This window comes from Gymnogyps californianus, chromosome 2 (genome assembly GCF_018139145.2).
Source record: "Gymnogyps californianus isolate 813 chromosome 2, ASM1813914v2, whole genome shotgun sequence".
NCBI lineage: Eukaryota > Metazoa > Chordata > Aves > Accipitriformes > Cathartidae > Gymnogyps > Gymnogyps californianus.
Window position 1 is genome coordinate 104,321,971 of NC_059472.1, and position 144,179 is coordinate 104,466,149.

The 144,179-nt window shown below is 40.2% G+C and overlaps 1 protein-coding gene across 1 annotated transcript; it reads left to right on the forward strand.

Annotated features, from left to right (window-relative positions):
• The first annotated feature begins 27,107 nt into the window (after positions 1 to 27,107).
• On the forward strand, positions 27,108 to 95,018 carry TPPP (tubulin polymerization promoting protein). The gene is made up of 4 exons (XM_050891567.1): positions 27,108 to 27,149; positions 42,397 to 42,711; positions 75,486 to 75,639; positions 93,997 to 95,018. The coding sequence occupies exons 2-4, from the start codon at positions 42,401 to 42,403 to the stop codon at positions 94,189 to 94,191; spliced, it is 660 nt and encodes a 219-aa protein (XP_050747524.1). The 5' UTR covers positions 27,108 to 27,149; positions 42,397 to 42,400; the 3' UTR covers positions 94,192 to 95,018.
• Positions 95,019 to 144,179: the final 49,161 nt, after the last annotated feature.

The following is a 144,179-nucleotide window of genomic DNA, read 5'->3' on the forward strand; positions in this document are numbered from 1 at the left end:
GAAGTAATAAACATGCATTTGTATGTTTATTTTATTACTGAACATTAGTATGCTGAGGGCATGACGAAGCAGATTATATTCTCTGCTTTGTTGCCTTTGGGAAGGACTCAGGCTGTCACAGACTGGCAGCCAAACAGTTTGTTGGAACAGCAGCTTTACAGTATGACATAATGTGCTTTCAAATCACTTCTAAGTTGGGTCAAAGGAAAAAAACAAAGGATTAACCACAGTGTTCCCTTCAGAGAGGGGATTTGCCTGCCTGTCAAGCTGCTGAGGGTCTCTGGCCTGTACACCTAGTATGAGTGGGACCATGGCTTTTTCTTTCCAGTTAAAACATTTAAAGAGAGGATTCCACTTCCAGTTTGAAGTACACTTCAGCACTGGTTCTAGGACAGGCCTTGTAACCCTGTCTGTTCTCACCTAAAACTTCATTTTACTTTATTTATAAGCTTAGTCTTGTAAATAATTTTAGTGTGGGTGAGTAACTGAGAAACTCTGCTAGAAATGATTTAATTCCTCTGCAAATAATGCAGCAACTATTAGCACAATATCCGTAAATGGATTCCTTGTGACTTTGAAAGTGAAACAGTTGTGAAAAGCAAGCTCCTATGAGAAATGCCCGAGTAACGCTTTGCATTTTGCTGATTCTTCTGTAAAACAGCTTTCAACTTTATTGCTAAGCTTTGACTGTATATTTTAATGTTTTGTTTGATTAGCTAGATATAACCTCCTAGGAGAAAGTAGCACAGATTTTTCTAAAGGCAGATGATATTGCATTGGGAAGCAGTGTTTTCAAGAACGGAGCTCTTCGCCATTCTGTGTTCTCACATGAAGCTAAAAAGCTCTTGGAGAAGTGCTAATGTCCATGACATTTTCCGTTCTCATTTCAGGCCATGATTTCTGGTACTCCATGGCCTTGGTGTGCTGATGGCAGCTTTGATTTCCCTCTGAAGTTCGACTCAAACTATGGCGCTGTTTTGTACCCTACTGTATTCCCATTCGATCCAAAGGAGGGAACTGCTGGGAGATGGTGGAGAGGCTGACCGGCTATAGCAGGAATGAAATTCAGTAGTAGATGAGATGAGAGAGTGAATTTGGTCATACACACCAGGCAGGCTCTGGCCTCATGTAAATGCAGTTCTTCCTTGTTGCTATCAGGGGGTTTGTATGCATTTAAAAGAGAAGTAAATTTGAAACGGCTCAAATAAGACATTTAGGTTCCCTGTTCAAGCAGAACTGTGAAGGCACTGTAGGTGGTATCATCCAAGAATTGCCTGGGATTTCCCATCTAGTCCTTTTCATTAGAATTGCCAGGCATGTACTCCCGGCCAGCAGGGAATGGTGTAGGCATCACTGCTGTCTTTTGATCACTGTTTAGGTTTCTCCATAAGTGAAATTTCATCCTGACCTTCCTTTAAAGTTTTTCATTATTTGACAAAGTACTAATTGTAATTATATTTAACTTTATAAGTGTCATTTTTTATTTCAGTAATCTATCTTGTGGACTCCCAGTTTGAATACAAAGCTTTAAGAATGTTTTGACTTCCTGTGTTTGTGGTTAGGTTTAAGTTCTAGGAATGTGCACTTTTGCATTCCAGGTCCTGAATATAAAGCTGTATAGACAACCTTCCAAACTGAATGGTTTCCCAGAGAAATTAGTAAAAGTGAGAGTAGCTAAGCCCTGCAACAGGTTCCACAGGGAGGTCTGTCTTTGGAGATAGCAGAGAACTTGACAGAATAAAACCCTGAGCACTGAGTTTAGCCCTGCTTTTGCCATAAGTGTGGAATGAGATGACCTCAAGAAGTCCCTTCCAGCCTAAGTTATTTTACGATTGATCTGAATACACCCTACAATGTTTCTCAAGGGAAATTTAATTTATATTATTGGTAAAAATTTTCTTAGCAGATTTCTCAATTGACCTCTGAGAAAGTTACCATTTAAAGATGCAAAGAATTGAAATGAATGGACTAGTATTGATTGCAAAGTGAGCCAGTGGTGAAACTGAATTTCCTTTACCACTGCTCAGAAGTCTTTTTTCATTTTCAAAATATTTGTTAGTATGTAAGAGACCAAGGGATCTGATCAAATTTATTTTAAACTTTTTTCATTTTCCTACCAGTTCTAATGAGCTTCGGTATGTGAAATGGAATATTGGAATTTTATATTCTTAAGAATTCCATTTGGTAATTAGTAGCAATTCTTATCACTCTTGTACCAGTTGAGTTATCTGCTCCATTTGATCTTGAGCAATATTTCAATATCCTATTTTATATCTTTTTAACATTCTGATTAAGGTGTATATTTTAAATAGCCTTCATGGTAACGAAAGCTATACTTGGGGAGATTTTCTTTTTAAATATTATCCTTATTGCTGCATTCCAGTGCACGTCTTCTGTTGCTTAATAAAGTTATGTGTTTATTTTATTAACTAGCTTTCTGAACAAATTGGAGATGATAAGGACCCATATCATGGAAAATGTATGCTTCAGCTTTCCTACAGCTTACTGTCAATGGTTGAGTTTGTTTTAGTCTTTAATAACACCTAAAATGTGTATGCACCTGAAAAATGTTTTCCATTCCTTTTATATGTTAACAAATTTGTGTGTGTGTTGAGATTATAGCTGGAGAAGTTTAATCAATCTTCTTTGAACAGCATAGTTAGCTATGTTCCCACAAACATGTATAAAATGTTTTGGCTTTTGTGCGTGAAATACTATATAATCTGAGGAGAAGAACAAGTTATGTAATGTGATACTGAGAGGATACAAGTGAAAAGGCACATATCCAAACAATTACTTAGTGGTTGGAACTATTTGACAATATTTATGTTCTGTTCATTTGCTGTTAGTGATATTCCTGAATAAAATGTAATACATATCAAAACTGAGTACAGATTTTCTCTCCAGAACCTTTAAACAATATATCCAAACACATTCATCCACCTTACCATTTATGCATTAGTTCTTTTCAGATTTTAAAGTCCATCTTCTAGGTACAGGTTTTGGTATTCTGCAATGTGTTCTAGATGCAGTGTTTTTTGCTGCCAGTATTTATAATTGTCTTGTTGTTTGGTATTTAATGAAAAAAAATGCAAGCAGAATAAATTTTAATTTTAACACTTTAAAATTAATTATAATTTAAATACAATTATTTTTATTTTAAAACTTTCCTTAATCCAACTTTCTACAGTTTTAGCGTTTAGTCTTGTGGAAAACTGGACTATTTTAACAAAGGCTGTAGCAACTAATTAAAAGAACTAGATGAAGAATGTCAAAACTCAAAGCTTTATACCGGTTTTAATTTGTACTGCTCTGCTGCAGAATTTGAAGGATAGCCATACAAAACTAGAAAGAGGGAAAATGCAATAATTCAGAGTTTCTTCCAAGCAACTGAATTTCCTGGAGAGTGTACAAAGTATTGCTGTTCTGTATGCTCATAACTGGCTGATCTAAATCTGAGAAATTTTCCATAGCTTTTGGCCATTTTGTGTCAGTGTTGGTTTTTAATCTGTAATGGTTAACTGGGTGGCCAGAGACATATAGGATATGCATATGAAATTCTCCTGTGGCAAAATGACCAAAAGCTTTTGAAGATCTCGCTCATAGTGGCTTACTTGAAGAAGAACAAGTCGCACTAAAGGCAACTGCACCAACAGGTCTGTTCTAGACACATGCAAAACAGGCGCTTGCTTAGCAGATTACCAGGATTGTCAGGAAATATCTCTTTTTGTCTGCTAAAAATAGAACGTAGTACAATATTATTTCTCAAATACTGCAATTTAACCGCTAGACATTTCTTCATTTCTTCACCTTCTTTCTTTTTGATTTATTTATTTGCTTGGTATTCTTTGTTTGGAAGAAGTTATGTGGTAGGTTTTGCTGGGTGAAGATTTTTAACTTCCTGTGTAGGGTCTTTGCCTCACAGGAGTGAATTGGGATGGAAACAATAAGAGGCAGACCACCCACCAATTTGTCCTGTGTTCACTGTAAATATCCAATGGAAGAACCTGCATTTATGTGGTATGAAGAAAAACATAATGTACTGCACATGTGTGGACAGCTAAGGAAATCAAAAGCGGAGAATTAGCTAATCTTGTATTGCTAATTAGAAAATCTTATTGTGACCACATTCTTACCTTTTCTCTTATGGGACTGTGCCCAGAAGATGTGGGCTCTATTTCCCATTACATTTTATGACTGCGAAGAAGTTACACATGCCTTAGCTGTAATAAGCAGCAACCATAAACTGCATAATGCTTTTCATAACAAGACTGTTTTCAGTAGCTTGTAACTTTGAAATAATTTGGACTGAAATCTTGCATGAGACATATTTCAGCCACTAATAAAAATCCTTCATAGGGGGAACCTAGCAAAAGAGTTTGATTATTCCACAGTTTAAAGGAGAGAGGATCACCTGCCCATGTTACAGGTTTTATAGGTTTTTTTCCTTTGGAAGACTGCATTCATCAGTGCTTTGCTGTTTGGGGAAATGGAAAAGAAGGGGAAGTTTCCAGATACTAGAGTAATATGTTTTGTTCATGCTAGAAGACAATTGCCCAATGATGAGACATCTGTTTCCACATGTTCAGAAGACTTGCTAAAGCTTGAAACTTAACACTGGAAGATGTTCATGGGCTACAAGGGCTGAACTGGCCTCTCTCTGATGGCTTGGAATCCTGCTGTGCTAATGGCCAGCATATGGAGACTTTCCGGTTCTCCCTCCTGTCTTTTCATTGGCACTATGGTGCTATGGGATGGGGAAGTTTAACTGACTTGAATACAGAGCTGAAACTAGTAGAAAGGCAATGAAACCTGGGAAGAATTGAAGATTCCAGAGGTAGCGTGCAATTCTTCTGCAGTGCGATGGGTTATATGTGTATGGACTCCTCTCTTGATTCAGGGGTCAGAATACCTAATACTATATATTCCGTATACCATACCAGAATACCTAATAACTCCTAATACCATGAAGGACTACAAAAGTGTAGAGAAGTAAGCTGCTGTCACCAGAGTCCTGTAATCTTTGGTGCTGGGGCTGGGTGGTGACTGAGGCAGGAGTGTTCATGTAGGGGAAGAGAAAGGGAATTCTGCAAGAAAGCAAGTGTTCTCACCGGTAGATAGGTCCTAAAACTAGCTCCTGGAAGTTATCTGTGTTTTTTTAAATGGGAAATTTTAAACAAAGCTATTTTGCTCTGCTCCCATTCTATGTCATTGTGCCTACTTAATAGATGTTAGCAAAAAACCAGTAACTTGAAATATTCTCTGTGCAAAAGCTGGTGGAGAGTACTTAACCTGCAATTCTAATCCTGATAAACTGTAAAAAGTACTTTGAGCAGTGGATGTTGTCTACCTACTCTTCAGCAAGACTGTCTCCCATAAAAGCTGTTGCTGTAGGGGCCGGATGAGCAGACAGTGAGGTGGATTGAAAATGGCTGAATGGCCGGGCCCCAAGGGTGGTGATCAGCAGTGTACCCAAATCGAACTGATCCAAATCAGCTATTTGGAGGCCAGTAGTTAAGCAGCGTATCCTCGCTGGTGGGCAGGGTGCATACTGGGTCCAGTCCTGTTTAACTTCTTCATTAACAATCTGGATGATGGGGCAGAGTGTTCCCTCAGCAAGTTTGCAGATGACACAAAACTGGGAGGAGTGGGTGGCCAGAGGGGCATGCTTCCATCCAGAGGGACCTGGACAGGCTGCAGAAATGGGCTTACAGGAACCTCGTGAAGTTCAGTGAAGGCAAGTGCAAAGTCCTGCACTTGGCGAGGAACAACCCCACGCACCAGTACATGCTGGGTGCCACCCAGCTGGAAAGCAGCTTGGCAGAAAAGGACCTGGGGGTCCTGGTGGACACCAAGTTGAACATGAACCAGTGGTGTGCCCTTGCTACAAAGAAGGCTAACGTCATCCTAGGCTGCAGTAAGAGGAGTGCTGCCGGCAGGTTGAGGGAGGCGCTCCTTCGCCTCTACTCAGCACTGGTGAGGCCATACCTGGAGTACTGTGTCCTGCCAGAAGACTGATATATAGGGCTACTGGAGCAAGTCCAGCAAAGGGTCACGAAGATGATTAAGGGACTGGAGCAAGCTCAGGGGGGAATCTTGTTAAAGCCTATAAATACCTGAAGGGAGGGTGCAAAGAGGATGGAGCCAGGCTCTTTTCAGTGGTGCCCAGTGAAAAGACCAGAAGCACAAACTGAAACACAGGAGGTACTCCCTGACCATCAGGAAATACTTTTTCACTGTGAGAGTGACTGAGCACTGGCACAGGTTGCCCAAAAGGGTTGTGGTGTCTTCATCCTTGGAGATATTCAAAAGCCATCTGGACGTGGTCCTGGGCACCTGGCTGTAGGTGGCCCTGGTTGAGCAGGGGTGTTGGACCAGATGACGTCCAGAGTTCCCTACCAGCCTCACCCATTCTGTGAGTCTGTGATATTACCTAGTAGATAGGAATAGGGAAAGGAGGGGAACTAAGTAGTGTTGGCAGTAGTAGGCACACTTCCTCTGCTATGGCAGATAGGGGCAAGCAGTTATGTGCAGTTGTCCACAGGCCCTACATTTCAGTGCTGTAGTGAAATGTCAGGGAAGTGTAGTATGGTGCTGTGATATGGGGCCCACAAGAACAGGCCTATGGGTCAAAAGAGGGCAGACCTTTATCAGTGCTGCTTTCTTCAGTTCCTTCAGCCTTGCAGAAGGAAGCGAAGGGAAAGCAAAGAACAGATGTGCAAGAGTGTGTATGTTCGCGTGAGTGAGAGCAGAAGTGCTGAGATGTGTCTGCACTGTGTCTTCCCAGTGTGGGAACATGATGTTGTCAGGCACAGCACCACATGAGAGTGAAAAGCCAGCCTGAGCCCAGCATAGTGCCAGGATGGTGAGCACTGAAAGCAGGAGGCAGGCATGCTCAAGTGCTCAGCAGCAGCACTTACCAGGCCAAATAAACCTTGTGGAGCCACATGTATGTTTGCCCTGCTCCTCCTAGCCCTTTTAATACCATCTGTATTAAGAGGCAAACTCAATCCCCTAGCCTCTAGTCAGTGGCATGCTGTTGTGGGCAGGGCACATCCTCTCTGCTCCCATCAGAAAGATGTGCCCAGGTCTCAGCTGTCTGGTTGGGAAACCTTTTCTAACAACCGCCTAAATTTTTTCACAATTAATGTATGCCTGATCTGCCAGTGTGCCACCTTAAAGAGCTCTTCTCTATCTCTGTCTTTGTGTAGGGGGAAGCAGTCAGACAGCTATTTCAATAGGTTAGTCTATTGAAACCCAGCCATCTTTTTGTATTATTCTCTTGTAAGACAAGTTACCCATTCACCTGAACATTGTAGTAGCCCTTCTTTCTCTCTGTGCTACTTGAATTCACCTTTTGTTTTACTAATAAGCCTCAATGGCCATGAATACTTTCCAGTCTTACTGGAAAACACTGTTTAACACAACTTTAGAATGTGTTTGCCTTTTCAATAATCTCACTATGTTTTTGGTTTACTGATAGCTAATACATGTCCTTAAGTTTAGTTTCCAATTAATTTTCAGTTTTTCTTCAGTTAGTGCCCAAGTTTTCATACTTTACACTGTCCACTTGTAAGGTGTTGCTACAGTTCTCAATCATCTGGTTTTATTGTTTGATATCTTCCTCCTCTAAACTGACTGTGTCTCCCAGCTGTGTTGCTTTATATGGGCATTGCCATTTCTTGGGCCTCAGTTAAGGAACATGTTAAACCAAAGGCCCAGATGTTAAACCAAATACCCAGGCCCTTTAAGGAACACAACCTTAAACATTGCTCTAGTTATGGCATGGAGCAGTGTCGTGGTTTAACCCCAGCCAGCAACGAAGCACCATGCAGCCGCTTCCCCCTCCCCCCTCCCAGTGGGGTGGGGAGGAGGAAAAAAGAAAGTAAAACTCATGGGCTGAGATAAGAACAGTTTAATAACTAAAGTAAAATAAAATACACTACTAACTAATAATAATAATATAATAATAATAATTGTAATGAAAATGAATATAACAAAAAAAAGGAAATAACACCCAAGAAAAGACAAGTGATGCACAATGCAATTGCTCACCACCTGCCGACTGATGCCTGAGCAGCAATCCACCCCTCCTGGCCAACTCCCCCCTGTTTAGATACTAGGCATGACATTCTATGGTATGGAATATCCCTTTGGCTAGTTCAGGTGAGCTGCCCCGGCTATGCTCCCTCCCAGCTTCTTGTGCACCTGCTTGCTGGCAGAGCATGGGAAACTGAAAAATCCTTGACTTAAGATAAGCGCTACTTAGCAACAGCTAAAACATCAGCATGTTATCAACATTATTCTCACACTAAATCAAAAACACAGCACTATACCAGCTACTAGGAAGAAAATTAACTCTATCCCAGCCGAAACCAGGACAAGCAGGAAATACAAAGTTTTGTTTTGTTTTGTTGTATGATCTTGAAGAAATAATTTTCTTTCTCTTTTTTCTTTCTCTCGTTATTCTGTATCTTTAATATAAGACCTACCCTCTTCTTTTAACGTGCTTTGATGTCTCAGAAATTAAAAAAAAAAAAAAAAAGCAAGAACAACTAAAAGAAACCTATGGGTGTATGGAAAAGTTCAGGCACAGATTACTATATTTTAGGAGGCTGGCATCATTTCAGTGATGATGCTGATCACTGAAATGACCTGGATTTGACTGTTCAGATATCCTTGGCTGGACATGGTTCCCTGCACCGAACATGACTGTCAAGGTTTTGGTAGTGGCAGGGCTGCAGGAGTAACCCATGTAGGAGGAGGTCAGGTATGGCCCTGTGCTGGTCACAGCTGCCCAGCAATGGACAAGAAGCCAGTTCATGGCACCTCTGCAGAACCGTATTTAACAAAGGGTGGTAACCACTAGGAGATGTAGGAGAGAGATGCCAAGCAGGAGGGATGCTGAAGAAAAGTATAGAGACATGGGAGTGGAGAGGGACAGAACAGGGCTGGACAAAATGGGTGCACAAAGAGAGATACCAGGGCAGTGCTAAAGCACGTAGCTGTCTGAGCCAGAGCTAGAGCAACGAGCCACCCAAAAAAGGCCTGGAGTAAAGAGCCACTGATAAGAGACAGAGAGGAGACCCAGGAGGAGGTATGACTCCAAAGGTCCCGTGGCTGGTGGAGGAGACTGTTGCGTCTAAATTAGTGAAGTTCAGTGCAGGACCAATTGATGTGGCATATAACGTAAGAAAACTCTATGCAAGACCATACAGGAAGAGATGGTGATTTTTATTTTAAAGCTCATCTCACTTATGCTCACTCTCTTATATGTCCCCCATTCTTTCAGACCTGTTCTTTCATACTTATATATGCAGAAGCACCAAGGTGTGTGTATCCAAGTGCTCTGGCCAGGATTACTTCGGGTGATAGAACAAGGAGCACTGGTTACTAATCACACCTCCTGAATTATTCTTGATCAGTAACCACATCCTGGTTCTCTGGGCATACCTTTTGTACTTTTATAAGCTCACAGTGATTGTCATCTTTTGCTTTTTCATCATGTCCTACCTCTGAGAGTCATTAGGCAACATCACTAATTTACTAATTATCCTTCTACCTCCTTCTCTGAAAACAGTCTGCCCTTTGTTTCCCTAAACTAGGTATCTCGGTAAACTGCATGTTATGTGCTGAGATTGTGCCAACCTGCTGTTCTGCACCAGGGTCTGGGGTGTGGGTGAGGTGAGAGATACAGTGCAGGGCTCTTTCTGCAGCTCGATAAGAAAGGCCTGACAACAAATGGCTTAATAAAACAGCTGTTTTAATAAGACAGGATAAAAAGAGGAATATAGATAGCGAGTAAACCTTTTGTCCCTTCAGATGCTGAGCAGCACACATGCATGCAGCATCAGATGGACCCTGGATGGATTTTGCCACGGTACACTGTGCAGATACTGTCTGTGGAGAGAAGTTCCTCCTTTTTGGTCCTTCGAGATACTAAATAATTTTTGTACAAGAAAACTACTCCTAAAGGTTGTTGACGTGAGAACTTCTTGCTGCACTGTTGGACATGGGCAAGGATGCACAGGTGGCGCAGTGGCTGGTGCTGCGCGGGAGCTGCCTGCAGGCTCCTCTGCTGCAACCAGCTGGCTGAGGTGACCCCACGGCCACGGGACACAGGCAGCACAGCACAGCCTGAGGGCCACGCCGGACGTGCAGCACAGAGCAGCGCAGCGCAGGCCTGCGCCTGCTCACGCGAGCTGCGATGTGGATCACCAGCTCCTCCACGTACAGCGGTATCCCAGTCAGGATCAATACACCAGCTGATCTGGGTGTTATCAGCACTTGCAGTTTGTTTTTGCCCTCTGCTTTCACACTTGCACATTTCCATTCATGCTTGATTCATACCAGTCTTGATGTTTCTGTTTCTCTGCAATACTATGTATACTGCTCCAAGAAGCATAGTGTGAAATTCTGTCTCTTTCACGCAGTGCTTTTCTTCCCATCAACTCAAAAAAGATATGAGATAATGAGTTCAGCTTCTGAAAGGCTTTACTTGAAAAAATACCTATTTGTGAAACTAGATCTCTTTTAAATTAAAATCCACTAAAATCCAAAATATGGAGCTGCATCAATCAGTGTACCCCATCTTTCCCTCTTGCCATCAGAAGAAGCACAAGAGTGGACTATCAGACTGGTGGCCATGAAACACACCACTCTGATTTATTATACAAAAAACTATTCTGGACATGAATAACCGGTGGAAGCGTTCTGAGACAGTCATTATGTAACCCAAAGTTTTTTAGATGCTTCTGGGTGTAGTTCAATGTATAAAGAATGCCAGTGCAAAATTTAGTGGCTTTATTGCTCACTTATTTTGTTGGGAAAAAAGTAGTTTGTGTTGCACATTGTAAAACTTTGCCAAGTATTTTTCACAGAGATTTCTCTCTATAACGCATGATGCTTTTTTTAACCCTTATATTTCATTTTGGTTTTTTGCTTAGCACTTTTCTGCTTTACCCAATTGGTAGACCAATAGTTCTTTTAAAAAACATTTTCCACTTGTACTTAATAAACCAAAGTAATATTATTTTAAGCCAATTATTTATGAATCATTGGCTTACAGGGGTATGTAACAATTCACAGAGCCAGAGCTTTTGAAACTGAGCTATATAGCTCAGTTGAGATGGTAGCTGCTAAATCACAGCTTTGAGTACATTGCAGTCAACTGCCATAAGGACTTTGATGTCCTTAGAAACCTGAAGAAGTTGCCCCTCTGATTCCAGTTATTCTCACATCTCTCTGCCTTATGAGACAAATTCATTTTTCTGGCTCACATTAGAAGTTCTGCTGCTGTAATAAAAGAGTGTGGGAGCATATTAAACAAATTTCTAATGTTGAAACTTTTTTTTGTTTGATAATTTTGTACTAATGTTGTTTATTTTTTCCCTCAGCACATCAAGTATCATCCCTCTGTATCTCTGTGATGCAATCAGAGCACTAGTTATTGTTCTTCTCCTAAATAGGATATATATCCAACATAAAGGCACAAAGCTGACAAACTATGTACTGTTTGCTCTGGGTAACTCAACTGATGTGATTTTAGTGATCATTTAACCATGAGCATTTAAATGTCATCTGAGACTATTCTAGGAAAAGCCTGATCCCATGCTGGGGTCTGGTAATGCAAACAGTGTAGCCTTGCTGTTTGTCAGACATGACTTGTATGGCTGCTCCATGTGCACAAAAAAAAAAAAAAAAAAAAAAAAAAAAAGAGAGAGAGAAAGAGCAAGGACATAGCAAACCTCCAGATCTGAGGCTTTGAATGTCCTCTAGCAATTCATCCCAGTTTAATGCCTGATTTGTTTTCCTCCTTATGCCTACCTACTCTTGTTCACTGCAGGAGTTTTACACTTGTAGAACAGAAGCAGCAGAGCATGTTTCCATGTCTCAGGTATTCCCATTCATATTCTGACACAAAGTAACCTACCTGTAGCAGTACTTTGACACATGAGAGTATGAAATTGACTGCTTGAGCTGTGGACGAATACTCCACTTGGACATCCTGTTACAGTGGTGATAAAAGTGGAAGAAGTCTAATCTAAACACCTGAAGACAAGGATATCTTGATCAGCTTCAGCAAGACTTGACAGAGAGTATGTCTGTGCCTTTTCATGTGAAAAGAACAGTCTTCACATCCATTGGGTAGCAAAAGGGATTCTTATATTAGCTCTCATTATTGACCAGAAAATACTCTGATTTTACTCTAGTTGACTGTTTGCTTTGTATTTTGTAGTTGTTTGGCTTTTTTTTGTAATAGATGAAGGCCTAAATTAAGAGTGGGACTCAGCTATTCAAATACTTCTAAGGAACAAGCACTAAGTGGCAAAATATGACATTAGACCTCAATCAAATAACAACACAGAATATGAGAACCTTTATTGTATTTGGCCCTTTGCTTCTTGTCATGTTCAACCACATGCTCCCCAAGCAGTACAGAACAGATTGAGTTTTTTTTGTTTTGTTTTGTTTTGTTTTGTTTTGTTTTTAAACTAACTTTTCTATGGCTTTATTTAGTAACAGTACGTGAGAAAGTAAGGGAATTGCAAGTGAAACGCTAACTCCTTTTATGTTAATGTTAAAACTCTTAGTTTTAGTGGGGTGTCCTGGTTTCGGCTGGGATAGGGTTAATTTTCTTCTTAGTATCTGGTATAGTGCTGTGTTTTGGATTTAGTGTGAGAATACTGTTGATAACATGATGATGTTTTAGTTGTTGCTAAGTAGCGCTTATCTTAAGTCAAAGATTTTTCAGTTTCCCATGCTCTGCCAGCAAGCAGGTGTGCAAGAAGCTGGGAGGGAGCATAGCTGGGGCAGCTGACCCAAATTAGCCAAAGGGGTATTCCATACCATAGAATGTCATGCCCAGTATATAAACAGGGGGGACTGGGCTGGGAGAGGTGGATTGTTGCTCAGGCATCAGGTGGTGAGCAACTGCATTGTGCATCACTTGTCTTTTCTTGGGTGGGCTTGGGTTTTTTTTCATATTCATTTTCACTACAATTATTATTGTAGTATTAGTAGTAGTGTATTTTATTTTACTTTAGTTATTAAACTGTTCTTATCTCAGACCATAAGTTTTACTTTCTTTTTTCCTCCTCCCCACCCCACTGGGAGGAGGGAGGGGGAAGCGGCTGCGTGGTGCTTAGTTGCTGGATGGGGTTAAACCACAACATGGGGCTAGAACTTCACATGTTGATTCTGGGCTGAATTACAGTAAGTCCACATGCGGTACCAGTGTATATTCATGCTGATGGGATGAGCTCTGACAAAGCTCTGTTTGTCTTAACACCACTAGAAAAAGAAAGTATCACAACTAAGACTGTTGGATGGGCTTATATTATTGTCTCTAGCCAAGAAAAAAGATGATGTGTGGTAGCTGCTTGGATAACAATCACTTAGTTTTAACATAAATCTACATCTCTTATCACTTCATTTCCTAATCAGTGAACACTTGTTAACAGTAGTCTGTTATAAAATGTCACAGTAAAAGAATTCTTACTTTTACACAAAGAAAATAATTGTGGAATTTAGTGCCAGGGGCAGTCAGTGACACTTGAGATGAACAAATGGATGGGTTTAAGAAATGCTTCACATGTTTTTGTATCTGCTGACACAAAGTAATTTAAGCTAAACTGAACAAAAATGTACCCAGCTTCTCAGATTCTAGCAGCTAATTGCTGCAAGTACCTGAAATTGCTGCAAGTACCTGAAGGGCTGCTTCTGTTCTGTGGGCAGTCTTGGTAAAGTTTTTATCTTTCATTTTGACTTCCCCACCTCTCCCTGAAGCATTTGAGAACGTAGGTCACCAGAGGCAGAACAGTGCTGAAGAAGTCTTGCACTAAGGAAATAGCTTGGCCTGGCCATTTCCATATAAATGCCATCAGGTTTTGTTTACTGTCTTAACTGAATCTTTGGTATTAGACTTCACTGATGCTCACTTTCTCTGCAGTTCTGAGGTTCATTTCCTGGCCATTTCCCCTCCTGTCAAAAAGAAAAGTGTGATTTATATTTCCTCCTGAGAGTATTTTAGGGCTCTGAATAAATGCTGAGCTAACGAAGATAGAGTGAAGTTGGGACTATATGTGATAAATTGAATAAACTACCAAAAAGGGACAACAAAGTGTTTTTCAACAGTTAACTGAGGGAAAAAGAAATCAGAAAATGAATAAGGCTGCAGCAACTACTTTAGTCTTTGTCCATTGTATGAAATGATACAGAATATAGATACTTAGAAGTGTTTAAGTGCTGTGGGCTTTTGAATGTGCCATCTTTAACTACAAAGTCAGTGGCTTTAACTACAAAGTCACTTCACATAGAGCTAAGATATTCAGTGAATGAAGGACCTGCCTTAAAAAGCTTTTTTTTAAAGAACCGCCTCTTGTCATAACCTTCACATCACTGAATGCTTTCCTAATAAAGACTTTTTTTTCCTTTTAAGTAATGGCTTTGTGCTACAATATCTCTATGCCTCTCAGATATCCTTACTATAAAATGGATTATCCCCAATTTATGTCCACAAAACAGATGCAGAGGGAGATTGAGCATGTTGCTAGCTGTTCCATGGAAAGCCTGTACAAAATACACTACTGGAATCCAGCTTTCTAAAATCTTGATCCAAATCATTGGATCTGCTGTGGAAGTTTATCCTTTTCTAGAGCTGTTCTGCATTGTCCTACTTTGTTCCTTTTCACTTTTTGTAGGGGGTTGGGGAAGAGAATATAATAAGAGTTAGAATAGCATTCCATCTGAAAGAAAGGGCTTGTAATAAGGTACTCCTAAAAAGGGTCTGTGTGCAACACAGAAGAGTGAGTGAGACAGGCTGTTTTTAACTTTATAGCTTCTGAAGCTCTGTGTGCTATGATTCAAGCTCAACTTTTCATTAACATTGTTTTTTGATGAGAGCTTTGGCAAATAAAAATGAATAAGGAATTCTATCATGGTCAGGCATTTGCAGGACTGTGCTCTGTACTGTTAGTGCGATCATGTTATTTCATTAATACATGTGCACATCACCTGAACTCTGGCTTCTATATTTGCATGATTTTATTATTATATTTCAGTAAAATTGATGAGCAGCACTGATTCCATAAACATAATTGGATTAGTTTCTATACATAGTTACAGGACAGCACATTGCAAAATACAGAATGTCCTAAGTCAAACTTCCTGTGCATGAGAATGGCCCTTTATGCTTGTCTACCTATTTGAAATTCTGCCACACTGTTTATACAATTAAACATTCCTTGCAATTTTATATATAAAAAAAGTATTTGTACTGCCAGTGGGGGTCTGGCAGGTAGCTAGTTTTGGACTCCTGCAGATGACTGAGACTATACAAATAGCTGTACATAAATTGACTATGTGTGATGTAGTATGACATATTGACAATATGTATGTTGCACATACATATACAAATGACAATATATTTACGAGTATTTGTATAAGTTGGAAAATTGTACTTGATTTTCATCAGATGAAAGACTGGAGTAGACTTCATTGATTTTTAGTTTCTGTAACTATTCCAAGAAGTGGTTAAAAAAAAGCAACAACAGAAAAAAACCCCTATTTTTCTAAATGCAGTGACTAGCTGGCATTTAAAAATGATTCCATCATTTTGATGGAAGATTCAACCAAATTAATACTCTTTGATTCACGCAAATATTCTGATTAAAACTTATCACATTTGAAAATTACAAGTGAACTAAAGTGACCTTTTATAATAATAATGCGATCTTGGTGATACATTTTCCTACCCAGGCCTGATGACTTGAAAAATCTTTTTATTTACTGTTTAATAGTTCTGGCTCAAGATACGATGTAACTGCTGATTCACTGAACACCTAGTGTTTATGTGATCTATCATTTTGTCAGTGTTGCATCTCATCTTTCTCAGTCTGGGAACTAATGTTGGCCACAGTTTTCCAACTCTGGTGGAACTGGCTTAATGTATTAGCAAAGGAGTTGCCTAAGCAGGAAAGAATTCTCTGTCTTGTAGAGAACCAGGGAAGGAAGGAGGAAAAAGCAAAAAACTATTTAAAATAACAAAACTTTTGAACAGAATTCATATGAAGATAAACATTATAGAAATAACAGGGACAGGCAGCAGGTATAGCAACTTGAAAAGAAGGTGTGTCAACTGCAGGAAGCAGATCTGCATCCCTCCCAGAAGACTTTGTCTTGAAATGAAAGACGTACTGGCATGTTAGCTGATGGAGAGAATGAAGTAGGGAAATACATACAGTTTTATTTTGAATAGATTTGTGTACTTCTCGTAGTGTTAATTAAAATCAGTAATATTCTGGAATTCAGCATGAAATCTGGTTGTGCTTTTCTTATTGTGAAGCTCTGAAAAGGGAAACTGTAGGGCCAGTTTTTCTACTCTCTGTTGCCATCAGCCCAGAAGCAAGAAAGTTCATCCTTAAACTGCGGCTTGTAGGAATTTTGCGTTCTGAAAGTCCCTGTGGGACCCAGGGTATGGCCAGTGCCTGCACTCTGCTCCATTCCTGGATTCTAAGGAAACATACTCCTCCTGCAGTGGCTTGGGAATGTCTAACAAGAGTGTGTCAGAGAGAACGACATCTGATCAATCATATTTTCAAATGCTTATTTAGAAGAGCAAAAGAGAATTTAAAATGCTAGGTCACACTGACAGATCATCAGGTCAGGTCGCATGTGAACTTACAAAGTGGCCTGTGCCTAGAAGAAAAGATGGTATCCTTCAGCCACAGCTACAGCCTACAAACACAGCTGTACTAACCTCTTACAGAAATGCAGCTAATCTTAGCATAAGATAGTGAGATCTCAAGTTCACAGTCAAGGGTCTTTTTTTGTTGTGAGGGAATGGACTTCCAGAGGAGATCGAGCTAATCAAGGGTTGGACTACTCTCAGGACTTGCTGTGAGGCCCTGTTCTGTGGCAGAGCACTACTGTCTTATCAGTGTAAAACTAAATAGATTATTTTCTGGACTGAGAAAAACCATCTTCTGGGAGCTCTAGGGAATTCATTGTAACTGTGTAATTGTATCATGTAAAGTAAGTGCACTGAGTGCTGCAGAAGTCCACAACATAGATGCCTGTTGGCATTCACATTATTTTATTTTTTGAATAAATGTCCAAGGCACACATAGCACTTGATGACAGCATTCTTGAGTTAAAAATGAAGATAAATGCAGACAAAGAAGAACTGCCCAATATCCCACTTTAAAATAAGGAAGGAGTTAATTTGCACCCAAGATTAAAATGAATCCAAGGTTACATTACTTTATTAAGGTAGTGTGATAATATGGTGGGTTGACCTTGGCTAGCTGCCAGGTGCCCACCAAGCCACTCTATCCCTCCGCTTCCTCAACAGGAGATATGACAAAAGGCTCATGGATCAAGATAAGGACAGGGAGATCACTCAGCAATTACCATCATGGGCAAAACAGACTTGACTTGGGGAAATGAATTTTATTTATTACCAATTAAACAGAGTAAGGTAGTGAGAAATAAGAACAAACCTAAAAACACTTTCCCTCCACCCCTCCCTTCTTCCCAGACTCCACTTCACCCCTGACTTCTCTACCTCTTCCCCCCGAGGAGTGCAGAGGGATGAGGAATGGGGGTTCAGTTCAGTTCATAATGCTTTGTCTCTGCTGCTCCTTCCACCTCACACTCTTCCCATGCTCCAATGTGGGGCCCCTCCCACGGGAGACAGTCCTTCACAAACTTCTCCAACGTGGGTCCTTGCTATGGGCTGCAGTTCTTCACAAACTGCTCCAGCGTGGGTCTTTTTCACGGGGTGCAGTCCTTAGGGAACGGACTGCTCCAGTGTGGGTTCCCCGATGGGGTCACAGGTCCTGCCAGAAAACCTGCTCCAGTGTGGGCTCCTCTCCATGGGGCTGCAGGTCCTGCTAGGAGCCTGCTCCAGCGCGGGCTCTTCACGGGGTCACAGCCTCCTTCAGGGAGCATCCACCTGCTCCGGCGTGGGGTCCTCCACGGGCTGCGGGTGGATATCTGCTCCACCATGGACTTCCATGGGCTGCAGGGGGACAGCCTGCCTCACCATGGTCTTCACCGCAGGCTGCAGGGGAATCTCTGCTCCGGTGCCTGGAGCACCTCCTCCCCCTCCTTCTTCACTGACCTTGGTGTCTCAATAGTTGTCTCTCACATATTCTCACTCCTCTCTCCTGGCTGCTGCTGTTCTGCAGTGTCTTTTACCCCTTCTTAAATATGCTATCACAGCGTGCTACCACTGGGCTCAGCTTTGGCCGGTGGTGGGTCTGTTGGAGCCAGCTGGAACTGGCTCTGTCCAACATGGGAGCAGCTTCTGGCATCTTCTCACAGAAGCCACCCCTGTAGCCCTCCCACTACCAAAACCTTGTCATGTAAACCCAATACAGATAACTCTAAAATGGGCTTTTGTGATTTTATACCACACTTTTATAAAAATTAGTTTGGGAGATGTAAAAGACAAGCACCTTGAACAACAAACATCAGTTGAAGAATGAAATAAAGAAACTAACCTTTTTTCTCATCCCCATCCTGGCCCCTGGAGGGTGAGCTACCTAGCAGACTGTGAACTGAAGGATGGAATGGAGGCCAGCAAGGATTAAGTTGGCAGAACATGCTTGCCCTGAGGTATCCTTGATTTCTTTTTGTGACTCATTTGTCTTTACCAAAACTGGATGATGGCACATTTTCAACAGTATGCATTGAGGACTAGGAACTAAATTCACAAATTCAGTTAAATTAAATTGCTAAATTAAACCTCTAAATCACTCTCTATTTGAGGACAGGGGGTCTTCAAAGTGTGACCAGAAATTAAGTATTGTTAGGTTATTTGATGAAAAGCTCATCTCCACACTAAATGTAGCACAGAGCAACAATGGCAAGTCGGGGAACCTCCGTCCTTATGGGGAACTCAGAGAAACAGATCCCCTGCCCCAGTGCCCCTCAGGACTGTCACAAAAGAGAACTGACGCCCATTGTCCAGGTCTGAAACCCACCAGACGAGTCTGGAAAGGCTCTCCAGAGCAACTTAGGGACTGAAGTGGGGGCTACTGCCTAGGGGGTATAGGACACATTATGGCATGCAGGGGAATAGAATCGAATCGAATCGAATCTAATCGAATCGAATCAAATCTAATCTAATCGAATCGAACCGAACCGAACTGAACTGAACAGAACAGAACGGAATAGTTGGAAGGGACCTACAACGATCATCTAGTCCAACTGCCTGACCACTACAGGGCTGACCAAAAGTTAAAGCATGTTATTAAGGGCATTGTCCAAATGCCTCTTAAACGCTGACAGGCATGGGGCATCGACCACCTCTCTAGGAAGCCTGTTCCAGGGTTTGACCACCCCCTCGGTAAAGAAACGTTTCCTCATGTCAAGTCTGAACCTCCCCTGACATTCAGGCAATCTTGGGATTGCACAAGACTTCTTATAGCATGTTTAGGGGACAAACCAAAGGCAGAGAAAGGGAGGGATCATGGTGGCTTGGAGAGGAACAAGTGTGGGTAAATAGAGGGCTAAGAGGACAAAAGGGGTCGCTCATGTGTAAAGAAGTTGCTGGTCAGTATGCTTGTCTGGCCATGCCCTGCAACTGGTCATCACCTGCTGTCCTGCCTTCTTCTTAAATTCTATTTCTAACTATTTTCCTGGATGAGGGGACTTTCTGTTCTGTGTGGATGTGATCATATGGAGGTCAAAGCGTCAGCAACTGGAGTCAAACCATGGATTATAGGGCCTGCATATCAGCAGTGTCATCAACTGGAGAGACTGGAGTGAGTAAAAACAAGTGCCAACAACTGCAGTGCGGATCAGGGGTCATATGTGTCTGTGGTGCAAGCAATTGGACCAAGTGAGAGTACTAATATCAGGCCAAATTAGGTGGAAAGGAGGTTATGAGACTTGGGAACAAGGTGTGTCTCTGGGAGTGAGACAATTGGAGAAGCTGGCTTCCAAAGGGACCAGGAGGTCTATGCCAGCTGATGGAGAGGCTGTAAGATCTGAAGGTCAACTGAGAGACTGCATGTGTGTGTGTTTCTGTGCGGGAGGCAACTGGGGAGAACAAGGATCCAGGCTGGATGGACTGCATGTCTAAGCTATGGGGCAGCGTGTGCCCAGTTACTGGAGGGATCCAGCGTGCATGTTTATGTGCTGCTGTGTGCAAGGAAATCTGTACCAGCAGCTGGAATGGGACTGTGGGGTCTGGAGACTAGCGTGCCCGGTGTCAGCAACTGGGGAGACCTGGGATCCACAGTCAGTTACTAGATGGACTGCGTGTCTAAGGCTAGCTACTGAGAGATCCATAGTGCATGTGTTTGTGAATGAGGAGGTCTGTACCAGCAACTGGAGTGGGGTTGCAGGCTTTGGGGGCTCATACATCTAGGGTACAGCAGCAGGGGAGATCGGGGATCCAGGTACCAGCAGATCCATAGTGCATGTGTCTGTAAGTGAGGTCTGTACCAGCAACTGGAGTGGGATTGCAGGTCTTCGGGCTCTTATGTCCACGGTACAGCAGCAGGGGAGATCGGGGATCCAGGGACAGACCGAGTATCTAAGCTCAGCTACCAGAGGAATCCACATTATATATATATATATAATTTCCTACTAATGGACCTTCATCCTGATCAGCCAAAGGGGAATAAGATGAGGCCATTGGTGCTGTTTGTGTGAGTGCTGAGTGTTTCTGTCTGTACTGATCCGTGTGGATGTCCATGTGTGTATGCGTACGTATGTGTTGCAGAAATTTGTTTGTATGTATGTGCCAACTGGGAATACATGTTTAGTCTCACTACTGATTGGAGGTGGAGGCATGGAGCTGCAGCAGCCTTGCCTCTATCAGACCACAGGATCTGACAAACGCTAACAAGTTTGGAACCATGCTCTGCCCTCCCTGAGACAGAAACAGGAACATCCACCAGAAAAAAACACGATCAAGGGGATCCTGTATCCTCTCCTCAGCAGGCAGAAGGCAATAACTTAAAGGAAAGGAATGAATGGAGGCAAGTCTACACTCGGGGCGGCAGGCAAACCCCATCCTTGCCTACCTCTCCTTCCCAGGTGCCTCTATACAACAGGTATGATGCTCTGGATTTGGAAGGTCAGTCAGCTGATGATGTGGCTGATGGTCCATCTACAACAGAGGTGTTGCCAAGGTCAGAAAGGCCTAGCCCCCATACCATGACCACCACCACGAGGAAGAAAAGACAGGTTATAGTTGTAGGTGACTCCCTTCTGAGGGGAACAGAGGGTCCAATATGCCAGACAGACCCTCCTCTTAGGGAGGTCTGCTGCCTCCCTGGGGCCTGTGTTAAGGACATCACTAGGAAACTTCCTAGCCTGCTACAGCCCTCGGACTATTACTCATTATTGCTCTTCCATGTGGGTAGTGATGAAGCTGCAATATGTAGTCCAATGACAATCAAAAGAGACTTTAGGGCCTTGGGACAGTTGGTAAGGCAATCCGGACTACAGGTAATTTTTTCCTCCATCCTTCCAGTTGCGGGCAGTGATATTGGAAGAAACAGGTGGACGCAGTCTATTAATACATAGCTTCATGACTGGTGTCACTGCCAGAATTTTGGGGTTTTCGGTAATGGGATGGTCTACACAGCACTAGGACTGCTGGTGTCGGATGGGATTCATCTTTCTCAAAGGGGGAAGAGGGTCTTTGCTCACGAGGTAGCAGGTGTCCTGGTTTTGGCTGGGATAGAGTTAATTTTCTTCCTAGTAGCTGGTACAGTGCTGTGTTTTTGATTTAGTGTGAGAATAATGTTGATAACATGCTGATGTTTTAGTTGTTGCTAAGTAGCGCTTATCCTAAGTTAAGGATTTTTCAGTTTCCCATGCTCTGCCAGCAAGCAGGTGTGCAAGAAGCTGGGAGGGAGCATAGCCAGGACAGCTGACCCGTATTAGCCAAAGGGGTATTCCATACCATAGAACGTCATGCCCAGTATATAAATTAGGGGGAGCTGGCTGGAGGGGTGGATTGCTGCTCAGGCATCAGTCAGCAGGTGGTTAGCAATTGCACTGTGCATCACTTGTCTTTTCTTGGGTTTTATTTCTCTCTCTCTTTTTGCTATATTCCTTTTCATTACAATTATTATTATAATAATATTTTTTTATTATTGTTATTATTATATTTTATTTTACTTTAATTATTAAACCATTCTTATCTCAACGCACAAGTTTTACTCCTTTTTTTCAATTCTCCTCCCCAACCTGCTAGGAGGAGTGAGCGAGCGGCTGCATGGTGCTTAGTTACTGGCTGGGGTTAAACCACGACAGTGGGGCTGATTGACAGAGCTTTAAACTAGGCTTGAAGAGGGAAGGGGATAACATCAGCCTTGCCTGTCACAAGCCATGGGACAACAGCCAAGTTTTGAGGGACAGGGTGCTAGCGAGCGCCCTCAGCCTGTTGCTGCGAGATGTGCTGGGTATACTGGAGCACACTTAAAATCTTAAGGAGGTGAGCTAGGGGCCCCCGAGGTACTAGGAACCAACAGGGAAACACTGGTGAAATACCTCAAAGGAATTAAGGTGTGTTCCTCTAAAAAGGTGACACGGCTGACAGCCCAGTCAAAATGCCTCTACACCAATGCATGCAGCATTGGCAACCACCAGGAGGAGTTGGAAGCCATCATGCTGCTAGAAAGCTATGACCTAGTTGCTGTTACTGAAACTTGGTGGAATGAGTCCCGTGACTGGAGTGTGGCTATTGATGGCTACAGGCTGTTCAAAGGGACTGGCAAGGAAGGAGGGGTGGAGGGGTTGTCCTCTACATCAAGAAATGGATAGACTGTGAAGAGCTGTCTCTGAAGAATAGCCACAAGCAAGTTGAAAGTTTATGGGTGAGAATTAGAGACCAAGGCAAGAAAGGGAACCGTGTGGTTGGTGTCTACTACAGGCCGCCCGATCAAGGGGAGTCTATTGATGAAGCCTTCTTACTCAAGCTACAGAAGGCATTGTGCTCGCAGGCTCTCATCCTGCTGGGGCCTTCAACCAGCCTGACATCTGCTGGAAAAGTAGCATGGCAAGCTGTAGGCAATTCAGTAGACTCCTGAAGTGCATCAAGAATAACTTCTTAAGCCAGGTAATAGACAGCCCTACCAGAGGGGATGCGTTACTGGACCTGTTGGTCACCAACACAAGTGAGCTATCAGAGACATCAAGATTGGAGGCAGCCTGGGCTGCAGTGATCATGCACTGGTGGAGTTTGCAGTCCTGAGGGATATGGGTCAGGCAAAGAGTAAAGGCAGGACCCCGAATTTTAGGAAAGCAAAATTCCAGCTGTTCAAGGAGTTAGTCAATAAGGATCCCCCTGGGAAACTGCCCTCAGGGACAAGGGAGCAGAACAGAGCTGGCAGATCTTTAAGGACGCTTTCCATAGAGCGCAAGAGCTCTCGATCCCCATGTATAAATCAGGAAAGGAAGGCAAGAGACAAGCATGGATGAGTCAAGCTGGTCAAACTAAAGAGCAAGAAGGACATGCAAAGGCAGTGGAAGCAGGGACAGGTATCCTGGGAAGAGTACAGGGACGCTGCCCAGTTGTGTAGGGATGGGGTCAAGAAGGCCGAGGTGCAGCTGGAGCCGAACTTGGCAAGGGATGCAAAGAACGATAAGAAGGGCTTCTATAGGTATGTCAGCCAGAAAAGGAAGGTCAAAGAAAGTGTACTCTGCCGATGAACACGACTGGCAAACTGATAATAACGGACGAGGAGAAGGCTGAGGTACTCAACAACTTTTTTGCCTCAGTCTTCACTGGCAATCTCTCTTCCCACACCTCTTGAGTGGGTGGACCTCAGGGCAGGGACTGGGGGAACAAAGTCCCTCCCGCTGTAAGAGAAGATCAGGTTTGTGACCACCTGAGGAACCTGAACATACATAAGTCTGTGGGACCTGACGAGATGCATCCCAGAGTCCTGAGGGAACTGGCTGACGTAGTTGCCAAGCCACTCTCCATGATATTTGAAAAGTCATGGCAGTCAGGTGAAGTCCCTGGTGACTGGAAAAAGGGAAACATTGCACCCATTTTTAAAAAGGGTAGAAAGGAGGACCCTGGGAACTACTGACCTGTCAGCCTCATCTCTGTGCCTGGGAAGATCATGGAACAGATCCTCCTAGAAGCTAGGCTAAGGCACATGGAGGACAGGGAGGTGATTCGAGACAGCCAGCATGGCTTCACCAAGGGCAAGTCTTGCCTGACCAACCCAGTGGCCTTCTATGATGGGGTGACTAGATCAGTGGACAAGGGAAGAGCTATGGATGTCATCTATCTGGACTTCTGTAAGGCCTTTGACATGGTCCCCCACAACATCCTTCTCTCTAAATTGGAGAGATATGGATTTGATGGGTGGACTGTTCGGTGGATAAGGAATTGGCTGGATGGTCGCATCCAGAGAGTAGTGGTCAATGGCTCAATGTCTGGATGGAGATCAGTGACGAGTGGTGTCCCTCAAGGGTCCGTATTGGGACCAGTATTGTTTAATATCTTCATCAATGACATAGACAGTGGGATTGAGTGCACCCTCAGCAAATTTGCAGATGACACCAAGCTGAGTGGTGCGGCTGACACACCTGAGGGATGGGATGCCATTCAGAGGGACCTGGACAAACTTGAGAATTGGGCCCATGTGAACCTCATGAGGTTCAACAAGGCCAAGTGCAAAGTCCCACACCTGGGTCAGGGCAACCCCTGGTATCAATACAGGCTGGAGGATGAAAGGATTGGGAGCAGCTCTGCGGAGAATGACTTGGGGATACTGGTGGATGAAAAGCTGGACATGAGCTGGCAATGTGCGCTCACAGCCCAGAAAGCCAACTGTATCCTGGGCTGCATCAAAAGAAGCGTGGCCAGCAGGTCAAGGGAGGTGATTCTGCCCCTCTACTCTGCTCTGGTGAGACCTCACCTAGAGTACTGCATCCAGCTCTGGGGTCCTCAGCACAGGAAAGACAGGGACCTGTTGGAGTGGGTCCAGAGGAGGGCCACAAAAATGATCAGAGGGATGGAACATCTCTCCTATGAAGAAAGGCTGAGAGAGTTGGGGGTTGTTCAGCCTGGAGAAGAGAAGGCTTCAGAGAGACCTTATTGCGGCCTTTCAGTACTTAAAGGGGGCTTATAAGAAAGATGGGGACAGACTTCTTAATAGGGCCTGTTGCGATAGGACAAGGCGTAATGCTTTTTAAACTAAAAGAGGGTAAATTCAGACTAGATATAAGGAAGAAATTTTTTACAATGAGGGTGGTGAAACACTGGAACAGGTTGCCCAGAGAGGTGGTAGATGCTCCATCCCTGGAAACTTTCCAGGTCAGGTTGGACGGGGCTCTGAGCAACCTGATCTAGTTGAAGACGTCCCTGGTCATTGCAGGTGGCATTGGACTAGATGACCTTTAAAGGTCCCTTCCTACCCAAACCATTCTATGATTCTATGAAGTTTGCTTCTTTCTCTTTTTTTTTTTTTTAAATGAAGCACAAATAAATTGTGAAATTTGTCTAAATTCTGTCAGACAATCAAATTTGGGTAATACTGATTCTGCATGTTTTCTAAGATTGATGGCATAGTTTGTGACAGAAAAATCTATTAGAGAAACAGAAAATTATATTCTAAACTGTGTGGTATGGGGGAAATAATTGAAAATAATGTAGGACTAGCCCCATATTAAACATTAGGAGAACAGTCGCCACTGGGCCCTTTACCATACCTTGTTTCATGTTAATCTATATTGCATTCATTTTTGCCTTCAAAACTAGGCTCTGATTTAAAGCTGTACCTGTCTTAATCTGTTTCTCAGCTGTATGGTAGGGACTCTTCTTGGGCCTCAAGCCAGCTCAGGCTTCATAAAGGGTAGGTTTCCTGTGTCCACATGGTAAAAGAGAAAACTTGGAAAAAAACCACACATGATTTTGGTTTGTGCTCTCATGAGAGATCACAAGTGCATTTGCCACACTCTACCACAAAACCTTCATCAGTAGCGCAGCCAAACTCAACCCTAATATGGAGAAGCCCTAAAGCATTTATGACCTTCTGGGTCATTTCAATAATTGCCTTAAGATACAGAAATAAGAGTTTATAAACTATTTTATAAATTATTATTGTGCATCTTAAGGCAAGTATAGGTATATGGCTATTTTTAAAAGTTAGCAATGTATCTATCCTGCTTTTGAAAAATTGGGACTCCACTGCACATTAACTGGATCTTTTTGCTTTTCTCCCTCACCTCTGCAGACAGATTGTTTTAACTTGATTCCAGCACAGCAGCTATCAAGTTACGGTCCACCAAGCTCTGCCGGGTCATTGGAGTCTGGTTATAAATTCATGAATGAGGATGCACAACAGTTCATTAGATTTCTGCTGACTCCTGAACTGTCTCTGTGCTCTAAGATTTTGGATGAGATATTGCTCCAGATTAGGTTAGTGGCTGCACCTCTCCGCTGTGCCAACACTAGGCCTGCTCCTAGGCAAGTGGCAAGCTGAGGGAATGCAGGGTTTTGTGGAACGCCTACTGCACTGCACAGCCCAGTCTTTTACGTGATTTTTATTTACTTTACGTCAACAAGCACAGCTTAAAGCGCAGCCCAGCACCAATCCAGACCCAAACCTGCCAGAGCCCGGCAGGCACAGAGGACTGTGGCGCCCCTTGGTCCCTGCGTCTCCCTCAGGACGGGGGAACAGGGTGCTCGAGATGGCGGAAGCCGCTGGTCCCGGCCTCGACTCCCGCGCCAGCCGGGGCCGGGGGTCACTGGCTCCTGGCGAGGGGAAGCGGTCAGGGAGCCACCGCCTCCCGGCCTCCCCTCCACCTGCCCCTGCCCACCTGCTGCCGAGCACCGGGCAGCAAGCAGGGCGGAGCGGGCAGAGGCGCCGCCAGCCGTAACCAGCCATTTAAGGCAGCAAAGGCAGCAGCTGCCCCTGCGGTAATTCATTACCTCAGGCTCCGCGGGGGGCGGGAGCGGCCGCCGGCCGGACAGCCCGCCCGGCCTATGGGGGCGAGCGGCGGAGGGGCGGGCAGGCGGTGCCGGGCGCTCGCCAATGCCCGGGCAGCGAGGGCGGTGCCTGCCGGAGCCGCCGCGCCGGCCTGACGCGGGCTCCCGATAGCGCCGGAGCCCAGGCGAGTGTCAGGTTGGGCTGGCGGGACCTGCCGCCCCTCGAGAGCCGGCGGTGAGTGGGCACCTCGTTGCGGGGCGGGCGAGACAAGCCCCTCTTTTTTTGGGGGTGGGTGGTGTGTGCGTGCGTGTTTCTTGCCCTCTCCCTCCCTTTTAGCGCGCTGGCTAAGTGATTTCTGTTCGGTTAACGAAGGCGCAAGGTGAGGGGGCGGGCGCGTTGGCGGAGCTGCCCCGGGCTGGCGGCCCCCGGTGCCGTGGGGCGACCGGCGGCCCGCCCCCACCGGAGGGGCGCGCGGCGCCCAGCCTGCGCGCTGCCGTTATGTAACGTCCGCGGGGGGCTGCGGGCAAGGCGGCGGCGGCGGCGGCAGCAGCAGCTGCTTTCCTCCGCAGGATTAACCCCTCGCTGTCTCCCCCATCCTTCTGCGTCCCTCCTGCTCTCCCGCGGGAGCCCCGGGGAAGGGAACGGCGGGGAGAGCGGCTCGGTGCAGAGCTGCTCGCCTTTTTGCCTGCCCGTCGGGATGGGCCCCGGCAGCCGCACCTCCCGCCGCCATCGGGGAGGGGACGCGCGGCCGCAACCTGTGCGGGGCGAGGGGGGAGCTGTTTCCTGGCTCCCGGCGGCACTGCAGTGGCAGGTTCGATGGATGGGCGATGCTGGTGGCTGGCTGTGGGCGGCTGACAAGCCGGGCTCTGCCCGCGGGCGTTTCCCGGCGGAGCTGGGGGAAGGATCCACCTTGCGCGCACCCCGAATGTTCTGCTGTGAGCTGTTATCTAGAGACGACAACAAAGCCTCAGCCGCTGCAGCTGCTTCTTCGTGTTCTTGTGCAGAGCGAGCGGTCCCCTTTTATGGAGACTGATGGGTAAAGACGATTTGCCTTTTCTTTTTTTAAATGCCCAAGCGCTAGCTGAGGGGGCTTTGTCTCCGGGAACCGCTCCTATATGGCGTCCTCCAGGAAAACCGGCATCAGGTGTGGGACGCTGCTTAGGGACTGCAGTGTAACTCCCGCGGTATAAAGCCAAGTACAGTAGTCTAGGGTGAAAAACAGGATGAGGCAGAATCCTGTGAATTAATCTGCGACCCCGGCTAGCTAGTTTGAAAACAAATACACCCACCCTAGCCCACCCCCCGAATCAGCAGCGGTTGCAAGTATTTCTTCAATCCTGGGTAAAAGCTTTTGTACCTGGGTGAAATTCTTCCACGGGGAAGTTGGGTGTGTGCTACAAGGTGCTGAATGCACCTGTGAAAAGTGTATGTCTTAAACGTTGACAGATTTGAATCTTGCAGTGGATGCTGCTGACAAGCAATTTCCCTATTCATGTTTTGCAGGGTCTACATGAGCAGGTTTAGGGGGGGAAATTCTGTCAGATTTTACAGAGGATTGCATAACTGCTTATATTTATTTAAAAAGAAAAGGAGAGGCAAAATGAACCCCCAGCCTGAAATAAAACACATGATATGAGACTGTTTTCACTGACTTTTATTGAGCCTTCACACTGTTTTCTCAACTAGTATCATTAAATAGTATGCTTTAGAAGGTTGGCAAGTGTTAGCATGATAATCAAACATTAAGGTTTGGGTTTTTTTTTTTTTTTTTCCTCTAGTGCTGTGAAAACTTGGGGAAAAAATGGAGAGATACTTTCATAGTCTCAGGTTTAAAATAGCATGACTGCTTATCAAACATATACAATTTATTTATTTTTAAAATGCAATGGCCATTTTTTTAATCTTTTAGTGATGAGCCACTTTTTCAAATTATGTTTTTTACAGGCCCTACCCCAACTCAACCTCACCCCTCCTAAAACCAAAACAAAATGCTGTTTTGAATGCTTTTGTACCTCTCTGGGTCACAGTCATATGCCTTTAAATAGTCCATCATTTGTAACTGCTGAAGTGTATGTCCAGTATTAAATCATAGTACAGTGTAATGCTTAGACAGCATGCCATGCAAGGATCAAATTGCAGATAAAGTTCACATAGGAATCTCCTGCAGTGCTTGTACTTGACCCCTGTAAATGTAAGAAAAGATTTTTATAAATGGAAATACACATCCAGCAAGTAGTTGTTTCTGTGCCCAGTTTAAACTGTGGATTGACTGTGGTGAAAAATAATGTCTTTTTATTTAATTTTTATAGTAGATATATTCATTCCAGTTACTTTCTGTAGGCAGCTGTATAATAGAAGTTATTTTTACTTCTTATACCTTGAGCTTAATTTGAAAAAAAAAAAAAAAAAACCACGACGACTTTTAAGGAGGGAGGCAGGCAGTTATGTCAATTTATGTTAAGATTAGTGTATTCTGATTATAGGTAGAGGCAATTAATTGTACTTAATATATCTCAGAATGCTTTAGAGAATAAACCATACAATGTTTAAACTTGATAACTTGCTCTGCCAATTAAAATAATATCAGATATTTTTCTTGCTTTGCATACTTTGATTATGTAAGTCTTCAGTGTGAGAATGTGACTGTATTCACAAGCCTGTATCACTGTATGAAGAAAAACTTATAACAAGAACAGTCTTTCCTGTGGTGTAGTCACTCAATGATGTCATGTCCTTTCTATTTGTACATGCACACTGCTTGCAGCCCTTGCGTAAATGAAATGGACTCTTCAGCAAGCAAGAAACAGGGTTTTTTTTCTCCCTCTGAAAACCATTTTTATGCCATGCGTAACTGAAATTAAATGCAGGTATATAATTTTTACCCCTAGTGTTTCTCTGCCGTACTGGCATGACTACTATGGGTTTAAGTGCTTTTAGGTGCCTCTGCCAGTTAGTTGAAAAGAAATATTTTGCTTACTGTTTGTATTGCCATAGTGTCTCGAGCTGTGATCAGGGACCTTAACTAATGTGTTAGGTGCAATATAACCATGGAACAAAAACTTGGGCCTGGCCCCCAAAATATTATGGTCCAAAATACAGAACAAGATACTGTAAGGGGTACAAAAAAGGGAATGCTGCTGTTGTTAAGAAGGATACATTGGTACATGTGTGTGCGTTAGCCAGCTATGTATTTTCTCTTTCTTGTATATTAGAGCGAAGGGAATTATGGAACTTAATGTAAGACTCGCACAGTTCTCTGAGGGAAGTTCTGGTATCAAAGGGCACTCTTGGGACATGTGAATAATGGCTTGGTTTTGGAGGATTTGTAAATGTATTTAACTTGACTAAATGCTGAAAGTTGAAATAAAATTTAAAAAATTTGCATCAGCCTGATATGAAACATTTTATTTTCAGGCTACTTAATTTGTACCATTCTTTAAATTTAAGGTAATTACCTTAAATTAAATTACCTTCAAAATTAAAAAATTTTGAAATGGAGTTTTCATTTCAAAATCAAAGCGTTATACAGGAAAAATCCCATTGCTTTGCCTCTTCCCCAATGTTTTCTATAAGCAGTTTTAACTCTTTCTTCCTCTCATCTCCCTCATGTGCCCAAACCCACAAAAATACTTAGTAACAAATACACTTTCAGCAGAAAGAAATTTCTTAGTGAGTGCATCACCCTGCCCATCCCAAATTGCCCATACATAGAAGTACTGCAAGAATTTCCCATTGCAATGTAGTTTGGTTATTGGAATACTTTGAAATAGTAGTGAAAGTAACCGTACATTGAGAGGATGTTATTGGTAAAATACCCCAATATAAATATGGTCTTTAAGTACACAGGGCCTGCACATGTGGTACAGGACAAGTACATGTAGCCTGTTCAGGTTTCAGGACGCTTTTTCTGACTGGGTGTTTATCTTAAGTGCTGATGGAGCAGAAAAGACTGATTTTGTGCTCGTCATTTTTCTTGGCTCACAGTGGTACGTCCATCAAAACAGATGGGAAGTTTTTCTCTATTGTTAGTTGTTATGTGTAGTGGGTGGGCAATTCAGTTTGCTCCTGCTAAGAGGGAATCTTAACTGTGTCAGGACTCTAAGGCAGATGTGGAGAAGCCTAGGTTCTTACTCTCGCCAGTTGTCTTAAGGTTCCCTCTTCTTTTTCTTTTCCTCCTCATCTTTCCCCTGCCTTGTAGTGTCCTGAGTGTGTGATATGAACTTACCTTGTCCTGGATAGAAAACCGAGAGCTAGAAACCAAGAGTATACAGACCAAAGCTTTAGTGCATTATGTGACAGATGAAAAGACAAAAATGAGTCTGCAGTACAACTGTCTTAAATAATCTTACGAAGTTAATTCTTGCCCAGTTTGGCTAGTCTCAAGAATATGCTTGTGTGTCAGTGTTCAAAGATTGCAGCATTCGGCAAAATGAGCACAGAGAAACTTTAAAAAAAAAAAAAATCAAGGATGTAACAGTTTTTGCTTGAATCTCGAGGGATGCAGCCCTAGTTCAAACAAGTTCTTAAATGCACAGTTGAGGAATGGTGTTCTATTGGATCAGTGCTAAGGAAATTCTTGCAATGGAAATTCAGATACTAAGAGGTCTTGCTTACAAAAGCGTTCTTCTGTTGTTGATGACTCTGCTTATTTGTAAATTAAAAACAAATCTGCGTCTGCCTGTCTCATCCAATTTCACTATCGGAAGGACCACTACCTAAACGGGTCATCTTACAGGAGCTTATAGATGTGAAAGAATTTATAGATGATTTAGCAAGGGAAGTATTCCCCTCCTATTTTTCCTGAGCTGTGGGTAGTTGAAAGAAATCTGTACTTAAAAGTTAGTTTATTTTTTTGGATTCAGACAACACTGAAGCAGCAGACATTAAGAACATTAAGGGATCTTTAGACAATCTAATCTGACTCATGTATTAGTTATTTTCAGTTAGTTATCTGTGACCGATAACATACATTTGATAAAAGTCTGTCTTTCAGAGATGCTTGACTAAGTGTATCTTCTGTATTAAATGAAGTCTAATGTGCAGATGTCAGGATGTGAAGTGTTTGCAGCTATTCTTGGAAGTTACCTTTACTATTTCCAATGGTTGATTGTCTCTCCCTAAGGAAGTCTTATTTCTAATTTGCATTGGTGTAGCCTGAATTCTCAGCTGTTGAGTTTTTTTACATCTTTGACAGTAATGAGCCATTTAGTATGTGATGCAGTTTCTCTACAAAGGTATTTGGATACCTCACTCAAGTGACTTCAATAACCTGACAAATTACATTGGTGGAATTCTTTGTGTCTCATGGTAAAACATCTTGTCTCATGATTTTGTAGCTCTTATACCATCTCCAGTTCTTTGATCAGAGCTGATGCTTTGTGACTATTAAATCTTACAGTGCTTTCAAGGCCTCTAAGTCTCTGTTAGCTCAATTTTTCTTTGATCTAATTCTATCCCTGTCAATAGCATGAACTTGGTTCTCTTGATATTTTTACCTATAGGTGGTACACAAAGCCTCCCATCTTACTGGTGTTTGAAGTGATCTTGCTGTGCAATCTCTGATCTCCTTTCATGAAGTGGATCTTCATTACTCATGGCTTTTGCAGAAATATTTTGAAAGGGTTCTGTGGAAGTTCAGATTAGTAGTCTGCTCTGGATGGGGGTGGTGGGAGGGTACAATGTATAGTGTATGAAGAAATGAGGCTAAGCAATTGTAATGTTACAAGTCGGGGAACCTGTACTCAACTAATCCTGAAGTGATGATAGGCCCAGCATGTTATTTGGAGCTGTAAATTAATTGTATGACTGACTACTGCGGAGATCAACTGTTGTCTTCCGGTCTTTTTGGATCTGTGATTCCCAAGTCTTTTTTTGATACACTGTGAAAAATTACCTCATCTAAACAGTTGAGGCTCCTCTTTTGTTGTGCTTTAATCAGCGTCGTATTCACTTTCTTCTGTGAAGGCTGTTCTAGACACTGGCTTGTATCCTTGCCTGTGTGTGGAATTGCAGAATATTTGTGTCCAGATAATTTCTTCATCTACCAACGATAGCAGCCCAGCAGAGCTCAGGATAAATATTTAGTAAGTGGAATCCTCAAATGGGATAGTTGCATAATGGAAAAAAATGCACAATAAGAGTTCACCAGTACATAAATGTGTGGTGGATGCCTGTGTTTATGCTTTTACCTTCATAGTTGAAACCTTGTGTAAGTGACATGGTGGTATTACAGTATATTGTAGAGCTAGTTAAGAGTTACTTAGTTAGGTAAAGAGTTTTTGTGTAGTTTTCAGTGTTGTCAGGTGAACATGTGTCTTTTAAAAGAAAAAAGTTCTAATAGAACTATTGCTGATAAAGGCGTATGTGTCTGTGTATAGATGCTTCATTTATACATATATAAAGAGGTAGTATTTTATGAAGTGGTTCTTTGGAATGGAGGAATGTAATTTACTAAGAACTAAACTTAGTTTTGTATATAAGTGATACTGTAGCAGTAACTATGTAGGCGGATAGCAATATTTTTTAGAAATAGAACAGTAACAGCCATTTGTCAGCAGTCAAAATAATCTCTGTCCTTGATAATGTGTTTTATAAGGTTGTTCCTTTAGTGGCATATGTAACTTCATCACAGTCTGAAATACTGTTTTGCTAAGCAGAAACATTGGACAACTTGAGTAACCACCTTTTTTGTTACTCTGTGTGTGTCCTGCTGAAGGTCTTAATGTAGCTGTATGATCTAGCCAGCCTTGCCCTTGTCCATAGTGCTAGATGCACGTATATTCTTAAGAGAACTTCAGGTTTAGCCATACAGTTTCTCATCAAGCCTGTGAAAGGATTTAATTTTTTTTAAGTAAAGATGGATTTAAATGTCGATAGAGTTGTGTTAGCTTTGCTTGGTCTGCAGTGTTCTCTGCTCATTTTCGTTCTGTGTTATGTGCTAGGGAAAATGGATGGCTCTCATTCACTTGAGCATCACATGTGGAGAAATATGCCCACAGCAGAACTCGGAAGAGAAATACTTAACTCTGGTTCCTACTGATAGCTGTGAAGGAAGAGGAAGCTTAAGGGAAGCTTTAAGAGCATTGTCTAAAGCATTATTAGGAGGATGTTGCATTTCTCCAGCTGTTTATCACTTTCCTCAGCTTGAATGTTTATGCAAAAATGTGGGAAAAAGATTCCATCTGCTGTACTTTGTCTCTGCTGGTTTTATTTGGCATAAATAATTACAGACAGAAAGTAAATGAGAATTCCCTTTAACTGCAATTCTGTAACATTTTTAAAACATGGGGAAGATAGATCAAGTACTAAAATAAAACAGATGCAGTCAGACAAATTCAAATGCCTTGCACAGTTTGATAATGTTATGAATCCAATTCACTCATAAAAACAGCACCTCTGATGCTCATTGAAAAGTTGCTTTCTTTTTTGCTTGGATTGGCTGGAAAGTGTTAAGAAATTTTGGATGGCAACTATTTGTGGTGCAGCGGATAAGTTTTACCACCAGTGCAGAAACAGATTCTGATAAAAATTACACCTTAAGCACTTGCATGCTTACCAACACTTGATGTGCAGGAAGGATTAGCAGGAGAATGGAAGGTAAAAACAGGTAACAACATAAAACTACTAGGCTGTGGGCAGAATTCTTTGTAGTATGCGTATTTTCTAAAAGCCAATGACCTTTTACGTTTAAGACCATCTAAGAAATATCTTTAGGAAGGCTGGTAGTTTGGCTAGGCTGAGGAGCTGAGAATGTAGGTGTGGAGAGGTTGAGGCTGATGCATTTATAAGAGAATGGTGCAGAAATAGGAAGCTTATTGTGAGGTTAAAACAGAAGTAAAATTGTTAATGTTAACAACATATGGTTCTTCAAATCTTTATGTAATACCAGACATCTCAACTTGCTGGCTGTGTTAACTGCATTGCAAAGGGTCCAACCCTCTCTCTCCTTTCCCCCTACTCTATTTCTAGTTCTCAATAAAATAGGTAGATTCCTGGCTACTGTTTTCTTGAGCATTCATTCAAATGTCTGATGTGATCACATGCATGAGAGGTGCTGTCTGACTGAATGTAGAATCTTATTTTTCTTGGCCAACTAAATAGATGTATAGACGCTTTTGCAGATTAATCTGTTGTATTTTCCCCCTTTGGAAGGTGAGGGTGCAAGGAAGATCAGTTGGATGAAATTTGCCCATGAGCTAGGGAATTTTTTGGTCTGAATACCTGTTACAAAGAGCAAGAGTGTTGGAAAGCCTGAATACTCATACTTGGCTTAAGGACTAGCAAAAATGGAATAGAGTGCTCAAAAGACTTTTTTTTTTTTTTTTTTTTTTTTTTTTACCTGCTGGTGCCATTTTGCAGGTAGTAGAACAGTATGTTTGCTTGTAAGTCTAGGGTTTGTGCTGTGGATTACCTACTTGCCTTTCTCACTGAACAGATCATGGACGCAAAATGTACAACATAATTGCTGGGTGGAAAGCAGGTTGCAGACTGTATGGGGAATTTCTGTTTTGGATTATATCTTGGTGGATATTTAGGGTACAGTTAGGGTACCATCTCCACTCTACCTTGTAGCCAAAGCTCTATGGTGTGACTGCAAGCAAAGCAGAACCTTGGACTTTGTGTAAAAACAACAGCAAAAGGAATTGCAGAACAGAAGGAAGTCAAGGACAGAATTTGTAGATTTTTGCTGCTCAGTTATCTGGGGCAAATGGTACAAGGGGTTAAGAACTTAGGGAGGGATCAGGGCTAAGACTGATAACTTGAGCAGATATTCCATTTTAGGGCTATTTTATCCAAGTTACTGTCTTTGGGCTCAAGATGAGGAATTTGCACTGCAGGCTTTGGATTTTAGCTAGAGGATGACCCTGATGCTCAGTGTAAACATAACTTTGGGGTCGCATGGAGTTGTGTTGCAAGTTGCAATGGAGCTAGGGGTTGTGCATGACAAATACGTTTGGCATATGCAAAGGTGAGCATTACAGGAAAGAGTAGATGTTAGTAATACCATTAATGCATTGCGACTGTGCCATTGTGCTATTGAATCTTTTTCTCCAAATTCATCAATCTCAGCAGTCTCCTGAACAGAGGTCTGCTTGATGCTTGAATGCTTTCAGCCATTAAAAAGCTTGAACTGTAAGTTTTCCTTAGTTCACAGGACTTTTGACCTCGTTTTAGACAATTCTTGGTTGGTAAATATTCTAAAGAACAAACAGTTTTGAAATAAGCTGCCTTTTCTATTAACTGGATTGTATCTGAGGCTGTAATAAGTATCTACTGTGGTATTCTAGTCTTTTGTGCTGTCTTAGACAAATACACTCTTACTCATTTCTGTGGCAGTTAATGCTGCAAGACGACTTCCATTAAAAACTGGTTTTGTAATACTTGCTGCAAATGAAAGCAATTCAACTTATATTGGGACAGAATATTCCTAGCATGCTAGAGGCAAGCTAGACAAAGCAGATGAGAAAGTACATGGTATAGCCCAAAAAGCTAGGCATTCACACTTTTGCTAGATTCCTGTTGATTTTTTTTGGAAAAGCATTTTTTGGTGTGGACATCGTAAACTGGGTTAATACATTTGCAGCTAGTGAGACTATATTTCCTCCATAGAGTCAGAGAATGTTGGTTCTTCAGAGCACTCCATACAATCATGTACCTGTTTTATGTGGTCTAATAATTAAGGCAGTGTAGAGTACGGGTCCCAGGGTCCTCATTATGTTATGAACTCTGGCAGCAGAACAGACATGTTTCTTCATTCCTCTGCTTTGGTTTCCCTGTCTGTGGCATGGCAGTGATGCTAACTTCTGTTACTAATACTGAGCTGTCTGCACTTCCTGAGCAAATTAGCCATGCATTAGTTCTCAGGGACAGGGCAGGGAAGGTGTTGTAGTGAATTCTGACCAGGTAGGATACATGCATGTTCCGTAGAGTTGCATAAGCTTCTGAAATTGTTGGCAAAAATATTCTGGGTTTTAGTAAGTCTTCAGGTCTTCCTTGTTGGTGCCGAGAGATGGATTACTTCTAAGAGTAATTCCCCCAAATCTAAATCAAAGCCATACCAGAATTCCTGCGATATGTTGACACCTGGAGAGGATGTGGATAAGTGAGAGAGCGTAAATTAATATAAATCTTTCAGTAGAGCTGACAGTTGGTCAGTACTGAGACTTTGGGCTTATTTCTATGTACCTGGTATTCATGCAGCTATAGAGAATCAGCAACTGGAATTCACGGAAACAATAGCTGCTTGTCCCCTCATTTTTTTGAAGAATCCAGATTAATATGTGACTTTATCTAGGGGAATTCTCTCAGCTGTCTGCAGATGAGCATATATTGTAGTCTCTGGCTGAAAGGAAGTTTGATGATATGAGAAAACTTTTTCTAATGGGTTAGGCATGTGCTGAGAACACAGATCTGCACTTTCAGTCTATTTTAGCATGAGTTAGTCATGACCTCAGTCAGTTTGATCCCTAGCTTAATCTCTGTCTGTATAGATATTTGTCTGTATAATGTGCTGTATTATTTGCCTATTGCAGAGTGAGAGAAGGGACAAGAACTGGTTTTTCATGATACTGAAGGAGTATTACATGACACAGACTATAGCAGTTCATAACACAACACCTAGTTGTCTAAATATTATGTGGATTTCTGGAACTCCAGTTTTTTGGGACAGTTGTTCTTTCACAAAGCCTTCTGAACTCTAGCATCTGCTTAAACCTCTTAATGTCTCGCATGGCTGCTTTTGGTCATGTGGACCTGCTAGGTTGGAGCCAGCAGTATTTTGAGAGGATGGGATCGGTGGCTAGTCCTGCCTTCCTTCCGTCTGCTGGCTCTGGAAGTGTAGTATTATCTAACCGTGTGCATGTTAGACTTCTTGGATGGTGATGAAAGGCGTTTCTTTGGTTAGCTGTAATTGTCATAGTCAGCATCTACGCAGCTTGTGCTTTTGAACAATGGCTTAATTTTGTTTTACCGCATTTTAGAATTGATAGAGTAGTCACTTCCTTTTGTCACTTCCATCTACCATTCTGCTGTGGCCCCTCCCCAAATTACTGCTAATCTTTACTTCTAGCAGAAGCTAGCAAGCACCTTCTGATTCCTTTGTCTAGGGAAAAAAGGGTAGGTGTCCTGGTTTCAGCTGGGATAGAGTTAATTTTCTTCTTAGTAGCTGATACAGTGTGGTTTGGATTTAGTGTGAGAATAATGTTGATAACACACTGATGTTTTAGTTGTTGCTGAGTAGCGCTTATCCTAAGTTAAGAATTTTTCAGTTTCCCATGCTCTGCCAGCAAGCAGGTGTGCAAGAAGCTGGGAGGAGCATAGCCAGGACAGCTGACCCGAATTAGCCAAAGGGATATTCCATACCATAGAACGTCATGCTCAGTATATAAACTGGGGGGAGCTGGCCGGGAGGGGCGGCTTGCTGCTTGGGCATCGGTCAGCTGGTGGTGAGCAATTGCATTGTGTATCACTTGTCTTTTCTTGGATGGGGTTGTTTTCTTTTGGTTTGGTTTGGGTTTTTTTGAGATAAGAACAGTTTAATAACTAAAGTAAAATAAAATATAATACTAACAATAATAATAGTAAAATATAATAATAATAATAATAGTAATGAAAAGGAATATTTAAAAAAAAAAAAAAGGCAGCTCACCACCAGCTGACCGATGCCCGAGCAGCGATCCATCCCTCCCGGCCGACTCCCCTCAGTTTATATACTGAGCATGACGTTCTATGGTATGGAATACCCTTTGGCTAATTTGGGTCAGCTGTCCTGGCTATGCTCCCTCCCAGCTTCTTGTACACCTGCTTGCTGGTAGAGCATGGGAAACTGAAAAATCCTTAATTTAGGATAAGCGCTACTTAGCAACAACTAAAACATCAGTGTGTTATCAACATTATTCTCACACTAAATCCAAAACACAGCACTGTACCAGCTACTAGGAAGAAAATTAACTCTATCCCAGCCGAAACCAGGACAGTAAGGAAGACTCAAAACTGCATTTGATCTAGAATTTTTGGCAAACAGCTTATTCTGTATTTCCCTTTGAGAGATCATTTCTTCAACATGGCATGATCTCCTTCCTCATCTCTAATCACTAAAAAAAGTTAAATGGAGCCAACCCCATTAAAAATCTGATTTCGTATCCTGTGTTGTGCAATTCTTTACCTTCTAATATAGTATATTAATGAATATATTTCTCTTCAGAGTGTGTTGTTTGTAGTGTTAAGGAACAAAATTTTAAGTTGAGGCTAGGTCAGTATTTTCATAAACCAGGTAGCTTCTTTTTAGTAAATTTCATGCTATTACATGGGATTTTAACAAGTAAACTGTAATTATGGTTCAACAAGAAAAGGAGTATCCATGACAATTTTTGGCAACCACAGTAGAGCCCTAGTTTTAATCTGTCCTTGACCACCTGCTTTAGGTGGTGAGGATTTCTTTGAAATGAGTCTGCTTTGCATACCAGATTTCACCATTCAAAACTGAAGCCTTTTCTATAGAGTGTGTCCTGTTCCCCCTGGCTCAGAATTACTCAAAACACCCCAATACAAAGTTCATTTATTGATGTCTGAGAGAACTAAGTCTAGAAGTGAACTATGTTTCTCAAGGCCAAATATGTTTCTTTAAGCATTTTTCCTATACCAAGTTTATAAACTTTTAATTTATTAGCAACTGAAAGTAAGTAAAAAATATTTTCAATAGATATAGCTATCATATTGAAGACGGTATAAGACAGTAGTATGGACAAAAAATAATATAGTTATTTTAAAAATCACACGATTCAGAAAATCAGAACCCTTTCAAGTGTGGGTTTCAGCTCATGATTTGAAATCACTAGTTGCTTTTTAAAACACATTTCTGCTGTGCTGTGCAAAGTTGAGTTTTATGGTTATGAGTGACATGGGATTAGGCAAAGTTGGCCAGCAAGGCACTGGCACTGGCTAAAGAAAGATTTTGTTCAGGAGATACTTAAAAATGTAGGCATGTGGTTATTTTTTCTAATTTCAGATGAGACAGAGTGGCATAGATGTTTTCTTACGCATAGTTTGTAAACTGTGCAATTGTTGCATCTTTCCAGGATATTCACACTGGGTATAGATAGCTTCTTGACAGAATTGCTAAGAGCAAGAGGGGGCTATCCCTGAAAATCTCTTGGAAGGTTTATTTGGCACAAGATAAAACTGCAAAATTATATGAGCTGTACATCTACACCTTCTTTTGTCCTGTTACTTGCTTACGGAGGTAACTTTGGTTTTTAATATCCTATACAGACATTAAAATACAGACTTTGCTTTTTGCTGATGTGTACTGTCTGTCTGCCTGTCTTTCGCCAGTTAGTGTTAGCTTGGAAAATTTCTGATTCTAGTTTCCAGCTCCAGTGGATTTGAAATGGGGGAAGCTTGGAAGAAACTTCTGCTTTTGGAAGTCAAGCTTCCTCAAAGAACGGAGGTAGATCATAGATCTTCATGATCTGATTTTTAATATAATTCTTTTTTGCATAGATTGTGTCAGCAATGTTTTTGTTTTCTTCTTATGTTCTCTCACCACTGTTTTGATAGCAAAAGAATGTGTGTAGCCTGATGAATCAGTTTAGACTGATCTAGACACTATTTTGGTAAAAATGTATGTATCTGTAATACTTGTAGTAGGTTACAATTTACTGTGGGTGCTTATTGTTTTGGAGTTTCAGTGTTGGGAGACTTTCAGAAAAATTTATTCAGGTAAAATTGCTGTTCTTTGCAAAGCAGGCGGGGTGCAAAGGAAATAGAAATGGGAATTGGTTACATTTTTAACTTTTTAGTGAACTTTAAATTTTCAAACTTTTTCCCCCTCTGTGCTTTTCTTTTTATTTCATAGGTGCACGTATAACTCTCAGGCTACAGTTAGTAAATTCCTGTCATATTAATTTTAATTTAGCATTTTGATTTGTAGACCAAAACTTGTGCTGACAGTGTAAACAAAACAGAAGGATCCCCAGGCTTAAGATATAACAAGGTTTTTAAGCATTTACTTGAATGTTTTCAAAGTAGACAGTAGTGCTTTGGCCATGCTGCATTTGCTCAAGTGTAAAGGACAAAGGTCCTTTAGTATAGTTTTTATTAAAACGTTGTTTCTAATCATGAAGCTTAACAATAACTGCTGCATAGCAGTTAGTTATGGTTAGTTCTGTTGCAGCATGCAGGAAAGAGTATGCCTTGGTGGCTCAAGTGACAGAGGTTAAGCAATATCGAAAGAGGTAGAATTTTAGAATTGTTTCCACTGCTGAGGAGTTTGTATTGAGGTACAGTATATAAGCCAAAAGAACTTTCTATCTGATGCAGAAATAAAACCTTAACTAGAAATACATACCAATCTTTGCATATGTTAGTCACGTACCACGTACAGCTGTGACTTTAGAAGAATGGACAAGGTAAGTATAGTGGGATTTCCAGCCCTTATCCAGTATTTGCCAAACTTCTGATACCTGAAGCACCTCTTTATGGGTTAAAGTTTGTAGCAGCACCACAGATGTGAGTCTGGGCAACAGTCTGCATGCAGCTGTTGGGACAGGCACACAGTGCACCCTGTCACTAGACTTTTCAGTGCCTCTTACTTCTGCCAAGCTAAGAGTGGATGGGCAGAAGGCAAAGGCTTCTGTGGCATGCCTCTGGCATGTTAGGGGTTTTTTCTTTATGAAGACACCTGAAAATAACTTTAGTGTCCTGTTGCTCAGTTTAAGGTTTCTTTTAAAAGAAGGCAAACCTATCCTCCATGAACATAGGGTAATCTGAAAGTTGGCCTCTGTGGTAATGACATCCCTTCTCAGTGCTGCTGCAGCATGGATGTGTTGATTCCAAATGAATTCCACACCTACAGTTCTTTGGGCATGAACTTGAGAAATGAATGGTTTTGTTAACAGGAGAGACTTGTCCAAGCATTTCTGAGGCTTCCTTACTTCTTAGCCCTTACATTATATAACATAAGGGTTATAACACTAATATTTTTGCTGCACTTTTAAAATATTTCATTTTTCAATAAAAAATAATTAAAAAGCCACAGTCCAGAAAATAAAGGGCTGTTTATTTTTCCTTCAGAAATAAAAGTAGGTAGTAATGCCTACAATGTAAAGGGCATACTTTTATTCAAATCAGTAGAGTGACTGTGGTGATTGCCATTTAAAAAAAAAAACAAACAAACACTAAGTGTTCTCTTGTTGGCTGATATAATGACAGTGAAATTAGGTTTGTGCCCCATTTTGGAATGTTCTTTCCCTGCCTTTTTTTTTTTTTTTTTTTTTTAATATGCTAGAATTTTTTTCTAGATGGGGAGAGTTACATAGTTCTGTGTACAGACTGTTGTTTGATGGTGGAGGGCACTGAGTTCTTGCTAGCTTTATAGACCACTTATTCTTCATATGTTGTGACATGGACTATAGTCTGTAGCTTAACAGAAAGTAAACTAGTGCAAATTAATGTAATGAGTTTACCCTCCTCTTCTTTGTAGCACAATGGCTGACAATAAAGCGAAGTCGACCAAACCTGTGAATAAGACTCCTCCAAAGTCTCCTTCAGATCCAGCAAAGGACCGAGCAGCAAAACGATTATCCTATGATTCGAACAGCTCCCATGAGGGAGCTATGGCAGGAGAAATAAGTGCTCTGGAAGAAGCCTTTAGAAAATTTGCCATCCATGGTGATACGAGAGCCACAGGAAAAGAAATGCATGGGAAGAACTGGTCAAAGCTATGTAAGGACTGTCATGTGATAGATGGGAAGAACGTGACAATCACAGATGTTGACATTGTCTTCAGTAAAATCAAGTAAGTTCCTTTCTGTCATCATTTCCTTGTCTCCCCAACATGTTTTGTAGATATCATCTAAATTTATCTTCTGTTGCTTACAGATGTTGTGAGGCATTGTATGTCTTTGTCACAATCGATCTCTTTCTTGTTCCTTTATGAAACTGTCTGAAGATACAGCTTTCAGCTTCTGTCCTGCTATCTTAAACTGACTTCAGTGTCACAGGTGTTATGCTGTACAAAGAGGTATGATGTGATCAGGACAAATGCAGACTATTCCAGACACATTTTTTTTTTTTTGACTGCAGTAAATGGTGTGAATGTCTCCTGAAGGGTATCTGAACAAAGTCAGGATGTAGTTTTACATCTTGCCAAAACTTAGCCTCAGAGTACTGAGGCTAAGGTGAGATATGTACTGAAAGCCATTATCCTAACAACAGTCCTGATGTCCAGCACAACACCTATTCAAGTTTAAAGTGTAGGGCCATGCCAAACTGATGCTGAATTTGTGATGCAGACCAATGGCTGTGATTAATTGGTTAGGATTATCTTAGTGTTCCTAGCTTATTCTTGTAAGCAGACTGGAGCTTTAGTGAAACTTTCTTCCCAAATTGAAAACCTAGGCAGGCTTGATCCAGAAACTTGTCAAATCCAAGGGAAGACATTCAACTGTTCTGGCACATTCTGTATGAAACCCCAAATAATTTTTTTGTTCTCACTTTATGTGTAGAATTGGATCATTTTCACCTTCCCCCTCCCCCGGTATCTGATCTGATAGCCTTGTCTTTTCTGCTTTTTATTACCACAGTAACTATTTAAATTGTCTCATGCCTCATAGTGTTGAGGAACATGCTTTAAGGAAGGTCCCTTAATTGTGCTTGTAGGAACATTTATTTGGCTTGTGCTCTCAACTACTGTGGTGTAATGCTGGGGAGGACATGCAAACTGAGTTGCTTTGGAGGGTAGTTGGAAAAACTTGCTACAAGCACTGACCTTTTAGAGTACATCAAAGCATAGAAAGGCAGAGAAGAAAAGGCCCTTGATCATGAAAGGCTGTCCAGTGTAACGTGCACTGTTAGAATGACATTAGTTATTTGATTTCTTTCTTTCTTTGTTTCTTTTCTCCTCAGGGATCTTATCTAGGCAATTGAAAACACTATATATGCACACTCCAACCCTCTTGTTCTTGTATCAGTCCACTTTCTCTTTGAGTCCCTGCTTGTATTTTTTTGGAAGTTGTGTTGCCAGTTAGGTATGCTGTCAGTGAACTAGCTTAATTGAAATGGATGTTTAGGCTGCAGGGTGATTTGTTTCTTTTTTGATCTATGACAGACAATGCTGGCATTTATTTTCAAATTTTCTTTGGCTTTCACCGACTTAAAAATTTTTCTGTATCTATCATCACATGAAATAATAAATCTTAGCACTACTTTCTCATGTCAGTATCTGGGCAAGTTAGTGGTAGGACAACCCCATGATATGGCATAAACAATTGTGCAACGTTAACAGATACAAAGAAGTATCAGTTTTGGTGCCTGCTGGGGTAGAAGGAATCCAGTCCTGTTCTGCCGGAATGAGTTGTGAGGTGGTGGGGACCTGATGCTCAAGGGGAATGTCAGCATATCCCCTTGCGGTTGTTCAGCAGTCTCAGCTCAGCTCGGGGCTTCTTGTCTCTGCCTCTGTGGGGAGGTGCCTGTTCAGCAGTTTCTCAGACCTTTCTCCTGTGACCGCTGTGAAGTGTTGTCATTTCTCTTGGAAGAAGCACGGCATCTTTTCCTCTCTCTATCTAGTATTTAGTAGTTTAGAAGATAACTGCATCAAATCCAATTTATTGTAATTGTTTATTAATTACTTGCTCATTCCTCACCTCTACGTGTAACATGTATTTTATATATTCTTCTCTTTTAAAATTATTTTAGTTTTAAATTAATATTGCTTAAACGGCAGATAGGGAAACTTACAATAGCTGAGATTTGCTGTCTTTATTAGGAAGGTCTGTTTTTTCATGTGCGTGCTTTCAGTAGGTATATTTCCACATTTTCTTAAGTGTTGCGTTGGTTTTTTTACATTTTTATTATTGAGAGCATATGTCAGCAATTCTTTTTAGTCTAGATCACATTTATTTCACATATAGTATTTTAAGTTTTAACAAGGGAAGATTTAATGGCTGTAGTTACTCAAGTGTTAGTAATATGTTGTAACTTAGGAGGCTTATGCACAGGCTGAGTATACAGGGTTTCTCGAGCATGTTCAGACAACTGCTTTTCCTTGCTTTCTCTTTTGCTTCACATTTAACCCTAAGCTAAAGGATAATGATAGATTTGGTGATGCATCAAAACAGGCATACTCACAAAATAAACTCTTACTCATTTCCATTTTACAAGCAACTTTTTCCCAGCAGAGCACTAAGGTTTTTTGACAACCCAAGCTTTTCCCCATCTGTGTTGAATGAAAAACATTAAACACTATAAAAGAATGTCCAACTCCCCAGAAAGTGCAGAGTACTGCTTCCATGCCTCAATAAGAGTTATGCTTATGGGTATCAGAAGGCTCTGTACTTCACTGTTGTTTTTAGGTTCTTCAGCTAGACTGCGTCTCACAAGATGGACTTTGGCCTGGGATTCTTATGGTCAGCCATAGTGGTTCAGCAAGATGGGGCTAGTGGATCTTGGCAATTGTAGTCTGGCCAGGGAGCACACCCAGAGATAAGAAGAGATGTTTGTCATATCCAACTACAATTGCCATCTAGCAGTGTTGGTAGAACTTCCAAACAGGATTTCTGTTGGATCTATTACTGGGAAGCCACCGTGTTTAGCAGGGTTTGTTTTCTAGCCAGCTATACTTACAGTTTATGACAATGGCACGTGTTGTTCAAACACTAGAAAATAATTGATCTAGTAGAATTATTCTTTGGATTTTATGAATTACTATGTCTATGTATAAAGCCCATGTTTGCCATCTTGCTAACTTTCCCAGGCTTCATTTATTGTTCTGCTACAGGTACTGGCAAAATAGGTAGGAAGTATGTGTTGCTGATAGTCAGGGTAAAGTAACAGGGAAATTAGTAACAGATATGTTTACCTAAGAGCTACTGAAAGATAGCGTTTTATTCTCTGATTGGTAACTTTCTCTGCTGCAGGAGAGATTTTCTCAGTTCAATCCTGAGAAGTAATGAACATTTTTGTAGACTCAACACCCCTCTCCCCACCTCCGCCAAACCAGGTGAACAAAACTTCTGAAAGTTTTGAATAGTCTGTGATACTTCTTCAAAGCTGGGACTATGTGTCTGTCTTTCAGAGATTAGTTCATTTAAGGTTAAGGTTATGTTGTTACAAAGGTTGAGGAAATTCTGATGAACCTTTGTTACAAATAAGAAAATAAGTGTAGAATGCTGTTTTCCTTCTGCATGAGGATGTCAGGTCAGACTGAAGTGTAACTTGTCTATTTATCTTGCATAAAAGGTCCACTGAAGGCCTTCAGTAAGCACATTTGTATGTACTTTAGGATAAGGAGGAGGAATGGTCTAATGCAAAGAATGCACAGTAGTAGACATGAAAGAAGAATTGCTAGAATTGCATTGTTTGGTAAGAAAAGATGTAAATTGGGTGCTCCCCCCCCCCCCCAACTATTTTTGTTTAACAGTCATTTGTAGATTCTTAAGGGTCTCACAAATCCTTCCAATTTGGTGGATTGTAATATAAGTTGTTGTTTGTTAAAAATTGATTTAATAGATGTCTTTTTCTGCCTTTTTTTTGCTTTTCTATTTTAAAAACTTTCTGTTGTTCAGCTCATAAAATACAAGAAATGAAGCAGCAATGAATTTTGCAATGGAATTACTTGAAATGAAAAGCCAAAGCCCACTTGTGAGAGTAGCCACGTGTATGAATATTTATAATTTGCCTCCCTAGAGATCAGAGGAAAACCACCTACATTTATGCCAAATATTTGGATTGCATTAATACAGTTGGGATAGACTGCTGTTTCTATAATAAGTAGACAAGTAATTTTTAAAATGTTTTTTTTTAGGTTGTAAAAACGTATAATAAAGACGTTTCATACGATATTGTTATCTTTCTAGGCATGTTGCACCTGGAAAAGCAAAAGCAATTGTGAAGAGTGAATTACAAAGTTTTACAGTATCTTATGGGATGAAATCTATTAAAAATGCAGCAAAACCAACAAAAGTGTACATAACTGTAAATGCAATTATGTACTAGGCTTTCCTTACTGTATTTTATAGTTTCACAGTCAAAACTTGGGATGTTGGACTCTCTTCTTCATATGTTCATTGGACTGCACGCAACAGTAACACTATGGTTGCAGGGTAAATTTTCATTTCAAAGCTAGCTCCTTGCTTAAAGTTACATAAAAATCTCTTATGCTAATTGGTATCAGGATAGCTTTTTCTCTTTAAATGGCAAAAATGAAGCAACTCCTCTGAAAAACCTGCTCATGTCATTGTTAAAAAAAAAAGGAAGCCTGAAAATACTTTGTACGAAATATTTTTTTTAACTGGTCCCTAAATTCACTGCCATACTTGAAGACAAGGATAAGTCACAATGATATTCTATGAGAAGGAAGGTTTTCATAAATTACTGTATGTGAAATTTTCATGACAGGACCAAAAATAGTATTTTACCATTTTTGTAATGATAATAACTTCAATTTCCCTGTAGCTCAGGCTTGTGCTAAAATGTAGGGGTTTAGTATAAATATCTTAGTAATATTAGATCATTCCAAGCATTCATTTTTCACATACTATCTGAACCTTATATAGACATCTTTCTTTTATATTTTGCAAATTAAGAGTGATAGTGCAATCTCGGTCTACTGAATTTAGAGACATACAACTTGCAAGCATGCAATAGTATTTGAAAATCGATGGTTTTCATGAGAATGAGAATTCCTTGGGTATCTTTTTAGTAGCTGAAACAATTGCCTTCCTTCTTGGAAATTTTCCTCATTAACTGACTGTTTCTTTTATATTACTCTTCCAGAGTTGCAAAAGTTTATAGGCTGTGTGTCTTGTATTGTGCTTGCAGAGTGCAAATATGGGTTTAGTGAATGTTGTTGCCTTGGAGAGAGCAAGCTCATTGGTGACACAGGAGAAGGGCACAGAAGTGTTCTGCATTTGGTATGAAAAGCAACATGTGGCTGCATTCTTCTTCTTAATCCAGCAAGACAGTGAGACACAACAGTCTAAGAACTTCAGGGGTTTTGTATTAAGGAAAGCAGAATACCCAAGAAGACTAGATGTTACTGATCTCTGACCAGCATTCTGGCATGTTGCCTTAGGAACTTAAATTTCTTTGTTTATTGGGGTCAACAACTGCTCTGGGAAATTTGATATGTTAGCTATGCCATACACATACTCCACTTGTTGTATGTAGTTAATATGGTAATAGTAATAGCCCTGATATAAATACCTCTGCTCTTATTTTAGAAGTGTTACCACTCAGCACTGCAAGAATATGGCTTAAGCACTGCCATAAAACTGCTAATTCTATGACATTATTAGATAGAAAAATAAAAATATTTCTGTTTACACTGGCATGTTACTATGGTTGCAGGCAGGCTTGGGTGACGTCACGCCTTGGATCCATTGTGAGCATTTATTTAGGTAGTTGTCTCCATGGAAACATTTGTTTGTTTTGATGTTACTATGTGTTAAATTTTAAACAAATTTTTGTGGTTCTATACTGGATTGTTATTGAAGACTAGTTAATCTACAGAAGCTTTGTAAATACACCTTACTCCCCGCCCTCTAAAATACTTTTGGTAAAAGATCAAGTAAAAGCATAATTGTCCTCTGAAATTCCATTAATAGTTTCTTATGTTGCTTTGACATGTTTTCTTGTTGCTGAGGAAGCCATGTGTTCTAAAGGCCAGAAAACTCTCCTCCATCTTTTTGAGAAAGGAAGGTTTTGTTCCCATGGAGAATCTTCACAACACACTTTATTGTGCCCTGACTTTTGAGCAGTCCCACCCATACTCAATCCTTAGTACATCTTGCAGAGTCAGCTGTTTAGCCTAGTTCCCACAGTTTGGATCTGTCAGGTCTCTACAGGAGTGCTTCCACCTGAGACCAGCTGGGTCTTAATTCAGCAGTAGTTCACCATTGCTGCAAGACTGTGGAAGAATTAAAATGGATAATGTTTGCTCTAAGCAGCTGGCAAGATAACTCTTGGCAAGAATGAGTACATGCTTTCCCCATTTGTCAACTATTATATAATTGTTGTCTTTTCTTTGTATTGAACAATTATGATGCTTCTTGCTTTCTTAATATGTTTGAAGGGAGTAGTACTTTGACATCTGCACTCATTCAAAACAAATATCTCTCCATGAGGTTTCTCTGAAGTAATTTGTATTTAACAGAGATTTTACTGAAGCCTCTCTCAAATTTTTTAAATATGTAAATAGGTATGAAGTGGTCTTTATATATAAATGAAGCACATTGTAGTTGTAAGTTGTGTTTTACTTCCCTACTGGAGAGATTCTTTTAATAGTGACATAGAATCTGATTTGCGTAATCCTACTTTATGCATCAAGTAGGCATAACAGTTAACTTCTGTACTTTAATATGTCTGCATCAGGAAATAAGTTTTAAGTGGATATAGAATGGTATGCAGAGCATAATCTGTGCTAATAAATCTCTCCCAGGCAAATTGTGAAGTAATGCAACTATAGATAGAAATGTAGGTAAGTTACAACAGAAAAGTGTTCTTTACCACATGATCTATACTTTATTTTAGTTGAAATTAAGATCCAATTTCCTTCCTTGTCCAAGAAGCCAAATGTAATGTTGCCTTTTACACTTTATCCTTGAAAGGCTTTTTATTTAAAAAAAACAAAGCAACTTTTCTCCCCTTCTGCCAAGAGGCATAAATTCTAAAAGTAAAACACTGATCACTTATGAGAAGAAAGATGGATTTAGATTCACTTGCTGTTATGCAAGCTTGTTTTGTGCATGTACAATGGGTATGTTCTGTACCCCTAATGATGCATGCCGATTATGATTTTAAAAACACCTTTTTGTGTGAGTAGACATCACATGAAAACCTATAGATACAGTGGTGGGTGATTCATTTCCCAGCTGATACAGAATGCTGCATGATATCATACACAGTACTATATAGCAGCTTGCTTGGTATTTGCTACACTTCGTGGCATATGCCGCTTGTGGACTACAAGGACTTCTACTGGTTTAGAGCAGAAGTAGGGCTCTGGTATGAGATCTTGTCTTGTGGGTTTTTAGAGGATTTTTTGACCCACCCTTTTATTTTCTTTTTCTTTTTTTTAAGTTAGCCTAATTTCATCATATTGCACCATCATTTAAAATTGCCTGTTTTTCATTTATAAAAGTAGCTATGTAAAACTGTGTTAGTTACAAAATTACCTCATTTTACTGATTAAAAAGCAAGTGTTTTCTAGACTGTTAAACATCAATGTAGACTTTCTCTCTTGTTTTACATGGATTGAAGTAGAAGATGATTAAGATGTAAAGGATGAGGCAGCCTTGGCTGCAGCAACCAGGTGACTGTAATGTTTAAGATCCTGAGAGGAGTGAGCAAGAGGAGCAACAGAATTACAAACCTGGACTTCAGAAGGACAGATCCTGGCCTGTTCAGTTTCCCACAGAAAACTGCCCTGGAGGGCAGAGGGGCCCAGGAGGGCTGGTGGATCTTCAAGACAGTTTCCTCAGAGCACAAGAATGGTCCATTCCCGTGTGTAGGAAGTCAGGCAAGCATGGCAACAGGCCAGCATGGATGAACGTGGAGCTTCTGACTGAGCTCCAACACAGAAAGGAAGTGCGCAGGAGGTGGAAGCGGGGAGAGGCCATGGGGGAGGAATATAGCCCGTGCATGAAGGAACAGAGTGAGGAAAGCCGAAGTTCAGCGGAGTTGAGACTAGCGAGGGAGGTGAAGGACAACGTGAGAGGTTCCTGTAAGTAGACTGGTAGCAAAAGTGTGGACCGACTGCTCGGTGTGGCAGGGGACGTAGCGACAAGGGACATGGAAAAGGCAGAGATACTCGATGCCTTTTTTTGGCCTCCCTTTTCCACTGGTAGGGCTTGCCCTCAGGGTTCCCAGGTCCCTGAGCCTGCTAGCAGAGTCTGTGGGCATGAAGCAGTACCCACGGTAAAGGAAGACAGAGTTAAGAATCACTTGAGCCAATTAGACATACACGAGTCTATGGGACCAGGTAGGATGCATCCAAGGGTGCTGAAGGAGCTGGGCAATGCATTGCAAAGCTGCTCCCTGTCACCTTCAAAAGGCCATGGGAGCTGGGGGAGGTTCCCAGTGACTGGAAAAAGGCAAACATCACACACGTCCTCAAGAAGGGCAAGAAGGAGGATCCAAGTGCTGACGACAGGCCAGTCAGCATAAGCTCAGTCCCTGTGGAGGCTGTGAAGCAAATGCTCTTGGAAGCCCTTTCTCAACCCACAAAGGACAAGAAGGTGATTTGGAGCAGCCAGCGTGGATTTGCCAAGGGCAAGTCATGCCTGATCGACCTCATTGCTTTCTATGATGAAATGAGTGGCGCTGTGGGCAAAGGGGTGTGGTATACCTTGATTATGGCAAGGCCTTGGCCCCAGTCGCATCATCACCAAATTGGTGAGGTATGGGCTGGATAGCGGGCCGACAGTCTAGGAAGCAGCTCTGGAGGTTGTGATGGACAACCAGTTGAACGCGAGTCAGCAGCAGTCCTTGCAGTGAGCGAGTCGTGGCAGCAAGGAAGGGTAGCAGCATCCTGGGCTGCATGAGTAAATGTGTAGCCAGCAGGCTCGGGAAAGCGATCCTTCCCTTCTGTTTGGCGCTTGTGAGACTGTATCTGGAGTGCTGTGCCCGATCTGGGGCTCCCCTGTGCAAGAAAGCGATTGATACACTGGAACAAGCCCAGTGCAGGACCACCAAGATGGTCAGGGGGCTGGTTATGGTATATGATGACTGTGGCAGGAGGAAGAAAAAAAAAAAAAGTTTCATGATGTTCCTGTATAGACAATAGAAATTAACTTGCTGTTAGAGTGGAAATTTTATAGGAACAAAGCATGTGTGTGTGTGTGTGTGTGTACGTATGTTGTTTGACTCCTAAAATAAGGACATGAGCTAGAAATCATCCGTCTCGTAAAGAACATTAATATAGCACAAATGTTGTAATTAAGCTATATTTAATCTGCCTATGTGTATAAAGCTACTAGAAGAATTAAGATGTGGTCCACTTAGGATGTGATGGTGGTAAATGGAAGCATGCTGCATTTGATGCAGCTTTTCACCTTCCTTCAACTTCTCTCTTTTTTTTTTTTTTTTTTTTTTTTAAAAACACAAACCAATGGGTTGACTTGGGAGACCCCAGTTCTTGTGTTCTTCCCATTATCAAGAAGTTTAAGAGGACTATTTTACAACTGAATTGGAACAAATCTCATTAAAGACTGGTTGTAACATTAAGTTGAAGAAGGATTCACCAACACACCAGCTTAAAAAACCCCCGTGAGTCTGTACTGTCTTTCCTGTTCTGTTTCGCCTTCACCACCAGTAGGAATGTAAAACTGTTCCTCAGAGAAGTGCTGGCACATTGTTTTCAACTTTGTGGAAGGCCATGTTAATCAGGCTACTAGATCCCATGATTTGTAGTTGCTTGGAGTGTTGAAATGCTTGAGAGCTGGAGTCTGGGGCTAATATTACAGAGGAGGAAAAGAAAGGGTCACTTGTGAATGCTAAGTGTGCAACACCTGATCTGCCCCTTAAGGCTGGGCACTACATGGTCTTATCTTGATGGAGTTCGATCTGGGCCAGGCAGGTTTAACTTATGGATTTGGAATTGTTCCTGGAAGTGATGTCACGTACAAGGCACCTTCTTAATGTATTTTGGTCTAGCTCTAGCTGGGCTACTAGTTGGTGAGAAGTTTTAGGTGCTATATAGAGAGTTAGGACTTGCAGTGTTAAAACACCCAAGTGGTGTTACTGGAAACCACTCCTTTGAAAGTCATCACCCTGATTAATTAAAATGGTGTTACTTACTACTTTCCGCCTTTATTGAAGTGGAGTTGCTCATCGCTTTCTTTTCTGTGTGTGTCTGTGTCTGTGTGTGCGCTGAACTGAAGAAACATGAATGAAATCCAAACTCTTCTTTGAAGCTTGATCTCTGTTCCTGACTTTCTGCAGGTTTTTTTAATGCATATGCATGTATTCCCATGAATTTAAAAAAAAAAAAAAAAAAAAAAAGATTATTTTGGTGTGGAGTCCTGGTATAATCCCCCAAGAAGGAAAAACTTTCCCCTTGAGAATTTTTTTTCCCATTTCATAGTCAGTTTTAGGTTCTCATTCTTTACAAAGGTTGTGGATGTTACCAGCAAATAAATGATTTTAAAAACCTTGCTAAGATTGCTAACGTTGGTGCTGATTCTGAAGGCTCCCAGGACATTTTAATTACCTAAACAAATCTCTATGGCAACCTTTTCTAGGAAGAAAAGCTATTAGATACTGAAGTTTTACGGTTGAAGGAGTAAATACAGAAAGCCATTCAGTTTCAGTGAGGAATTGCGGCAGGATGATTACAATTGACGGGGTGTAGCCAGGAAGACCAGGGCTAAAATGTATACCCTTCTGGTAAGGAGCAGTATTAGCACCTTGCCTACTGCCCATCGCTAGCGTTTTTGGCAGCGCAAGCACTCCCAGCCCACTGCTGCTTTTCTACACAGAAGTGCTGTTACTGAGTTACTGGTCATTTTGAAGAGCAGCATTGTGTCCTCAATAGCCAGCACCAATTTTTGCAGCTCTCCCATCAGAGTGTTAATATCGTTGATTTAATTTAGCACGTGAGTTGAGAAAAGATGGTCGTTTAAAAAAAAGAAGAGGGGGGCGGGGAAGTAGTGGAGTAATGCTCGCCATCTGCCATTTTGTTAGGTAATGTTTGCCTCCAATGCTTCGTTTGATCCACTGGTTGCTAAAAAGACACAATACCTAAGGCAGGAAGGGAATGTTTCTGTGCTATCTGGACATTCATAGTTGAGGCAAAAACCCCAGAAAATCTTACTGCAGTGTTTTGCATCAAGCCAGTAAGTTTCTGCTGAAGCTGTGGAACAGCTTTAAATCAAACCTGAATCTTTGTCAGTGATGGCAAGCAGTGGAAAATATCTTCAGGCAAATGGTTTCAGTGGAGGCAGGAGTTCGTGTCATTGTAAAAACCATTGCACTTCATGTCTGTTTTGAATGTACGATATTCCTGAAGTCCAGTAGCTTTTCTTGCTGCGTTTACTTCCCAGTAATTGGTTCTGGAGATCGTTTTTGGGACTGGTGCCATGTTCTGTGCAAAGCCGCACAGCTAAGGAGAGCTTGCCACGGACTGTGCTAGCTGCAGAAATGGAAGCAGTGCAGCTACAGCTGTGTGGTGCTGCACTGATCTGGTTGTCTAGCCTGTTGCATTGTGCCAGGTGAATGCTCCAGCTTTCTTGGCATTAGCTTGGTGTTTTAAACTGCGTGCTTTGTAAAAAGGATGGGATGAGTGCTGATAGAAAATGAAGAGCACGACCTTAGCAGCACTGAAGTGTCTTCCTTCTTCTTTGCCTCGCTTTGTTCTGGAAGGAAGAGTCCTGAAAGTGTGGGGAATCTTTTAGTCTTACACTGTTACCCTATTTTCATGATTGTGGCACAAGCTTCATAGGTTGCTTAGAAAAATAAAAAGCTTTCTGGAGTGCTCCTTCAGCAGATGTAAAAGTAAAAGACTCTAAAGAAAAGGATAAACCACCATCATCTGGTGAGAAGGAGTTAGTGCTGTAGACCTGTTCATCTCTTTGTCTCTGCTGATACAGCAGAGCATTGTACCACTTAGTGCCATTTGTGTTCATGGGCACCAGCAGCTGCAGAACAGTGGTGTACTTTGGCACCAGGCTGTGACTCTCATGACACATGACAGCACTTGCTTCATTGCCCAGATGTCTTGGGTCTTTATTCTATGCCCTTCAGCTGCAAATATTGTTTAAAAAAAAGAAAGTAAGCTAATGAGAGGAGCAGTTGTTGTGCTGTCAGTGGCTGTATTTTTTTGTGCTATGTGAAAGATGCAACTGATAGCTTTTATATCATCATAACAGTATGTACAAAGATAAGTTGTTTTTCTTTCAGCTAACAACAGATATACAGCGATACTGTAACATGATAGTAGTTCATTACACCACAACTGAAAAATCAGTGTGAGAAAACATGATAGGTCTGTGCTTACTGTTTGGAATCTATCTCAGTTGTACAGGATCTCCAGATATACTCATTATAATTCCCAGTGCAGTACCAATTAACCCTGGATTTACCTGCTTCATGGTATTTGAGGTGTTTGTTAAGCTTCTGAATGGAACTGACAGTGCTGAGAATGGAGAATTTAGCTGACCCAGAGCAGTGTGGGAGTAATGCCAGAGGCTACTGATGAGAGGATCATAGAGGAGAAGGTAGGCAGCTCTTACTCATCATCATGTGCAGTCTGTATTTCACAAAAAGGTGTTGTGTGTTCACTTCTGCAAGAATGAGGTTCTGTGGTATAGGATAGATGAAAAATGGTGACTGCACTGTTTACCATCCTGTCCAATCACTTCCCCATGTTTAGCAGCTACTACTGCTGCACACCAAGCTAGTTTGTGGGAACATAATGAACCCTATTTTGCTACTCCTTATGCTCAGTCTTCCTGTGTCTCAATTTGAAACAGGTAGTAACCTTTCTTCCAGATTCAAGCAATTTACTTTTTCTTCCTGTGAAGGATGCTGTATAGAAACAGATGCCTGGGCACTTGTAATCCAAGTGGAGATCGGTGTGCTCTTGTGGGTAAAATAGCATGTGTCATACTATTCTCATTTGGCATGGTGTCAATGGAAGGTTTCTCAGGTTTGCAAGCAGTATGCATTGATTAGTGTTTACAACTCTACAAGAGGGTGTCTAGGGAGAAGGTTTTAAGTGGGTTTTTTTGGTGGTGTTTTGTTTGGTGTTTTTTTTTTTTTTTTTTTTAGAAAAAAATGAGCAGATGAGTTGGTATCTTTAAAAGAGCCTATAGATAGACAAAGGAAGAAAAAGGGAGTAATTTGGCATTTATAGGGTCTTATATTTTTTATCTAAAGTGCTTTGTAAGTTGAGAGATAGGTTTCAAATATAAGAAAACAATAGGAGAAGGTACTGAAAGGTAGCTATGATGAAAGAAAATGTATACCCCATATAGTAGCTGATAGCCACTCTATTCGGTGATATTCTTGTGTATATCCAAAAATAAAGAATTTTGATACTTTTAAAACATTGTATTGGAAATAGGTGTCGGATTAAAATGGTGTTGAACTGTCTGTGATTTTAGTTTAGGACATTTTTTATGCTAATAAGGATAATGAGTGGTGTGAATGCAAATCTGAGAGTAATGACTATAATCTGATTAAATGTTTTCTTTCTCCCAGTAAGTCCTAGTACTGGTTTAAAATGAACAGTGAAGAGTATTCAGTTTAGTATTCCCTTGAGAGGACCAATACCTTTGCCATGTGTTCCAGCAGCTCATCCTTTATTAAGATAGCACAAATAGTATGATTGGTTTTCTAAGCTTTTATAGTAAAAATAAATAGAAATTATTTCCTTACTTTTACAGAAAAGCTGCAACTGTGGTTTCCTCTTCCAGACAGGTTGCTTTTCTTTCATCACTTCACCTCAGATGAGAGTAATGGGAGAGCTTTACATTATGCTGAAGTGGGTGATGTAGTTGGGAAAGCTGTTGAACTAAAATGCATAGAACTAGCTTGATCTTCTTTTTTTGTCAAGACAACAGACTGTGGCCTATTGAGTCTCCTCTAGCCAGATGAAGAAAGCTATAGAAAGGATACTGAGCAGTCAATTAAAGAAGCTGTTTGGTTTTCCTCCTGCTGTACTGATAAGATGAACTCTGCTTGGTGATTTAACAGTCTCGTTTTGAGTTTGACCTGCAAATCCAGCTGACTGCAACTTCAATCAACATTGGCCGATTTGAACAGTTGGTCTGATTTTAATAATTGCTTTTCTGATATAGTCTTGTGTTCTGTGACCAACAATACAGTATCTCATGCATGCTTGGGAGATTGTTCCTTTTATTCCCCTTTTAGATGCTACACTGCGTCACGCAGTCATTGGCCTCCTTAAGTTCTAGTTCTATGTCTTTAAATACTGATCTGTGAAAGGCATAGTCCAGATGGACAGTGAAGTGACAGTCACCTGAGGTAAACAGTAAAGGTACATAAGAGCTATCAGACTTAAGGGCTACCCATAGAGAACTGGATTTCTTTAATGTTAGGGACACTGACTTGACGTTTGCACTTTTTGGAAGTGTTTCAACTCCATTTGTCAAACCCTTGAGATAAAGAAGATGACAAGATGTACTTTCTGGAAACAGTTATCCAAATAACTTATGCCAAGTGTTGATTAGATTCCTATATGTGCTTGCTGCAAGTGTAATCTCTTAATCTTGGAAGAAGTCATATGCTGAACAGCATAGCTTCTCCAACATATGTGGTGATTTTTAAAGGAGTTATAGTATTGACTAACTTCTAAACAGCATTGGTAATTATCATATGCTGTTGTTTAAGAAAATGAAACATATAAAGTGTGCCTGGTTTGCATGTACTCAGAAGAATTCTGGCCAACATTTCTGCTTGTCATCTTCATTGAGCTCCACTTGAAAATCTGTGAGGCTTTTTGGAGCTTTGAAGAGTGAGAGGATTTGACTTCTGATGCCTCTTAAGGGGTGGACACCCTACCTCTGCTACAGGGTAGAAAGGCACAAAGACGTGAGTTTTTGTAGCTGTGGTCTCACAGGGCTTTATTGACCTATGTAGGTGCAGGATAAGGTGTTTAGCAGCGCATAAAGCTTGCTTTGGTTATGTTCTTTTACGAACTTTTCTCTCTTTTCTTAAACTAAACTATGGTTTAGTAATTGAAGCAGAGCATTGGCCTGAACCAGTTGCTGTTGAGCTCCTCCTGGTTTTGCTGTCCTTACTGTGAGAAGTTAACTCAACTATAAATACATGCATCAAGTACTTAAGCTAGTTTTAAATTAACTACTTGTGTAAACATACCTAATATAGAGGTTTTGTGATAAAAATGACCAGCATGTAACCCTGCAAAGATGTTTGTCAGTTGCTTGTTATGGGGATTTTCCACAGTAGACCTGCACAGGGTGGTATATGCTGTGCAGCACGTAGAGCTTAACAGTGTATATGTACATGGCATTGTCTTAATCTATTGTTTTTGTCATCCTGTTTCCCTGCAAAAGTCAGTTTGCAGTTTTGCTTTATAGGCTATGAGGATATACTTGACTTGCTTATGAACAGCAATCTACCCTGTAGGCAGTGCTAGTGGAGTGTGAGAGACCAGATGTTGAATTAGCTCACATGGAAACTAATCAGTGGTCCTCATTCAGAAGATTTTATATCGGAAGTAAATGGGTGTATAAGAATCTGATAGGTAAGACAGTCTTCTGACATATGCACTGGAATAAGAGCACCGAATTCTAATACTAATTGCGCCATTAACTGGCCACAATTTAGAAAACTTAGCCTCCTGTACCAAACATTATGGGAATGGGTATCACTACATTGAATATCCTTCTTGCACCAAAATACCATATTGTCAGCAAATGACAGTTTGGAGCAATACTTGACTTTCTTGCTTCAGCTGATAAAATCAGTAGCTTTGAAGAAAATGTCAGCTTCAGAATTAAGAGAGTAATTCAGGAAAAAAAGATGTGAAGCCTTATTTTCTGAATGTAAGTAACTAAGAGCTGCTAGAAATTGCTATTGTAAGAATGTAATAATCCCTGTTTGGAAATGAAACAGAAAGTGCCCTTTGTACAAAGCAGAAGTCAAGAGGGCAGCACATATTTAGCAGTTTGTATTCAAGAGATGGAGAGTTGTGATCTGACAGAGAACTAAAAAGAGATGCATCGAAACGGAGTTTGTATTCCTCTTCAAGAAGATTTCTGATGTTTGTTATGGCTTGTTATGTTGTGAGGCCTTTTTTTTTGGAAGGAAAAGCTTCTAAGGTATTTTGAGCTTATTAAATGCTATTAACTATTCAGCGGTATCTGATCACAGCAACGTAGTTCAACTAGACTCATCTAAGGACAGCTTCAATTTCATCCTGGCATGCAAGGGGGGTCCTGTGCCCTGATAGATTTTGCAGCAGATGTAAGAGACAGGCTAAATTTGGCAGAAATTTCCCCTAATAGTTCAGTAACTCTAACTGCTTCCTTAGTTCAGTCACTGAAGTTATGTTAGACATCTCCAAAATTGTCGGAATCTTTCCCAGTGCTGGCTTGATACCTTCCTTCAGTAGCTGTTGATCTAAATAAGTCACAGATTTCCAAAATAATGTACACTTGTTCTTTCATAGTCTCCTCTCTGCTTTCACAATTCATTCCAACATCTTGGAGGCTTCCCAATTGTTCCTTGTCATTTCAGTTTGTGATGATGTCCACAAGATAGAAAACTGTGTGGGTAAACCTCCATTTATTGTAAACTTTTGGATCTTTTAAATACAGCTAGAGCTTTAAATTGAGAGAAGTGTGATGTAAATGAGAGAATATCTGTATTGGTGTTAACTGTCATAATTTTCTACATTTCTTTTGGATTGGTTTTGGATGCGCATGAGTCAGCACAGTAAAGACTGATAAACAAACATTTAATCCAGGAGAGGAGATAGATTCCCACAGAGAATTTGGTCACTATCTGTTTATAGCTTTCACAAAATGCCAAGACATTATTGGCATGGACTGTTCTGCAGATTCTGTGGTACAACTGAGACTTCCATTAGTAAAATATGTTTCCGTCTTTGGACACAGAGAGAGAACCAATCTTTCTTGTCCCGAGGAGGACTGCCTCAGAATCAAAATGGCTTCTTTCTGAAGCTGGATGTAGCTTTATTGTAACTACTTGTTTGGCAGACTTTCTCTGGTAGAGTTATCTTAGGATTTTTAACTTTAGCTTAGGATTTTTATCAGGAAATGGATAGAACTCTGAGGTTTGCAAACCCTCTATTTTTTTTTCTCTTCAATCTCTGCTTTGCCTAGATTGAATTGTTTAGGTCTCAGAGCTCAAGGGCCTGCACTTATCACTTGCGAGGTATATTGCGTGTCCTGCAGGTGTTCCTTGTTATGATTAGTAGGGGAATCTTCATTGAGATTGACGGTTGCCTTGTCAATTACTGCAATGTTGTGTTGGGATGGGAAATGCATAGAGATGGCTCTTGAGGTATACAAAATAAGTAAGTAGGCAGATGCGTTAGCTATTTTTTCCCTAAGCTGTGCAAAGGTACGTATCTCCACAACATATGGTAAGGAGAAATGATAAAGGCATAGTAGAGGAGCTTATTAAAGAATATTCTCTGCATTGGCAATAGCATACATATGGAATTGTTTTTAGACTTGTAGATCTGTAGAAGAAATTAGGTGCCACCTTTCTCGTATGCAAGTGTTATATAGCTTTTGCTACTGTATAATTTAGCCTGAAGACTTCCCATCTGCATTGGCAGCTATGCCTAGCACCAATTCTCTTTCTGTAGGAAAGAGAAATTTTCTGCCAGAGGAATTAATAAGGAAGGAAACAGTCCAGAACTGGTATTTGACTAGAAGGCATGGATAACAGAAAAGTGAGTATTTACCTCTCAATTTATGTATATCTCTATGGCACATATGAGCAATAATGTTTTGAGACCAGCTACAAGTGTTAGCAGAACATGAGCCTTTTCGGCTTCTACATCAAAAGTCTTGCACTTTCCAGTAGTTAGAAACTGCTCATCACTCTGTATGTTCTTATGGAGGTTATTTCAGTACCTGTTCTGCAAAAGAACAGTAAGAAATGACACTGATGCTTGAGTGATCAGGGAGAAGTAACTTCTGTGATAGATACGTGCGTCATTGCTTTATGGTAATGTTGCAACAGAGCTTTTTCCAATAATGTAGGATATTTATGAAGTCAGACCACTCAAAGCCAAATTAGCTTCTTTGGATCCATACAAAAAATTAAAGCACTGTGCTTAAATAAGGATCCTGTTGACATAACAATTGTCTTACATTTATTCTTTAGTCTGAACGGAAGCAGTTTATGGTTATTTATGGTTTGGTTTGCTGGGTTTTTTGGTTTCTCGTCACCTGATTGCAGCATCAGCTCTCTGAAAAATGTTGGCCTGTTTGTTTTCATTGAGGTGTTTTTCACTATGTTTCAATTTCAGATTGTCTTGAAAGCATTTTATTATGTGCCATGAGAAGCATTCAATGTGTTTGGTGTGGCCCTATTCATTCACTGTGGTAAGGACATATCGAAGCTATTGCGAAAGGTGAACTGAGTAAAACTTTGCTCTTGGCGTAGAATTTGTATTCTGACATTTTCTTGAACACTCCACCTTAGCGAATTTATTTTCAACATGATTTCTGAGCGGGTTACAATTTTGCATATGTGGTTTTCAAAAATACTGGGTTCACCAATTAAAACTTTGTTGCTTAAAAACCTTCATTTATGTGCATAGTGTTCTAGATGACTTGTATATAGTCTGAACTAGAAAACATGATGTCTAGCAAATAAGAACAAAGGCAAATTTAGAGATATTTCTGAAAACTTGGATTTGGTATGTGGAGTGCCTTTGGCTTTTAGTTTGTTTTGTCATGTGAAGAAGGTTTAAAAAAAATGCAAGACTGGACATTTAAAAAAAAAGTCTTACAATACTTTTTTAAATTCAGCTTACTTCCTAATTTTTCGTATCAGCAAGAATTAGCTTGGACTCATAAAGTTCCTGTTTTGTTTCCTGTCTCCTGAATTTTTTCCCCCATTTTTTTCTGAATGATAGGAAAATAGTTTTTCCACAAATTCTTGTGTGCATTCTGTTTTTGAGTGAACTTACTAGCTTTGTTCCTGGTTGAAGTAACTTGATGTTTCTGCAAGTTTGTAGCTGATTGAACAATGCTGTACCCAAAGCAAGAACATGATTTAGAGTGTTGAAATGTCAATTGTATACAACTCAAATATGTACAATTTTTTTTTCTTTGTGTGTGCTTTTTTTACTTGTGGACAAAGATTAGGAGGAATATTTTGCACATCAAACAACTATAGGTTTCTTGTTTTCCTTTTTTAAATAGTACAGTTCTCTTCAGGTGGATATCTCTTCAAATATTCTCCTACTCTCATTGTAAACTGTTTGAGAGACTGTTTTGGCCACAGTCTGCCTGTGTTTCTGTCTTACTTTTTGTTTTGTAAAATGGGAATGACTGCTGGCAATGCAGACAATTCCATTGGTAATTTTAAGTCTCTAACTGCTGTTTCAGAAGACATGAAGGTAAGAGGGATATGGGGAGCAGGACATTCTTGTGAACGTTGGAGTTTTAACACAGATTTAAATCTCCCATACAAGGAACACACATTGAATGGGAAGATTGGAGACCATCTGCATATTTAGAGCTTTCCTGTGACCAGTTTTCCCTTTCATGTGGGAAACCAATCTTCCAGAAGGGGAGGCATGTGCAGTTTCTTTGTTATTTAGGTTATACATCTTGTTTTGCTTGAAAGAGAAATAGTGATATTTCTGCTCTGTGTGTACCTGCAGTCTGGAGTCTCCTTTCTTGAAGGGTGTGATTTGGTCCTTGGCCGTTGGTTATAACAAACAGATGTCTTGTGGGTTTCTCTGCATGTGACCTCTGGATATAGACTGCCATTGTAGTTAGTTTTTCTTCTTTCATTTGGTGTGTCATTCTTGATTTCACACCTTTCTATCTCCATCCATGGTCAATGATTCCCATAGACTGAGCTTGCGCTCTCAGTTAACGCCAGCTGTCTATTTTTAATGCTGCCACCTTCTCATATTGCCAGCAGAAAATGTTAGCAGATATATGTACATCTGTGTTTTCTCCCTGTCTTCAGGATCACTAAAACCACCCCTCCCACATACACACACTTTTTTACTTACCTGAATATATCTGATCTCTCAGAAGAGTTGACTGTCGTTGAGCTGTCACTGGGTTCAGAATTTGCTTTCATGCTTATACGTGATTTGACATGGAAAAAATTCCAGCCCTGTGAAATCCTCTGAAAAACTGGAATGTTGCTGTTGTAAAACCATCTGACAATGATATTTTCTTATTGGGACAGTCTGATAAAAATCTGTTCTTTTTCAATTCTGTGTTATTAAACTCTAAAGGAAAGTCCCACCTTGGATTAGATGAGACTGATGCTCTGGCTTCCATAGCAGCATTTTTGGAAGCAAATGAGCTGCTATCACAGTCCCCAAATACATCAAGCTGTGTCACTTAATGTTAAATTATGTTTCAGAAATAGCTGTGCAAAGACACTTCTAATGTAGAGTATTAAATGGTATTGTACTTTTTTCTCTCAAAAAAAACCCCAAACCAGTCTGTAACTGGAAATATTTACTTGGAGGGTAGGGGGGAATGTCCTGGAGCTGGAGGGGAGCTGGGTACCTCAGCTATCAGCTAGTCCTTTCGAAATTTCTTGGCCACGAAATATGAGTAAACTTGCTGTGTCTTGGCAGTATGGTCATTAACAAACAGCTGCAGTGCCTGAATAATAGAATGAATATGCTTTATGTGAATTAAAGGTTGCTTTTTCCATCCCTTTCCCTTCATTTTTCTTGTCTTCAGGCAGTGACTTTTTTTCTTTGTACTGAACAGTGTAACTTCTGAATTAGGATGGGAGCTTTGTCAGAGGCCTCACTGGAACAGAGTGTTCCAGACATCTTTCCCTATAGGAACAAGCAATAAAGTGTTCAAATTGTACTTGTAGTTTTACTTGAGCTTCGTAGTGATTTAAAAACATGTCCCTGCAATACGCACCCTTTGCCTTGCTACCGTCTTGCATTGTTCTTTTCATGCTGCTCTGATGTAGATTGGCCCAACATAGGTGAAATGGCCATTTTGGTAGCTATAAAGGTCCTGCCTGGGAATTAAAAAACCCTCATAATATTAGACGTTGTAAAGATATGGAGCTAGGCTTTTTGCTGAAACATCAAAAATCCCAGGAGGAAAACAAGAAAGAAATTCTAAGAACGTTAGCAGCACATAAAAGTTTTTTTCTCTTTAATGTAATTTTAAGGAAAAACTGAGAGGAGAAAAACTTTTGGATGATATGTTGCTAGAAAGAAGCTTGAATCCTCACTGTTGTTGCATAATAATGAGTTGAATTCTGTTCCTTGTGTAATGGTTTACTTTCAAGGTCCAATTCAGTTCTTAATGAAAGCATAATTTAAGCTCTAATATCTTGAGACTTAAAGAGTTAAGATCTTACTATGTCAAGTCCTATTTAATAATGCCATTGTTCTTTGACCTCTTGTAGTTGTGTTTGAATTTTGTCTGAATCGAGTAAGATGTCATATCATATAATCATGCAATATCTAGTCCTTAGTGAGATACGGAGCTTTTCTGTTCTGCGTCTCATTAATAAAAATAGCACTGTCTTATGTAACTGTTTGATTTCTACTGTGGGGATTTCATTTTTCTTTCCTCTATCAAATGTCACGTCCTGTTCTTGGTTAACTGGTCTCATCAAAAGAGGTAACTTGTCTTCCCTGAATGTCAACACAGTCAAAACATAGATACTGCATGTGGAGAGAAAGCAGTAAGGAAGGTTACTGGCTATCAAAAGCCCAAGGGGACTGGGTGCTAACATGAAAGTTCATTAGGTTATGTCTCTTTTCCTATCTGTGATTTTTTCCTATCTGTGATTGTCGTGTATTTATACAAATTCATGTTAATAATATAACAGAAGTCCTGAAAAATAGCTAATATTCTCAAAGCTGTCCCTGAGAATCTTTTTCTTTTCATACTTATGAACAATTTTGTATAGTTTCTATGGATTAACTGCTTGGGATCAAATGCATTCACTTTTGCTTAGAGGACGTTTGGCCGTGCAGCATTGGCCTTGCCCATGGTCACGACTTGTGACGGTATTCTAGCTTCCTTTCAACAGTGTGTTGGACATTGTTTCATTGTATGTAGACTGGTCTCCGTTTTAACCAAATATTTTCTCACTGCTGAGGAGAGTGAATCAAAATAAACCTAGCTGCTGGTTTTTTTTTTTTTCTGGGACATGAATGAGATGTGTCAGCTCATATGGGATTGCTGGTGAGCTCTAGAAGGATGCCTTATCTGTGTTTCCTACTTTTCTTTCCCTGGGTTATCAAGCAATGAGTTCATGTGCACTGCTTTAACTGGCAGAGAAAGTACAGGTGATGTTGGTTCTTTGCCCTGTCCTCTCAGCTGTAGTGCCTTTGCTATAAACCTCTGCACTTCAACAGCAGAAGGAGCTTTTGAAACTGTAGCAGCTGTATAAGCTGCTTCAGCCCTCTGAAAGATAAAATGCTAAGTATTATTATAAGAAAATAGGTTCTTATCACTAGCTTGTGTAGTAAGCTCATCAAAGCCAAGGGAAGACTGACAGATGAAATGATTAGCTATTGAGAACCATTAGTAAATCTTCAGCTATCCTTAACTGCTTTCATTTATAGGTATGAGGCTGACTTAATGAGCACTATGACATATCCTCTTGGATTTTCGTATTTTTGGATGTGCTCAGCAGTGTCCCTGGCAGCTGTGAACTGTATTGGGTTGTTACACTATGGTTAACAGTTTCTGCTCCCTTCCCCTATGATCTCTGTGTGTGTGCCCAGCCTAGTGCATATCCTTAAGATGACAAGAACCAAAGAGAACGGCCAATAAATGGAGCCCTCTAGAGAAGAAACCAGCGTATCTGCAGAAGCCTGATTCTGAGGCACCATCTCCCTGCTTCAGCACTAGTTTGTCCCCTACCGTTTGGGTCTAAGACCTGTCTGCAGCCTCTCTTTTTTTGCTGTCCATTTCTTACATCTTTCTGTACTTTGGCTAACTTCCCTGCTGCTGTCACTCACCCCTGCCATGTCCTCTAATGTCTAACTTCCACCCAAGTTGTGCTGACAAATATTGCCAGTCCTTCATGCGCCCGAAAGATAGATTTCTATGTTACTGAACAACATGCTCTGTAAGTTGCATGTCATTTATTGGATTCTTTCACAGAAGTAGACAGCATTCTAAGGGTAAAAGCGATATGCTTGTGATAAAATTGCTATCTTTTATCCATTGGGTGTGTACAGTTATTACATTCTTTGTGTTGAGTTCAGGGGATTGACAGCCAGAACATCTCTCTTCTTTGTATGATACCAGTTAACAAGGAAAAGTTGAAGTCCTCCCAGACTACTTAGTAGTGCATGTTTCTATCTCTTTTCAAACTCAGGTACATGCCTGTCATGAGAAATTCATTTGCAAACTCCTTTGACATAAGTTGGGGCATGTGCTTTCCTCAGGCTTCACAGTTTTCCAAATACTTCCTTTGCAGCTTTTTATCAGTAGCTAAGCATTACATGGATCTTTATTCTTAAATATCCAGATATAACATTATTTTTGTTCTCTTAAACTGAAACGAAAACCCCAAACAAATGGATTCTGCTACTCTTTTAGGCTAATTTCATCTCTTCCTCTAAGCCCTATATAACTATCAGACCTACTTTCTGCTTAGACTGTTTCTTTTCCTCGTCCTCCTTAAGTCACATTAATCTCTAACCCCTTTAATTCATTCTGGTGTATGCTTTCCTTTTGTCCTGGTTTCGTCTGGGATAGAGTTAACTCTCTTCTTGGTAGCTGGTACAGTGCTGTGTTTTGGATTTAGTGTGAGAATACTGTTGATAACATGCTGATGTTTTAGTTGTTGCTAAGTAGCGCTTATCTTAAGCCAAGGACTTTTCAGTTTCCCATGCTCTGCCAGCAAGCAGGTGTGCAAGAAGCTGGGAGGGAGCATAGCCAGGACAGCTGACCCAAATTAGCCAAAGGGGTATTCCATACCATAGAATGTCATGCTTAGTATCTAAACAGGGGGGAGTTGTCCGGGAGGGGCGGATTGCTGCTTGGGCATCGGTCAGTGGGTGGTGAGCAATTGCATTGTGCATCACTTGTCTTTTATTGGGTGTTATTTCTTTTTTGTTGTTGTTATATTCCTTTTCATTACAATTATTATATTATTATTCTTAGTAGTGTATTTTATTTTACTTTAGTTATTAAACTGTTCTTATCTCAACCCACGAGTTTTACCTTTTTTTTTCTTTTTCTTTTTTTTTTTTTTCCCCCTCCCCCCTCCTCCTCATCCCACTGGGAGGGGGGAGAGGGAAGCAGCTGCGTGGTGATTAGTTGCTGGCTGGGGTTCAACCACGACACCTTTGGAAGCTTTTACCTACTACATGTTTTTGCCAAGTCATTTTCTTTCTCCAGTCCCCCTCTTCATTCCCTTCCAATACTGTTTTATCTGATAGGCTCATAGTTTTTGGGTTTACCCCCTTTTTTAAAAAAAAAAAAAACTTCAGATTTTGTTTTAATGGAAGTGAATTTTCAGTGTGAGTGAAGCACGTAGGAAGGAAATGCTACAAAAATAAAGCCAAGAGGAGAAAAAGGTTAACTTAAAATATAGAAGAGAGTTTTCATGAGAGAAGCCTAAAATATTTACGTTAAAATAAAGCCTGATAAAGATATCGACTGCTGGTTTAGTGAGCTGCTGAAGTCCTCTTGCTTCAGATTTTCAAAGCGTGGCAATTCACAAGCTGTCACAGTTTCAGATACTTAGAATGAACTAGGCGCACTCTGCTTTACCCTTGCTCAGTAATGAGACAAAAAGCACCTGGAGGGAAACTGGCACTTCCAGGTTCAGTTCCTGAGTGAATGATGTGTGTTCTTCTGCCCTTGCTGCCCACTCCCTGACTCCAGAGAGGTCTCTACAAGTCATGACTATTGCTGTAATAGAGAGCGAGCATTTTACACTTCATTTTGCATTGTGCCTCTCTTGTTGCTTGCTCTCCTGGAATGATGAGAAAACTGATGATGGCATTGCCTTGTGATTATGGGGTATATGAAGCCATTCAGTCCAACTCCTTACGTCTGACTTGGCCAAGATGCGAGAAGTCATATTCATAGAGTAATTGTGAAGGTCATCTGGATGTTGTCTTTGTCAGTCCTAATCTTTCCCTCAAGGGAATCCACTTCTGGTAAATAGCCATGCACTCAAAGGTGTCTGTGCTCCAGAAGTGACCACTACCTTAGCTGAAGATCTCTGTTGTAGCTTCTTCCTCGGATCATTTTTCTGAGGATATCTTCTGGAAGGATATCTTCTTTCCTAACAATTTGCCAATTTACTCCTGCTTGCATCAACATCCAGGTGTCTAATTTCAGTATCCCAGTTCTACCCATTAATTGGGCAGAAGTCTCTGATGCAAGGTGATACATCAAGTTTTGTTTTCTTAATTGGTTCTTTTACAACCACCTTTCTTTAGAGCTATTAGATAGTGCAGCGCAAAGAACCCGATAGAATTGTATTACAGTATCTTTCCTTCCCCCTGCCCCTTCTCCTTCAGCTATATTTGTCAAATTTTTACGCAAGTCCCTGCTTTGGGTTAGTCATACGTTGTTCAGTTTTATCCAAGAAACTGTGTTCTCTTTTTTGTTTGTAAGTTTTTTGCGTTGTGTATCTACATTTTGTAATTTCGCTCTTGACTGATACATAGCAAGAAACAGATCTTCACAGGCTGTGTTAAATACTCCATTAGACTGCAAGGTTCTAGCAGCCTGGTTAGCCTACCTAGGGACCTAGCTTTAGTTTGGGACTTTTTTTTTGGCTGTGAATTGTGGGGCTGATGGCCAGTAAAAATGCTGAGCTGTGTAGACTAAAGAGAGCAGAAAGAGAAAATTGTAAACCACAAAAGGAAAAAAATAAGTTACCAGCCCCGTGGCATAATCTGCTTCATGGTTAAACAGATTAGCCTTGGACTTTGTGCTGGTAACATTACAGCAGACGTTCTTGGAAAAAAGAATACGTCTGTTAGATGAGTGATGTTTTTTGTAGAGACCAGTACAAACCTTTTTTGCTTCAAGGAATTTGTCTGTGGTACCTTTTTACTGTCAACGTGTACAGTACAAATACCACTAATGATTGCTATTAATGTACATTTTGTTTGTAGACTACATCAAGAAGACTTGGTGCGTTATCACAAGTAGCAAGAAAAGAATAAATGTCAGTTCTACTAAATGAACAGGAGTGAATGCTTTGGGATATATACCACAGTAATAATCATAAAGTTGCTGCTGTAAAGTGGTAAATTAGAAAAATCTATTTGTATGAAAATCAAGGAGTTTCAGCTGTAGTGAGTTTTTAGTATGGCTCTTGGGGAAAAAAAGTAAAAAATTCTGGACAAGTTGAGCAAGATCTATCTATTATTTCTCTTAACTTAAAAAAATGAAACATGTTTTAGAAGAAACACTTCCCATTTCCCTTTGTTTGTTTGTTAAGATAAAGTGGAAATAGCTAAAGTTTGAAGTCTGGTCTGAATATCGTTAGGAAATATGCCTTTGTTAGGGTTTGGGGTAAAAAGTCTAACTTATGGTCTGTTCTCAATGTTATTATGACACCTTTATATGATTGATTTGAATAATTTAAATTATTAATTCTGATAATTCAGGAGTGTTTCTTATTATTTGGTTAGCAGTTACCTACACAGATGTGGGAGCAGTAGTGGCAAATCAGAAATTGCCTGATTAAACTTATTGCGCCAGTAAGTCAGGAACTGTGACAAATAAGCCACTCAGGCATTCTATTGTCAGCACAATCCTTCATTCTGTCTTCTGAATGAATGAGGCTGCCTTGGGAAGGGAATAAATGTAGAGAGTACCCAAAATCCTATTTGTTCTGATTTACAAGAGATGACGCTGTTGAGTTTTACTTGACTGCTTGGTTGACTGAGACACCCAAGTCCATGGTGAATTTAGACTAAATAAACCTTACAAACAAAAATCCTTGTACAAGAGCTTATGCAAAAACATTTGTTGGGCTCCCACCTCTAGTCATGCTGTCTTCAGACCCTTGTCAGACTTTCTATACTCCTTAGACCTTTGTGGGTAGACGACAACTTCCATGGCAAAACTGTCCTGGTTAGTGTATCCTGCTGTAATCCTCACTGGCATGCTACAAGCTGGCCTTGCTGGCAAGAATAGAAGCTTCTCTGAGTATTTTTACATCTTTTTTCCCATCTTCAATCTAAGAAAATTGAAAGGAAAAGTGACCTTTTGGGATGGGAGTATGGGATGACTCATGGGCTCAGAGATTAAGACAGAAAAATATTAAGTTGGAGACTTTGATGTATTAACACTGAACTGTAATAGTGCTATGGAGATAAAGATTTCTAATATTGGTCAAGGATTTTGTGTATTGGGTATGTGGAGTATATTTGTATAGCTTTTCTTTTCTTTTCAGCTAAAATTATAGACGCCTGTTAATCCAGATAGTATTCAAGTCCAAATAACATAGAAGTATTAATTTGCAACAGTACCTTTTCACACTGCATTATTCTAATCTTGTGAACACAGGACACTGTTAGTAGTAATGTTTGCAAATGAAACCTGAATCACTTGCTATTGCAATCTACTTTGAGCCAATGTTTGATCTTTTACACTTTATGTTCACGGTGCTGGTGTCCAGGCTCAGAACTGATGCTTTTACATATGTGAACTTGCGCTCCCCAGAGCAAACTGAGGAATTCAAGCTTTAGTTCAGAATCTCCTCATTGGTAGTGGTTACATGTGGAGACACCCATCAAGGAAGGGGAAGTGATGGGAAGCTTCCTAAAATTCTTCTGAGTATGTTCAGTCTTTTTCCAAAGGTAGGCATAGATACGAGCGATTTTCATGAGTGTATCATGAATACACTGTTTCTTCCACCGAAGGATGGTGCATTAATTCTGTTTGTTGGAAGAAGCAGAGCTTAAAATAGAATGGCATGTAAGAATGTATCCTTCCTAAACATAAAGGTTTCTTTGTGTCATAATAAAGTACAGGGCTTTAAAAATTTGTTATTAATGTCCCTCATATATATTTTGTTCTTTTCATTGAGGTGGCCAACCTTATGACATCTGTTTTCATAAAAGCCTTGTTTTTTCCCCACCTTCCCTTTATAGTTACTATTTTCCATTTTTGTCTCATTTTCTGGTCAGATAGTTTTAATTTGCATTTCCAGCGTCTGATTGTGTCGTGTTTCTGTAGCTGTTCACACATTCCTTCTATTCCATTCATCATCTTTTTTTCTTTTTTCTTTTTTTTCCTTTTTTAATGTACAATATTTTCTCTTCTTTCTAGGTCTCTATTAACCCTCTGGAGTGCTAAACCTAAGAGAAGAGTGTTAATAGCTGACAGATTGCCCTTGGCATACTTAATTGTAGACAAGTTGTTTGCACTTGTAACACTTGGAAAATGAAAGTTAATATATTTGTTTTGTTATTGTCCTGGAAACGAGATATTTATAATGAGCTTCTAAAACCAAGTTACAAATATACACAAAGAAGCTAATTCTTTGTAGCAATTGCTTAATAGAAAGAAACTGGTTTGTTTGGGGTTTTTTGGTTGGGTTTTTTTCAGTTTAACTTCATGACCTCTGAAAAGCTGGTGTCAGGAACGGGCTTCCCGAATGTGAACAGGGCATTAAAAATGGTGGAAATAAACTGGGGATACAACTGCCTTGTGTGTCATGCAGTGTTCATAGTATTATCATTTTTCATAGAATCATAGAATAGTTTGGGTTGGAAGGGACCTTTAAAGGTCATCTAGTCCAACCCCCCCTGCAATGAGCAGGGACATCTTCAACTAGATCAGGTTGCTCAGAGCCCTGTCCAACCTGACGTGGAAAGTTTCCAGGGATGGGGCATCTACCACCTCTCTGGGCAATCTGTTCCAGTGTTTCACCACCCTCATTGTAAAAAATGTCTTCCTTATATCTAGTCTGAATTTACCCTCTTTTAGTTTAAAACCATTACGCCTTGTCCTATCGCAACAGGCCCTATTAAGAAGTCTGTCCCCATCTTTCTTATAAGCCCCCTTTGAGTACTGAAAGGCCGCAATAAGGTCTCTCTGAAGCCTTCTCTTCTCCAGGCTGAACAACCCCAACTCTCTCAGCCTTTCTTCGTAGGAGAGATGTTCCATCCCTCTGATCATTTTTGTGGCCCTCCTCTGGACCCGCTCCAACAGGTCCCTGTCTTTCCTGTGCTGAGGACCCCAGAGCTGGATGCAGTACTCCAGGTGGGGTCTCACCAGAGCGGAGTAGAGGGGCAAAATTACTTCCCTAGACCTGCTGGCCACACTTCTTTTGATGCAGCCCAGGATATGGTTGGCTTTCTGGGCTGTGAGCGCACATTGCCAGCTCATGTCCAGCTTTTCGTCCAGCAGTATCCCCAAGTCCTTCTCTGCAGGGCATTTTTATGGACTTGGAGGGGGCTGATCCTGTGGCTTAAGTGTGTAAATCAAGAGCTGTGTAGGTTTGTTGAGAGACTTTGCCACTGTCATTTCTACACACTCAGTCTGTTTTCTCCTCTGCATTCAACCCATGACTGTACAGATAGAAGAGAGAGTAGGAGCATGCTGTCCTGCTGAGTAACAATGATGAGCAGCTACTCAGAGCTCTTTGGGACCTGCCTCCAGAGACAGGAGGGGTTGTAGCAATGCTACTTGGTAATTTAGATGCTATGGTACATGGTGTACATGGCATACCGAAAGTGCCAGAACATGTGAGTTAATCAAGAGTTATGTTCTTAGGGTTTTCCACAAGACTTGGCGTGCCTTGGAACTGTAGAATTTTTGAGTTAATTATGATGCTTTTCAAATGGGTTTGATAATATTGTAATAGATGGGAGGGGGAGAGAGGATGGTTTTGGAGTGTAGAAAAAGATAACAAATTTCAAAATTAAAGCTGCTTTAGTTAGGAAACTTTTACTTGGGATGTAGTTCCAAAAATTCCTTTACTCCCAATCCTATTTTTAGTGTCACTCCAATTAATGGTTTTTGCTGATAAAGAATGTCTGTCATGATGCACATTTCTTTTTCTTTTGGGTCCAGCAGCACTACATTGCTTATATATGTATCCAATTTGTGGTTACACCTTAAGTTCGAGGGGAAAAAAAACTCATTTCCTTTCTGCATGTTAGTGTGACAGGGAAAAGACCAAATGTGAGAGGTAGGAATGGCTATGTCTTAGACCAGAGGGAGACGTTCTTTTCCTCTTGGCACCCTTATTTATGTATTTTTCCTTTTAATACGGGGGGGGGGGGGGGGGGGGGGAAGCCGTGCTCTTCTATTTGGTAAGTGCGGAACCAAAAATTCTACATGTGTTAATAAAAATAAAAGGAGTCAACATGAACTTCAACCGTTTTTGCTGAAAGTGGTCATTCCCTTTCCCATTGTGATGATCCTGACTGATGATCCAAGCTAAACTGTAGCAGTCCTGATTGGAGAATTCCAGGTAACCTATGTGCTACAGAAAATTGCATTTGAAAGGTCTGTATGTTAGACTTGGCTGTGAGTCTGTAATGAACAAGGGTCTTAGTGTGGCGTTATGCTGAAGCTTTGCAGTGATTGCCAATGCCGTCTTTTTCTAAATGAGAGGCAAAACAAAATGAAGTCCTGACATCTTGAGCTAGTTAAAAGCTCTTGGGCATGTTTCATCAGTAGAGGGATATTAATACTGTTAATGAGAATCCTGGACAAATTCCAAGTAGTTAATTGCAGTTTATTCCATATGTCTTTCTGTTTAATACTGGATTATAGTCTTAATTTCCACTGTCATAATGTACTTTTACTAGCTAATTCCATGAGATACTCCAGCATATGCTTCACCTAAAGCAGTCAAGTAGTTGCAAATGGCGAAGTTTGGTCAAAAAACAGATAAAGTTTATTTCTGGCTAAAATAGGGAGTGTGAGGGATGTAGGGATTTGCTACATGTTGGGCTGTGTTGGAAATAGAGGATACTGGTAATGAATGGTAGGTAAAGGTGTTGAATTTAGTTGTGAATAACCAATTTCTCCTTGTTTTAACAGCCTGGGATAAAGTTTCATTTTGTGTTTAATTAATTGAAGTAGGAGTCACTTCCTAACTGTTGGTGTCTAAAACTGAGAAATCTCACTTCCGCCTTTCGTTAGTGGAGGCACCCTCCAACTGAGGGGGATTTGACCTCTGAAGGTGTCTGAGAGAAGATCAAAGATAAATCAGTGATGGATAGATGAATTGCTCTTTGCAGTGGCTCTTTGTGATGCTTGAATTAAAATTAGATTTCTAGGCATAGTTTTTTCTAGCCTGAGATTTCTGTTGCCAGTGCGCACTTTATCCTTGCATCTATCACTTATTCCTGTATAAACAGCTGTCACTGTTGAAAGGACTGGTCTGGATTGTGTGGTGTTCTGTTTTGGTTTGGGGTTTGGGGTGTTTTTTTTTTTTCTGATTTGCTTGCAATACTCTAAATTGGCATAAAAAGAAATGCTTAAGCGTCAAACAAAACTCGTGTAGTAGCATGTTTCCCAGCAACCTGGACTCTCAAATATTTCTTTGACTTTGAGGGCTTCATAATGTTGTAAGCAATTGAAAACATCTTCTGCTATTATAGATGGTCCTATTTAAGGTTACATCAGCGTAAGTATCAGAACATCTTTTTGAAAATTTTTCTGTTTGATCTGTTAAATTTTAGCTTAAAATGTATGGCTAAATTTTGGTGTGTAAATTCTTGTTCTGAAGATCAGAGAATCTGTAATTTAAAAATACAGGAAAAGGCGTGTTTTGTGTGTGATATAATTGATAGAAAAGAAAAATTTTATTTTTTTTAATGGTGAGTAATCTCACTAATGCTGTGGCCTCATACCTGAATTTTAAAATGAGGAACACTAAAAATAGTTTCATATTAGGGAAAAGAAAGGAGCAATGTGTACTCCACTACATTATCTCCTGCCTAAACTGGGTATTTTAAAATGCTAGAAAACAGACTTGCATTAATCCCCTTTTGGTTAAATACATCTCTGTAGTGAATGCTGAGTTTCTTTGTAAGAGTTTTATCAATTGAACCTTTTGGCCTGATGGGTGTAAAAGATCTGCAGGAGTGACTGTATAAATAGATGTTTGTAAAGTGTGAATTTCGCACTCTACTTGTCAGATTTTGCACTGTACACTGCTATAGCAAAATCTTCTCCATTAAAAGTAAACCTAAGCAAGTAATTTACTAGTGTGGAAATATGGGCTTCCTATTAGCGAAAACAACAGCAAGTCTTCAGCTCTGAATTTTGGGGGGGGGGGGGGAGGTATGAGTTTTTCAGACTGCTACATTGTGTTTTCCATGAACCTGTGAATGCTTTATGAAGGAAAACAGGAATTGATTTTAAATGCATCACTTTAAAATTTGTCAGTCTTTAATAGGGGAGGAATTTCAAGTTTTTAAATGCTTTTCAATAGTTTGCTTTACACAACAGCGTTATTCTTAATTTACTTGTGAATACATGAATAGTAAGTGACCTATGAATAATATGTCATAACCAGTTATTCAAAGAGGAACAAAAAAAATATTAAGTAACAAAACTCACCTAAGATGCTTCAGTTCTTGTCTTTTATGCATGCAGGCTTTACAAGTGATCAACCAAATGAGACTGTATTTGATTTGATGAGCTGCAGGCATTGTGAGAGCAGGCCAGGTCCCTTTATTTCCTCTTTATTTCTGAACATTCGCCAAGGGAAGTTTCTAAAGCACTATCGGGCTGATGTACATAAAAAAGAAAGAGATGTTCCTGGGATATGTTTTATTTGACACCATAAATGGGCTGCATGGGTCTTCCTGTTCTGTAAGTTTTCTGTTTTCACTGTGGTAAACTGTAACCGTTCTGCTATTCTTGGAATGCTTGTTGTGCTCTTATAATTTCTTTCAATTTCTGTGTGTTTTGACAGGGGAAAGTCTTCCAGAACTATCACTTTTGAGCAGTTTAAGGAAGCTCTTCAAGAACTCTCCAAGAAGCGATTCAAAGACAAGAGTGATGAGGAAGCAGTTCAAGAAATATATAAACTAATTGAAGGAAAAGCCCCGATTATATCTGGAGTAACGGTATGTTACTGATCTAATGGGTGGATTGTTCTAGCTGTCCTTTGTTCTACTGCAGTGTTGTTATATTCACCTGCTTCCCTTTACAATGCACAAATCCAAGTAGTGTGCCTCTCTGAGCCTGAAGGCAACAACTGTGCTGAGCTGAGTGGGAGCAAAGATTGTGCAACAGCTGAGTATTGCACTACTGTGTATTCTAGTGTGGCACTGTTATTGCTTCTGCTAGGAATTGTAGTACCACATAGCATCACAGTCAGGAAAATTCAAGGAGAGCTCTTGTGTGTGGTTAGAACATAGAAACGTTCACAAAGAGTGTATCTAAATCAAGAAGAGTAGAAGAGAATTAAATTTAGAACTTCATTAAACAGTTCTAAGATGTTTTGTGAAATGCCAAAAAGCCTAAAGCAAAGTCATCTTAAAATACATTTAATATACCATGTAAATCCCAGAACACTGGAAATCTGGGAGTAATTATCATGTGGTCTGGTCTTTGTTTTTTGTTTGTTCCAAGTCTGTCAGAATGGTAATGTTCTTTCTTTTTCTTTTTTTTTTTCTTTTTTAAATACTGGCATTAAGCTTTATGTATGAAAAGGAAGTTATAAAGCCTAGGGTACATAAGTTTGGTTGTCCTTTTAAATGCTCAGGTTAGGCAAGCTTTTACCCTGTAGTTTAGGAGATACTAGAGTGTTTACCATCAACTTGAGTAATCCTGTCAATTTAGTTCATCCGCTTGAAATTTGTGATCCTCCTGAATTTTGGCTGTAGAGCTGTGAATGAAAATCTAATTGTAAATAATCTTTCCAGAAATTGATTCTGCACAAATGAACAGTGGAAATGTCAAGTGGAGAGATCTCTTTTGAGTTGTACAACATGTCAGATTTTTACAAGATTTTATTTTATTACTCTTGTACTCTCATTTAAAACAAGTGGTAGTTTTGATACACACTTAAAATAATGAACCTTCCTTTTTGTCTTTCAGTCATTTTAGTGAGTTTGAATAACGTATTCATCTATCCAGGGATTCTCTCTTTGAATTGTGCACATTCTTCTAGGCCTCACTCCTGATTCCATTTTTGGTATTTCAGCGGTCCGATATTGAAATGATCGATGGCTGCTAATAAGGGAACAGCCTCTTTCTGCGTGGATGACAGGGTGATGAGAGAGCTTTGCAGGTGCCGGGTAGTATCATGTAGGTCTGCAGAGGTATACGAATGTGCCAGCAGCAGGGGGAGAGGAATGGAGGGGGAATATGAGCCAGCAGTGTGAGGCTTGCCTGTACTCCTATTGTATTTGCAGTCCTGGGGAGAGTTGGAGAAGTGAAGAAATAATGTGAGAGTGGGGGGATCACAATATTCTCTCCTGCTTGCTGGCAAAGCAAGGAGCAGGAGGCAGAGCTTAAAGGGAGGGAGACTGCAGGCTGGGAGTGTCAGGGGAAAAAACCCCAAATTTCGTGTTTGTTTTATCATGCTAATTTAGTTCCCGCATGGTAAAAATGACCCAAACACTTGGCTATTAAAGGCATTAAAATAAATAAATACACGGCCACTCTCCTCCCAGCAACCTGGGAATGCAGATATGAAATCTATATACAAGCATTCTAATGTTTTGTTTACTTTGGGAAGTCTATGTCCTGGAAATTTTAAGTTGGACTGCTTTCTATATGGTTAGACAGAGTTATATGAAGCTTTTCTTAAACTGTTCTAGGATAACTTTCATGCCATGTAGTGTGTGCCCTGCTCTGTATAGCTCTGCTGTAGGTCATGTAGATTTGGTTCAGGTTTCAGCCAGAAAACTTTAGTGTGACTACTGACACATTAATCTAAACGTATTAGGGAGGGAGTTGAAAGCATGATTAAGCGAGGCTTGTGGATAAGTATACTTCAGCAGCATTTGGAGAGTTTTGGTCGCCTTACATTTTGTGCTGTTTGGGAGGGTGGGCACCAGGGGCGGGCAGGGCAATATGTCTGTACTGAATGGCAATCTGGGGAAACTACTGCTTCAACAGGATGGTTGGAAAGTTTACTTTCACATCAGACAGTGAGGATTTTAGTGTATGTTGTGATAGAAGATTTTTTTCCTTTTCTTTTTCTGTTTATTTTTTCTTCTTTAGAATGTTGTAGAATTACAAAAATCCCTGCTTGTGGTTGATGTGATTGAGAAGGCTCAGCAGCCAGACATTGAAACTGAGTGAAATTTTGTGCTGCTTTCTAACCTGCAACGGAAAGTGTATGGTTGGTTTGGTCACAAAGGAAGAAAAACAACAGGCAAGTGATAGAGGTTAATTAAGCCATAGCTTTATTAGCTCATTTGGTAGTGATCTAGCAATAGAATATACAGTGCAGGTCATATATCTTTGACGGTTTACAATCAGTAAACAAAGTGTAGGGCCTTTTAGTTGCCCTTGCTCCTACACAAAGGCTACAAGAGCAAGACTGAGGTTCGTTCTTTTCCTGTACCAAAACCTGTGTGCTGTAATTATGTTGAATGCATTTCTACACCTCCTGTGGAACAGATACTTGCTTTGGTCATTGCTGGCTCTTAAAATGAAACCAGCTGAACCAACAGGGTCCCTGACATAGAAATGTAGAATAATTTCAATTGGAAGGGACCTGGGATGATCTCATTCAACCTTCTGCTCACAGGAGGGCTAGCGTCAAAGCTAGATCAGGTTGCTCAGGGCCCAGTCCAGTCAAATTTGCTGTGGGGGTGGTATGGGTGGCAGCGCAGTACAGCAGCAACAGCACTTTAAAAGCTAGGTGATGAGTGCTCAGGGTGATGGTGATGTGGGTAGGATTGTATTCTCACAAAAAGGGACCTGTCAGGGAAAGAGCAAGGAAGCCAGAGTGCAGCCTACAGAGCACAGCAAATGAGACATAGAAGTTGTTACAGCAGGAGTGCAAGTTCTGAGCCTCTTGGCTCAGAAATTCCACTAAAGACTACGTGGGTCTGCTTGAAGACTCTACTATGCTTGTCTCAACGTGCTGCAGGACATACTGTCCAGCACGTGGGCATCCATTAAGGTGTAGCAGTAGTACACAGGACTACCATTAGCATGTCGGAGTCCTTGGCTCCAGAGGGAGGAGCCCTCTATCCAGGTCCTGTGCTGCAGAGTGCTCCTGCCTCTCCCTGGAGGTCAGGGCAGTGGTGGCCTCCCTTGTGGGAGATGTGCTGTGGTCAAGGCCCTGAGGTCCCAGATTAAGGGGGAAGATGAAGAGGAGACTGACATGGTATTTGTGGAAAACCCAAGCTACACAAGGTGAGGAAGGAGCAACAGCTGGAGACCAAGTGGATGGAGACTATCAAGATGGAGAAGGCTGGAAGCTTGTGACTTCTGGCAACATGAAGTTGCAGAGCTGTTCCACCTATAGATCTCCAATTTCAGAATAGGTATAGTACTCTGAGCACTGGTGAGGATCAACAAGACCCATCAGAGTCAGCTGATCCTGAACTTAGGGTCTGCACAAAACCGAAAAAATGAGTGATAGTGTCACCCAACACTACCTGACACTATGGGGACAGGCAGATTCTTTTAAGGATCCTTGGTAGAATGAGAACTGGCCACAGGTTTGTAGTTATAATTAGAGCTTTATTATTATAGAAAGATTTTCGTAATCAGTGTAGCTTATCATTACACAGAATTTCTAGCAATTAGGATAGCTTTCCTATTACCTAAATTGCAGTTACCTATACTTTTCAGTCACCTGGACCCTCTGCAGATCAGCTAAAATTCTTAATAATCAGTGTGCAGTAGAATAATCATAATCTGGACTCTGACTTTAAAAAGTACATGAGTCAATCCTCAGAAGAATAACGACAGAGGGGGTGTCATGATACTTTAGCCCATGGTGAGGATGCTCCTCCCCCTTTCCTCTTCTGTCACAGTGTGAGCGTCCCCTGTATCACACCAGGAAGCATGAAAGCCTTAGCAGTCTGTCTGCTGTTGGATCAGCTTCAAAAACCTTTTTGATAAGCTGATGTATTTATACCTCTCAGTTTGGGGGTTTGGTCTATACAATTTCCATAAGTTAGTGGATTCTGAAGAGGCTGCCAGACAATCAGTATGCAAGAATTTTGGCTGCAGGAGACAGCAAGCTGCAGGTGATAATGGCTGCATAATTATCTTTATCTCTTCCTGCCCATTGTGTCCTGCCTACATATTGCCTTTGCTTTGACCTAATGACGCTGCTCCCAGCATACATCAGGCCTTAGCATGAGCTGTGTGTTAGCCAAAATCTGAGCAAGAGTTGAGTGAACAGTCACAGGAGGCATCCCTGACCACCGAAGGATCACGGCTTTTGCCATCCAGAATATCTCACGTGCTGTTACACTTCCCTGTTCCATAATGGGTGTCACTATACCCTGACAACAGTGCTGAACCCGGTGTCAGGAGCAATGGGTACCAGTCACAGATAGCTACTGGAGATTGCTCTTGTGGACGATCGAGGCATGTATCTTCTGACCCCACCTGATGTCTCAGGAGTTTTGTTGTTTGTTAGGTGCCAGGATCTGGGATTGTTGCAGATGCATTGCCAAGGTTTGTCCAGCCTTCTAACATGGACCTCTTCCTCCTCTTCCTTGTGGGTGCCAACAGTACTGCTCCAGAGGTAACCTGGAGCATATCAAGAGAGACTACAAAAGTCGGGGCGGGGGTGAGAGTGAAGGGGATGGAGCTCTGGTCTTGCCTTCCCAATCCCTACAGGGAGGAGAAAAGCTTGGGTAGAAGTGGACTACGCCTGGCTGTATGGCTTGTGTTGCAGACAGGGCTTTGGCTTCTGTGAACAGAGGAATGAGGGCTACTGAGCAGGGCTGGAATAAATCTAACGAAGTGGAGCAAGTGTCTTTGCAAACTAGGTGTGCTAATCTACTGAGGAGAGTGTTAAACTGGGTATGGAAGGTTACCATAACCAGAAGAAGAAAGGTCATAAGGGGCAGAGCAGATGTGTCTAGGTGACAAGCTTGACAAGGGAGGCTCTCACCCCTCTGTAAATGCAGCAGGGCTTGGGGCCCATCTCAAATGCCTGTACACAAAAGTACATAGCATGGGGAACAAGCAGGACAAATTAGTTGCAGAGCTATGACCTCACTGGAATTATGGAGGTGTGGTGGGACAGCTCTCCTGACTGGAGTGCTGCAATGGATGGATAGAGGCTCTTCAGGAAATACAGTGGGGAAAATGAGGAAGAGGGATAGTGATCTATATAAAGGCTTAGCTTGACTGCATCTAGCTTTGCCTTGGGGCAGGTGATGAGTGAGTAGAGAACTTGCAGGTAAGGAGCGGAGTACAGACCAGCACAGATGATGTTGTAGTAGGCATCTACTACAGACCTACTGATCTAGAAGAGGAGATAGATAAAGCCTTCTTTCGGCAGTTGGAAAAAACGTCACAATCCCGGACCTTGGTACTCATGGGTGACTTTAAGCAAGCTAAAATGACTGGAAGTGAGCGATCCATAGGATTTCTAAAATGAATTAAAAAAAATTTCTTAATGTGGATGATCAAGGATTCGAGGAGTTACTCTGGACCTGTAATTCACAATGAAAAGGAAGAACTGGTTAAAGATGTAAGAGCTGAGACAGAGAGGAGTGAGCAAGAGGAGCAACAGAATTACAAACCTGGACTTCAGAAGGACAGATCCTGGCCTGTTCAGTTTCCCACAGAAAACTGCCCTGGAGGGCAGAGGGGCCCAGGAGGGCTGGTGGATCTTCAAGACAGTTTCCTCAGAGCACAAGAATGGTCCATTCCCGTGTGTAGGAAGTCAGGCAAGCATGGCAACAGGCCAGCATGGATGAACGTGGAGCTTCTGACTGAGCTCCAACACAGAAAGGAAGTGCGCAGGAGGTGGAAGCGGGGAGAGGCCATGGGGGAGGAATATAGCCCGTGCATGAAGGAACAGAGTGAGGAAAGCCGAAGTTCAGCTGGAGTTGAGACTAGCGAGGGAGGTGAAGGACAACGTGAGAGGTTCCTGTAAGTAGACTGGTAGCAAAAGTGTGGACCGACTGCTCGGTGTGGCAGGGGACGTAGCGACAAGGGACATGGAAAAGGCAGAGATACTCGATGCCTTTTTTTGGCCTCCCTTTTCCACTGGTAGGGCTTGCCCTCAGGGTTCCCAGGTCCCTGAGCCTGCTAGCAGAGTCTGTGGGCATGAAGCAGTACCCACGGTAAAGGAAGACAGAGTTAAGAATCACTTGAGCCAATTAGACATACACGAGTCTATGGGACCAGGTAGGATGCATCCAAGGGTGCTGAAGGAGCTGGGCAATGTCATTGCAAAGCTGCTCCCTGTCACCTTCAAAAGGCCATGGGAGCTGGGGGAGGTTCCCAGTGACTGGAAAAAGGCAAACATCACACACGTCCTCAAGAAGGGCAAGAAGGAGGATCCAAGTGCTGACGACAGGCCAGTCAGCATAAGCTCAGTCCCTGTGGAGGCTGTGAAGCAAATGCTCTTGGAAGCCCTTTCTCAACCCACAAAGGACAAGAAGGTGATTTGGAGCAGCCAGCGTGGATTTGCCAAGGGCAAGTCATGCCTGATCGACCTCATTGCTTTCTACGATGAAATGAGTGGCGCTGTGGGCAAAGGGGTGTGGTATACCTTGATTATGGCAAGGCCTTGGCCCCAGTCGCATCATCACCAAATTGGTGAGGTATGGGCTGGATAGCGGGCCGACAGTCTAGGAAGCAGCTCTGGAGGTTGTGATGGACAACCAGTTGAACGCGAGTCAGCAGCAGTCCTTGCAGTGAGCGAGTCGTGGCAGCAAGGAAGGGTAGCAGCATCCTGGGCTGCATGAGTAAATGTGTAGCCAGCAGGCTCGGGAAAGCGATCCTTCCCTTCTGTTTGGCGCTTGTGAGACTGTATCTGGAGTGCTGTGCCCGATCTGGGGCTCCCCTGTGCAAGAAAGCGATTGATACACTGGAACAAGCCCAGTGCAGGACCACCAAGATGGTCAGGGGGCTGGTTATGGTATATGATGACTGTGGCAGGAGGAAAAAAAAAAAAAAAGTTTCATGATGTTCCTGTATAGACAATAGAAATTAACTTGCTGTTAGAGTGGAAATTTTATAGGAACAAAGCATGTGTGTGTGTATGTGTGTGTACGTATGTTGTTTGACTCCTAAAATAAGGACATGAGCTAGAAATCATCCGTCTCGTAAAGAACATTAATATAGCACAAATGTTGTAATTAAGCTATATTTAATCTGCCTATGTGTATAAAGCTACTAGAAGAATTAAGATGTGGTCCACTTAGGATGTGATGGTGGTAAATGGAAGCATGCTGCATTTGATGCAGCTTTTCACCTTCCTTCAACTTCTCTCTTTTTTTTTTTTTTTTTTTTTTTTTAAAAACACAAACCAATGGGTTGACTTGGGAGACCCCAGTTCTTGTGTTCTTCCCATTATCAAGAAGTTTAAGAGGACTATTTTACAACTGAATTGGAACAAATCTCATTAAAGACTGGTTGTAACATTAAGTTGAAGAAGGATTCACCAACACACCAGCTTAAAAAACCCCCGTGAGTCTGTACTGTCTTTCCTGTTCTGTTTCGCCTTCACCACCAGTAGGAATGTAAAACTGTTCCTCAGAGAAGTGCTGGCACATTGTTTTCAACTTTGTGGAAGGCCATGTTAATCAGGCTACTAGATCCCATGATTTGTAGTTGCTTGGAGTGTTGAAATGCTTGAGAGCTGGAGTCTGGGGCTAATATTACAGAGGAGGAAAAGAAAGGGTCACTTGTGAATGCTAAGTGTGCAACACCTGATCTGCCCCTTAAGGCTGGGCACTACATGGTCTTATCTTGATGGAGTTCGATCTGGGCCAGGCAGGTTTAACTTATGGATTTGGAATTGTTCCTGGAAGTGATGTCACGTACAAGGCACCTTCTTAATGTATTTTGGTCTAGCTCTAGCTGGGCTACTAGTTGGTGAGAAGTTTTAGGTGCTATATAGAGAGTTAGGACTTGCAGTGTTAAAACACCCAAGTGGTGTTACTGGAAACCACTCCTTTGAAAGTCATCACCCTGATTAATTAAAATGGTGTTACTTACTACTTTCTGCCTTTATTGAAGTGGAGTTGCTCATCACTTTCTTTTCTGTGTGTGTCTGTGTCTGTGTGTGCGCTGAACTGAAGAAACATGAATGAAATCCAAACTCTTCTTTGAAGCTTGATCTCTGTTCCTGACTTTCTGCAGGTTTTTTTAATGCATATGCATGTATTCCCATGAATTTAAAAAAAAAAAAAAAAAAAAAAAGAGATTATTTTGGTGTGGAGTCCTGGTATAATCCCCCAAGAAGGAAAAACTTTCCCCTTGAGAATTTTTTTTCCCATTTCATAGTCAGTTTTAGGTTCTCATTCTTTACAAAGGTTGTGGATGTTACCAGCAAATAAATGATTTTAAAAACCTTGCTAAGATTGCTAACGTTGGTGCTGATTCTGAAGGCTCCCAGGACATTTTAATTACCTAAACAAATCTCTATGGCAACCTTTTCTAGGAAGAAAAGCTATTAGATACTGAAGTTTTACGGTTGAAGGAGTAAATACAGAAAGCCATTCAGTTTCAGTGAGGAATTGCGGCAGGATGATTACAATTGACGGGGTGTAGCCAGGAGGACCAGGGCTAAAATGTATACCCTTCTGGTAAGGAGCAGTATTAGCACCTTGCCTACTGCCCATCGCTAGCATTTTTGGCAGCGCAAGCACTCCCAGCACACTGCTGCTTTTCTACACAGAAGTGCTGTTACTGAGTTACTGGTCATTTTGAAGAGCAGCATTGTGTCCTCAATAGCCAGCACCAATTTTTGCAGCTCTCCCATCAGAGTGTTAATATCGTTGATTTAATTTAGCACGTGAGTTGAGAAAAGATGGTCGTTTAAAAAAAAGGGGGGGGGCGGGGAAGTAGTGGAGTAATGCTCGCCATCTGCCATTTTGTTAGGTAATGTTTGCCTCCAATGCTTCGTTTGATCCACTGGTTGCTAAAAAGACACAATACCTAAGGCAGGAAGGGAATGTTTCTGTGCTATCTGGACATTTGTAGTTGAGGCAAAAACCCCAGAAAATCTTACTGCAGTGTTTTGCATCAAGCCAGTAAGTTTCTGCTGAAGCTGTGGAACAGCTTTAAATCAAACCTGAATCTTTGTCAGTGATGGCAAGCAGTGGAAAATACCTTCAGGCAAATGGTTTCAGTGGAGGCAGGAGTTCATGTCATTGTAAAAACCATTGCACTTCATGTCTGTTTTGAATGTACGATATTCCTGAAGTCCAGTAGCTTTTCTTGCTGCGTTTACTTCCCAGTAATTGGTTCTGGAGATCGTTTTTGGGACTGGTGCCATGTTCTGTGCAAAGCCGCACGGCGCACAGCTAAGGAGAGCTTGCCACGGACTGTGCTAGCTGCAGAAATGGAAGCAGTGCAGCTACAGCTGTGTGGTGCTGCACTGATCTGGTTGTCTAGCCTGTTGCATTGTGCCAGGTGAATGCTCCAGCTTTCTTGGCATTAGCTTGGTGTTTTAAACTGCGTGCTTTGTAAAAAGGATGGGATGAGTGCTGACAGAAAATGAAGAGCACGACCTTAGCAGCACTGAAGTGTCTTCCTTCTTCTTTGCCTCGCTTTGTTCTGGAAGGAAGAGTCCTGAAAGTGTGGGGAATCTTTTAGTCTTACACTGTTACCCTATTTTCATGATTGTGGCACAAGCTTCATAGGATGCTTCTAAGCCTTTGACACCATAGTTGAGAGAGAGGTCATGTGGAGTCCATAAAATTCATGCTGACTTAACTGCATTGATGCAGTTTCTCTGCAAACAGGCCAAGCCAGTGCAACAGCAGGGCTTTCAGTGGATGTATTTTTCTTCAGCAAACTGCTATATTCTTCTGCGGTAGTGTTAATGGAACGTACGTTCTTGACTTCTGTGCTCTCATTTCCTTTCTACTGTTTCCGTTCAGTTTCATAAGGATTGATAGTCCATTTCTGAACCTTTAATCCTCGAAACTGATAAAATGGAATGTTCTACTTGCTCTGTAAACTGCTCTTCGATTCATCTGTTATCTTGAGGTAGAAGGGAAAGTCTACCCGAGTTTGCAGAGGTGTCTTTCATAAGAAAGGAGGAGGGAGGCATGTGTCACTGTTGTTAAGGGTTTCAGGGTTTAAAAAACTCTACAGCTTTCACTTCCTGTCTTTTGTATGAGGGCTGTTTCAGACAGACAGAAGTTGGAACATGGGTAATTTGGATGAGATGTTGGATGTTTTGTTTTGTTTTGTTTTTTACCCTGGGTGTGATCAAACACTGGAACAAGTTGCCCAGAGAGGCTGCGGAACCTCCGTCTTTGGAGGTGTTCAGGACTTGACTGGAGAAGTTTCTGTGCAAGCTTATTTGAGGCTTGCTGTGAGCAGGGGTTTATGCTAGATAAGGACTTATATGCAAAGGTCCCTTCCAACCTAAATTGTTCTGTGACTTTATGATTTTAAGTTTTGATAATCTCCAGGGATAGAGAATCCCCAGTCTCTCTACGTAAGCCGTTGCTGTGCTTGACCAACCACAGTGGTGAAGAATTTTTTCGAATGTGTCTAGTTGGAATTTCCTATCTTCCAAATCATGTCTGTTGGTTTTTTTTTTTTTTTTTTTTGTTATGTACTTATGAACTGGCTCTATTTCTAATATAACCCCTCTCTTGAGAACAGGAATAAGATTTCCGTCCCCTCTATTCTCTTTTGAGTCTGAATAAACACCCTTCTGTCATCTTCTCCTTGTATGCTGCATGCTCCAAGCTTCTCACTGTTTTAGCAGCACTTCTCTGTAAACACTGACACAAAGCGGGGAAAAATACTGAATTGCTAACAAAAAATGCATGATCACTTTAAATTAGCAAATCTACTGGTCTAAATAAAATTTCTTTTTATTTCCCATAGCTGCTTCTGAGACTGTGTCTTGTTCTGATCTTCTCAGTGAGATTTTGGTGTGAGAGGAGTTTCAGCTGAAAGGGGCAGGAGGCATACATACCTTTCCTGACACTCATCTGAGATGTTTCCATGAACTTGGAGGTCCTGTGACCACATCCTTGGTTGGAAACTGACAGTGAAGGAGCAACAGCCATTTTTAAAAGACTTTTTTTTTTTTTTTTTAACATTAGGGGGAGCACAATGGTACAGCAAAATATCAGTAAAAATACAAGTTTGGTGAATGAACAGGTCTTTTGCCAGTGATCTCTTCTTTTGATAGAGGCAAAGACACTGAAATTGTAGCTGCTGGCTTGTGTTAATGGAAATAACTGAGTGAAGGGAGGAATGGTCAGTCTTGGAGAACAAAAGTCTTGATATTTTTGGGAAGTACCTTTGGTGTTCCGAAATGAGTTTATACAGTGATTATATTTGATTCTGTTGTGCTAAGTAACATCTTTCTCTTAAAGAGAAAGTTTTTTTAAAAAAATAAAAATAAAATTTTAAGTTCAGGTGCATCTTCTGTGATAGCAAACTTTGTGGTTAACTGTATGTACAAATAAGAGAAGGAAAATGGAGGCTTCTGTGGGCTCACATAAAGGAAAGGAGGAGGTTGGCTCCAAGTAATTTATTGCCTTTAGAAAAATGTAACTAGAGAGATTATATAACTTACTCTAGATAGTAAACAGTTCAAGCAGAATTGCTATATGACAGGACAGAATCGTTTGTCTGTGATTCATTGTGAAAAAGAAGGGAGAGTGTTGACTTGCTAAGATGGAAATTGTCGTCATCCAGCCCTTTGTGCTGTTCACTATATTTCTTCCTACATTTTTCCTCACTGATGAAGGATAGTCAGCTCCCCCCACGCCTTTTTTTTATTTGCCTCCCGATGCCCATGTGCAATTAGTAATGAACAGCTGGGTTGCACAGAAGGCGCTCCCAGCTACCCTTTTAATTGTTTTTGCCCTTTGCTCAATTACCAGTTTAGTCTCCACAGTTGGTTTTGTTGTTCACAAACAGAAACAGTGTTTTGATAAAAACAAGTTGGGTGCACATTCAGTTCATAAAGGCAGTTCACTAAAAATAAGTCATCAGCTCATAGAGGAATCTTTATGAATAAACTTGTCACCTTAGAACACGGAAGGTGATGGAACAGCTAATCCTAGAAATCATTTCCAGGCACATGAAGGACAAGAAAGTCATCAGGAGTAGTCAGAGTGGCTTCACCAAGGGGAAGTCATGCTTGACCAACTTGATAAACTTCTACAATGAAATGACTGGCCCGGTAGATGAGGGAAGAGTAGTGGATAGTGTCTACCTGGACTTCAGTAAGGACTTTGATGTGGTCTCCCATAAGAGTCTTGTAGCCCCTCAAGCTGTTGCTGTAGGGGCCGGATGAGCAGACAGTGAGGTGGATTGAAAACTGAGTGAATGGCTGGGCCCTGAGGGTGGTGATTAGTGGCGCAAAGTCTAGTTGGAGGCCAGTAACTAGCAGCGTACCTCAGAGGGGCATACTTGGTCCAGTCCTGTTTAACATTTTCATTAGTGATCTGCACAGTGGTGCAGAGTGTACTCTCAGCAAGTTTTCTGATGAGACAAAGTTGGGAGGAGTGGCTGATAGTTCATCCAGATGCTGCCATCCAGAGGGACCTCAACAGGCTGGAGAAATGGGCTGACAGGAATCTCGGGAAGTTCAGCAAGGAGAAGTGCAAAGTTCCGCACCTGGCGAGGAACAATCTCATGCACCAGTATATGCTGGGTGCCACCCAGCTGGAAAGCAGCTTGGCAGAAAAGGACCTGGGGGTCCTGGTGGACACCAAGTTGAACATGATCCAGCAACATGCCCTTGCCACATGGAAGGCTACTGGTATCCTGGGCCACATTAGGCAAAGTATTGCCAAGCGGACTAGAGGGAGGTGCTCCTTCCCCTCTGCTCAGCACTGGTGAGGTCACATCTGGAGTACTGCATTCAGCTCTGGGCTCCCCAGTAGAAGACTGATACGGAGCTACTGGAGAGAGTACGATGAAGAGTCATGAAGACGATTAAGGGACCGGAGCATGTCTCCATTGAGGAAAGGCTGAGAGAGCTGGGACTGTTTAGCCTGGAGAAGAGAAGGGTCAAGGGGGATCTCATCCATGTATATAAATACCTGAAGGGAGGATGCAAAGAGGATGGAGCCAGGCTCTTTTCAGTAGTGCCCAGTGATAGGACAAAAGGCAATGGGCACAAACTGAAACATGGGAGCTTCCCTCTGAACATCAGGAAACACTTTTTCACTGTGAGGGTGACCAAGCACTGTCACAGGTTGCCCAGGGAGGTTGTTGTGTCTCCATCTTTGGTGATACCCAAAAGCCATCTGGACATGATCCTGGGCAACTGGCTCTAGATGAGAGGGTGAGGGTTTGGAGCAGATGACCTCCAGAGGTCTCTTCCAGCCTCAACCCTTCTATGATTCTGTGATATGTAGTACCACTAGCTGCTTCTGGTTGAGGAGTCCAAAACAGACGTGAAGTCCTTGTGTATTCCGCTCTGTATTTACAAAGGCTTTCTTGAAAGAAAGCACCTTAGCAGGATGCTTAGATTGCACGTGGCCCTTCTGTGTAATGTTCACACAACCTTAAAGAGGAAGTAGTATTTTCTTTTTAATGGATACACATTCGTCATAAGAAACATAAAAGGAGAAATGGGGTGTTCTGCATAGCCTTATGGTGGCATCTCATTATCTCTGATCTTTTATATGGATGGATCAGTTCAAGGGGTGAAAGCATATTGTACAAGGAATTAAAATTGCTTGAATTTTGTACTGTTGGAAACAAAGTGAGCCTCCCATTTCACAGAAATTGTGCCAGCAGGAAACCAACAGGGATTGTCATCTTTCAGTTGTAATATTCTGTCATATGGGAAGGGGTGCACCAGTGACTTCACATGCAACTTAGGAAAAGGCTGCAGTTCTTACTCAGTTAAAAACAATTTGTAGAAAGAATGTTTGCCTTGCAGCTACTGCCTTTATGTTCATTTCACATATTGTGACTCCTGTGATGCAGGAAGCCTTCTGGTCCATCCTGGGCTGAAAGAACACAGAACGTGGGATCACTGTTGTTCTTGTTCTGGATTTGTGATGTTTGTTGTGCTGGGGCTTTAGGTTTTGTTTAACTGTTTTTCAGGACAAAAAGATTGTGGGTTTTTAATCTGTGGTGTTAATTTACTTTTACTTAGAGTGTTGATGTTTCTTTCTCCTGCACATACATATACCAGCTTTCAATTAATAGATATGAAAGCCAAAGTTCTGAACCATTGTCCCAAGATGTCTGCTAAATAAGTGTGATTTTTTTTTTTCTGAGTTACGTCAAAGGGGTGCAAAACCATAGAGCTATTTTTTTGTATTTCAACTATTTGCTGTATTGCTGTTGCACTGGGAACACACTTGGCTTTGGCAGATGAAGAATGAGTTATGAAAGAATGTTTTCATGTTAGTCCTACCTAGCACAAGTCTTCACCAGAGGATGTAACAGTGTTATGAAAGAGATACCAGGAGGAAGTAGTGGATGTGGAATCTGTAGACAGATAACTGGTAAATTCCAAATGGAGAAGTGTCAAGGGAAATTAGTGGGGGAAAACAAACAAAAAACAAAACCCAAAAACCCCACTCAGTGCAAGATCCTACAGAAGGTGAAGGTAAAATTTACTTACAAAGTCTCTAGTAAGCTGATTCCCATTCATGTGTACTTATTTCTAATAGATACCATTCACTCACACTCTCGCAGTCAAGCATGAAGATGTGTGTGCAAATTGGTCACATTTTGGCACACACATTGCGTCCCCTCTGTGTGCGGGACACAGAGGACAAGGGATGCTCACTACTGAGACATCACTATGTCTCCTGGATTCTTCATGATTGACAATGACAAACTAGTTTTTGGGTAGATGTTTCGTGACCTTTAAGAGTCAATAGTTGTTACAGACTGGTCCTTTGCTTCAGGATCTTAGTTCAGCCTCAATAAATTGTTGCCCATCCTCTGTTTTCCTTGTTGGTTTGAAATGTGTCGCTGTTTTCCCAGTAGACTAACAAGAAAATGAAAGGCTTATGTGGCACGCTGCAATCTTGTTGCTATCATCTTGTTAGGATGCACCTTTTGTTTCCTCTGATAAGTCATCTGTGTTGTGGTCTTATCAGAGTGCAGGCTGGCTTGATATAAACAACACATTCCTCAAGTTTACCACTGGGAATGATGTCCTGGGAGTAGTTTCCTGGGAACGTCCTTCGTTATTGATACAGGCCATTCTATTAATCCTCGTTTTACTATTTCTTCTTGTGTGTTAATATATGTGCATTTCCTTTCACATTGCACTCATACGATTCTTAGTGTGTCTGTTACAATTATGTTACTGTACCAAAATTCTGATTTATTTTTATTGTAATTTGGGTATTGAGGCAAATTTCGTACTGATCATGCCACCCCTTTGAAACAGAGGAGCAGAAGCCATAGTCCTTCTTTTTCCAAATAGTGATTAAACTTACCATTACAAATTCTCACAATAGCAGTCTGTCCTGAGAATGAATTTCGTAAAGGAAAAGGCAGCCAACTAGTTTCTGAGACACGTCTCTGCATGTGAGAATGCAGAGTGTGTGCACGTTTAGAGAAAAGTGATTTTCCGTAAAGTAGTGGTGATGAAATACAAGGAAAGTAAATATGTGTTAAGTTTAATTAACTTTATACTGAATATTGCCCCTGTCTTGCATTTGGAGTATTTCCATGTTTAGAGTACAAACAGCTTTTGTCACTGGTAGCATCCTGTGGCTTTTAGCAATAGTGTTATGTAAGTAAACATAGAGCAAAGTTTAGTGCTTTGATTATATGAGAAGCTTTCTTGCATCTTCTATAGCGGATGCTTCTGGTGTTAGGGATGATGAAAGATACTTTGGCAAGTATCATGCCCTAGCTTTTTCCTTGCTGGCTTACATGGGGAGAGTCACAGATGGGATCTTCATTTTCTTAGTAAGTTTGTTAAGAACACACAAGAAGCGTGCTAATTGTTAAGCAAATGCCTTTAGTAAGAAGCATCATATGTTCTTTTGGAGGGAGAATGATCTAGTAATAACTTAAACAAGTGTGAGAGACTTCCCCACATGTATTCTGTCCTATGGTCAGCCTTTATTAGTATGCTCCTGCAGCTGTTATGGGTTTTAAAATGAAAATGAAATGGGGAGCCCGTGTATTTATACAAGTTAGGTGAGACACATGTACTGCCCACTACTATAGATGCTGCATGGTTCAAAATGGTGGTTGGTGGAAGACTGTTCAGTCAAGCAGACTGACAGTTTGTCTTCAAGTAGTGGCTGCGTTCTTACTTATGAACACTGCCTAACAGGAAACACTACACCATATAAAAGCTTATTCCTACTGGTTTGTGCCAGAATTTTTGTTCAAGGTACAAACCCCCATGTTTCCCTTCACTTAACAAACAAAACAGTGATTCACAAGTAAGACTTAAAATAGCACAGAATTCCTAGTGCCTGTGCCCAGGGTGAAGCTAACAGGTTATGCACTCTTACAGAAGTGTGTGTCCTTGTTTTCCCTGAGTTGTCAGAGTAATTTCCCGTGGCCAGACAATCCTTTGGTTCTGTTGTGTGACTGTGTGTACAATCTGTTCAATTTACTAATACCCTGAGGAACAGAAAGAATAAATTCTCAGCTGGGCACCAGGCTGGGAGTTTTTACTTCACTGCCTTCGATGTCTCAGTTTATACATTTTTATTGCATTTTCATTTTATCTAGCTGGGCTGCTAACACACTTACTGATCACAGGGTGTATTTTTTTTAATTAGCTCTACTGTGAATACAGGTTTCCTGGTTATAAGGTGCTAGCAGGCCAATGTGGACAGGAAAACTGTACGTATTAAGAAGCAATACTTCTGCCTAAGCATTGTCTTAATTTCTGTTTTTCAATATAGAAAAATAACCACTTCTGCAAATAGTACTCTGAGACTGCAAGGCAAAAGTCCCTAAAGGTCATTCAGCAATGTTATTTTGAGAAACAAATGCTCCAGTGGTCATTTTCTTTCAGATAGTGACAGAACTCACACCTCCACAACACCTTTCCCCTCAGAGCCTTGTGTGAAAGTAATGCTGCAGAGCAGTGCAGTATTGTATGTGTCATGTTTTGGGTATGGAGGGAGAAAAGCAGAAGTTTACAACTTGAGATTCTCATTAAGTAGCTACGTATGTGGACAAATTCCATCAAAAAAGCTTTTATTTAAATGGTGTGGAGGACGTGTGGCTTCCATGGTGTACAAGTTATAGCATTCGTTCCCAGTCTAACTGAATCCAAGTGTCCTGTTCCTCTTGGTACAGATTCAAGCATCTTTTCCAAGTCTCTGATCTTTTAATGTTCAGCATTAAAAGATATTTGACGTATGTTGTCCTATGGAAGAGCTATGTGTTACTTCGAAAGCCTGTTTGTTAGGTCTCATTAATGAGCATTTATTTGGACTGAGGATGGGTAGAGGAGGAATGAGGTTTTTGATGAAAGGTAAGTTTCCCAGAGCATTTACTTCACTGCAATGAAGCCCATGTCACTTTTGTCTCTAAAATGCACACTAACAGGATGGCGCACATAGGGAAGATACCCAAATTTTATCAGTCTTTGTTCATCTTAGCTCCATCTCTGCAAAAACCTTTTGTGTTTTCCCTTCTCCTTTAGTGCCCTTTCTCTTCTGATTTTAAAATGTAAACTTAAGGATCAAAGAGACTGCTCCCAGTCCAAGCACACAGGTTAGCATGCTCCTATATTGTTCTGTGAAATATCTTTTTTTTTCTGTTTGTGTAGTCAGATTTTCTTTGTCTTAATGACAGCAAAACTTTGATTTTTAAGTAGCCTGGTATGACTCAGTGGAAGCAACATAGAGGAGAGTCTTTGCTCAATGCCATTTCATAGACTGCTGATTTGCTAACATTGAAGATAACTTTCAGTCCTTCTAGTTTGTTACTTCTGTCATGAATCCTAGAGTTTAGAATAAATTTGTCTTTTGAAGCAATGAATTCTAGCTGTATTGGTTTGCTTTTTCTATATTGGTGGAGCCAGGCTTTTATGCTTGGATGTTGATGTAATGGATTTTGAACATGGCTGTTCCCTATGACTTCTTCATATCTTTGGTGCTTAGAACTTGATTATTAATGAGAAGTATCATATTGAAATTCTCTTCCAAAAGATTTTGACATCACTTGCACTATTTTGTTCTTGGCTTTATGATTACTGTCATTGTATGTAACAGCAAGAAACAAACATTTTTTTGTATCCTTTTGCTGGAAGTGAGTAGATATTTACATAGTCTCCATCGTTAGCAAAGATTTAAATGTCGGTAGCATGTACAAATATCTGTATTAAGAATAATTGATTTCTGATGTGGGTTTTTTGTTTCTTTTCTTTCTTCCAATAGAAAACCATTTCATCTCCAACTGTATCGCGCCTTACAGATACATCAAAATTCACGGGTTCTCACAAAGAGAGGTTTGATCCCAGTGGGAAAGGAAAAGGCAAAGCTGGCCGAGAAGATCTGGTGGATGCTTCAGGATATGTATCTGGCTATAAGCATGCAGGCACATACGATCATAAAGTACAAGGAAGCAAGTAAGGCTGAGGGTTTACAACACAGAGGGAGAAAGAGAGGGGAAAAGAGAATATATTTGTAAGAATGATGTAGATGAATCCCACATGTTTTGGTTATTGTGAATGCTAAGACTATGTTGTCAAGAAGTTGTTTTCAGGAACTGGAACTGATTTCAACATCTGCTGAGCTATTTGCAGCACAACGCCACTTCATTACATTCCTCATGTGTATATTGGCAAAAATAAACATATCGGTACAAAAATTACATCTTTTTGTTGAGCTTTAGACAAAAAAAAGAAAAAAATAAAGTCGAGAGCAGTTTATACCACACTTTGTCAATTCAAGCGAAAGATCTCAAACATTCCTAAATGTCCAGTTGCCCTGAGGATGTCAAAGAGAACCTCTTGAAAAGAGGGTCTTTCATAGCAGTCTTTCTGAAGAATATCCCATTATTTATGCAGTTTGATTTGACTACTGTTTTGGGGCTTTTTTAAAATGTCTTATATGGGATCTGGCACTTTCCTTAAAACATTCAACAATATACTATTGGGGAGTAAGTGGTTGTAATATGCAAGGTGCTAGCCTGTAAATGTCATACACCATGCATGAAAAATGGGGAAAAAAAAAAAGCTATTTCTAGGACAATATAGGTTCTAAAGTATTTTATGTCAACAGAAAGAGATGGAAAATACCAGCCCTTACTTTCCTCCTGTCTATACTTTGTGCTTGTTACTGTGTGTACTGTAGCATGGTTCTGACTGGCTGGATTTGGACAGAGCTATTGTACTAACCTGAGAGGTGAGGAACAAGACATTACTAAGAAAGTCTATTAAAGCTTTTTGCAGTCTGTTTTCAAGTTTGCACTGCCTCACATTTGAAATGAAGGGGGCATTAAGCTAATAATGCTTTAAAATATTGATTATGACTAAACACTGCCAATCAGGTTGCAGTTAAGTGAATGTTATTATGCACATACATTGGCACATATTCCCTTTAAGCCATAACATATGTAAGGAAAGTTTACGGCCCCTTGAAATAAGCACATTTACAATTAATATCCATGTAATTAGGTGCAATTTGCCCAGAAAAATATAGTATTATAACTGGGCTACATTTTATGTTAGATTTGTTTGAAGTCAAGGGATTTGATTTTCTGTTCACTTTTGCTGCCTAACTTCGGAGTAATAGGGAGTGGCTTTCACTTTTGCTGCCTACCTTCGGAGTAATAGGGAGTGGCTTTCCACTGCTATAGAAGGAGAACCAATTCCACAGGCTTAAGGTACAGGCAGCTGAGTGTGACCTGCATGGGGCCCAGAATGCCAAAACAGCTTAATAGGAATAAAAATAACTCATTTTTTTATATTGGTTAAAAAGGAGAGAAAAGGCTAGTCCAATTTTCCGCAAGAGCTGAACAAGTACCCTAATGTATTACTCTGCTTCTCTAAAATTATGAAAGATAAGATTTTCAGTATTCAAACCTAGCTGCTAGCAGTTTTGCTTTGCTTTCTTTCAAAAAGAGCTCGTGCACTGATTTTCATGTTCAACTCTGAATAAAGGTTAATAAATTTATTGCTCTCCCCCCACCCGTATCAGCATCCCACTCAGAGTACATAAAATTTAGTGACCAGTGTGTGCTCTCATGTGCCATGCAGGTCAACAGTCTGTATTTGGCCAACGTCCGGAAACAAAGCACTGGTTTTCAGCCCTTAAACTGTTCATGTTTTGGTTTTCTGACATTGAATGGTAACCTTTCGTGTAACTTTGCTTCCAATGACCCTTTGAGCCCATACATCAGCCTGAAACCAAAACAACAGTAGGAAACAAAGGCAAGGACTTCCTTGTGGACTTGGAGATTTTTTTGTTTGTTTATAATTTATTTTGGGTTTTGTTTTGAAGAGGAAGTTTGCCAAAACTCAGCACGTGGTCTTGTAAAGATTTAAATGGCTTTTCCCGTGGTTGGCTCTGGTTACCTAGGAAGATTTTTGATGTACGTAAGGATGCTGAGGATGAGAAGCATCCAGCTTTGTGAAGCCTTTCCAAGAGTTACCCATTGTTCTTGAAGAAAAGTTTCCATGGAATGAAGAATTATCCACTCCTGTGTTGCACTGGTGACCTGTCACACTCTGAGGCAGAAAACAGCATACTGTGATACCAACAATGGCTAAATTATTCCAGCACGGTAGTGAACTGTCTAAATGTAGAGAACCTTCTTCTACGTCACTGGTGCCTGTGCACCTGAAGAAGGCTCCAGGATAGTCCTGGTTTTTATGAATAAAAAGGCTAAGCCTCTAACCCTTGATAAATCTTTCAGCTAAGTTACAGGCAAAACCAGTGTCCTTGTTCTTCCCATTGACTTTAAGACTTGACTCGTAACTCACTGGTAACTGAAAAGATCTGGACCCAGCCCAAATGAAGGGTGAAGTCCAGTCAGCACACTATTGATCTGGCTGTTTGTTGTGAGCTAGCTGACTTGTCTGGCACATCAGGTGATACTTAACCTGAGGTGTGCAAGTGACAGGCTTTCTCAAGTACCCAAATATTGAGTGTCAGTAATGCCAGACTTGCTACATAGGAGGAGTGATTGGTTAGGAAGGTTTTAAGGTATAATTAGGTTTTAAGTTGCTAGTTCACAGTGTGAGAGAGACCAGCACACTCGTAAGATAGAAGGCATGCAAAGGAATTGAGAATGCAGACAGAAAGCTGACACTGATAGAAATTGAGCTACTCTGTTTGCTTAGGAGAGGCTGATGGAACTAGCTGGGGTTCTGCCAGAGTTTACTTTCATTACTTGTACAGTATAAAATCCCTGCCATGAACCAAAGCACTTTGTATGGACCTGATGCAAAGTTCTTTGAAATACTTTCACTGGTGTAGTAAGCTTTGGATCAGGACCTGGGGTGATGCTTTAAATAGCAGTATTTTATTTCGAGGAACACACTTTTTTGTTTCTTCTTCGTTTCTACAGTTGGATAGTTTTAAAACTCAATCAAACAGATGCATGAAAAGAAGTCATTCTGATATGACAGTGACAAAGGGAAGTTGTGGCTGGAAAGACAGTACTTTGGAAAGACTTTTCCCTTTTACTACACTTCGTGTGGAAGATAAGGGCTATGAATAAAAGCACCATATGCAGCTGTGTATTAGGGGTTCAGTCACCTACTTAAGCTCTTACTTTTCCACTAATATCTGTAGGAAATTAAAAGCCTAAATACTAGCTTGAACGTTAGCCATAAGTTCCAGGCCTGCTTGGGAATGAGGCAAAGTACATTTTCTTGTTCATCTGCCATTCCCTCAACTATCAGGACAGCAAGTACAGCTGGTACCTCAGAGATGAGGGGACGGGATAGTTCAGGAGGTGCAGGAGGTGACCCATTTTCAACCCTTGAAGTGTTGTAGAGCATATGCTCTTCCTGTGCACCAGACTGTAACTAAATGTCATGTTTGAAGTAAGGACATGGGTACCTAATAAAGTTTACACTCATCTCCTTTTTTTGGGCATCTCAACTCATTCCATCTAACTTTCCAGTCTGATTTTCAGCATCATATACTATGCAGCATTCTTCTATACGACATCTTCTATAAAACCCTGTTGTTCCTAATTATCTTTGCTTTCATTGCTGCTGAACATGCTACCAAAAGAAATGTGATCAGAAAGTTGAGGTAGCTTTTAGCAATAACTGTCTTAAAGAACAAATTACACTGTTCATTTAAAAATAAACCCTTAAATACTATGGCAGTACACAATCTTACCTGTATCTCCACTGAGGCTTAACTTGGCCATCAAAGCCTTTGCAAGATTGAGGACAAGAAATAAAAATCCTCACTGAGGTAAAAGAATAGTCCTTACAAATCGTTTTCTAAAAATAACCTAGTTTCCAAATAAAATATGCAGAAGTCAAACGGGTTTTCTTATTAGTGCTTGCTTACTAATTCTCTCTAGTCACTCTATGTGCTTTAGTTACTTGTTGAGAGAGTTTTGCAACAATCTTATCAATATGGAAATATCAGAAACAAAAATTATTGTCCTGCTTTTTGTGGCTATAAAAGCTATCACAATAGTGTTACCAAGAAGTAGACATTAAAAAAAAAATACATTGTTTCAACATTCCTATGCGAACAGTTGTCATTAATTGTAACCAAATATTTGGAATCCCAGAGGAAATGTTGAACATTGGACAGTGGCCAAGATCTAGCCACTTTTTTTTTTTAAACCTAAAATATTTCTTATCTCTTTTTCACTTTAGGGAAGGGAAAGGGAGATTTCAAAACTACTCACATGTCACAACTTGGGTTTTTCATCAGCATAGAGATTGTCCTTCAAAGATATTTTGGATTGAAGTTTGATATTTTCCATATATTTTACTGACCTTACCTAAATTAAAAATTCCTCTGACAACTTTTTGGCATTATAGAAAGCTTTGTTCATGAATTAGCATTTCAGTCACCCATATTTTCCCTCTGTTGGCTCAATTAATATTTTTTGTGGTAGCTGGAATTAGCCAGAACTAAAAGGCAAATGACTGCTATGGGTTTGGCTTGCAAGTGATAGGTATCCCAGCCATCTGTAACCATCTGTAGAGAAAAACCTCATCTATCTTTCTCTAAAGCCAAAACTTTAAAGTTGTAATTGATAGGTTTTTTTCCTTAAGGCTTGTCATAGTTATAAATTTTAATTCTTTGTGCCTGCATGTATGATACTCAAAACATAACCCTGCCTTTCAGTGATGCATGTATTCTGGGGGCATGTGCCTGTCATCCATGAATGAGAATTCACTGTTTGCACTGGCCAAGAAACAAACTCTTGCCTTCATGATAGAGCAAATGTAATGTGTTGCACTAGTATGTGTCCTCTTAACTGACTGTTAGCCTTGCGTGTGTGCCAAAATAACTACACCTTTGTGTACATTGTTTGTAGTGTGAATATTATGTTCTTGGCTCGTCTGTTAGTTGGTAATAAGTAATGTAATACACAAGACTTGTACAGATTTGTATATGTGTACACATACTCTTTGGATCCAGCTAAGTAATTAAACCATATAGAAGTTGATCCAAACCTTAAATCTTATTAGGGCCAAACTCTAGTCCTGCAGCCAATGCTGTTCAGCTTGGCCAGTTGGCGATACTGCCATTCTCCCTCCATAGCATGAAGGTAAAGATCTAAGGAGGCTTTTATGTTTTTACATGTCTACCCTGTTTCTATTTCTGGGGGAAATCACTCTTCAGTGATTCTAACACAGACTTGGTGTGACAAGAAGAGTTTCTCCATAGTGAGGAAGTAGAAGAGAGAGTCAGGGTGAAAGCAAGATTTCCTCTGAGTGCTCTCAAGAGACCATTTAAAATTATGCCCTGCACGGGCCCTATATTTTCCTTTACCCGAACTTTGTCAAGCAAGTTGACACTCACTATGTATACACGCAGTTGTTCATCATCAGTTAGTTAAGTACAAAGTCACGGTATATTGAGGTGGGAACAGGAGACAGGACTGTCATACAATGCCTATGGACTTGAGTCTTGCATAGACCTTTATAAAATTAAATATCTGAAGCGTAATGACAGATCTCAAACTTGTGTGCAATTCTCACAGTCTGGAGTGCCTCAACTGGATACATGTGTACCTCCTGTATTTGGAGTGTTTGCCCATAAAATAGCATTTAGACATTCAGTTACTCATTTTGTGCACCGAAGTGCCCATTTGGCTTACGTAATATAAGCTGGAAATGATGGACTGGGATGTTCTTTTTAGGTCTTCAGAATCCTAAAACTAGTGAGAGACCTTTAATTGCATTCATGCTTGCTCATTAAACTCAAAACCAATGCTTTGAAAGATGTCCCAGCTAAGAATGGTGCTTCAGGAAGCTAAAGAATATTGCAGATAGAACCTCCACGTCTTAATTGTCCAAGTAATTTGTTTTTGCAGGGAGAAATAACTGTAATATATTTGGTATTTTTTCATGTTTTTTAGTGTATTACCTCAGCTATATTGCTTCAAAATCCATATGGAGAAGGTGGATTTCAAAACAAGTTTAAGATATAACTCTTTACTTTGTTGTCAGAAAATGTCTGAATTGGCTTGTTTCATTCAAACTAATTGATCATCCACTCTAGGTAGACTTTGGCAAGAGCAAGCCTGATAATAAATAAAAGGGAAAAAAACCCAGCCTGTTTGCTGGGTATTCTTGACAGACATTTGCAAAACTGGTAGTCTGAAATTATTTTTTTAAAAATAAATTCTCTTTCGTAATCATGCACACGCACATCTGCATGCACACATGCACTACTTCGGGGCATATATATACATGAGTCGCAAGACTACAGAAGAGGCTTTTTTTTTTTTTTTCAATACCTTACATTTGGAAATTGACACTGAAATGCCCAACTGACTAACCTGATTTGGGAAAATGTTAAGCACCTACTATATTCCATTGCAGGTAAACAGCTAATGAATTAATTTTCAAATATAGTTATACAGCATCTCTTTTTCTGAGTTACTGTAAAGCTTATGGCACTATATGAAGTGAGTTTTGTTGTAAGCATTTGTAAAGGTCTTAAAGATAACGCTCACAATAATTTGCCCTTACCTTCAGTTATCTTTATTCAAGGTTTTTCTATTGCTTTGTACATTTTTCAGAACAGATCACAAACGTGAATAAAGTTACATTCAAGTTAATTAAAAATGTAGCCCTCAAGTGCACTCATACTTCATCCATCTTTACATTTTGATCAGGAGCTATATTATGGATGATCAACAAAATAAGAAAAAAGATGGCAATCTGTATCCCCACAATGGTGAATTATTTTAAGCTCCAGTTTACATCAGATGCTTGCATTTGCTCAAATGCTATTTTTAAACAAAGTAATTAAATAATGTGAAATAATGCAGCCTGGGCTCTGTTAAATAGGGTTGTATTAATGCATCTGAAATGCTGTATGTCTGTAATATTCATGCTAAATTATGTACTAGCTCTTTACAAAGGCTTTGTGTAAGGTCAGTTAACCTACAAACTCTGATGTCCTGTATAAAATCCTGTTGGCAAACTAATTTTGTTATCACTGTAGCATATGAAATGGCAAGGTCATAGACAAAAACAAGTTATAGGATGCAACAAAAGTGTGTTTGTGTTTATCTTTGTGCTGGGTTCAGAATATATCAGCTTTGGCAAACTTTTGCAGCAGGGAAAATGTTTTGTATAATGCTTATAATACAAAGTAATTTGTCTTTACATTCTGTAAAGCAGAGAAATGGTCGATGTTGGATAAGTATATTGACGTTTATTCTTAGCAAGATTTTATGTTTCACAGATTTAAATATTACAGGAGAAATATATATTTATACAGAAGTATAATTTTTGAATGTTTGAGGTTGATTTTCTTCAGTCATGAACCATTTATTTATCCACATTATGCTTTATTCCTTTGCTAGCTTGTTTATCTGTCCATGCTGTTCCAACATCCATTTCTAATTTGGTTTAGATGTTTTGATTCTTTATTTGCACAAATCTGGATGTGCATGATGTCAGGACCTGATCATAAAGTGTAGAGGCAAAACTGTTTTGTCTTTCATTACCTAGAGCACTAATAAAAATTTAATCATTAAACAGTTGTGATATGGAGATCGGTCTTGACATAGTCTTCCTTGGAGCACTGTACAGCATGATAAAAACCTTCAGTGAATCTCACTATTCCTTGTTCTTCTTTTCATTTGTCTTTCATCTTGGTCCAGAAAACCAGGAAGCTGCTGTGTGCTAATAATTATCTGCAATGTTTATAATTGCAGGCATTGCAAACATTAACATTCAGCTGTACTAGCCTACTGTGTTCACTGTGAAATTTTCAACACGGTAAAAATTTTACATGATCATTTAACCTTACAAGTTTACTTTTTTTCTCACTAACTTAACACTGAACCCTTTTTTTCATTATTGTGATTGAACAACTTGAGCATAGCATTTCTTAATCTTAACTATAATAGATAAACATATCCTAAGCAAAGATTTTTAACCACTTGATGAAGGGGGCCAGGCACCATCCAGTGCAAAGCACACTGGGCAAAATCTTATCCCCACTGCAGTCAGTGCCAAAATATTCTAACTGGTGTTAGCAAAAATGGAACCACCACTACCAAGGGGTTAATATGCTTAGTAACCATGACAAGAGGTTATGGGGGAGCACAAAAGTGATTCTCTATTTCCATATCTTTGTTTCTGTTAATTTAAAACTACTACTATTCAATCTTTAAAATAAGTAAAAGAAACTTGAAGGGGGATCATATACTACTAGTTTGTACTAGGTTTTTTCAGGAAAAGGAAACAAATTTATATATATATATATATATGCAATATATTTTTACACTGTTTATTAATGCTAGAAAGTATTAAATGTATCACTTTATCAGTGTGAATGTTAAAGTAATGACAATGTTATGGATGTTTTAAACCTTTTAAAGTTGTCTTGTTAAATTCTAAACCCACATTAACAATGGAAAAGCTACTTTGTCTACAACATTATTGTTGATGTTTTAAGGAAAAAGTTCAAGTACAGCAGTTGTTTGATTAGCACTGTAAAAGCTTGGCTTGAAAAGTTGTAGTGAAATCCATATTGTAAACACCATTTTTTAAAGCATAGCTTCTCATAAAGTATGTTACTGCTGTTGACTGACTGTATAAAATTGTATCTTTAGTTGGTAAAGTGATCAATAAATGTGTAACTACATCAGTTCCTGGATTTCTTGAAGTAAATGGTATTTGCTGATAAACTTTGTTACCAACAGTTATTTTACAGTTTAGATGTTAAGCAAATTGCTAATGAATGTATAAATTACATCAAAATACTCTCTGAACAACCAGCTCTCTGATTCTGAGCAGAATATATTTCTTCTTTACCATTTATTTTCCTATTTTTAATAATGAGTAAAGCTGACCATTAACATTTTGAGAACTCTAGTATGATCCTTGAATAGCCATGATGATAGTGATCCACCAAATGAGATCTGTCAGGGATGAAACAATTTCTTCTTAACTAGCTATTTAACATAGATTTGTCCTCAGTCTCAAAAGCCAGAGTTACTTCTCTCGCCTTCTCTGAGTGGTGTTGAAAATGTTTTACTTGCAAGGAAAGTCATTTGCTACACGGAACATTGTTTTAAGGACATTGCATTCAAAAGCAAATATGGACCTTTTATTCATAAATAACAATATTCTTCAGCTTCCCAGTAGCAATAATACCATGATTTTTGAAGAAACAGAAGACTGAAGTTATTTAATTAAACTCAGAACATCATAATAACATAATGAATAATGTGACAATAACCCAGGCACAGTGCTGTTCCACAAATTTAGAGATACTGGATTAGCAACTACAAGGAAACATAACTAAACAGCTTACAGCTACACTGTCTCTTCTGCAGTTGTTCTCGAACTGAAGTGGTGTTCTCTGTGCTCACACACTAGACAACCTTCTTTAGAAATGCCTTTTAAGTGAAATCTAATACAGTTGTGTCCTGAGATAGCTTTTCTTCCTGCATAGAGACCATATCCTGTTTGTAGTGTGACTGCCAGATAAAGCTCCTTTTATCTCTGAGCATGTATGGTTACTGAAACTGTAAAAAACCTAATGAAGAACCTTTAGGGATTCCTAAAGGAAAAATCAAGATTTTTTTCCATTCAAAAGGCCCTTAAGGAAGGGGAGATAGTACCCTTCTGCCCTATGAGAATATAAGACACTAAGATCTGTATTTTCAAAAGAGTTGAGGATTTTTTATTATTTTCCTGTAGAGCCTTTAGAAATGCCCACTCAACCCTACACGCCACATACGCATCATGACTTTAAAATAAAAAACAAAAACCCATCTGCCAGGATGTGTTCTCTTTACTCCAGGAATACAATTATGTGGGCTAGCTTTTCTCTATGTGTAGCTACTGTTGCAATAACTACACAACAGATTGTACGTGTAGAGATAGTCCCATTGAGATGGGACTGATAGAGTGCCACCTAACCCTTGCTGGCTTTCTGTTCCAAGCTTTCAGAACTGACCACTCACATCAGCATCAGTTAGGTCTCCTGCTTTCATGTCCATATGCCAAATGCAGGCTGATCTCTCCTGATTCTACTGGGTGTTCTACCACAGCCAGGACTGTACGGAGAAAGGCGGGGGGTGGGGGGAGGCAAAAAAAAAAGCTACCTCTGCCAAATCTGAGTCTTCAGGGGACTCATAAAACCTGGTCTTCTAGTTAGCCTTTTCTCATTTCCTCAGCTTCTTATTTAACTCACTGCACTGCTTTATTAATAATGTAGACTAACCTAGGCTCATTGAAATTTACTGCTCTGGTTCACATTCCAACCAGAAGTTCATTCCAGGTCTACATCACTTTATTTCCAAAACTGTGAACTGAAGAGATTACACAACCATCCATGGGTCACTTAAGGGCTCAAGGGCTGCAGGGGTTTTCAGGAATGAATGCAGGAATATAAGGAGTGGCAGGAATAGTAGGAAAGAACAGCCAGCTGGGGCTGCTGGAATGAATCGTACAGATCTTGCTTCCAGCTAGCTTCCCTGTTCGAGGCAGGTAAGCTAGTCAGCTGGAACATCAATTTTACACCCTCGCTGGAATGATAACAAAAAACTGTTACCATCTGTTGTATCATTACTGTGGCAACAAGACGATTTTTTCTGTAACAATCCCTGATACTAGATGATACTCTAGAAAATAAAATATAGGTTTTAATCCCATTTTTACTTGAGTTCTGTGAACACTGTAATACCAGGAGAATTTTGTATGCAGAACAGAAATTGGCTAGCATGGAATATTTTCTCTGAGTCAGCCAGCTAAATAGCTTCTGTACCTGGGATCATCTAATATAGTAGTGGATAAGACTACACTCTTCATCCAAGGCAGTTTTGTTTGTACCCAAGAAAGAATTCCAGTTGAGAAACTGAGGGTCTAACTGAGGGTCATGCAGAAAAATAAGGATTTGCCATTATTGCCATTATTAAATGACTACAAAATAAACAAAAAAGGCGGGGGCCGGGAATTCTACACACAGTGAGGTGGAACAGGAATAAACTCCAGATATCTAGACTAACATTTGTTTTTAAACAAAAGACCATTTGATGCCAATATATATTTGACCAGTGAGTCCCTTATTAAGAAAATGCTATGTATTCAACCTGAAAGCTAATTCAGCAAAGTAGTGCCTTTACTACAGCTTGTGGGTCTTTTGAACTCATCCATTCAAGACAAAATACGTGCAGTATATTATGCTGATGTATTTGTTTGGGATCATTTGAAAGCAGCTTAGTGGTTGTAGTATTGCTATAGTTCCACACAGAGCTGTCAGTGAAATTCCATGCATTACCCTTATCTTTTATTATTCTGATTTTTTTAAACAGAAGATAAACAAATAGGCCATCTACTTGACATTTAAATACAATCTCTCAATTTTAAAATGAACTGTTAAACTTCAGATAGTACAGCTGTTTTTAAACAAGCAGGATTCAGAAAATAATTCAGCATCAAATCTGTTTGAAGTGCTACTTTTACTGTTGCATCCATAATTTAGCTAAGCTTCCTAAGTTCACTGGCTCGAGATTGATTCATGCCCTTAACTATCTCTCCACTCCTGAAGACAAATTGGATCAGGTTTTTTTCTGCTGATAATAGGGTTGGGCAGGTAGGGGAACTGAAGCAACTTCAATAAAGGCATTCTTTATTATCTGGAGTAACCTGTGCACTATGCCTTTTAATTGTTTATTTTACTCATCCTGTTAATTTTGTTTCCTTCTCTCTCTGCTTTATTTTTCTCAGACTAAGAAAGCTGAGGAAGGGAAAAAAATGAGAAGAGCACTCAAAAATTAAGAGTAGTGTTCTGGTCAACATTTTACAAATACTTCTATTTTACCCACATTTTTTTGCCCATTTTTTGTCTGTTGTAAAATGGCCTCAACTTGGATTTGAAACATACATAATATTAGTATAGGAGAGTCACTTCAGTCACCACTGAAATGGATTACCTATTGGACAGCATTTGAATACTAAAAACAACCAAGTGCAGGCAGGATGGTTCTGGTAGCTGTAATTGACAGTTATTTAAGTTGGTATTTGAAGAGAGAGCTGTTAGCTACAGTGCCAGTAAACTGGCAGGATGCCAGTTTATCGTAAACTGAGAAAGAAAATCTTCCTCTTTTTCATTCACCATTTAGAATGGCTAAAACAGCAGGGTCAGTACTGCCAGGAAAAAGAAGGGCAGTTTCCAAGGTTTCAAATTAAGTAGTGATCAGGTTTCATACTGTCTATGACTGTAGCCAGTCATTGTCCAGCAACTCTATCATTTGTTCTGTGATTAAAAAGCTTGTCCCCACAAACACAAAGGAGCACAAAGGCACGATGGCAGCTGGGGGGACCCAAATAACTCAGTCAGAGAGAAGGGGGGCCTGTCACAGCCCTTCCTGGGGCTGTCACAGAAGAGCCATCAGCCTCACTGTCCAGGTGTGAAACACATTGAGATGAGTCAATGGCTCTCCAGAGCACCTTACAGATCAAGGCAGGTTACTACCTACAGGCCTATGCAGGCATGAGCATTTAGGGATTCTACAACATTATGGGATATATATGGAAGGAACCAAAGGCAGGGATGTAGGTGGTCTGGGGAGGAACAAGCACAGGAAAACAGAGAGATAAGGGGCTGGTCGCTGGTCTGTACAGTTGTTTAGCAATTCCCTGGACCTTGTAAGTGCCAGCTGTCCTGTCTTATTAAATTTCATTTCTAACTGTTTTCTTGGATGAGGGGTTCTCTGTTGTGTATACATATGTGCATATGGAGGTCTAATTGCCAGCAACTGGAGTCAGACCATGGGTCACAATAGGCAATGGTACCTGTGGTGCCAGCAACTAAGAGTGAGTGAGGCTCTATGTGCCAGCAACTAGAGTGGGGACCATGGGTAATAGGAACCCATGTGCCTGTGGTGCCAGCAACTGGATCAAGTGAGGGGATGTATACCACCATATGACTGCTAGCAAATATCAAGCTGAACCTAGTCAGCAAGTAGATGAAGGGGCTTTAGCATCAGTTACCAAAGCAGCCATAAGACTGGGCCTGATATGTGTATGTCTCTGAGACAACTGGAAGAGCATACTGGAGGGACCAGGCAGTCCAAGCCAACTACTGGGGAGACCACAAGGTCTGAAGGTATGTGTCTCTACGCAGGAGGCAACTGGAGATGATAGAATCCAGGGGCCAGTTACTGAGCTGGCTGTACATCTAAGCGCAGTTACTCAAGGGATCCACAATGTGTGCTGGTATGCATAACGGGAGGGGGGGTGGGAACTGTACCAGCAGCTGAAGTGTACCTGTGGTCCTCATAGGCTTGCGTGTCCAGGCGCCAGCAGCAGGGGAAAAGAGGGGTCCAGGTGCTAGCTGTTGGATAGACTGTCTGGAGGAAACCACATTGAATATATGCATGTTTCCTACTAGTAGCCCTTCATCCTGATCAGCCAGAGACAGGCTGTTGGTACTGGTTTTGCTTTTGGTGGTGGTGCTGGCTTTGTTTTTGTAAGCGCTGAGTGTTTCTGGCTGTGTTGATCAACACTACCATCATGAAGCAACTTTGCCTTCTTTGCAATGTTACTAACATCTGTTGTTGCCCATATTGTTATGAAAAAGTTGATTCATTGTGTTTCTTAACTGATAATAGCTCCAGTTAAATTGCTCAACTTGAGTCTTGTGGCATGTGCGTGTCTGCTAATTCTCGGTAGAAATTAAAGTTCTGTAAATTAAAAAAATACAGGCAACCAATTTTGTTCATTTCCCCAGCTAAATTAGATGATTTTTTTAAAGTTTCCTTTCAGTAGTATTTTGGTGGTTTTAGTCTATTTTGAACTACTAATTTGAACTTTTACTTCAAAGCAAACTTTTTAAAGGAACATTTCTCGTAAATTACTTCGTGGAAAAAATTCTTGTAGTCATACATTAATATCTGTCCAATGAGAGTAGGTTCCACATGTTGAAGTCACTGGACCAGATGCAGTATAAAATATAAAATATAAAAAATATAAATATAAAAATTATAAATATATATTATATTTAAATATAAATATATTTTTAACTATAATTACATGTATTTTTATATATATTAAAAATATTAAAAACTGGTATAAAATGTTTGCCATTATTTGAAATTCTGGCTCTGCTCCAAGGCACTGTCACCAGCACGAAGTGATATTCTGTGTTAATTTTGAGATCCTATTTTAGCTAATTGCCATGACACAGACATCCTGAAGGATGTAATCTTCTTTTACTAAAGTAAATCTTGCCTGCCTTAAAGCAGCACCGCAGCATTTTGTCCCATGTACAATCTATGCTCGTTATTGCCTTCTCATTATGTCATCAATCTCATAAACAGCACTTGACAATGGCTTTCATGCTGAGCTGTGTCTCATTCCGCTCTTCTCAGTTTCTTGTCTATCTTCTCTTGGGCCATAGCTTGATCTCATTTAAACATTACTGAGATAATTTTAGACCAAGTGGTGTTTCTAATTCTTTTTAGAACTAATATGAGATTGTCTTTTAAAATTTCATTTTACCCCAAATTTTTACTCCTCTGCAGATCCACTAGAAGGCAGACCATATAACAGCTCTTATTTTAATTAATGAATAAGTAGCTATTTTCCCCAGATATTTTACACAAACCAAAATGCCATAAATTATAAATGAACAGAAAAGCAGACAAGCTCCTAAAACAAACAGGCCTAAGCTCATCTCTTTCAAAATACTGCTATGTTAACATGATCTCAAACAACAGAGAGTTCACCTTAAGCGTCCCTAGAAAATGAGATGTAGCCAACAGTACATCCACTTCTCCCTGCCCTCCCCACCTCCCTCTTCCCACTAAACTGGCTTAAACTATCACCACTTTTATAAATTGCTAGTTCATGGGAGAAATTTCCTGGTTCATGAAAAGACCTTCAGTCTTAATCATAGATGCAAAGGTATATTGCCAGTTTGCTTGGATTCATTTACACCTGGCTCCACCTAAAAGGTGGCAACTTACTACAGCAAAAACAAAAAAAAAACCCAAACCCAGCATTTAACAGATTACTTTGGTCAAACACTCAGTGAAAAATTCTGTGCTAGAAGGAAATTATTACTTTACATACATATTTTATTAGCAACATAATGTGAAGACTTATTTGCACTCACAAATTAAAACAAACAAACAAACAAACAAAAAAACCAAACAAAAACACCACCTCACACCACAACCGCACCTCATGGTATTACCACCTGTCCTGGTTTCAGCTGGGATAGAGTTAATTTTCTTCTTAGTAGCTGGTACAGTGCTGTGTTCTGGATTTAGTGTAAGAATAATGTTGATAACATGCTGATGTTTTAGTTGTTGCTAAGTAGCACTTATCTTAAGTTAAGGACTTTTCGGTTTCCCATGCTCTGCCAGCAAGCAGGTGTACAAGAAGCTGGGAGGGAGCATAGCCGGGGCAGCTGACCTGAACTAGCCAAAGGGGTATTCCATACCATAGAACATCACACTCAGTATATAAACAGGGGGGAGTTGGTCAGGAGGGGCAGATTGCTGCTCGGGCATCAGGCGGCAGGTGGTGAGCAATTGCATTGTGCATCACTGGGGTTTTTTTTCTTTTTTTTTTCTTTGTTATATTCCTTTTCATTATTATTATTATTATTATTATTATATTTCATTATTATTATTGTTAGTATTATATTTTACTTTAGTTATTAAACCGTTCTTATCTCAACCCATGAGTTTTACCTTTTTTCCTGATTCTCCTCCCCATCCCACTGGGAGCAGGAGGGGAGTGAGGGAGCGGCTGCGTGGTGCTTAGCTGCTGGCTGGGGTTAAACCACAACACCACCATAACGTCCTAGCTGGGAAAACTTCGATCCCAAAAGGATATTTATTAGGATATTAACTTTTCATCTGGTCTGGACAAAACCAGCAGCATACATGTAGTTCCTAATCCAGTCTATAGGTAATTTGTTGCCTTCAACATTGTAGATTACTACAATATTATTTAGGAACATAAGAACCAAAAAGTAAGCCAAAACTAAATTGACTAGTAGCACAAAGAATGATGTTATCTCACATCACCTGATCCATTTATGGTGTGTAGGCCTGGAGAACTAATGGATTAGATGTAGTCCTCAAAAGAGTCCTCCTTTATTATACTTATGATCTAAATCTGGTCCTAGAAGATAAATACTTCCTCTCGTATTTCTACATTTACATTTGGAATGTAAAGAGCTTCTGTTTTCACATGACAGTTTGAACTCTTCTGTGTTGCTAAAGTAGGTCATATGCTTTTGCTTCTTTTTCTTCTTTAACCACCACTTGTCTACCTTCTAGGAAGACAGCCTAAAAACTTGCCTTTGATGGCCACTGTGTCAGCAATTGCATTTGCCATCAGTTTCATGCACACTCAGATCTTTTTATTACAAATACAGTTGTTTCACAAATTTCCTTTAGGATTGGCTTGAGTATTACAGAGCTTAATGTATTTCAGATTTAGTTCACTAAGACACCATCGCATCCAAATGTCATGAAATGAAGCTCTGCGTATAGTTTAATTTTCAAATCCTTTCTAGTTATTACGGTTGCATCAACCTGAAGGGTATACAAAGAATTTTTAGTTCCTGTAGAAAAAATCTAGACCTCTTTCTCCCTCCTTAATGGAGATATAAAAGAGAACAGCACATGTTAGAAGAGAAGCATTTGGTTTCAGACCCGCATCTGAAAAGTAACCTCTTCCTTCCTTATAGTATTTGGAACAAGAGTCTCGTCTTGGAAGTAATAATCCAGAGCCTTCAGGATAGGCTAATAAAGGGGTAAATGTACAACAGTTTTTGACATTTCGAAGAATTCTTCCTTCTACTGTTGCATGAAGGGAATTGTTCTGTCTTTTCAGAAAGGTCAGCCATTGTCATCCTGGATGTCTATGTTTCCTCCTTTACTTCCCTTCTGTTCTTAGTTCATGGGGCAATCAGAAGTAGTCTTTAAGGGCCTCTTCATTCTCTTTTACAACTAGAAGGAAAACGCAAAGTAAAATCCACAGGCGGGCCTGCATCCTTATTTAGGACCAGGTTTCACAGAGAATTTTAAGCTGATTTTATTGTTATTTAGCTTAGAAATTGGGATGAGATCTAAAGGGTGTTTTTCCACTATTTGCATAACGAATTGCACATAGAAGTTCAGGGAGCTATCCCGGTTATTGCCAAGAATCTTTGTAATGCAGGTAATATCCCCTCTGCTGGATTTCATGGGCAGCAGCAGAATTACTGTTCTTTTAGAGAAGTATTAAGTACTGGACTTACTAAACTGTGCAGTCTCTTTTCTGGCACAGCAGAGATTGTTAGGCCATATGGATTAGTGACACAGCTGCCTGCAGAGTCTTTTGCTATTTCTCTTGCTCCTCCCTACAAAGGGAGTATTGAAGAAACAGCAAAGGAGCTTGAACTTTGGACATAAATTAGCCTCAGATCTGCAGAGTACTTAGGAGAATGCTACACCCTTCTAAATGCTACATGAGCATCACAGATCTCAGTAGGTACCTATTGAAGCCCATAGCCATCTTACACCAGCCTTGCCATTAAAAGTTGAACAAATTGTTGTTACTCCTGCAGGAGATGCTGACTACAAGCCTTTACAGTGAAGATAAGCCTGGAGTTCCTTCTGGTTTCACAAGTGGCTAGAGAATAGTATGAGCAGGAGGTAACAGTCTTTAAGAGGCGATGACACAACATCAGTGATGTTGGTGATGTCAGATAATAAGTAGTATTTCACAGTATCGAATGCTGCATAGATGCAGAAGAACTGCATGGCTTTGTATGAGGTCCCTGCTCTAGAACCACAGTTTTGAGAGGCAGATTCCTGCAGCATTTGGAGAAGCTAAGTTACTGGAGTGTTGAAGGAGGCCTAGTGCTTGGACGGGTTAACTGACTTAGGTTTTGGGTGATTTTTTTTTTTAACCCAGAAGCTGAGAGACAAGTATTGACCTGGCTTAAAGTAGATTCTGTGTAATTACCATCAATGAGAGAGAAGGTTAGATGCATTCTCTGGAGCTTTGTTAAAGCCTCATCCAAAGCTATCACAACGTAAAACTGATCTTTATTGACTTCAATGGGCCATTCATTTAATCATCACATTTTTGCTCCTGGTGAGACTGAGGCAGATGCCAAAAGCTAAATGCTATATTCCTATTGTGCTTTACTCCTGGATTGGTAAATATAATACACTTATAGAAAGTTGAGATTAGTTTGAATGGAGTAAATAAGGGGTAGGAGGACAACAACCAAAACAAAAATTGGCAAAGTAGTGGAAACTTCACAGAAATAGGGGAGCAGAGAAAGCTGGTCACAGTGAAGTTAGAGAAGGCACACAAGCAGCAGCCTGAGGACTATGCATTTAGTAGAAAGACCATCTGCACATGCCTGAAGCTAACCTTTTGACAGAATAAAGTGAGATGTTTCAGTAAGAACTTAGAAACTTGTCACAAAGTGTCTGTTACTGGTTTGAATCAGCATAAAGTTTCTCAAAGGCTAGAAAGCCTTAAGAGGCTTAAGAGCTTGTCTATAACACACAAAAGACTAGTTTTTCTGAAAAGACAGAACTCCTGCAACACAGGAATTGGCTAATTTGCAACTACTGCTGAATGCATCAGTGAAAAAGGAAATGTGTAAACAAGTACAGAGTTAAGGGTTTGGTTTTTTGAAATCACAAGGACAGATGTGCTGGCACCTGAGAGAATGGTATTCACTTTATCAAATGAGCTGCTCAGTCGTGTGAGAGCTGTTACAAAAAGTCAGTGGAAGCTTTCCATACACACGCTACCAGGTTATTACTACCTTTTATGTAGGTAATCAGAGTACTTAAAAGATTTTGCTTGGATTAAACGAGCTTTCTTTTAAAATCTGAAAAACTGAGTTTATACTTATTTGAGTGCTTTGGAGTACATCCATACTCCTTCACAACTTCAACAAGCCAGTCAGCAGCATCAGACCCCTCCTGTCCGCACATTGCCTGGCAGCCCACCTGCTCGGCCTGGCCTGGCCTCCGTCCCTGCTGCAGGACCCAGCCTCCACCCGCAGTTGGCAGCCCCAATGTCCTCAGCTGCTCCTGCTAAACAGAAATGTGGGGGAGGGCAGCAGGAGGGGAAGAGGTTTGTGCACATGCACAGGTTTCCTCTACTGCAGGACGTATTACTACTGAGCAGTACAACACTGTCCCCTCTAACCACTGCTTTCAAAATAAATGCACAGGTCTGGATCATTCACACCTCAATGAGGACATAAATTTCATGTTGTTGACAGGCATACACAGCACCTGATTAGCTGTACTGTTGCAGCACACAGCCCAATTTCAGTTGGCCTGTTGACCATCACCAGATGGATAAAAAAGGAGAAACTATTTCCAGCAGAAATCTAAAACACAGCAAGAATTTGTGCTTGTTTGTTTTGTAAAACACTTGATCTACAATCTCCTTGACAGAAGTGTCTATTAGGAAAACCCTCCAAGTATCACTTCACATGAGTTTAAAAGTACCTACCTTCCATGGAAAAATCCTGCTTCTTTAGATTTGATTTACCCCAGAACTACAGGAATTACACTTGGCCTTAAAATACTGACTTTACACAGGTTTAAATCTAGAAACTATGCTACAGTAAACAAGGCTGTTGTCTGCTCTGATAGTTATGCTTATTATATTTTAGCCTTCTGGCCTAACGCAGAGGCCATGAAGCAGAACAGGAAGTTTCTGCCCCCCCCCCCCCCCATCCCCTCTTCTTATCCGACCTACCCAAGCAGAGGACAGTTTCACCATGGGCAAACTGACAGCAGAACACCTGCAGAGACAGATGCTGAGTAAGATCCCAACTAGCCAAGAAAAGCCCTGCAATGAACTCAGTGACTCAAGTTGTGGCAGGGTTGTAAGAAAGTTATGGAGGAAGCAAACTTTCTGTTTCAAAGCCGACACTTTGAAAAATCTGACTGATTAATCACCTGTTGAATATCCTTATTTTTAAAACCTCTGAAAAGATGCCGAGTGCAATTCCACCTCTGGGTCTCCAGCCACAGTCCCAAAATGCAGACTGCTGCCCCCTTCTAACAGCTGGCATGCCTAAATGCTTCCCCCAGGGTCCAGCGGCAGCTTCTGGGGCAGACTATTCTTCCCGAGAATCCCACCCATGCTTCCTTGTATGTTATCACTTATTTAAGGAATAAAGCAGAGAAAAATGTTGGTAACAACACTGATAGCACATCTTTCTTAACGCTGATTGTGCATTCTTGTACTTCTTAAAGTTCGCAGCTTCCCCTTTGCTAAAAACCTGTCCTCTTCCTCCCAAAGCCTCTTTGCCCCACTCTCTTACCTCAATGTCTCCAACTTTTCATATGAAATCCCTGTCTGTCTCTAATCATTCTACCACCTACCTACTTACTGAGAGATAGAATAAACTGGTTTTCACAACGTTAGGCACATTTTTAGCCAGAGCAAACAAGTACACCTTTTGTCCCCTAGTCATTCTAACACGGCAGCGGTCTTGTCAGCAAGGTGAATACACACTGAGAGAGGCAGAGCGACACACAGCTTCATAGTACTGAAGAGAACTGGAAGAGAAAGCAAGTTACCACCATGTCACAATATTGGACAAACTTAAATTTTTGAAACAGTCAAACATGACTCCTGAGAAGAAAAAAACATGCTGCTGCTTTGTCTGTTTCATTTATGCTTAGGACTTAAAGTCTACCTGTGACTGCCTTGTTTTTAAAGGCTCCTCAAGTTTATCACAGTGTTGAAGCCATTCCGTCAAGCTAAATACTTTCATTTGTTACCTGTTGATGATTTTGAAGTTCTAAAAAAACTAGATTATTTCCTACAATATTCAATTTTCTGGATGAATCCTAAAGAAATTCTTGGAATTTCATGCCAAAAGATTCCATAACATTTCTCCTGATCATAACCAAATACTTCATAATTTTCCACCAACTATGTAACCATACAGCTACAGAGTATTTTAATTAAATTCCAATACAGTTAAACATACTCTTATCTTCAGTCTTCTCCTGGCAGTATTCATTGTCAATCAAACTCACTTTCTATTTTAAAGCTGTTTACTTATTGCAGCTATGTTGTTAGAATGGACAGCTGCTGTTTACTGAAAATCTTGTCATTAATGAAGTGATGCATCTGAAAACTGTTTTGCTTAGTTTGTAAAATGCTTCAAGGCCCTATGGACTGAAATCGATATAATTTCTTTTAACCAATCAGTTTCATAAACTGTCTTCTGATTTGGAGGCACAGGCTTGACTAGAACAATAGGTACACCATATATCACATACACAAAGAGTACTATAGGATGCTAACTTATTGTACACCTTTGTTTTCCAAAAAAGTCCACGTCTTGTCTAAGGGGGAGGCTAGAATATAAGATAAGTTACAGTTTATATTTATAGAAGTTTATATAAACTTCTTCCCCAAAAGCTCAGTCTTTTCTGAGGTAAAAAGTAGTCAGATTTTTGAAAAATGCTTTATATTCCATTACTGTTTTTTTCCAAACATTTAAAACCATTAACCACACTCCAAAAAACTGAGTCTTCCTGAAGGAAAAAGTGTAACCAGAGTTTCCATTCAGACATTTTTATTAGTTGGACTCCACTGAAGTCTTCCACCATGTGAAAACAATCTTAACACTATGTCATAGGAAAAAACAAAGTGATGTATCCTATTCTTTAATACGAAAGCCAACTAGAGTAAAAGTATCCAAAGTAAAACACTTACTACCTTTGTTGGAAAATACTGATACAAGATAGCAAACTCACATTTTTTCTATATCCAAAATCAAGAGATTAAAAAATGAGCGTGGTTCTCATCACTGATGTTTATAATGACATTAGAAGCAGTGTACACAACCGCTTAAGACATCTTTCACATCACAAGTTTATATTTGTGTTAGCAAACAGTGTTTAGTTAAATATTAAGTGGTATTTCCAAGTCCTTTAATTTACTTTATAACAACATTAGTTCAAAATTTTTTGATTTTTATATCCACAAGAAAAGGAGAAACCAGATTTTTCTGAGAAAAATACAAGAATGAAAGCAGATTGACTGGATACTAAACAGAGTCCTCAAGTTTACGCAAGAGTTCCCCTTGTATATATTTATTAGCAAGTTCATCTCATTTCGAACATCTGATGGGGTGTATTAGCCATTACCATTACAGAATAATGCCTCAACAATTGGCATGCTTTTTCTGTGATCCTAGCTTGACTCCAGAATATAGACAGCGATGAAACTATCATGGCAAGATGTACTGTTTTGGCGGAGATTCCAGGCTTTCCCCATTTTGATGATCCAATGACACCTATGAGAAAAATAGGGAAGTGGATACATGCAGTCAGGTAAACTAAACTTATTGCTTGTTTTACTCAGCTACCTAGATCACCAGGCTAAAAAAGCACAGTATGATACACAGGTTAGTTTTGAACACAATTTTTTCCTAAATTTACAGTCAGCAGACTTGTGTTTTCTCATTCTATTACCCTCATTGGTGCTAAGCAAATCTAAATTAGTTATGTACAGAACTTCACTAAATAAGCAAGCATCAGCTAAAACCTAGCTTATTTAAATATGCTTACTTTGGTGAGAGGTCACAGTCAAGTTAAATACTATCACCTTTTGACTGCTGTCTACACTTAAAATGGGAATAAAAGTATCACAATCTGGCCACCATATATGAATTACACCTACCATAAAATGTCGTTTGAGATTTGCTTCAGATAATACTACTGAAGAAGTATCTTTAAAACTCACCTTTAAGCTGTAAATTATCTGTGATAAATGATGACCAGAGAATCAAGACAGATGCAAGAGATTGCTGTTTTGATTGCTGCTTTGAAATGACCACAAAGACAGGAAGGGGAAAGAAAGATGTTTTTTATGCTTGATCACCAACCAGAAGTCAGCAAAATAAGAATTCCAAGTTCACACCTTATGATAATTTACTTAAAGGCAAAATAATACATGTTATTCTTGATGCCTGCCTGATGTCAGAAGCGAATGAGCAGAGCAGAGGAAATTGTTCAATTATTCTTCAGCAGAAGGTAAAACTCAGTATTGCCAAGGCTGAATAATTAGATTACAGAAAGATTTAGAAAAACAGAAGTCTCATCAAGTCTTAGTGAAAAATGCAGAGTAGAAACAAGATGAATGAAGCAAGCAGAATCCACGTTTGAAGGAGACATGAGAAGTTTTTATATAATTAGCAAAAATTAGGAGGTAAGGTGTAGTAATCAGAATGAGAAGCCAGTGAGCGTGATGTTACTCAGATAACTGAAGGCCAAAATGAATGAATTCAGAGAAACTGCAGTTCCAGGAACCACCTTCTTCCTTTCTGATCTTCAGAAAAAAAAGTAGAGGCAAATTCTTCCAATGCTCAGTGGAAAGAAGGCTGAAAAAAGGTTCTGAGGAGGCTGATGAATATGGAGTTGTCAGACCAGCAACCCTGAGTCATCATCTCCTCTTTTGAAAGCTGATGACAAACTGGTCTCTGAAAATCCTGAAAAAGAACATTCTTCACAGAACCCATGTTCACAGCTAGCTCTAGATCCTGCCAGAGTACAGGGATCTAGTACATAGCATACAAAGATTGAACCTCATGAGTGATATGAAAAGTGCAAACAGTCCTAAAGCTTTATAAATGCATCCAATTGAATGCAACTACACCCTACAGCAAATTTTATAAGCTAAATCTTCCAGTCAGTACTGCTCAATTTTGACATCAGGTCATTAATTTTCAGGCTATGCTGTTGTTTTTGCTCTGACAAGTGGCTTTGTAAAGATTTTTTACCCCCTGAGAGCAGGTAATTAATTTCTTGATGAGTTTTTGCAGAATCTTTCTATTGATCTGCTTTTGGATTTTTTCACATTACAGAAAACAGGTCCTGCCTTACCTGTAAATTAAAAAAAAAAAAAAAATCAAGGTTGGTTAGTTAAACACACATTTTCTACATTTCCTGATAATGCAAAACTGTGCTTTAGCTGTGGTCTGTTGGTGACTTCCAAGAACTTCAGTGACATTGGTTGCATGACTCAGGATTGTAGTAGAATTTAGTCATATAAACCTACCTGGATAAAAAGGCAAATATTTCTTGTAGATTTAGTAACTGTAGCTTAATCTGAAACATCTGCATTTGAAAGAAGTACTAAATCTGCAAGTTTTAAAAATAACACTGCCTCCTGTGCAAAACATTTTTTCAGGTCTCCAAACTTATTTCTTAATCCACAGTCCAGAGATGACTGATTATCCACACAACATCAAAGATCTGTGAATGCGGCACGTGATCTGAATGACTAATAGACTAACCAAAATGAGTTAAATGCTTTAGTTCAGACACAGCTTTGCTGCAAGCCCAATGTAAGGGACACTACAATGTTAAGCTTTCAATAACTTTTCAGAAGAGACCTGTTGACTAGCGCGAATAATCTGAAACAGGCTTATCTCCAACTCTGCATAAATTCTCTTCCGAGTTGTCCTAGCTGTGTTAGCTGGCACACAGCAGAGGAACAGAAAAAAGGGTACCAGAGCTAAGGCAGTCTACAGCCTTTGCCCTACACTATATCCGGTGGGGCACCACCACACCTATGACCGATGAAGTCTTACTTGCTACACCTCACATTACAAATAGCCCAACTCAGGAGTGCAAGCAGAAGCCTCACACCCCCTCACAGTTCTGCCAATGGCTTTGCTGGACTGCAGTTAGGCCTTAAGTTAAAAATAAGAACCAGCCCATTTAACAAAACTGTATCATTTTGCCTGCTCCAAAATCATGAAGGCAGCACTGGAGATTCACTTTCTGAGTTCACTTCCTGTGGATTTAATTAAGGTCGTGGGTTAGTTATTATTTTTTTTTAAACTTTATGTAAATTTTATTATGCAATTATGTAAATATTCTTTACATAACTACTTCTGTACTTATATTAGAATGCTGATTTTCATACCGCAGAGGAAAGAAGTTTATATACCACAAGCTATTCAAAACTTAAATTGCACTGTACTAGCTCATAGACTTACAGGATACACAACATCCACTAGGACAGGAAGACTTAAAGTCCATTTCAATGAAAGTCCCTCAAAATATAAACAGAATACACTATTTATATATAAAATTATTAAAAAGAAATTTCTCATCACAGTGAAATTATTTACTACCACTCCAGTATTTATACACTATATCCAGAAGATGTTTCATAGGTGTTGCTTCATATACATGTTTATTGACTGCCAGAGCTTTTTGCCTTCTGATTTTCCTGAAAGTAACTGGAGGAAAAAAAATAGAAAACTTTCAATTCAAGGTGGTGTTTTTTTAAACTGGAGTCATCTCTTAATTGCAAAGTGTGATTGATATGCAAAAAAACCCGGATACAATCAGGTAGTTTTGCCAAAAATCCTTTACATTGTATATGCATTAAAAAGCCCTAAAACAGGTACTCAACAGTTTGTTCTGTAGTTCTAACTTTTTTCTCAAAAAATGTGTATTTTCTTCAAGATGAGAATGTCTATGTTTAGCTCTGGTATTAAGCAGAGTTCAACAAAGTCTAGCTTGTTTGGGAAAACCCCAAGCACTACTTTGCTGGCCATTCTTAAGTCAACGGGTTTTACTATGGAAAAGTCTGGATGCATTTACTTATTAAAGCTCTTGAAAAATTTCCTTTACAAACTTCCATTCTTCAGTTTTTAAATAGTTTTTACAAAACTGTAGTCTCCTGGACTAAAACAGAGCCTTAAGCAAAAGCTTTTTGCATAGCTTCTCTACTACTTCTCTAGCTCTTCCATGTTACAAAGTTTAACTTTTCCTGTAATGAAGTCCCTACTAACATTACTACAAACCTGCCCAACCCAAAGATGAAACAAAGAATTAACACAATTCCACCTTCGATGTCACTAAAAGACAAACTGGGATCACAAATAATGCTAATGAGAATATGTGTAAAACAAATTGCTACTATACTGTTCCATGGAAGCCAGAGATCCTTCTGGCAAAAGTTATTCAAATGAACAGGACAAGATGGTGGACCTTTCCACATAGGACTGGCATACCTTCACCACAGTCTTCTGACTGCTTACCAAATGAATGAAAAAATTAGAGAGTCCTAAGCCTGGCACTGCAGAGAACAGGGTTCTCAGCAGTTCTTATTTTTGCAAGCAAAAAAGGTACTGAGTGACAGAACTATATTAATTTCTGAAAAGCAATCTAAGAAAATGTAATTGTCATTAAAGATCCATTTTAATATTTGAGATGATACATAATGCACAATAATCAGCTCTCTTTTCTAGTGCTTACCTGTCTACCAATTTTGTTCTTTGTTCTTCACATACAGTTTCCAGAGAGGTGATGAATAGTTTTTGCTCAGGCATTGATACTCCAGCATTAGGTTGTTCATTATTTTTCTGCAAAGCTATGAAGTTTTTGTTTCTCAGCAGGTCGGTTTGTTTCATTGTACAATTTTCTATTGCTGGGCAATTCAGATACTGAGAGTGTGTTAGAACTCTCCTGAGCTTACAGGTGCTCCTCTGAAGAAGTGGATAATTCATCTATTTCTAGTGAGTCTGAAAAAGAAAAAAAATACACAGTCATGTCAACAGAATATCCTCATTTTAAAATTACTTTCAAGAATAAAATCTTTATTTATTTTTTTACTATGAAAATCCACCTAGTTTTTGAAACTAGGTCTGGAGATGATAAAAACACTTCCAGACTAGTTCTCAGGTATCTGGTTTTTTATTTTGAAAAAGCTTAGTTCTTTCAGTAAAATTTTACTTGCTTTGGAGTACTTTATATATTCCTCACAACTGCAAACAGTGCCATCACCTTGTATACAAGTTACTAAATGTAAAAGGATCTTTGCTTAAGGAAAAATAATGCATGTATGAACTACTGGAATAATTTGTAATACACATGGCCTGTAGTAAATAGAACTGAGTCACAAATTTAAATTTACAGAAGTGAAAAGCCAATAACTAAACCTGATTGTATGCATGATGTTTAGCAGGGGGGAGAAAGAATATCAAGACTTAGTTTCAACTGTGTAAAACACCTTCACTGCCAAGTCTTAGTGAGTTCTTTTCACATGGTTTCATGCAAACTGTATTTAAGACTTTTGAAAGTACTGTCCTTCTTGATTCTTTAAATTGGTGAAGGCTAAATTTAAACTAGATTGCCGTAATGATTATTGATGCCATATGTTAAAGTAAGAACTCTTTATGATGTTGCTAAACACAACGGGAAGTTAAACAGAAAATTAAGACATATTTTGTTTCTAGACAAAGTAACTGGGGTATGAGTTATCTTTTTTGGAAACAAGCAAATACCGCATTTCATGGACGTGTGAAAGGACGAATCTTTGGAGGGATATTAAAAGAACCCACTAGGTGGTGCACAAGACGTAGAGGAGACAGGCAACGGACTGGAGACCTGACTCCCACCTAGAAACTATCTTCAGTTAAAAGAAAAAAGTCATCACAAAGAATTAAAAGAACCCCCAAAATCTAAGGTTAAAATTATTGATGACAAACCTCAGTGAAAAGTCCAGGGTACAAGCAAATTTCACCTCACTTTGGCAGCGCAAGTTCATTTCTATGCACATTCACGGACTACATCTGGAGGAAAAATGAATCTTTCTGCTAAATAGACAAAGGTTTTTCCCCTAAAGCCTACGCTATATCTTGTTGCTAGAGAAGAGCAGGGAGAGTGTGAACTACCAAATATCTAATGCATGACATTGAGCTGAAACCCAAAAGTCACATCCATTTCTCCTATCACACAGGAAGAAGGAAGAACAGGGGCTTGTGCATTGGCTCTGTGACATTTCTACCGCAAGATGTGTGTCCATTATGTCTCTGAGGATTGTGAGGCAGAAGAGACTCAGCAATCTTAACAGAATGGCAAATCAATATCTAGCTGTCTGTGTGCACCTTATACCTATAGATTTGTTATATGTTCTTTTTATTTATGCATCCAACAGTATGAACTCAAGATCCTCTTTGGTGCAGCCCATGTGCATCTCTTCCTCCACAACACTCCCTCCAGTTATTAGCCAAATTACCTAATGTTTACCTAAGCCATTACCTCCCTGCGCTCCTGAAGTACTCTCATGCACACTACTGCTAAGCAAGAGTCACTTTTTGGCCAGTCTGCATGCAACACAGAGCCAGCCGCAACAGGTATACGTAATGACTGAAGACTGCACTCTTTTCTTCAGTAAAGACACCAGTTAGAAAGCTCAAAAATTCCTTCTATTTGAAGACTGAATTTGATTTCCATTTCATTACAGAGATTAGAGATCTCTCAGAGATACTGACGGTTACAGAATAATAAACAAAGTAAGTAGAAAACCACCATAAACAGCCATAGACACATACTTCTTATATAGAAGATATAGTAATAATTTGCGCCATGGTAATCAACACCTTGAACAAAGCAAGCAAAAGAATTAAAAAGTGCTAAAATGGGTACCTGGATGGGTTGTAAAGTTAGCCTGGACAGTAATTTTATCATAAGCTTCAGCTTCATCTTGAAGTTTTAGATTTGGGTCTTTTTTAGACAAATCCCTAGTCTTACTTTCTGAAAAAGTAACTTTGCTACTTCTTTTTCAGGTCCTTGTTTACTGTTGAGATGTTTAGCTAGTGAAACATTAGACAAATATTTATACTGTAGCAAAGAAAACAAAGAAATTTAGGTTTGCTATCAAATAACTACACATAATTTAATATATGGATATACACTAGAATATGCAAGAGAAAAGAGTGCTAATGGATCACCTAGACAATCCTCATTTTCCAAGCATGACAAAATAAAATGTGGTTTTCAACAGAACTGAAATACAGCTTTTCAAAGTTGAGCCACTGACCAGGTACTCCACACTTATTGATTGTTTGGAATTATAAGAAAACTAGGTGATAACAGATTGGTAATTTTCTAATTTTATGCTATACTGTAGTTTTGCTTTTTTCCATAGATTGCCGACACAGTATGTTGCATTATTTTCTTATAGTATGTAGTGTTAGCACTACTCCTGTTAAAATTGCTTTCTGTTGATTCAGAACATAAGTACACTGAAAGCATGGTGGCCTGCAAAACACTAATATAATCTTCAGCAATTTCCACTACACTGAAATGTCATACTCTAGGCATAGGGATTTAATGCAAAATCCCCAAAAAGTTCCAAACATAGGTGATTAAATATAATCCAAATGTCTCATGCCGTCTGTTTTTTTTGTAAAGCACCAAGAGCTAATTCTTATAAGGTATTTCATATATCATTCTACTCACTTGAAGTTAAACACTTGCATTCTTTAAGGAATCAAGATCCTAGTATTTACACTTGCATAGGAAGTGTTATGAGAGTTAATCTTTTCCTAGCATTAGCTGAACTTCCTATTACAAAGGTATCTAGGTATATCTAACAAATTGTATTTGGAAACATGCTTGTTAAAATGGTTGCTAATGATTCTTCTCTCATTTTTTCCCCTTTTTTTCCAAAGGAAAATTATAAAATTCTGAAGATGCCAGCATTTTTGCAGTACTCCATCTTAGATACTGTAACTATCAGGACAAGTGTTTAGTAGGCTAGGCTGTATATCCTTTTGCTGATGACGTGATACAAAATGCTAGGAAATAAACTCTATAAGAACGTGTTTTCAAGACCACAGATCTTTCCACTGTCATCTTTGATATTTATCATGGACTAACAAGAACCTTTAAGTGCTCTTGCAATCTCTTCTCTCAAACTTTTGTTTTGAAATGTAACTCTCCAAAGCCAGTATACAAACTTACTCTATCTCTGCCCAAAACCCCACAGACAGCAGCACACTCTTCATGGAAATCTGTCATCTCTTGCAATGAAACCTCAATCTCTCTCCTTACAGAGATATGACGACTCCAAGTATCAGGAAAAAATTGTAAGGATTGCTAAAAATTCAGGACCCAATCATCGTGAACTTACAGTTAGCTGGTAAAGCAGATACATAATAAGATCGTGCTATGCCAACTGTGAAGTACTTCTGCACTAGTCTCCTTTTCCATGCAATTGTACTTCATTCATTAGCAATGGAAATGTCAGTCCTACTATCTAAAATGTTAAAGAAAGAGCTGGTGGTAGAAACACTTTGATCCCAAATAGTATGAAGCTGCTGACCTTCAAGCAATACCAAAGAAACCCTATACATGTTTGACAAGTTAAAGAAAGGTTCACCTGGAAAGCAGTATTTGAAAGAAGTATCTATTTTGGTTTTTAGTTTTGGCAAAGCAGGTAGTGTCAGGCTGCTCAATTCAATTGTGCCTTAAGTTACAAGCTAAACTTGCAAAAGCCATGAGAGAGATGTCATCAATTCAGCTGCGTCCAGCTTTGTAAATACTATTGTAGCTACCATTAGCAGTGGGAAGAAAGTTTATGACTCCACATCAAGAATAAAAACAAAGCATTAAGGAAAGAGATAAGAAAGGTGTAGACAAGGCCAAACTAATAACACAAGGCAAGATTATTCCATTAATAGCACAACGTACCTCAGTTGTAACCTGAAATGCTCCCAGTTTTGAGCAAATATCAGGCTGACAACAGAACAAAGGTGAATATCCCAGAAAGAAGTTCAGACATTTAAGATCATTTCATCTATAACCAAAAGAAAGGTATTTCTATAAGCCTATACCTATACAGGTGCAGGATTTTTTCATGAAATCTCTGAAACCAAAACAGCTATGGGTACCAAACAGCTAATGGTAATACAATCTTACTTATTTATTACCATGTTGCTTCCATACTTGAGAGGTGGGCCCAATCTCGGACTTCTTGTTCTTTAACATTTATGCCATGAATTTTGCAGATACCAAGGGAATAACATTTGAAAATTTAAAAACATAAAAATAAATTGACTACAAGTACCAAACACGCATGTCTTTCTTAAAATTATGTCTCAAACAACTGTATAATCAGCAGCTGCCTTCATCACTTGAAAATAAAATTATACAAATCCCAAACTTAACTCAAATGTTAACTCAGATGCAGAACTTCAAGATCTGCATGAATCTGAGTCTCGCAAAAGCCAGAGAAACGATACTATCTTCCCCTTAGCCACAACTTTATTTACCAAGCTTTTGGGTTTTTTCCTGAAGATTTGATAAAATATATAGATCTAAGCTGACGTAATTATATTTCACCTTCCCGAGTGCAAAGATCAGGTTACATAGGATAGAATTAACAGGAAAGACGGCTGATCTCCATCAGATCAATAAGACTTTTGCTGGCAAGCTGATGACCACAATACTAGAGCTCATTCCCTTTTCCCTGCAAGGATCTCTCACTAGAATGCAGCAGCCAGAAGACTGCTCTCTTTTAAAGCACAGAAGAATCCTGCTGTAACCAAAAAGGGGGAAAGGCAGTTGCAGCAGCAGCGATGGTGTCCTTGGAACCTGAAATACCAGCAAATTCCTGTACTTCCTAGTACTTCTGCTGGGTCCAAATGCAATTTGTATCGAAACAAAAATTCAAAGGGAAATCAGCAACAGCAGTTTCCTGGCTGATATGTAAGACTAGGCCTAAGTTTGCATTATGGCTATCCTTCAGATTCTAATAAAAGTTTAGAGGAAAACATTAAAATACCTGTATCAATACTTTTGCTGCAGAGCCTTTCTGGTTTTGGTTACTTCACAGCATTTTTCCAAGCTTCTAGCAAAGGGCATGTCACAGGACAGTGTAAGCTTTGTTCACTGGATTGTAGTAGGATATTCTTGCAGTTATGGCAGGAACAATTTAGTTTTAATTAGAGGTCTGTCAGAAATTTCTTTGAGTGTTATTGGTCTATTCACCTCCTCTGTGTTCCAACCTCCATTTTATAAAATGGGGAGGTCAATAATTGTTCTCTCCTACTTATTGTCTGTGTCATTTTTCACCGCCGTTCTGCATGTGACTCCACTAATCCACATTACAACTTCAGAACAGGGTTTAAATGAAAGGCAATAATGTATTAGAAAATTTTCCAACACCATTTGGAGAGGAAAAATCAAATTTAAAATACCAAGTTGTATGTAGCTAGCTTGTATCTTAATTAGAATCATAAAATAACTCAGGCTGTAAGGGACGTCTGCATGTCCTCCATCGTCCAACCTTCTGCTCGAATGAGCTCTAACTTCAACGTTAGACAAAGCTGCACAGTGTTCTGTTCAGTCATATTTTGAAAGTCATCCCTGGGTGCTTGACCAGTGGAAAAAATCCTTCCCTTACATTCAGCTGGAATTGTCTTCATTGTCATGGAAATGCTAGCTGCCTCTTGTCCTTTTACTGTGTATATTTGTGAAAAGTCTGGCTTCATCTTCTCTATATGCCCCCATCAAGTAGTGGAAGACAGCAATTAGATTCCTCTCCGGCTCCCCTTCACCCAGCTCTTCTCCGGGGTAATCAAAACCAGATCTCTCAGCCTATTCCTTGTATGTTTTATGTTCCAGCCCCATACCATCTTAGCCCTCCTCTGGACTCTCTCCAGTTTTATGACCTCTCTTTTACTGGGGAACCCCAAAGTGGAACACAGTGTTCCAGATGCTGCCTCATAAGTGTTGAGTAGAGGGGAGTAAGTGCTTCTCTCAATCTGCTCTTGTTAATGAAGCCCAACATGTATTGCACTCATGTTCCGCTCATTATCCAGCAAGAGCCCCAGCTTTCTGCAGAGCTGGTACCTAACCAGTCAGATCCTGTACCTGTTGCAGGGGGTTATTCTACCCAAGGTACAGGACTTTGCATTTGTCTTTGCTGAACTTAATGACGTCAGCCAACTCCTCAAGCTTGGTAAGGTTCCTTTCCAGCAGCAAGCCAAGTGTAGTTTCTTCTTTGCTATACACTTGTAAATACCAAATTCCTTGTTATCTAGAAATTATCTTGTTGCTTTGGGATGGGAATAGGAAAAGTAACGTAAGTTTACTCAAAATGCATTTATTCACAATAACTTGCTCTGTTAACTCACCTCTTTGAAGATATCTATAGAATCACATGAGCAAGCAAAAAAGCAGTTATAACTGAAGGTGAAAGCCCTAAACATAAGTCTATGGGTCCGCTTTAGCCACCCAAGTTTGAACGTGCTGAGGAATTTAAGTAAATGCGCACTAAATGACAGTGGTCTTAAATAGTTTTTTCTTGTTCCACAATTTTCTGACTGCCTGTCCTGAAAAACAAGATCTTAAGAGGAGCAAGAAGAACAGATGTATTACGGTCTCTATGGATTCTCCACATGAGCGAGTTCTACATACAACACATGCTGAAGAGTAATTTCAGCTGAATAGAAACTAGACAACAGAACTTCTTGTTGGAAGGCTTACATCGCTAAACTTTCTATATGCTCCCCATAGCTTTAAAGAATGGAGGCTGATGAAAGTATTTCAGTCACAGGACTGGTAGAAAGGAAACACAAAGCCTTTATTTTAATTACAAGTAATTCATTGTGAGAGAACTTTAAAGACTAAAAACCTGATGAGTTAACCATCTCCACAATTGAAATCGGATGGCTAAAATAAGTCTACTAATGTAGACCTATTAATGGCAGGATAGTCCACCTGAGAACAGCTCTGAAAGCTGCAACAATGTCCTAGGTAAGAAGGATACAAGGGAGTACTGCTAAACTGAAAAACACTGGGCAAGTTAACAATTGTATTATGCCTGTGTTTATGTGAGCATACATATAAAAAAAAGACAAAGTTATAAAAATAAATTTCACAGAAATATGTAAAGACAAAATACTAAAATTACTATAATTGTAATTGCTATAATCTAGTCCTGTATATTGATATAACAAAATGATAGTACCAAAGCTGGCATTCAAAACATAAAACTGTTTTTATTGCCAGAGCGGTGCTTAAAGGCACAATATACAGTTACATAAATAGAAAGAACCAACACAATGGAAATTTAAATGCAGCTGAACTACACTCAGATCAGGTATTTCAAAACAGCAAAACCATACTGAATACATTAGAAATCCTTTCCCCCCTATGCTAACCAGTGGTATTCAATTCCTAGAATGCTTACAAACCCATTCCAGGTTTAGAAACAAGCTAGCTGGAACACAGGATGCTGGTGTTGAAAATGAATGTTTTAATGGGTTCACAAACAACAAATAAATATCAAAAGACTACCTGGAGATGGGTGATGCCAACAGAAGAGGCACCACCAAAAGTAAATTAATGCACAAGAAACTGACAAGACTTACTAGATATATCTGAGATAATATCTATGCTGCTGAGCATACTACAAGAGAGCTATTTTTAATTGAGACGTGATATACCAGAAACATTCTAGCTACGGAAGCATGAAGCTGTATGTAAATCAGTTCACCACACTGAGAGGCAGCAGTACTATAGTTATGTGTAATTATCTTTCTAAAATACTTGAGAAAAATTCAACTGGTGAGTGAAGTCTTGTAGATTTTCTAAGTGTTTCCAGACTTCATTGTGAATTTTTCTCAACTCACCTAACTATACTATTCACTTTTGAATGAAGCTCTAACTTCTGTGACAGCATTTCAATATCACTGTTTCAGTTAATGCATTTGTACCTTCTAATTTCATCTATTTCATTCTGTTGCTGAGGAAGACTTAATTTAAATGTATGATCTGTAGTCAAATGCAACAAAGATGCATTTCATTCACTATCACTCACTGGACAATCATTTAAAGTTTCCAAACGGAACTGATTATGTTAGGATTTTCACAAATGTTTAAGTCAGGAAGTGTGCTGGGTTTGGCTGGGATAGAGTTAATTTTCTTCATAGTAGCTAGTATGGGGCTATGTTTTGGATTTGTGCTGAAAACAGTGTTGATAATATAGGGTTGTTTTTGTTACTGCTGAGCAGTGCTTACACAGAGTCAAGGCCTTTGCTGCCTCTCACACCACCCCACCAGCGAGCAGGCTGGGGGTGCACAAGAAGTTGGGAGGGGACACAGCTGGGACAGCTGACCCCAGCTGACCAAAGGGATATTCCATACCATATGACATCATGCTCAGCATATAAAGCTGGGGGAAGAAGAAGAAGGAGGCAGGACAATGTTCAGAGTGATGGTGTTTGTCTTCCCAAGTAACCGTTACGCGTGATGGAGCCCTGCTTTCCTGGAGATGGCTGAACACCTGCCTGCCGGTGGGAAGTGGTGAATGAATTCCTTGTGTTGCTTTGCTTGCGTGCGCAGCTTTTGCTTTACCTATTAAACTGTCTTTATCTCAACCCATGAGTTTTCTCACTTTTACTCTTCTGATTCTCTCCTCCATCCCACCGGGGGAGACTGAGCGAGTGGCTGCATGGTGCTTAGTTGCCGGCTGGGGTTAAACCATGACAGGAAGTTAGAGCAACACCACTAAATCTTTAAGATTATTGAATTAAAAGACAGTTTATCAATCTAATGTGATGTGTCAATACTGAGGTAGGTAAGAAATGTTAATGGAAAAAATGAGTGCACTCAAGATAGCATTGTAGGACATGAAATCCATACTAACATAGCAACTGTACACAAAATCTTGACAAATCTTGTAAATCAAACCATTCTACAGAGGAAAGGGGATTTTTTTTTTTTTTAACTCAGATGTCAGGAAAAGGTTACTTCTTGACTGTCATTTTAAAAAAATCCATTATATTACATCAGTTGCTGAAATTCATCTCCCATTGATAGCACATTAGAGCTACAAAGGAAGCAATAGGAACAAACTTGCTGACTTTATGTTAATGATACTTTTAGATTACCTAGGAACATAAAGGGGGGGTGACAAATATAGAACTTTGGCAACAGTTAGGCATGTAGGAAATTTAGGCTGGCATTGTACAATGAGAATTTTTGGCAATAGAATCAGTGGCCAAAAGTGATGACTAATGTCAGTAGCATTGGGACTTCACATGGAAATTGGAAAGCTTCTGAATACTTCATTTGAGCATGGCTATTCTTTAACTTAGTCTTACACATGAAACAATGTTATTTTATTCATACAAAGGTAAACATGCAAACTGTCTGCTATGAAACTTGCAATTTGGTAGGAGGGAAAAACTGAACAAATAGCCTTTACATGCAAAACATAGTACAGAAATAACTCTAAGAAAGTCATAGAAAACATACGAAGGCCTCACAGTTAACATCCACTTAAAAATATACATCTTGCTACAGTGTTAGTCAGTTAGCAGCACTAGTTCTACTAGTAACTACTAATAGAAGTAGCTACCTTCACTTTCTGTGGCCTTTGATATCAATGACAAAGCAATAAACTACAATATGGATGGCAGACCAAAGTTCACAAAGCAATAATATAGCAATTTGTTTTGTAGCTCCACAGAAAAGAAAAAACAGCACAGCTTCCCAGAGGAAACAATCTAGTTTTCTTCCCTTGTGTTACTGTGAGCACAAGATAAGCCTATTATCAAGACATTTCAAAGGAACAAATGCAAACAAAAAGGAAATAAGCTATCTTATAAAAATATTTGTGTATACAGTTAGTCTGTAAATGAGGTGTGTGCATATCTGTGAATTTAATCAAGTCATATCCTCATAGGACAGTAGTATAAAAGCTTAAGTGCAGAATATAGAATTGTTTTGTATTCCCCAAGTTTTACCTTGATCCCTACTTCAAAACAACTTTATTCTGAACTAATTTTGTATTTCCAAAATACAGTCCAAACTGATAGAATTAATGGAGTCTGATGTTTTACAGAAGCCAGTGTAGTCTCCCCAAAACGTAAACAGGATTTAAGCCAAAGCTGAACACACTTATGATCTAACCCTGAAAGTGTACATCCTTGCAACTTCAAGGTCATCCATTGACGGATTGTTTTGGAACAATCTCATTTTATTTAAAAGTAGTAGCAAGTACTTGAAATAATTAGATTAAGGGAGTTTGTTGCTTGCTTTCTTCAGCTTTCATTATTTACATTTCTGCTGCAGTAAACTAACAAGCCACAACACTGACTGACATACTCCTTAATACACGTCATGCTGGTGATGTTGCTTGAAAGGCATCCCTATAAAGATGTGGCCTTGAAGTCATTTCATGTTATAAATGGAACAGCAACTGAGGACATGGAGTTTGGCGAGAAGGTGGCTGAGGGCAACCTCATTGCTCTCTACAGCTTCCTGAGGACGGGAAATGGAGAGGGAGGTGGTGATCTCTTCTACCTGGTACCCAGTGCCAGGATGCATGGGGATGGCTCAAGGCTGCATCTGTCAGAGGAGGTTCAGACTTGACAGGAGGAAGCATTTCTTTACCAAGAGGGTGGTCAAACCCTGGAACAGGCTTCCTAGAGAGGTGGTCGATGGCCCATGCCTGTCAGCATTTAAGAGGCATTTGGACAATGCCCTTAATAACATGCTTTAACTTTTGGTCAGCCCTGAAGTGGTCAGGCAGTTGGACCAGATGATCGTTGTAGGTCCCTTCCAACTCAACTATTCTGTTCTATTCATACCTATTGAACTATGGCTCTGACAGTCTTACTCTGATTGTCTGTTACAGTGCCTAAGGCAAGCATGAGCACAGACTACAGCAACTAAGGCCACTAAAGTTATACCAGGACTGTTTAATTTACTAGTACAGATGCAAGCTGTATAAACTTGAGACACAGTCTCAAGGTCACATGACAGTATGTAGCACAGCAGAGGATTAAACATCCATTCCCCACACCCTAGACAGGATGGATGGACAGTGCCTATGCAAAAGAAATGCATTCTACAGCATTTTTAAAAACAAAAAAGGAGATCAGAAATATTACTGACCATTCAGTTAGACTTTACTAGCAATCTGTCATGGGTGGTGAAAGTGTTTTATCCCAAACGTTAAAAAAAAAAAGACAGAAGACCCCCAACCACACAGATCAAAAAAACCTGTAGTCCGCTATTTAAGTAGAAGATAAAAAATTAACAATGTTATGATTGCATTACAAAGGCTACATCATGACTCATATAAAAAGCATAAAACACATGGACAGAGTCTCTACACAAGATTTTTAAGCAAACTCCCAACCCTAAGCCCACTTTCCTTAAAATTGCTTGTCCTATAAAAACAAGGAAATGCATTTATGCAGTAAACATGTATTGTTTACTTACTTACTTACATAATTGTCTAAGGCTTGGAAGCATGAGCACTATGAAAAGGCAATAATCAGATTTTTTTACATGTTAATTCAAATGCAGGTCCAAACCTTGGAGTGCAGTAAGCTATGAAGTCTAAACGCTTCTGATAGATATGAAATGTGGTTGTAGTAGAGACCAAGTTTTTCTAAAGAACTTAGATGTTGAATACTCTCTTAATACATAGAAAACAAACCAAGTTAACCTTTGTACATCACTTCAATAAACCAGGAAGCTAGAAACTGAAAGTTTTTCGTGCATGGCATGAGTCAGTAGCATCTTCTAGGTAAAATGAGTGCTAATATTGTCCATATTCTGATGGACACATTGAGTTTAACCTCCTTCTACAAAACGTATGAACAAAATCTCAAGTTATGTAACACCTACTAGGCTGTATCAAAAGACAGAACCAACATGCTCAATCTCCCTTCCATACAAGGTTTAGGTCTTCACACAAAATGGCTTGGGGGTGGGGGGAGGGTGTTGCTTCTTTAGGGGGTGAGGAGAGGTGTGAGAAGAGAAACAGACATTACTGGATATCTGTTGTCAATATAAAGGTATTTGGTGAACAAAGCCTGCCTTTACATAACTTTCCAAACCAAGAATATTTTACTTGAGATGAGCATAAAGTTAAAAGAGAAGCAAGACTGAATTATGAACTCAGTCCTCCTTTAATATAGGCATTCATCAATCTGAGACTATGGCATCATGAGACGACCTGATCTAAGAGCTCACAGACCCTGAAAGGGAGGGAGCTGACAATACTTTTCCCCTATTTTTCACTCTCCAAGCTTCCACTCAGAAGTTGTCAATGCACATACTTTTTACCTTGCACAAACTCTTGTGTTCTCTGGATTCCTCTGTGAGCTCATGCAACATGTCAACTTGCCAGAAAAAAAGTCTACCAGGAAAAAGAAGACTGTCTTCTCTGCTACGTTAATGAACTGAACTGACTCCCAGAATTGTCTGATGAGTGCCAGAGAGAAGGCAAGGGAATGTGCAGGACGATGTGGCACACAGAAAGAAAAATACTTTGTTTCTCCACAGAAAACAAAGGTGAACAACACACACACGTAACTATTGCAATGTTGCTCCAGAGAGCTGACACTTTCTTAACCTTGTCTTCCGTATGCTTTCAAGACTCAGTGTGTATTGGTTACATCTTTCTTAAGCTAGTTGTTAAAAGAACAAACAAACAAACATACAAACAAAGTCCTTACCTCCAAACTAACCAATGCATTGTGAGAGAGATCTAGGGATTTCAGGTGACTAAAATTTTTCAGAGACTCATAAATGAGTAATTTTCTCCTGATGTTTTCCAGAAAGGAACAAGGATTGAACATTACCTACAGCAGAGCGAAAGGGCAGGTAGGGTGGGGCCATCAGTGGGAACACATAACCTTAGAATATTTATAAGAAAGGCAGGTAATATCTTCTACACATTTTAAAACAATATGGTTAATATGAAATACAGGATGAAGCTATTCTGCAGTATGTCAAGAACTAGGACAAGATTTTTAGTACTAAACAGAAATAGGAAACAGATGGATTTCTTGTTGCTACTTGAGGGTTGGGGGGTTTTTTTGGTTGTTTGGGGGTTTTTTATGGTAGGACTAGCAATAGTAACTATTTGGTAACCATTGCAAAAGGATGCTAGAAGAAGTATTACACCTTTCAAATGTCACTTAATATCAAGTCAGCACCTGCTCAAAACTCTACATATCCACTCTCCAGGACAAAAAAACCTCTATGCTTCCAACTTTTCCTTGAAAACAAGTATTTATAGCAGGTGCATATTACGCAAATTAAATCAATATCATCTTGTGTACAGGGAGAACACACCTCAACTACACAGACCTGTATATCATCTTCCTTAGGAAAGAAGCTATGGAACAATAAAAACTCAGTTTCTAAATACATGAGGTGTTTGACCACAAACAACCTTTTAGGTTTGTCTTATGAGCCTGCAATAATCAACTATTTTTTTTTAAATTTAAAGGTTATCTATGAAAGAGAAAACAGGTTGTGCGTTCTCTGGTAGCGTTGGGCCTATCTCTGCTGAACTCTATGATATTACTTCTGTAGGAACAATTATAAAGAAAAGGTACTTAATACAGTGCAGGAGGTATCCAGGGTAAGATCTATCCAGGACACAAGAAACAAAGTATGTATTTCTAAATTGGGAACTCCTACTTTCTCTCTGTGTATCCACCACTCCCCATACCCCTCCCATGATTTAACTCAACATGTAACATCTTCTTTTGTGAAGATTTATAAGCCTTCATGGGCTTAGTTTCCATATCTAGGAATGCTATTCCCAAGTACCTTGGGGTGTTAGAGCATTACATACTTTTAAAAACTTTAGGTTTTCAGGCACTGAATTATAAAAAACACTTTGCATTTCACATTACTCAAAATTCAAGACACAATTAAATAGAACATATTTAAACACTGAACTATGTCAACGGCACATCTAAATTAAGTTAGCTCTTATTGGGACTAGGACTGAACACAACCCAAATTTCTGCTTCCCTTCAGATCCAAATTAAGAATGTCATTAATTTCAAACAGCTTTAGGAAAAATAAATTGCCATGAATGAGTAAACTACATTTGTCAGACAGTACACTCTCAAATATCAGCCACAGATTTTTATCCAAGAAGGGGAAAAACCCTCTCCTCTCAATCACATAGGAATGAAAAGCTTAAAAACCTCAGAAACCTGTCCAGGTCTACTTAACAATTCTTCTGGACCTGTCTAGATGACTCCTATTTAGGTCATTGCATTAGATGCCCAAAAGCTAATAAACTGCATTTTAGCTTGAGTTTACCATTACATAGTTATGCAATAGTTAGGTTAACATAGTATTGGTTAACAACTTCTTTATCTAAAAGCACTAGGCAAGAGGAACAGACATTCCTTTGTCTTTTTTTCTTTTAATCTCTCAGCATCCACAATCTACTAATAGAGCAAAAAGGGTTACGAATGTCAGCTCAGCCAAAACAGAACGGATAACAGCTGCTGGCCCTTCATTATTACCTGGGAACAGATGAAAAAGGGATGGGAAACAATGGAAATTCCTATGCAGGAATTCCAGGCCTTCTGGCTTACTTAAGGGAGAAAGATAAGACAACATGAGGGTTTTTTTCCACAGCCTAAGGTTAAGAAACTTTAAGTCCTGCTCCTCCCACATCCACCTTCCTTCCAGCTATGTCCTCCTGTTGCTTTATTCTGCATTGACTCACGCAGTGATTTAATCAACTTTCATGGAATAATGGACAACAAAACCAGAATTACGCAATAGCTTTTTGCTGGGTTAGCAAGTTGAATTGGTATACTGCACGAGCTGATGAATGCCAGAGATGGTGCAAAGTAGGAAGATACAGCTCTGGAAGTGAGGCAAAGAGAAAGAAGAGCAGCGAGGAAAGATGAAAATGAAGACATGACACCCCCATACATCAACTATCTATTAATTAATCTTAAGCATATTAAGAAATCACATATTTAAGAGGCTGTCTCTCTCTTGCAGTGCCTCTATGTAATATACACACACCTGAACAATGAGTTACACATTCTGATTTTGTAGAGATTTACATCCCTTGAGCACTCAAATAAACTACTACCTAAAGTGCAAGATGACAAGAGACTCAACCAATCAGCAAACTATGGCTATCCTAGTGTATAGTGTGCACAACAGTTAAAAATCAGACTGCGTGTTCTTGTGGCGCGGTTGTTTTTTTTCTGGTGACTCTGGACCCACAGAACAGTATCCGCATTTTCTTCTGCTTGAGCGTAGCATTTACTAGCTGCATTTATAGGCAAAACACAGAACACTGCTTATTACTAAGTATTTGGAGAGAACAGTGTCATCTATGGTGCAAAAAACCCAAACGGGAGCTAAATGCTTTCTGACACAAACCACCGTCAAGTCATTTTATTAATGTACGAGTTGCTGATCAGGGGAAAAGTGACACCAGTTAAACTTTTACTGTATTACAGCAATGCTTGTCCCTCAAATTTGCAGCGAGCAAGAATCGAGGAAGAGCTAAGATAGCACAAAGTTAGCTTTAACTTTCTCCCCTGTGAATGAGGATACAGGAAGCAAAAACGAGCTTCCGAAGATGCCGAGTCAGGGACTGAAGTCAGCGGTGGCGTAAGAGACCAGGCCCACCGCTTCACAGGCAAGCAACAGCGATCAGGGTCAAAGCCCGACCACCGCCCCAACCACGGGAGGCGCGGGGGACGCCAGCGCCCTCGGCCCGTGCGGAGAGCATCCTCCGGCCGACCAGCGGACGGAACCGTCGGCGAGGCAGGCAGAACCACCCCTGCCGCCCCCAACGGCCGCTCCCTCTCGTCCGCCCCCTCCTGCGGGGCAGCGACCCAGTTACCAAGGTGCCGGTACGGCAAGCGCACCCTTCCCCGTCTTCCTCCCCTGCCTCCCCTCTCTCTCCCCCTCCACCTCCGCCTGGCACGCTAGACCAGTGGCACCCCGCCGCCCCGCCCTCCACGCATCCTCTTTTCTGCAGCCAATCGGAACCTGCCGGAGGCGTGACCACGGAGGAGGGGGCGACGGAGCTGGGGGGGGGGGGGGCTTGCCGCCGCCTCAGCGCCGAGGGCGTAGCGCGGGGCAGTTGCCGCCCTGGCGGTGCGCGGGTGGGCGTCAGCGTGGGCTCCGCCCTGGCGGTGCGCGGGTGGGCCTCAGCGTGGGCCCCGCAGCTGGCGGCGGTTGCGGTCGCAGCCGTAGGGCTGGGGCTTTCTTCGCCGTCGCTGCTTCCACCCCGCCCCGGGCTTGGGGTGGGGGAGCTCCTTGTTGCCTGCGCGGAGGGCGTGCGGGGCGGGAGGAGGCGTCGCCAGGCCTGGAGCCGTGGACCAGCTTCTGCGGGCGCCGCTGACGGAAGTGAAGCGGCGGTGACGCCATGGGCCGCGGCGAAGCGTGCCGCTGCCGCGGCGTGATGTATCAGGTAGTCAGCCGGAGCCCTGCTGCGCTACTGCAAGTACAGGACGTGCGGGGCTGTCTGCGGTAGCGGAGGTGGTGCGCGAACCCGCAGCCGGAGCCGAGCCCTGACGGTGCCCCCGAACAACAGGGCTGGGCTGCACTTGCAGGCTGGGCAGCAGCCGGCGGTGCCCGCTGGAGAGCGGAGGAGACGTGCGCCGGCGGGCGGCGGGCAGCTCTGCCCCAGCGGGGCGCGTACAGGGGGTGCTCGACGCTGAGCACCTGGAGGGCGATGGGGCTGGGCCGTTGCGTTGTGGCAGCAATAACGAAAGGGGAAAGAAGAAGAAATCGGCCGCGTGTTTGTATTTGTGTGCGTGAAACGTGATCGGTCACGATCTGCACTGACTGAAGATGTCCCCGCTCATTGCAGGGAGGGTTGGACTAGATGACCGTTAAAGGCCCCTTTCAACCCAAACTATTCTATGATTCTACGAAAATGTCGTTGCTGCCTATGAACTATTGCCATCTGCTAGCCAGTGCAGAATTTTCGCGGTTGTCTTCCTTTCATCACATGTAGGCACAGTATCGTTAAGTGAACTCGTTTGCCACCCTTTGTAAACTATTAACTTGAAACATTTTATTTATTGGTGATGAAAAAGTAATTACATTCTGAAAAAGTGCCTAGAAAATAAAATACATTTTAACTTGCTGGACTTCCTTCATTTTTTTAACTGGTGTAGGAAGATTTTAAGTTGTAATATGTTTATGGGCTGTGAATGCAGCCAATCAGTTTTTACCAAGTTTCAGTTTAAAACAGCAAGCTTATACTTGGGTTTAATAAAGTAGTCCGTAAAGACCTATAAATTGTAATCATGTTGCTATACTAAAGAAAAGGAATGCATGACCCATCTTTAGCCATGAAAGTGTCTTGTCTTTTTACCTGCCTGTACTGCCTGCCTTTTAAAAAAATGATATAAAGACAAACTTGAGCATTGATTGTCTAGCTGGTTTTATTTCTGTTTGTCTTTCCAAAGTACTTGTATTATATTGGCTATGAATCTGATACATTTCCTTTTGGTATCAATAGGGAGTCTTTCTGTTGGTTTAATACGAGTTGGATTAATGACTAAACCATGATTCAGATTTGTAGCCTCTTGATAAAGAGCAGATAAAAAACATGATTGTGAATAGTGGTGGACTTCTTAGAATAAACAGAAAAAAAAGAAACTCTTAAACAGGATCAGATCTTCCCACATTAAGGTCTGCAAAAGTAAGCTCATTACAAATCTATACCATCAGAGCTAGGTAAGATGAACACAACTTCATATTGGCACTGGCTTAAGAACTGATAAGCGTAAGATCTGTGCAGGTACTATGAAGGGGGACAGATGGTCGGGACGTGTATAATTAAGTTCGTGTGCAGATGTATTATTACTATGGTATTCCTGAAATACAGGTTATATAGCCTATCTTTGGCTGTTTATGGAATAAGGCATGTTAGCAAGAAGGAAGAAAGGACTCAAAGGGCAAAGTAGTTGCAACATTCATATCCATCATTGTGTTTAACATCTGACTTCCGTGCTTTTTTTCTCTTAATTCCTGTCCATTAAATAGCACCTTTATTTAGATTATACGCTTGTCACTTGAAATACCTGTACTCTGAATCCAAAACCACAGAATCATAGAATATCCTGAGTTGGAAGGGACCCACGAGGATCATCAAGTCCAACTCCTGACTCCTCACAGAGCAACCTGAAAGTTAAACCATATGTCAAAGAGCGTTGTCCAAACGCTTCTTGAACACTGACAGGCTTGTGGCCATGACCACTTTCCTGGGGAGCTTGTTCCAGTGCTTGACCACTCTCTCAATGACGAACTTTTTTCTAATACCCGATCTGAACTTCCCCTGACACAGCTTTATGCCATTTCCTTGCATTCTATCTCAGTTTCCTAGTGTTCGTTCTGCTTATTAGGAGATATTTTTTAAAGATTTTTTCCTTAATTTCGTTGTTCGTAATAAACATAATTGTTCTTTATATTATAAGGAATTTAGTAGCTCAAGCATCTTACCTTTTTATTTGATCTGCTTTAGACTGTTAACTGCCATTCTCTATGTTACCTGTTTAGGGCCTAATTTTTTCACCATTATAATATATGACTGATCATCCATGTAAGCTATTTTTCAATTCTTGATCAGTTTTTGGAAGTGGAATAATATTTTAGTGCTAATCTAATATAACTTATCAATCTATTAAAGTCATATCAGTTACTTTGAAATTATCATTCAGAGTTTTCATTTACATTTTTTAGGGTACAAGAAAAAAGCTCAAAAGTCAGATTTGAAAAGCAGCAGGGCCAAATAAATGGAACTGCCTTTAAAATAACTTCCAAAATTGGAGTCAGATTTTTTCCCCGTTATCAGCTTCAAAGCAACCAATCTGACACTTTTTGCTAGTAGGTCCAGGAATGATTTCTTCTTTTTTCTTATGAAACAACTGGCTTCAATAGAATGACTCATAGAATAAATTTCACCTTATTGCAGTAATGGTAAAATTTGGACCTTAGAAAGTCTAATGTCCAAATAAGCCATAAGCATGCAATGCTTAAGAAATTGAACAGCACCAAGAAGAGTCTAAGATGACAAGAACACTCCCCAGACAACAGAATTAATGAAAAAAATACCATGGAACAGCTTACATAGATTTCTCCTTACTCAGTCCATTTTTTACCTGTCAAGGCAGGTGTATCAGTCTCATAGTGAGTGCAATGGGTAAATTGGCAAGGACTAGCAGTTGTTTTTAGCTTTTCTGTAGCATGGAATGTACCAATTTCCTAGGATTATTCAGGACTGTAATGTAATGTATATCTTAAGTAAATTGGAAGTACATTGTCTCAATCTTGCCTGCTCTGTTCCTCTGGAACATTCTAGGTCTTGCTTTGGTATTTATCTATAGGTCTTACATTTGTTATAGAGTATTGGGTAGTATTCTGTGTTTTGTTGTATATGGAGTAGATGTTCTCTGGACTCTTCTGGACTGGGCACTGCTTTCACGGATACCGATGACCGTAGAGAGCTGGGCTGGAGGAGCCAGGTTGTTTCTTTGATTATGTCTGTATTGCTAAGTACGGCCAGAGGCTCTTTTCTACTCGTTGTGGCATAAAATGTTCATATCCACGGTACCTCTGACCACATGTGATGCCCTGGTAGCTCTAAGACAAAATAGTAATTTTTTTGTCTGTTTTTTAGTTCAAAGTATATGATAGGTTGCAACACAGTCTTTGTATTATTTTAGAGTGGTGCTTTCACAAATTGGAACAAAGAGTATGTGTTTTATGATTAGGTTGTGTTGTGAAGGCCTGTTGATGGCTATGTAGTGGAGAAGGGAGCGAAACCTAACAGTTTTCTCTAGAGTGGCTGTTGGGAGTGGCCCCTGGTATATGCTATCCCTTGAACTGTGTTCTGGCCTTATGTAGGAGAGTGCAAGTTGGTACAGTTGAAAACTGTACCAGGAAGTGTGGTAGACTTTAGCTCTCTCCTTGGCCCTGCTTTATTTAGCAGTTTAGAACAGATGATTCATGTGATGAACTGTCATCCTTTGTTTTTTAATATTGTAATTAATTTCATAAACTCTACACAAGCACTATAGCTGTCTGTATCTTGTATGGGCTGTATAAAAAGAAGCATGGCCAGCAGGTCGAGAGAGGTGATTCTCCCCCTCTACTCTGCTCTGGTGAGACCCCACCTGGAGCACTGCATCCAGCTCTGGGGTCCTCAGCACAGGAAAGACAGGGACCTGTTGGAGCGGGTCCAGAGGAGGGCCATGAAAATGATCAGAGGACTGGAACATCTCTGCTATGAAGAAAGGCTGAGAGCTGGGGTTGTTCAGCCTGGAGAAGAAAAGACTCTGGGGAGACATTATTGTGGCCTTTTTCAATATATAAAGGGGGCTAATAAGAAAGAGACAGAGAGAGACTTTTTACCAAGACCTGTAGTGACAGGACAAGGGGCAACGGTTTTAAACTGAAAGAGGGCAGATTTAGATTGGACATAAGGAAGAAATTTTTTACGATGAGGGTGGTGAGATGCTGGAACAGGTTGCCCAGAGAAGTTGTGGATGCCCCATCCCTGGATGTGTTCAAGATCAGGTTGGACAGGGTTTTGAACAGTCAGATCTAGTGAAAGATGTACCTGCCCGTGGCAGGGGATGTTGGACTAGATGATCTTTGAAGTTTCGATTCAATCCAAGTCATTCTATGATTCTGTGAATCTGTGATTCTATGATTCTATGCTATATAAAACTTAGTTATCAGTGACATGTTTAGCGGACGACAGAATATTTTGGGATTCAAATGGCTGCAGGAAGGTATGCTATATAAGTAGTTACACCGAGAAGTTTACCAAGAAATATATTCTAACAAGTCCCATCATTCGTTTACTACATACTAATAAATAACGATTAATGAAGTGATCTTTAGTTGGCCAAGGAAAGCTTTCAGAGATTGGCCTACAGTTTTAGACCACTGGCTATCCTAAATAAGCCAGGTTGGGGGCTTTTGGTGCAGGTTTGTCCAAGTTTTTTCCAGCTTTTGGTCTAACGCTAATCTAAAATCAAATTCTGTAAGTATTAATTTAAAGTGGGTGAAATGGAGGGAGTGTATTTACTATGTATATTGTCCATTCACCTTAAGTGCAGGTGTATTTTGTTCCCATTTTATTCTAACCATATGATTTTTGTCAGGAACAGGAGGAAAAGGTTCTATAAAGTAATGGCTATAAATGAATATGCCAAGCATATTGGGTGTGGGAGTCAGCACCAAATATTTTCCTCTACAGATCTTCTCCTGATTGTCAGCAATACTTGATAGTGTAATGTAGCCCATCTGAACTATTTTTAAGGAGTGGAAAGGTTAATCAGATAATTCTTTTTCATGTTTAACGGTTTCATGGTTCGTCATAGTAATGGATATGAAGACTAAGAAATCTTCAGATCATTAATCTTTTAAAAATTAATATTGCTTAGACATAGCTAGAAAAGTAAATTATGTCTACCATTACAGAAATTTGAAATACAAGTTTGATAAAATAAAAGTTATTCTCACAAGATTAAAATAATCTAATCAGTTCCCAGAGTTCATTTGACTGGACATTAACCAGGGGAAAATGAAATGTTACTTTCTCCAAATCTTTTTGACATCCAAATCCTTTACATTCCTATTAAAAATAAACAAAACCCCGCTCCATCTAAAACTGCTAACAAGTCCTTGCAACAAAACACAGTCAAAAGAGGATTTTAAGTAGATGTTGAAAGTTGCTGATAGAAAAACCAAGATTCACAAGAAGAGAAGGTGGTTTTATGCAGAGTACTTTTCCTGGCTAGAGCGACTCAGAAAAATAAGTCTCCCACATTTGTGTGCAAACTGCATTCTGCTCATATACTGAAGGGTTAATGTATTTCATCTGTGTTCTGTTCAGTGTTTTTTTGCAGTAACCATAGTTGTACAAATAATGCAGATTTTTTAAGGGAGTTAATTAATGCTTTGTTATTATGTGAAGGAAGCACAGGAAAAAGTATTTTGATGTTCTGCCAATTTTCAAAAGTTTCTTTTTAAATATAGTTTTAAGATAATAATGTCAGGGACTGTTTATATTACCTTTAGTAGGATTTCTCCAACAAATGCATACAAGCCAAGGAGAAGTCATTATGTTAAAACAGCCATCATAGTGCATTTCAGTGCATCAGGATTTTTTTTTTCATAATAGAAATGTGATTTTGCAGCCATACACAGTTCTGAACAGTGTGCTAAATGCTAGATTTTCAGAGCAATATAGACTGTTTCTCTCAGAAATTTTAATTGCAGGCAACATATTGTCTACTTTAAACAAATTAAGGCGAAAAGGAACAGATTCATTACATTGTCAATGTAGAGACTTAAGGACAGTACTTGGTACCAGAATTTTTACCATCTGAACATCTGATTCTAATGTCAGTTACCTTAGCTACTAAAGAACTGACTGTTGGTTGTGCTCACCTGTCCCCCCGCTCAGGACAACTACTGTTTCTGAAGTGCTGATTTCCTCTCTATCTACTTAATTTTTTGCTCAGCTATCGATAATGATGCATAGCCATTAGAAATTAATCTCCGCCTGTTATTCTGTCTGTGGATCCTTCTTGCAGCTGGATACATGCATTTTCATGGCCACTGCTGTAAGTTCATGTGGGGCAACAATCGTCCTGGTTATGCTCCTCTGCCCAGTAAACTAATGCCGTACTAGGTCTCCAGTATCTTTTACCCTCTGAGCCTAAGAATGGCTGTCCTGCTTGAGGCTAAGAGTCCATCTAGCCAAGTATCTTGTCTCCAAATAGGTTGCAGCTGCCTCCTCACAAAGATGGTCTTGCAGTAGATTTGCTGCATTCTTCTTTCGAGGAGTAGAAGAGGAAATGCAAGAAGCAATATTTGACCCAGAGATTAAATACGTATTTCCTGAGTGTGGAATGTCCACGTTTGCTTTATGTATGTGTCTATGGAATGTACTGTCTCTGTACCCTTACCCATCTTTTTGACAGTAAATTTTGCCTTAGAAAAAAAGCAGTGGTCATAAATGGCTGCCTATGGAAGAGTAAGAACCAGGCAATCATATGATAACACTTCTCTGAAGTATTCACAGAAACACAAAATTATTTTTTGTGCAAAGAATCACCTCTTCTGTTGGCTTTGAACATGGATACTACTTGTTTAATTTGATGGAATGCAAGATTTATGTATTGGAAGAGAAAGTTAACAGTTAGTTCTTATTCTTCTGAAGAATAATCTTCTTAAGTAGCATATCCACTCTAAATTATTTCTGTTACAGACTGAAGAGTACTAGCTAGCCCACCTAGTCATTCCTTGAAGGGAGGTGTTCTATAACTTTTATCATCCTAGTTGCTTT

What these genes read in the sequence shown, in the direction of transcription:
- TPPP (XM_050891567.1), top strand. Translation starts at nt 42,401, where the DNA reads ATGGCTGACAATAAAGCGAAGTCGACCAAACCTGTGAATAAGACTCCT. An exon ending in ATTGTCTTCAGTAAAATCAA is followed by an intron (nt 42,712 to 75,485) that starts GTAAGTTCCTTT and finishes GTGTTTTGACAG; the next exon opens with GGGAAAGTCTTCCAGAACTA. An exon ending in CGATTATATCTGGAGTAACG is followed by an intron (nt 75,640 to 93,996) that starts GTATGTTACTGA and finishes TTCTTCCAATAG; the next exon opens with AAAACCATTTCATCTCCAAC.